This window comes from Procambarus clarkii, chromosome 3 (genome assembly GCF_040958095.1).
Source record: "Procambarus clarkii isolate CNS0578487 chromosome 3, FALCON_Pclarkii_2.0, whole genome shotgun sequence".
Lineage (NCBI taxonomy): Eukaryota > Metazoa > Arthropoda > Malacostraca > Decapoda > Cambaridae > Procambarus > Procambarus clarkii.
This window is the reverse complement of record NC_091152.1, coordinates 38,456,791-38,584,290: the sequence shown is the minus strand read 5'-3', so window position 1 is coordinate 38,584,290 and position 127,500 is coordinate 38,456,791. Positions and strand designations below refer to the sequence as shown.

The 127,500-nt window shown below is 43.9% G+C and overlaps 1 long non-coding RNA gene and 1 other non-coding gene across 2 annotated transcripts; one reads left to right on the top strand and one right to left on the bottom strand.

Annotated features, from left to right (window-relative positions):
* Positions 1–43,238: 43,238 nt before the first annotated feature.
* On the bottom strand, positions 43,239–43,355 carry LOC138369218 (U5 spliceosomal RNA). The gene has a single exon (XR_011229778.1). It is a non-coding gene; the product is annotated as a U5 spliceosomal RNA (small nuclear RNA).
* A 12,631-nt stretch (positions 43,356–55,986) lies between these two features.
* On the top strand, positions 55,987–113,097 carry LOC138368221 (uncharacterized). Its single transcript, XR_011229542.1, has 3 exons — positions 55,987–56,141; positions 75,867–75,891; positions 113,001–113,097. It is a non-coding gene; the product is annotated as an uncharacterized lncRNA (long non-coding RNA).
* Positions 113,098–127,500: the final 14,403 nt, after the last annotated feature.

The following is a 127,500-nucleotide window of genomic DNA, read 5'->3' as shown; positions in this document are numbered from 1 at the left end:
TGAGGGTTGTTGCCTATGACTGTGGTCTGAGGGCTCGTGCCTGTGACTGTGGTCGGAGGGCTGGTGCCCTGTGACTTTGGTCTGAGGGCTGGTGCCCTGTGACTGTGGTCTGAGGGCTGGTGCCCTGTGACTGTGGTCTGAGGGTTGGTGCCCTGTGACTGTGGTCTGAGGGCTGGTGCCCTGTGACTGTGGTCTGAGGGCTGGTGCCCTGTGACTATGTGTCTGAGGGTTGGTGCCCTGTGACTGTGGTCTGAGGGCTGGTACCCTGTGACTGTGGTCTGAGGGCTGGTGCCCTGTGACTGTGGTCGGAGGGCTGGTGCCTGTGACTTTGGTCTGAGGGCTGGTGCCCTGTGACTGTGGTCTGAGGGCTGGTGCCCTGAGACTGTGGTCTGAGGGTTGGTGCCCTGTGACTGTGGTCTGAGGGCTGCTGGCCTGTGACTGTGGTCTGAGGGCTGGTGCCCTGTGACTGTGGTCTGAGTGTTGTGCCTTGTGACTGTGGTCTGAGGGTTAGTGCCCGTGACTGTGGTCTGAGGTTGGTGCCCTGTGACTGTGTGTCTGAGGATTGGTGCCCTGTGACTGTGGTCTGGGGGATGGTGCCCTGTGACTGTGGTCTGAGGGTTGGTGCCCTGTGACTGTGGTCTGTGGGTTGGTGCCTGTGACTTGGTCTGAGGGTTGGTGCCTGTGACTGTGTGTCTGAGGGTTGGTGCCTGTGACTGTGTGTCTGAGGGCTGGTGCCCTGTGACTATGTGTCTGAGGCTGGTGCCCTGTGACTGTGGTCTGAGGGTTGGTGCCCTGTGACTGTGGTCTGAGGGTTGGTGCCCTGTGACTGTGTCTGAGGGTGGTGCCCTGTGACTGTGTGTCTTGGGGGTTGGTGCCCTGTGACTGTGGTCTGAGGGTTGGTGCCCTGTGACTGTGGTATGAGGGATGGTGCCCTGTGACTGTGTCTGAGGGTTGGTGCCCTGTGACTGTGGTCTGAGGGCTGGTACCCTGTGACTGTGGTCTGAGGGCTGGTGCCCTGTGACTGTGGTCTGAGGGCTGGTGCCCTGTGACTGTGGTCTGAGGGCTGGTGCCCGGTGACTGTGGTCTGAGGGTTGGTGCCCTGTGACTGTGGTCTGAGGGTTGGTACCCTGTGACTGTGGTCTGAGGGCAGGTGCCCTGTGACTGTCTGACGGCTGGTGCCCTGTGACTGTGGTCTGAGGGCTGGTGCCCTGTGACTGTGGTCTGAGGGTTGGTGCCCTTTGACTGTTATCTGGGGGCTGGTGCCCTGTGACTGTGTGTCTGAGGATTGGTACCCTGTGACTGTGGTCTGAGGGGCTGGTGCCCGGTGACTGTGGTCTGAGGACTGATGCCCTGTGACTGTGGTCTGAGGGCTGGTGCCCTGTGACTGTGTGTCTGAGGGTTGGTACCCTGTGACTGTGGTCTGAGGGGTTGGCGCCCGGTGACTGTGGTCTGAGGACTGATGCCCTGTGACTGTGGTCTGAGGGCTGGTGCCCAGTGACTGTGGTCTGAGGACTGGTGCCCGGTGACTGTGGTCTGAGGGTTGGTGCCCTGTGACTGTGGTCTGAGGACTGGTGCCGGGTGACTGTGGTCTGAGAGCTGGTGCCCTGTGACTGTGGTCTGAGGGCTGGTGCCCAGTGACTGTGGTCTGAGGACTGGTGCCCGGTGACTGTGGTCTGAGGACTGGTGCCCGGTGACTGTGGTCTGAGGACTGGTGCCGGGTGACTGTGGTCTGAGGACTGGTGCCCTGTGACTGTGGTCTGAGAGCTGGTGCCCGGTGACTGTGGTCTGAGGGCTGGTGCCCAGTGACTGTGGTCTGAGGACTGGTGCCCGGTGACTGTGGTCTGAGGACTGGTGCCCGGTGACTGTGGTCTGAGGACTGGTGCCCTGTGACTGTGGTCTGAGGGCTGGTGCCCTGTGACTGTGGTCTGAGAGCTGGTGCCCGGTGACTGTGGTCTGAGGGCTGGTGCCCTGTGACTGTGGTCTGAGGGCTGGTGCCCTGTGACTGTGGTCTGAGGGCTGGTGCCCTGTGACTGTGGTCTGAGAGCTGGTGCCCGGTGACTGTGGTCTGAGGGCTGGTACCCTGTGACTGTGGTCTGAGGGCTGGTGCCCTGTGACTGTGGTCGGGCTGGTGCCCTGTGACTGTGGTCTGAGGGCTGGTGCCCTGTGACTGTGGTCTGAGGGCTGGTGCCCTGTGACTGTGGTCTGAGGGCTGGTGCCCTGTGACTGTGGTCTGAGGGCTGGTGCCCTGTGACTGTGATCTGAGGGTTGGTGCCCTGTGACCGTGTGTCTGAGGGTTGGTGCCCTGTGACTGTGGTCTGAGGACAGGTGCCCTGTGACTGTGGTCTGAGGGCTGGTGCCCTGTGACTGTGGTCTGAGGGTTGGTGCCCTGTGACCGTGTGTCTGAGGGTTGGTGCCCGGTGACTGTGGTCTGAGGACTGGTGCCCTGTGACTGTGGTCTGAGGGTTGGTGCCCGGTGACTGTGGTCTGAGAGCTGGTGCCCTGTGACTGTGTGTCTGAGAGCTGGTGCCCTGTGACTGTGGTCTGAGGGCTGGTGCCCAGTGACTGTGGTCTGAGGGCTGGTGCCCTGTGACTGTGGTCTGAGAGCTGGTGCCCTGTGACTGTGGTCTGAGGGCTGGTGCCCAGTGACTGTGGTCTGAGAGCTGGTGCCCAGTGACTGTGGTCTGAGAGCTGGTGCCCTGTGACTGTGGTCTGAGGGCTGGTGCCCAGTGACTGTGGTCTGAGGGCTGGTGCCCAGTGACTGTGGTCTGAGGGCTGGTACCCGGTGACTGTGGTCTGGGAACTGGTACCCGGTGACTGTGGTCTGAGGACTGGTGCCCGGTGACTGTGGTCTGAGGACTGGTGCCCTGTGACTGTGGTCTGAGGACTGGTGTCGGGTGACTGTGGTCTGAGGACTGGTGCCCTGTGACTGTGGTCTGAGGACTGGTGCCCTGTGACTGTGGTCTGAGGACTGGTGCCCTGTGACTGTGGTCTGAGGACTGGTGCCCGGTGACTGTGTGATATCTTGTCTCTTTGCCTTATCAGTCAAACTGTAAAGTACTTTATTATAAATTATTAAATTCACTCTTGCGACATTCAGTTTCCTGTTCTAATTTAAGAATTTTTTTTATAAATCTTTAGCAAATCCTCAGTCATCACTAACCTGCCAAGTAAGTTAGTAATTATCAAAAGAAGGCACCAAACCGGGAAGGCTTTGTAGCACCATCAAACGTGCGGAATAATCAGAGGGCGCTAAATATCACCAAGGATGCCAATACGAGAACAAAAACGCATAAGGCGAACGATATCAAAAGTATTCGAGTCACCAAGAATTCTATCAAGGGACAGGTGACCGCGAGGGGCGGTCGGAAAGCAAGACACATTCTCGTCCTGGAAGTCAGAACATTCAAGAAGGACATGCACGACCGTAAGAGGGACAATGCAACTAGGACAATAAGGAGCAGGACGGCGCTCCATCAAGTGACCATGGGTTAAGTGAGTATGGCCAATACGCAACCTCGCCAGAGCTGTTTCCCAACGCCGGTTACGGTGGTAGGAGGACGGCCACGAGGAAACACAACACTTAAGAGTACATAGTTTGTTACCAGTAACAGACGACCAAGAAGCCTGCCAACGGGTAAGGACAGAGGAATGGATAACCGGGTAAAAGTCGGAATATGGAATATCTTTACGAGAGATGGGACAAGAGCGAACAGCTTCCTTGGTGGCAGCATCCGCACGCTCATTTAAAGACACACCAATATGGCTGGGTACCCAACAAAACTCAACCGACTTAAATTTACTGTGAACAAGAAACAGCCAATGCTGGATCTCGACAACTACTGGATGAACTGGATTTAAGGACCCGAGAGCCATGAGGGCACTACGAGAGTCAACAACAACTACAAAGGAAGACTGACAACGAGAAAGCAGGAGCCCCAGCAACGGCTGGGGGGGGGAGAGAAAGGAATAGCCACGAAAACGACCAGGACGAGCACCAAGCATCGGCTCTTGGAGACAGACACAAAGGGGCGAAAACCGGGAAATTAGAAGTTGGAGTTTGAGGAAATTGGCATAATAACCTCGAACGTTCCATTGAAGAATAGACATCGACGAGAAGAGAAAGGACAACAACAGAGAACAAGGAAGAAACAAAGGCGAAAGAGCAACATAGCACGTTAAAGAATATCAGGGTCGGGATCAGGGTCAGCAAAGTTAGGGTTAGGGGGCATGGGTAAACTGAGCAAAGACGGAGGGAAGGAAGCGGGAGAACAGACCAGAGGTGGGCGGGCGGGGTCTGGAAGAGGAGGAGACAACGGAGAGGAGCAGTCAAAGACAGCAGCAGGAAGAGGGGGAGTAGAAAGAGGGGAGCGCACCTCAGCAAGGGCAGCAACCGAAAGGGAAGCAGGCGCCAAAGAAACCTCCATAGCAGGAACAGGGGGCGCAACCACTGAAATGGGAGGGGAAGGAGCAATAGAGCCAGAAGTAGGGGCCGAGGAAGAAAGCGAAGCCTTCTTACCCGCCGGGTAGGAGGAAGGAGAGGAGCCAGGCTTACGCTTCTGACGTAGAGAGACCGGTGTCCCAGCAACTACGTACCAAGCAAACGGATTCCAGTGTCTCAACAGGAGAAGCTGAACGAGAGCACACACGACGGCCGTTAGGAGAGCGATGGACATCCGCCTGCACCGACAGGCGGCAGGGAGAGTCAACAGATGGAGGAGAAGGATGGGAAGGAGGATCGGAGGGAGACGAGGAAGAAGACACAAGAGACATGACAGACCGGGTAGAAAGAAGGGGAACCCCAGACAGAGGACCAGGAGGGGGACCCTTCGGGACAGAACTCAAAGGAACAGAGGAGTTGGCAGTGGGCGCATCAGGGTCCAAGGCCCAGAAACGGTTGTGAGTCTGAGGAAGGTGGGAAGGACGAGGAGAGGAAGAGCGCAACACGCGAGGATAAGAGACGTTAGCATAAGGCGGGAGCCGGCGAACCTGGCGCCTCGCCTCGGGAAAAGATAAACACTCCCGGTGCTTCAAGTTGAGAACGGCTGCCTCAAGCTTGTAATGGATACAGGCACGAGAGAAGGTAGGATGGGCCTCACCGCAGTTGAGGCAGCGAGCTTGGGAAGAAGTGCATTCCAACTTAGAGTGACCTTCACCCTCACACAAAGGACAGAGAGAGACAGTCCCAGAGCAGTGGAGGGCACCATGCCCAAACCTCCAGCACTTGTTACAAAGCCGAGGAGAAGGAATATACTCCTGGACAGAGCACCTGGCACCAGCAAGAATGACAGATGAAGGAAGGGTCCTACCATCAAAGGTGATCTTCACCACTCGAAGGGGTTGACGGCGACGACCACGAGGGGTCGAGTAAACGAGTCTACCTGGAGGACACAATGGCCTTGGGCATCAAGGATATGCCGAATGTTATCGTGGCAGTCCTGCAGATTCCGAACACCGGTTGCAACATAGGGCAGGAGGAGAATAGTGCCAACACTGGCATTCAACCAAGTGTTCTTTGAGACCCGAACAGGGATCTCGCCAAGGCAGGATAAGGCAGCCAAGCCAAGCGGGAAGCTGCATCCTGAGAAGGAGCAGCAATGACACGTGTACCGAGACGAGTGGGGTTGAAAGTAACAGACGCATCCACGGAATCAACGAGATGCCGATGGAGGGAGAAATCGTCAGGAGGCGCAGAATCAAGAGGAGGAGATCAAAGTATTTGGCCCACGAAGCAGGACCAATAAGGCCTGATACGCATCAGTACAGGAAGGAAACGAGCGAGTGCGGCCGTGGCGCTGATGGCGTTGAGAACCCCAGAGAGAGAGGGGTCTAAAAGGCACAGTAGTCACAACGAGAGACTTAGCCGCACCAGGGGACGAAGTGGTCACCACTGGGGGCTTGAGGCTCGACCCAACCACAAAGGAGGGAGGGGAGCTGGGGGAAGAATTCAGGACGGTCAAAGGAGGAGCAAGGTCGGGGCCCAATGCAGCAGGGGCTACAGAGCCTGGTCTTCCAATACAGGCCGACTCGGGGGCTTGGTCGCCCACCCCACGAGCCTGAGAGGGCACAAAAGAAACATTCAACGACATAGACGAAGAGAAAGAAATTCATCCACGAATGTGCCCCCATACCCACCATGGAGCCACAATTAGAGGCAGGACACCCATCAGGAAGCTATTGCCGATCATGCCGGGGCCCCCTAGGGGTGCGTCGTGAGTATACCCCCCACAAATGCCACCTTAAGAACCGTCAGTCCGTCGAGATCGGGTTCAGTGATGAAAGGGGGATTGACAATAAAAGGTTCATCTCGCTCGAAACGTCGGGTACTACAGTTCTACGGGTGCAAGAGTATGCCTCCTCAAGCACCGGGCATCAAAATAGAAGATGTTCAAAGGAATAATCAAAACAAGCAAAAGGTCGGCAGGAAAAGACAAACAGATAGGAGAAGAGGGGGGGGGGGGAGAAAAACGAAACAAAAGGAAAAGGAAAAGCGATCCGGCACAATTAGAGAAGACAGCAGCAGGAGTGCAAGGCCACAAAAGAACAGAGGACTGTCCCACGGAGCATCACACTCCAGCAGGCGTCCACTAAGCCCCCCCCTCACGGCGCCAACGGGCTGATGGGGAAGGGGGACTAACCTGCCAAGAAAATCTTTCATTATTTCTTCCACAGTGAAACCCTTGAAAAGTTCATCTGTTGTTATGTTGTCCTTCCTTATAGTGGCCATTTTTTTTATTATAAAATACAGACATACTGTAACAAACTAGGCTGTTGTAAGAATTATCCAGAGTGGTTTATCGACAAAAGAGAATGGGAAGCTGAGCCCGCATGGTGACCTGGGACCTGACCCCAGGGGAATTCGCGGTGGAAATAACCGACGCTTTGTTCATAGCTGCGTATAATGAATCATCCTATAGTATTCAGTAATTTAGAGAAATTAGCCTTTATTCATTTTGCATTAAAATTGTATTGTATAATAGTACTGGATACAATATCAAGAGTATTCTAATTATTGAGTTTAAGTCACCATCAGTGACGTCACGAATCAGATCTAACTTGTAAGGCGGAGTGACCGGCGGTCATAGGTCATCAGGGTTGACAGTCTACTATTTCTCAAAGTTCAATTAACCATTTTGGGGATCGGGAACAGCTCTGCCGTTAGATGTTTGTGTAATTTAATTTCAGTAAAATAATTCAACCAGTCTGGATCAATTAAGTACAACAGAGGTTAATTGTTATAACTTAAACCTTGCTAGTAACTGGGTAAGCGAGGCGGAAGGATACAATGTTCTAGTCTGGGCTAGACCAGACGAGGAAGATCAGTGTGGACAAGAGCACTGGGATAGAGGTCAACCATCTTACCTCTCCCCAAGACCAGCCCAACATCTAGCTGGTGCCCAAGGTATAGTTGCTATTGTTATGTATAGAAATAGTCTCATTTGCCATTCAGGTCAAGTAGGGAGTGTTAAAGTGACAGGGAGTGAACATATTTAGATTTTGTTTTAGTTTTCTTTTAATAAATTAAATTTGTTAATATTTGCATTTTATTATTTCCATGTGTTTTATGTGTAACTTGTCCTGGTCACGTGGTCCACACGAGGCAGAGTTGATTGGGCGCCGATTCTAACATCGATCAATCGAATCATTACCGTGTAATTATTCCACACTCAAGTCACGGTATAGTGGGGATCAAGCCCCAAGGTTGATTAATTAGCGTGATCGATCCAGACCTCGATCATTGCTGGTCTGGTGGTGGCAGCAGAGGCGACTCTAGGGTTTTGCTCAAGCTAGGTCACGTCATACTGGGTGTAGAATCCTAAGTCGGTCAATCGTCTTAGGACCACGTGGCGTGGAGTTGGCTTTGGTAAAAGTTTTGGAGTCCCTTGGTAGAGAATAAAAGTAAGAATACGGGTAGAGGGCAAAGAAGAAGAGAAGTAAGAGAGGAACCCAACCCGTGTTACAATGGTGCACAGCGGTGGTTTCAACAATTTTGTTTGAAATTGTTGAAAGGCTCACGCGTCTAGCCGTTCGAACACGTGCGCGGATGCTAAGGAGACAGCCGCGGGCCAGGATTAGCAGTGCGCCCCACAGTGCGTTTGAGTGGGGATTGGCGAATCTTGGGTCATGCGGGCTGATATGATTAAGGTTTAGTTAGTAAGATTAGGCTGTTAAAATAGATTTATTGAAAAGGAGACCGCTCCGAGTTGATTGGACTGGGTACCATACTCGACCCATTGCAATTAATTCAGAGGTGTTGGGAGCCGCCATACTCTCAACAGCAGTTCCTTGAGGGCTGTCGGGGGCGGATATATCTGTGGGACGCCAGTAGATAGTCCGAGGGCGTTATTAGACGACCCAAAACGCTAGGAAAAACGTAATCCGTGAAGGGCGTTGCGGCCTCCGAGGGACGGACTAGTAACCTACCTAGCAGCGATTCAACAACTAAGTGATCGCACACTTAGTGGAGGTTGAGTCGTCCCTAGTCATAATTGTTGCTGAAAGCTGCGTGTCGCTCTGTTGGAACCTAGATGGTGTGGCCCTAGGCTAGGTGTGGTACGGCGAGCCGGTAGGAACAATTATAAGATTAAGTCGAGTGCATTTTTGAATTAAGTATACTTAAATTTATAAAGTAATTTCCGTTTATTTCGTTGTTCTAGAGATTAATTTTTTTCCCCTAATTCAATCCCCGGTTAAATTTTTTCAAGTGTTTAGCATTTTCTTGCATATTAGGCTAAGTGCGTACATTAAGTTTTGCTATTCCCTGTTGTATTAGTCTAAGTCAGAGGCGTTGTTCTAGAGTGTAGTTAATCCTCTGGACTTAGGGCTATATGGTCGGTCACGATAGATAAGTGAAGGAGTTTAAGGGATAGTAAGTTGCGTGTAAATGTTATTTGTCCGTGGAATATTTCTAAGTATTTTGGGATAAGTTTTCGGCTAAGTCAATGTCGGAAAGTCGTTAACTGTAATTAATTTGTATTCGTGGGTCACGTGTATGATCTGGGTCATTAGGATTCCCAGTCGATGCGAGTGATATTTTCTAGTTTTTACCAGTAAGACGGTAGAATTGTGTTTGTAGACTTAGAATTCTGTTTTCAGTAGAAACGTAGGTGGAAAATTTTCTAAGTCCAGCTTGGGCTAGAATCTGACTTTTTGGCGGAAATTCTAATTTTCATGTTTCGTGTATATTCTGGGGTCAGTATTACTCTCTAGTGCGCGCAAGGGACGTAATTCTGTCGTAAAGCATTAAACAGTGATAATTACATTTTTGCCGAATTTAGTTATTTTTCGAGAAAATCGTGTTGTAATTTTGTCAGAGTCCATTTGAGGTGAAAATCTCGGATTTTGACGAAAATTCGAATTAGTGAGTGTTGAAACCGCCCGATGTCAGTATTGTTCTGTATACAACGTCAGTAGTAAATAATAACGTATTTATATCTGGAACGAGAAACCCAAATTTTTGTGAATTAAAGGAGTTTTGTGATATTTGGGGTGATAGAATTTTTTCCCTCGGAGTCAGAAAATTGGCAGAGTCCAGCAATTGAGTAAAAACGCAGTTTTTGATAAAAATTCAATTTTTGGTAAGCATATATAGGTCCTGGGTGTCTATATTAATCGCTAGAGCGGTTTATTAACGTAAAACTAGTTATTTTCCTTCAGAACAAAAATTTTGATTTTTCAGCGTTTAAGCGAAAAAGCGCGGGACTTAGTTTTTTTCAGCGCAGCTGGTCCCGCTCCATCAGTCATCAGGGCCACGCTGCTCACTTCAAGCGCGTTTAGTATTCAAGTACAGTAAATATTCTTTATTAATCCATCACGAGTGCTGCGCGTTAGTTGCGTTATCATTTAAATTGTTTTATATAAATTAGATTCTTTAATTTTTTTAACGTAAAGGACTTAGGTTTCAGCAATAGAACTGCGGGATATTTCACGGTCAGACACGAGTGCGGGGCAGACACTCATTCATTGGATTCACTTCAGCGATTCTCTCGATAAATCGTGTATTTCCTATTTTGGGAATTTAGTAGTTTTCTCTTAAAAGAGTTGTGATTTTTTTTATTTGTGTAAGATCACGGTTGTAGTGAGTCCGGGTCGAGGGTGTACTAAAGGGTAGTTTAGAAGAGACGTGGCACACCAGGAATCACAGAAAATGTTTAACCCAGATAATGACCAGTCAGTGGGACCAGTGGGAGTGGAAGTGGAAGTGTAGAGGACAGCACCTCTTCCGACACCACTGGGGACCACCTAGGTACACCTCATCCGTCACTACAACAACCCCAACCCCATCCTCAATTCCCTACCAACCCCATCCTCAATTCCCATACCAACCCCATCCTCAATTCCCATACCAACCCCATCCTCAGTTCCCATACCAACCCTTCCCCCAACCCCAGGCCACTCCATACCCATTCCAACCCCAGGCCACCCCATACCCATACCCATTCCAACCCCAGGCCACCCCATACCCATTCCAACCCCAGGCCACCCCATACCCATTCCAACCCCAGGCCACCCCATACCCATTCCAACCCCAGGCCACCCATACCCACCCCAACCTCAATCCACACCCCAACCTGAGGTCACCCACCCATACCTCAACCCCAACCTCAATCCACACCCCAACCCGAGGCCACCCACACCATACCTCAACCCCAACCTCCATCCACACCCCAACCCGAGGCCACCCACACCATACCTCAACCCCAACCTCCATCCACACCCCAACCCCAGGCCACCCACACCATACCTCAACCCCAACCCCAGGCCGCCACAGCCTTAGACAGGCAGATGCGCACGGAGACGCCGGGCACTCAGTTGTCGCCATACGTAGAGGCGTTAAGTAAAGGCGAGGGAGCCAAGCCGAGGAACTGTGGCGCGGGTTCATCAGGCGGGAAGCAGCCCTCAGCTGCAAGTTCGAGCCACCCTGCGCGGGGTACCAACAGAGATCCGCGGAGGTGTTACTCCTGCTGGAAGCGCGGGCATATACAGAGGGATTGCGAAGTCACTCCTACGAAAGCATGAAAGCAGGCTCCTAGTGATGGTAGGCCTACTTTTGAGGTGAAAGTGGAAGGTGTGAGATTGACAGCTTTTGTTGATACAGGAAGCCAGGCAACGGTAATTAAAAAGTCAGCCTTCAGCAATTTTAAGTATGCACGTCTTCAACGTTGCGCAAAGACATTAACAGCAGTCAATGGGGAAAAGATTGAGATCGTAGGTCAAGGTACAGTTAATTTTGAGATTGATGGGGAATTGCAGCCTCACACATGTACGATCGTAGAGAACCTTGATTTTCCTGGTCACATCTTAATGGGAACTGATTTTCTGTCGCGATTTGATTATTCCTTGTCTGCTCAAAAAGGGGCTAGGAACTGCAGGTTGCAGTTGGGACAGACTTCCTACCCAGTGGAGATGATCGACCATCCCCCAGTTGTAGCTTCAATTAAGAGGAAGCTGAAATATAATGCGCACTATCCAAAATTGATTTTTAAGTCTCTTCCAGACACAGTTAAGAGGTCATGCGCATTGCATGCATTGACCAAACAGAGTTGGCCCACCACATTCTGTTTAAATTTATTTAAAGTAGCCATGGGGACGTCAGATACAAACCAGGTTACCACCCTTCAGGTGGCTGGGAGATGTGATAGTTTATTAATTCCTCATCACTTAGTTGTAGTGCTCGATAAAGGTGCACTCATTCCAGTTGTCAATCTTTCACATAAGTACTTTTCGCTTCAGGGCAGGGATAGGGTATCTCAGGGAACCATGGTGGAGGACACAGAAATCTTTCACCATGAGTCAGCTGAGGACGCCAGCCGTCACTGCACAATGTAGTGCACTGAATATGTTGAACACTAAAACACCATCCAAAGTACAATACGAAACGAGAAATGTTGCACAGAATGTAGAGGAAGTGGAAAAATTAATTTCAGCACTTGATTTGCAACATGTTGCACAGGCGGATAGGAAGGCACTGAGAGGAGTTTTTACGAAAATTCCCGAAATTGTTTGCGACAGAGGATGACCAGATTGGTCTCCTTGATAAGATCGAGCACACCATTCCAACTGGTGACCATTTGCCTGTGTACACGAGACAGTGGAGGTTGCCGGAACAGGCAAAGAACATTACAGGGAGGGAGTGCCAGAAAATGTTGAGGACAGGGCGTGATAGAGCCTAGTACGTCACCCGTGGCTCTCTCCTGTTTGTGCTAGTTCGGAAACCGGGACGGTAGTTATCGTTTCTGTGTGTGACTACCGGAAGGTGAACGAATTTAACTAAGGGTGATGTGTATCCGTTTGCCCCGAATACAGGAGATCAATAGATCCAATTTGTGCTGCTAAGTATTTCTCAACTCTTGACGCAAAATCGGCGTAATTGGGCGATTCCGGTGGCAGAACAAGATAAGGAAAAAACAGCATTCTCGGATGGTAGGCACACTTATCAATTCCGTAGGGATGCCGTTTGGTTTGAAGACAGCGCCCTCGTCGTTTCAGAGGGCCATCAACTTTATCCTTAGTCCCGGTACTGGGTAGGCATTCTTTAGCGTACCTGGATTGATGTTGTGATATATTCCAGGACGTTTGAGGAACACCTGCAGACTTGACTGAGACTTTGAAGTTGTTAGATCAGGCAGGTTTCAGGCTGAATGTTCAGAAGTGCACCCTGGCGGCTCAGAAATTCAAATTTCTGGGGTTCCAGGTGTGCCCAGACGGTATCCGACCTGACCCAGATTCTTGCCGCGCCATTGCTGACATGCCTACTCCAAGGACAGCAAAGGACGTGCGTAGGTTTTTGGGGGCGGCCGGATATTTTCGTCGTCATATTGAAGGTTTCGCTGGCATTTCAGCACCCCTGACTGATCTGACAAAGAAAAATGCGAAGTTTGTGTGGAAATCTGAACATGACGAGGCCTATCGCAAACTGAAAGACCAACTAATCACGACACCGGTATTGGCTATTCCTGATTTTGAGAAAGAGTGGGAAGTGCACACTGACGCCAGCGGTATTGCTATTGGCGGGTGCTTAATTCAGCGAGATGCGGATAATTTACCCCATCCAGGTCAAAGGACCTGAAGTTCGCTATTCAGCTACGGATCGGGAGGCACTGGCAGTAGTAGAATCAGTTAGGTATTTCGAGCCTTACCTATTTCAGCGGCATTTTGTAATCTACACAGACCATCGAGCGTTAACACACATATTTAAAAAGCGAACGAAATGCCCACGAATGTCACGCTGGTCTCACGAACTTTCGGCCCACTCATTCCAGATCTTGTACAAGCCTGGTCCAGCACATGTTGTGCCAGATACGCTAAGTAGAAATATAGCGGCAATGCAGATTAATGAAAATATTGAAACCATTCCATCGGATAAAATGAGAGAATACCAGATGAACGAGCCGAGATGGAAAGAGATTATTGAGTATTTAGAGGGAGGAAAATACCCGAAAAAGAAAAAGAATTTACCTATACATGATTTTGAGATGAAACAGGGCGTCCTGTATTATGTTAATAGCCAGAATGATAGGGCAGTATTTCAGCTAGTTATTCCGGACGCGTTGCGGTCATCAGCATTAAAGCTTGCGCATGCTTCAAAAATTGCAGGGCATCCGGGGTCTTTAAAACGCACTTAAAAGCAAAGTCTCTATTTTATTTTCCAGGATTACTTTCTGAGGTAATCAATTTCGTGAAGTCGTCCCCTCGTTGCCAGAGGAGGAAAGGCACCCTTAAGGTACAAGCCCCACTTCAGGAATTCCCTGAAATTCGTGAACCGTTAGATCGTGTGGGGGCCGATCTGATTGATTTACACCACAGTCATTCAGGTAACAGATATGTGTTGGTGCTAGTTGACCATCTGTCTAATACACTACACTAGTTGCATTACCTCAGAAGGATTCTCGTACGGTTGCAGATGCGTTCTTGAGTAGGTTCGTTACTGTATTCGGACCTCCTAAAGTTTTAGTCTCTGACCGGGGTCAAGAATTCAATGGGAATATATTTAGAGAAGTTTGTAAGATTTTAGAGACAACTTCGGCTTTTACAACAGCCTACCACCCACAAGCAAACGGAATGACGGAACGGACTAATCGTTCAGTCAAGGATATGCTTGCAATCCTTGCTGAACATGATGCAAACACCTGGGATGAACACCTACCCTATGTTCAATTCGCCTTGAATACTGCCATCCACCAATTAATTAACACCCAACCACTTCATTTGTTTACTGGTAATTCATGCAATTTCCCGTCAGGTCTGCTTAACAGACATAATGTTGCATACGGGGAGGACTATCCTTCAGAGGTCCTTGGTAAAATGAGAAATGCATGGAATATTGCAGCTGAAGCGTCCAAGAAGGCACGGACTCGGTATGCTCATTTTTATGACAAGAAAGTGCGCCCTCTTGAGTTGACGGAAGGAAGCCTCGTATTGAGAGTGAATGAGGCTGCGCCCGCCAATCAGAGCAGGAAACTAGCTCCGAGGTGGCGAGGACCATATAGAGTAATTAAAAGGGCGGGGCCAGTTAATCTTGTTATAAAAGGAGTGTTCGAGGACCAGGTGGAAAGGACAATTCATGTGAATAAATTGAAACATTATCATGCTAGAGAGGAATTAGAACTGCCTTCAGCGGGTCTAGTTCCTGACTCAGCAGTGCTGACTCATGGCTTCACCGACGAGTCAGAAGATGAGGATGATCCTCTGTCATCGCTCATTAGTAGTCAGGTGCAGTCTCGCCACCCTATGGTGACGAGATCTCGCGCTATACAGTAAAGTAACTTCCTTGGTTAGTATAATTTAGTATTCATTAGATTTTCCTGTAAAGGCAATGAGGTGTACTATCTCTATACTTAACTCAGGTAGCAGCTTTTACCGTGCTCTGGGGTTCCACCTCCACCAAACCCAGAGTATATCTATGCTTCCGCTGTGTTGTGTCTGTCTGTTCCCAGGTCTGATTGGTACACCGACCCAGTTGTTCCAGCCACACGTGAACCCTTGTCTGTAAAGACCGAGGGGGGAGGCACGTTACACAAAGCCCTCCCCCCACCAGACCCAGTAACCCATACATCAGTTACTTTGGGGATGAGTGACTGTCCAAGAGTCACCCGGCCGACGCCTCACGTCACTAACGAGGTTGTCAGGGCCAGCGAGCTGTCCACATTATAGCAGTCACCGGAGATGCCATACAACGCCGGGGTAGCTGTCTCGAGATCACCACTACCCACCTGCTGCGTCATCAAGACTGCAGCCATTCCAGCAGTGTTGGAGGAGAGGTCAAGAAATGGAAAGCACGTAGCAGTACTCAAGAATTTCGCCGGAAGATTAATGATTACGTCATCTGAAGTAACAAGAAAGCGGAAGTAAGGCGGTCACAGGTGGAAGGCACGGTTTCCCTACAGAGTACCGGGACTCGCCAATAGAAGGTCGCAAAATTGTCTCCTTTGGCCTAAAGTCGGCGGTACGAGGGTATACACAGTTGGTGTTTACGGCCTAGTAACCTGGTGACATCAAGAAACGCCTGAGATGACGTGAGCAATGATGGAAGACGAGATTCACCTGTTCTGCAAACAAGCAACCCGCCTCTACGACCCTCTGACACCACTCCTGTTACGAGACACCGTTGGTACATCCAGTCCTGCTCTGCTGTGGTCATCTGCGACAAGTTTAACATCAAGACTACCGTGTGAACTGTGATTGATACGAAGGCGTGTGGACTGTCGAGAGCAAGATTAATGGCCGAAGTAACAGTATTCTACAGCTGTCACTTGGCACTCCGCTCTACTACACTCTGTCGTCATTCAGGAGTACCGGATGGGAGTACAAGAGGACCAGGTATTGATGTCTACACATGAGAAGAAGCAAGATCGACACCGTCATCGTCAGCGACTACATTCAGCATCCAGCAGCATCGATTTTTTTTTCGATTACTCAATATGAACAATTGATACAAACAACAAAGTGGCTCTGAACATCTGTGTAAAGAATGTCTGGACACATTTGTTTAAATGTTGAAAAACAGAGTTAGAATCACAATCCTTTTTAAATGTTGAAAAACAGATTTAAAATAATTCTGGTATAATATATGAAAATTTAACTCTATAAATTGGTCAGTAATCAAAATCGAAGCCCCTGTGTAATTGTCTCAGCCCAGAACAAACGGTTATGGAAAATTATGTTGTGCTATTTTTTGCAGAATGTTTGAACACAGGAGAGGCGGACCAATATAAACATTGACACTTCTAGTGAGTGAGAACACTTGGCTGTACAGTCAGCTGAAACCTGTGATATAGTATAGGAATTTTTTTTATATTTTTAGATACATGTAATAAACATTAGGTGTGTTCCTTAACATGTCAAGGTTGACATTGATGGGGAGTGGTTAGTACACGGATGTGTACCTGATAGTTCCGTAGTACGCTCCCGGATGACAAAGTTCAGTCTGAAGTTATAACTTTAATGTTTATGTTTGAGCACGGTGTGGTCGGCTCTAGAGGACACACGAACTTGGCTAGTGAAGAGCCAAGAGAGTTTAATAGCTAGTCTTTGATGGTAGAGTAGGGACATGTTATTTAGCTATGTCAGTAAGGATAGGATGTATGTTTCCTGATGTTAGAAGATTGCTGTCAGTTGACAGCTGAGAAATTTATGAATTTAAACATGTTTATTATGATGTTGGACTATTATTTGTCAAATTTTATTAGTTAGGTTAGCTTTTGTTTGTGGCATGAGTTGAATTGTGGGTTTGGATACTAAACCTCGTGATTTTTAACAAATTAACAAGGTTTACTAAGTGCTTGTGCGGGGGGGGGGGGTTGTAACAAACTAGGCTGTTGTAAGAATTATCCAGAGTGGTTTATCGACAAAAGAGAACGGGAACCTGAGCCCGCATGGTGACCTGGGAACCTGACCCCAGGGGAATTCGCGGTGGAAATAACCGACGCTTTGTTCATAGCTGCGTATAATGAACCATCCTATAGTATTCAGTAATTTAGAGAAAATTAGCCTTTATTCATTTTGCATTAAAATTGTATTGTATAATAGTACTGGATACAATATCAAGAGTATTCTAATTATTGAGTTTAAGTCACCATCGGTGACGTCACGAATCAGATCTAACTTGTAAGGCGGAGTGACCGGCGGTCATAGGTCATCAGGGTTGACAGGTCTACTATTTCTCAAAGTTCAATTAACCATTTTTGGGGGATCGGGAACAGCTCTGCCGTTAGATGTTTGTGTAATTTAATTTCAGTAAAATAATTCAACCAGTCTGGATCAATTCAGTACAAACAGAGGTTAATTGTTATAACTTAAACCTTGCTAAGTAACTGGGGTAAGCGAGGCGGAAGGTTACAATGCTCTAGTCTGGGCTAGACCAGACGAGGGATAGATCAGTGTGGAGACAAGAGCAACTGGGATAAGAGGTCAACCATCTTACCTCTCCCCAAGACCAGCCCAACATCTTTAGCTGGTTGCCCAAGGTATAGTTGCTATTGTTATGTATAGAAATAGTCTCATTTGCCATTCAGGTCAAGTAGGGAGTGTTAAAGTGACAGGGAGTGAACATATTTAGATTTTGTTTTAGTTTTTCTTTTAATAAATTAAATTTGTTAGTATTTTGCATTTTATTATTTCCATGTGTTATGTATACTTGTCCTGGTCACGTGGTCCACACAAGGAAGAGTTGGATTGGGCGCCGATTCTAACATCGATTCTAACATCGAATCATTCCCGTGGAATTAATTTCACACTCTCAAATTTCCACTGTCATCGGTTATAGTGGGGATCAAGCCCCAAGGTTGATTAATTATCGTGATCGATCCAGACCTCGATCATTGCTCGGTGTTACTGGTCTGGTGGTGGCAGCGTAGAGGCGACTCTAGGGTTTTGCTCAAAGCCTAGGTCACGTCATACTGGGTGTAGAATCATAAGTCGGTCAATCGTCTTAGGACCACGTGGCGTGGAGTTGGCTTTGGTAAAAGTTTTGGAGTCCCTTGGTAGAGAATAAAAAGTAAGAATACGGGTAGAGGGCAAAGAAGGAAGATAAGTAGAGAGAAACCTAACCCGTGTTACAATACAAATTAAACAAGGCATCAAAGCACCCGATCATAAAATGAACCCTTACAGAAACAACTCAACCCGGGACAGAGTAACAAAGCAGGACACATAAATGACAGAAACATGAACGAAAATCAGAGGGACACGGAGAAGACAACGGAGCATAAAACAAACAAAAAACAAGCAAAAAAAACAAACAAAAAACAAGCAAAAAACAAAACACACACATACATACAAGTTAACACAAACATAAACCCCAGTGAACTAGGTCAGTAATATTTCTCAGGCTAGACGCTTAGGATATATCTGACAGTACGCATGACACACATCCCAAGCATCCTGCAGCGGGGGCACACCTGCATCCGAGTGACGTGGGCGACGCATATACTCCGGAATCTCGACAACGACACCTCCAATCACGAGCGGCGGTACATCCCACGGCATAGGTTCATACGGCGCCGAGACTCCCCGGCCGGTGTCCTTTTTCAGCACGAGAACTAAATTACGATCCACACCAGGAGTAACAGCAGGTGCAACAACCTCCCATTTCGGATAACCGGCACACGGCGGCGCAGGGGGGGGCACATTGGAGCAACACCCGAAATGCAGGCAGGAATTGGCACTGCACCATCCTTATTCATCTCCTTCGCAGGCACGGCTAACATCACCGCATCTTCATGGTCCACAACCACACCGGCCGGAGAACCCACAGAGGCCACGTCGCTCACACGGGCCAGTTTCCACATCCTGGGAAACTGGCCCGGTACACCGGCACGCCCGCTTCTGCAAAGGGAGTACATTATCAGAACTACAATCGTCCAAACTCACAGGGTCGGCAGGCCCCGGCCCCGGGGGTGGCAGGCCCCGGCCCCGGGGGTGGCAGGCCCTGGCCCCGGGGGTGGCAGGCCCCGGCCCCGGGGGTGGCAGGCCCCGGCCCCGGGGGTGGCAGGCCCCGGCCCCGGGGGTGGCAGGCCCCGGCCCCGGGGGTGGCAGGCCCCGGCCCCGGGGGTGGAAGGCCCCGGCCCCGGGGGTGGCAGGCCCCGGCACCGGGGTGGCAGGCCCCGGCCCCGGGGGTGGCAGGCCCCGGCCCCGGGGGTGGCAGGCCCCGGCCCCGGGGGTGGCAGGCCCCGGCCCCGGGGGTGGCAGGCCCCGGCCCCGGGGGGTGGCAGTCCCTCCAAAACAGAAGAACCTGCGGCCCCAGGAGCCGGGACCACATCCGCAGGTGGGGGCGGGACATAGACTTCCACCACACGCAGTGCAGGCGACGGCCCGACACTCGCACACACTGGTGCAACAACTACCTCCTGGGCCACAGCAGTTAACAGATTGGACGTACAAGGCGTAGTATCCATCCCAACGGCGGAGCAGCAGACAGGCAATCAGGCGCCTCAGGCACAGCACTCACTCCTTCCTCAGAAGCGTCCGAAGTCAACAGGGGTGGAAAGTCCTCCTCACGAAAAACATGCACCCTGCCAGATGCTCCCACATCGCACGCTGCAGTGAGATGACCCTCATCTCACTGCACGCTGACCTGGAGAGCGTGCAGAGATCCTTTACTGCTAGAATCCACTCAGTAAAACATCTAAACTATTGGGACCGACTAAAGAGCCTAAATCTGTACTCCTTGGAGCGCAGGCGGGAGAGATACATAATAATTTACACATGGAAAATATTAGAGGGGCTGGTCCTAAACCTGCACACAGAAATAACATCACATGAGACCAGAAGACATGGCACGATGTGCAGAATACCCCCGTCGAAAAGCAGAGGTGCAACAGGTACTCTGAGAGAGAACTCTATCAACATCAGAGGCCCAAGACTGTTCAACACGCTTCCGCCACACATAAGGGGCATAACTGGCAATCCCCTCAGTGTTCAAGAGAACTGGATAAGCACCTCCAATGGATACCTGATCAACCAGGCTGTGACTCATATGTCAGGCTGCAAGCAGCCGCGTCCAACAGCCTGGTTGATCAGTCCAGCAACCAGGAGGCCTGGTCGACGACCGGGCCGCGGGGACACTAAGCCCCGAAAGCACCTCAAGGTAGGTAAGGTAACGTGTAGCGAAGGTATATTCCAACGAGCCGCCACACAAAACAGCCGCATCGCGAAACCCGCACGCACGCAAAACCTCAATTACAGCAGCCGAAACATTTCAAGGGTGAGTACTAGAGTAATCCCGCACACACGTAACACAATTAAAATCCCCCCAAAGATCAAATCCCGTGTCACGAATCTTACTAAGATTCTGCCATGACTCTCGATATTACATATTACTTTATTGTCATGTTCTCAAATTAATATTGCGTCCAGTTGTATGATTCAAGAATTTGTATATATATGTAGATAACATAGCATGCTACGTGGACTGTGTAGTGTGTGTAGGCTGTGTAGTGTGTGTGTAGGCTGTGTAGTGTGTGTGAAGTATTTTGGTGTTAGAATTCGCTGTAGTTACTCCGTGTGGGCGGGTGACCATATTTGGATATGGCCGGTGTGATTGTTGTCAATCGAGTGTCTATAGTTTTATCTTTATTTATTCTCATGTTTGGTGGCCATATATTTGTATGGAATGTTATACCAGTAATAACTACTCTTTAGTTTACAATATTTAATTATTAGTGCTGCATTTGTGGTATTAGAATTTCCACCATGTTTACGTGGACTGTTAGGTGATATCATGGTAAACGTTTAGTCGACGTTTGGCCTGCGGTCCAAAGCCTGGGCAGTAGCGTGGCGGCTGCGGTCAAGAGCAGTTGTGTTTCAAGCTAAGTCATTAGTCACTGTTATTTTAGCCCATATAAATGTTAATTATCTGGTTAGATGATTTGAGAATTACTATTGATTACTCCATGTTCTGGTGATATTGCTCATGTCTCAGTACTTAATTTCATTTTATGATATTGCATGCTGACAAATATTTCTGGTTACTATTTATACACTTAATTGTTATGTTGTTCCCCTTAGCAAAATATATTGTTCTCCTTTTTATACAGTGATGTAATTATACCCCTAGACATCTATTGGCAAGGCCGATTTCTTACCATTTCTTTACACTGTGGGGAGAAGAACCTTATTTAGTCTCAAGGATGGTGACATCCCACATATCATGCCGCAGGTATGGCAGAAGCCCCTCCCGAAAAACAGCTCCCGGTCTTGACGATGCGCCACCACAGAAGGGGCGTCTACCGTCAAGAACGGAATCACAATCCCCAAATACTCAGCCCGAACAAACAAGACCCGCCCCTCTTCATCCATTTCCGTGTGAAGCACGGAAATAGACGCCCTCCGCGAAAACAACATCAGCGTCCCTCCAAAGGACGTCCTCGGCGGGTTTAACACAACATGATACTCGGCACACAACCCCTGCAAAACAGACACATCCCGAACATTGTGCTCCTGGATCAGAGCCACATCCACACGCTGCTCCCGAAGCACATCCACAAGGCCCAATTGGACCGCCAGAGCATTCAGAGCACGAACATTCAAAGACGCACAAACAATAGCAGGCGCCATCGAACCCATCAATGACCCCCAGCCCCTCCAGGCTCACCAGTGGGGCACAGTGCCACTCACCGCAGAGGCGTCGTCAGCATCCAGAGGCTCAACCTGCCGCCACCCCACCGCCGGGGAATCCACCAGAAAGCCGGGCCTCTGATCCCTCAGGAAGCGGACAGTGCCGGCATCACCCTGCGAAGCACGCCGAGACCCCGCCGCCACTGACCAGGTATCACCGACGTCCACCACCGACGAGGAAATCTTGCTGCCATCCAGCACTGCATCACCTCTGGAATCCACATCAGACACAGAAGAATTAGGAGGAGATGGGGCACCACCCAAGGCACAACTCTGCGAAGCCTCAACCCGTTTGCCAGGAGGCTCTTCACTGCGTGAGCGCCCCTCCGCATCGCGCTTCCGGCGAGGAGCAAGGGAGGATGACGCCCCCTCATAGATCGCACCCGTAGGGGGAGCAGAAAGCGGATGCGCAATGCAGGAAACAGGAACGCTGGCACCATCGACGACGCTCCATCACCCCTCAGCGAATGCACCGCCCACAGCAGGAGGCACCGATACGACACTCCCATCACCATGCCCATCCACCATCGAAGCACCAGGAACAGGATGCACCTCCACATCCACCGGAAGTAGAAGACGGGAAGCAAGAGCAGCCACGTCCTTCACCATAGCTGGTACAGGAGACACCACAAGCACAGACGAACCACCAGACACAACACTCGCAGGTGCACCACCAGACCCACCCCCATGCCAAGGACCGGCCAGGGAGGTACCATTCTCACGCAGGGGGGGGGGGAAATCCCCCACACTGAACACAGAAGCAGTCTCCATGTGAGGAACCTCACACTGGGCAGCGTCATGGCCCTCCTCCCCGCAGCGGAAGCACGTGCGGGCCTGCCCTGGATAGAAAACACGGAGTGGAAGACCACAGCACATAACCTTAGAGGGGATGGACTCCGTGAGGCGCATATGCAGCGTGCGAGTACCCAGACAGGCCCCGCAGCCGCCCGGCACTAAACAAGTTGTATCGATGACGCATCACCGAGCCATACCTCGCAAACACAGAGAAAAGCTTCGCCTCAGGAAACGTAACAGGTACCCCGTGCACGCTCACGAAGGTCAGTGGACCCCACGGATCAGAGACAGTCACTGAAACAGCCGAATGAGGAAGGAGAGTCGTCCGCTCGTTCCAACGCCCCACAAACTGCTCGTATCTAGGTGACGTGGCAAACGTCACCGCCACTCGAGTGGGAGAAAATTTCTCGAGACCTAGGAGATCCTTAACATCCACATTCAGGGCATCCAGAAGCGCAGCCGCCACAAGTTCCCAATCCACAGCCTCAGAGAACTCCAGACGAGCAGTATTCACACGGCGGATGCGGCCACCAGCAGCCGCCGCCATATTGCTGACCTCCGCCCCAGTCAACTGGCGCCCCACACCAACGAGCAACCACCACCAGGCAGCGACAAACAGCTACTGGCAGCCAGAGCCCGACGTCCACGCCCTCCAGTGGCAGAGGATGGAATCCCTCTCGGAGAACCGGCACACAGAGGCGCAGGGGGGCACATTGGAGCAACACCCGAAACGCAGGCAGGAACAGGCACAACACCCGAAACGCAGGCAGGAACAGGCACAACACCATCCCCATTCGTCTCCTTCGAAGGCACGGCTAACATCACCGCATCCTCATGGTCCACACCCACACCGGCCAGAGAACCCACAGAGGCCACATCGCTCACACGGTCCACCACATCCTGGGAAACTGGCCCAGGACACCGGTGCGCCCGCTTCTGCAAAGGGAGTACATCATCAGAACTACAATCGTCCAAACTCACAGGGTCGGCAGGCCCCGGCCCCGGGGGTGGCAGGCCCCGGCCCCGGGGGTGGCAGTCCCTCCAAAACAGAAGAACCTGCGACCCCGGGAGCCGGGACTACATCCGCAGGTGGGGGCGGGACATGGACTTCCACCACACGCAGTGCAGGCGACGGCCCGACACTCACATACTCTGGTGCAACAACTACCTCCTGGGCCACAGCAGTTAACAGATTGGACGTACAAGGCGTAGTATCCGCCCCAACAGGCGGAGCAGCAGACAGGCAATCAGGCGCCTCAGGCACAGCACTCACTCCATCCTCAGAAGTGTCCGAAGTCAACAGGGGTGGAAAGTCCTCCTCACGAAAAACATGCACCCTGCCAGATGCTCCCACGTCGCACGCTGCAGCGAGATGACCCTCATTACCACCTTTGTTGCACGGTTGCACCCGATACAGGCAGCGGAGCGTGTAACCCAACACGGACACAGAGGACGGAACACTACTCTTCAGTGACATGGTCAGGGTGCGGGAGCCGTCAAGCATCCTAGCACAGTGCCCCGCAAGTACCTTGTTCCTGTGCTTAGCACAGTACCAAACCGTCCAAACACAGCAGTTAGGAGAGCGTCGTTAAACTCGAAGGGGACACCACGCACCGACACATACGTCAAGGCGACACTGAGGTTCACTACCTTAACAGAATCGGAGGCATTAGAGAGAGGGTAAACATGCCCCTCACACCGCCCCTGAAACGCCTGAAAGGCAGCCTGATGGCGAAACTTGACCAAGGCGTGGTTCCCCTGCAGCAGCTGGATGCCCACCAATTCCGACCACTGCACATGTAAAACATCCACTAGGGCAACACCAACCAACATGTGGTCCATAGGCACCGTAAAAGCCAGACCAGCCGACGAGGTCCTCTTCAATGGAGGCCGGTAAGCCCCATGTCTCCTCAACAGGCGTACCACGCCCACACGGGGGACAACACTTCCATAGCCGTCACGGACACCCTCCTCACACAGCCACTAGGGTGGAACTGGCGAACGAAACGACACGTCTGCACCCAACAGCTGCCGACGAGCCAATTCTGGCCATCTTTGTTGATGACTGTGCCTTTGTTTTGAAATAACGATTTTACCTATCCAACAGAAATTTACCAATTAAGGTAGTGTCTGGGATGCTCCCGGACGCAGGTTCGAATCCTCGTCACGGCCCTTGTGGATTTGTTTACCTATCCAAATTTTTCACTCACCTTTGCATATTTGTTTTAGTTTTCAAATTCCTATGCCTCCAAGTTTCCTGGGACCACTCACAGTCCTCATCCTGTTCTACAATACTTAGGCTATTGTATTTTCATAGGGCTCCTTGATGTAACAGCGAGTTTTCTTACTGTATGTATAATTACCCAAGTGTAGCTACAGGATGAGAGCTACGCTCGCGGTGTCCCGTCTTCCCAGTACTTTTTGTTAAATAATGCTTTGAAACTATTGACAGTTTTGGCCTTCTCACTTAACTTGTTCCAACCGTCTACCACTCTGTTTGCAAAAAACAAAAAACTTTCTAATATATTTTTGGGCACCTTTGTTTTCTTAGCTTGACTCTATGTCCTCTCGTTCTTGAAGTTGCTGGTTTCAGGAATTTCTCTGTCAATTTGGCTGATTCCTGTTATTATTTTGCAAGTGGTGATCATATCACCACTTTTTCTTCTATTGTCTAGCTTTGGCATATTTAACGCCTCTAGCCTCTCCTCATAACTCTTGTTTTTCAGTTTTGGAAGCCATTTTGTAGCATGCCTTTGCATCTTTTCCAGGTTATTGGTGTGCTTCTTGAGATATGGACACCATACAACTGCGGCATATTTAAATTTTTGTCTCGCAAAAGTTGTGAACAGTTTCCATTCACCTGGGCAACTGGGCTTTTATTGTGAGCAGTTTGTTTGGTATTTCACCATCCATGTATTTAAAATTGATTCTGAAGTTGGAAAGAGTAGCATAGACTTCTCGCACAATGTCCTTTGTATTCCTCTGGCGAGTTTTTTTAAGATACGTCCAGCTGACATTCTCCCAGCTGTGGGCTACACAAGGCGTGACAGAGCCACAAAGGCACATTAATCAGGGACATTTTTGTGTGTATTTTAGTATCCTCTATAGCAATACATTTAATTTCTTATGACACTGTATTGATCAAAATATTTAGTTAACCTCTGACCAACTGTGTCTACTGACTAAATGTTACGGATTAACTGGTAAACTTTACTACTGGTGACTGTCTTGACAAACTACTGATTTGTCTTGAATGACTAGTGATAACTGATTTGACAGATAACTGATGACGGGTTTGATGGGCAACTGAGTCTGGCTTGAGGGGCAACTGATGACTGGCTTGAGGGGCAACTGATGACTGGCTTGAGGGGCAACTGATGACTGGCTTGAGAGGCAACTGATGACTGGCTTGAGGGGCAACTGATGACTGGCTTGAGAGGCAACTGATGACTGGCTTGAGAGGCAACTGATGACTGGCTTGAGGGGCAACTGATGACTGGCTTGAGGGGCAACTGATGACTGGCTTGAGAGACAACTGATGACTGGCTTGAGGGGCAACTGATGACTGGCTTGAGGGGCAACTGATGACTGGCTTGAGGGGCAACTGATGACTGGAGGGGGCGCCGGTCCCTTCGCAGGTCGTCCCATTGATGGGACAATGGGAGAGAGGCTCACTCTATTTGCTCACACCTGGTCCCACAATTCGTGGGTGCTCGGATTGTGTCCTCCGGCCTGTGGTGGTGTTGGGTAGCTCTTCCTCCTTCGGAGGGTTCGGGGCTCACAGGACGGGCTTCTTCCCTTGTGCTCCATTGGGTCATCTTAGAGTGGGCGCGTTTGGGCGTTGTCGTTTTGACCCCGTCCCTCAGGTGGGGATTAACACCTGTTCCAGTGCCGAAACGGACTGTGCAGATCTGCGTGTCATTCTGGACTTGTCCCGTCTGAATCCCTGGATTCCTTGTCCCCTCCTTTCGGATGACTGCTGTCTCAGGTCCAGCTTCTGTTGGAGCCGGGTGCCCAGATGGGGTCCCTGGACCTCAGAGGAGTGTATTGGTGCGTTTCCTTTCAACTGGGGTTTAGGGACTGGATAGGTTCTTGGTAGGGCGTCCGGCTTACCGCTTTTGTTGCTCCCTTTTGGATCGCATGTGGCATTTTGCGTGTTCATGCGTCTTTCCCAGGTCGGGGTGAACCTTCAGCATCTGCTACGGGTTCGGATTCTGGCCTACCTCGACAACTGGTGGGTGTGGGCTCCCAGCTGGTCTGCTTGTCTGCTCACCAGGGGTGTGGTTCTTTCCCAGTTCCCTGGGTTCGGGTTCCTGGTGAACTGGAGGGAGTCCCATCTGTTTCCGTCCCAGGTTCGGACCTAGCTAGGTCTTGTTGAGATTCTCGGACTGCTTCCATGGCTCTCCCTCCGGAGGCATTGCTGCGGCGGCGGCCCCGCCTTCTGATGTTTCTTGTGGGGGGGGGGGGGTGTTCCTGGGTCAATCGGCAGTTGCTCGAGCAGTTGTGCGAGAGTCAGCACTTTGCCGTGCTGGTTTGCCCACTGGGTCGGGTTTGGCTTTGGCGTCTGTTCTGGTTCCTTCGGGGACGCCCCTTCCGCCTCTCTCGCTATTGCTGGGTTTGTCCTCCGTGGGACCTTCCATCAGTTGCTGCGTCGCCAGCTTCCTGCTCGGGTTTTTGGGGTTCATTGCCTTGGCACCTACCCGAGCCCTCGCTCGATCTTCGAATCCTGGTCGAGCCCTTCGAATCCTGGTCGAATCCTCTACATTTCGCGTCTGGTCTTTTTGACGCGGGTTTATCACCATTTGTATGGTGATCAGGTGGCTTAGTTGGTGTCCCACCTGCGAGTTTCATCTCGACGGCAGTATGAAATTTCCTGGCGGTCCTTTCGGCACTTTGTTTCTTCGTAGGTTGTCTTCGAATCCTGGTCGGGTTGTTTTGTCCTTCCTCTCTTGGTTGTTTCAGGGCCGTCATCTTATGCCAGATACTTGGGAACTTACCTCCCAAGTATCCCAGATACTTGGGAACTTACCTCCCAAGTATCCCAGATACTTGGGAACTTACCTCCCAAGTATCCCAGATACTTGGGAACTTACCTCCCAAGTATCCCAGATACTTGGGAACTTACCTCCCAAGTATCCCAGATACTTGGGAACTTACCTCCCAAGTATCCCAGATACTTGGGAACTTACCTCCCAAGTATCCCAGATACTTGGGAACTTTTCAACTTAGCTGGTTATAGAGCCATTCACAACTGTAGACCTAACAAAAAAGAAGGTGGCACAGCTATATACTAGCAAGATACCTTCATCTTCAACACTGTCATTAGTGATAGAGATGACTACTGTGAATACACTTTTCCTCAATTTTCAATTAAATCCCTTAAATCTTCCTTGACTATTGGAGCTATCTATAGATTTCCCAATACTAACAAGCTGCATTTTCAGATAACTTGAGGAGTCTTATCATAAACAACAACCTCAACAAAAATCACATCGTTCTGGGAGGTGATTTCAATACTGACCTTGCGAAACAAAATAGCCCTCAAGTCGACTATTTCCTAAACAGCATGAACTCCTCTATGCTCATCCCCGCAATCACCAGGCCCACCAGATTCACTCAAACATCTGCGACTACCCTGGATCATTTATGGACTAACATAACAACTCCCCAACACTGACAGAACAACTGACCACTATCCTACCTTTCTCGTAGTGAATATGGCCATAACACCACCAGCTAACAAGAAAATGACCTTTAGGTTAAACAGTGAAGCAGCAATAGGCAATCTCTCAAATGCCCTCCACAATATAAACTGGGAATCTGAATTTAATAATACACATGATATAAATTCATTAACTAACCTCTTCCTTTCCAAAATTCTAAGCCTTTACAATACTTATTGTCCTCTCCTCACCAAGCAAGTAACTGGCAAAAGGTTAAATAATCCCTGGCTCACTAATGGCATACTCAAAGCGATCGACAAAAAACATGAATATGAAAAAAAAAATTAGGTTTGGCCTAGTTGTAAATGAAGTAGTTAAGAGGTACTCGTCAGTGCTTACCAGTATAATAAGAAGAACAAAGCGTTCCTATTACGAGAATAGATTAAAAGAAGCAAAAGGCAACATGAAAAGCACATGGAGAGTCATCTCTAACATCCTAGGAGCTAAACAACATTCACATAACCAGATAAAAATCTCCAAGAATGGTTCTACACCTGCAACAGATTTTGAAACAGCAACTGAATTTAATAGCTTCTTTTCATCGATTGGTGCTAACCTTGCCAGAAAAATCCCACAGACCCAGACATATGTTACCACATATCTTTCAGACAGCTACCCGAACTCTCTTCTCCTCTCACCGATCACCCCTACAGATGTTGTGTTCATCATTCACTCACTAAAAACCAATGCTGGGAACATTAGTGAAATACCATCCATGGTATACAAGAGTGCCTCACATGCCCTTGCACTACCCATAGCTTTGCTGTTCAATAAATCTCTAGAACCTTCCCTATATATAATAACCTTCCCTGATGTCCTTAAAAAAAGCAAGAGTAATGCCAGTTCATAAAGGAGGTAACACGGCAGATATAAATAATTACAGGACCATATCAAATCTACCTATATTATCAAAAATATTTGAAATATTATTTACAAACAGCTCTACTCCTATCTCGTAAAATACAATATACTAGGTCCCTGTCAGTTTGGCTTCTGCTCCCAAAAGAGTACCAATGGTGCAATTGTTAGTCTACTTGACTTAATCTACTCAGCCCTTGACAATAGGGTGTTTCATAACTACCTCTTACTTAAACTCAACGATTATGGAATTCGAGGCGTTGCCCTGAACTATATCCGATCCTATCTTAGTGACAGACACCAATATGTAGCCATCAATGATATAACCTCTCTCACTTTATCACTAACTGTAGGGGTGCCACAGGGCAGCATCCTAGGACCCTCCTATTTCTTATATACATCAATGATCTGCCTAGTGTCTCTAACATGCATAAACCAATATTGTTTGCTGATGATACTACTCTCATCTATTCTGACCCCAACCCACTCATATTAAATAATGTTGTAAAAAATGAATTTAAAAAAAGTCCACTTATGGATGTCAACCAACAAACTCACACTAAACATAGAAAAGATCTACTACATCTTATTTGGAAGCAAATCAACAAATGCAATTCAGCTTCAGATAGACAATGTTAACATTAGCAATAAAAATTATGGAAAGTTTCTTGGCCTATACTTAGACAAGAGATTCAACTTCAGCACCCACATACAACACATAACTAAAAAGGTTTCTAAAACTGCTGTTATACTCTCAAAGATCAGATATTATGTACCCTACTCTGCTCTCCTCTCACTATATTATGCACTTATCTATCCCTATCTTACTTATGGTATCTGTGCATGGGGTTCAACCTCTGCAAACTACCTCAAGCATATCATCACCCAGCAAAAATCTGCTACAGGACAATAACAAACTCTGCTTTCAGACAACACACAGCTCCCCTGTTTAAATCCCTAAACATGCTAAACATAAATTCACTCCATGCATTCTTTTGTGTCAATTACATTTATAAAACCCTTTTCTTATGTGTAAACCCTGTTCTGAAACTCTTCCTGGACAGATGTAATAGAACACAATCACCACACCAGACATAAATATCTCTTTGATATCCCCAGAGTCAAACTTAATCTGTGTAAACACTATGCAAATAAAGGGACCCAGTCTATGGAACTCACTCCCTAATGAATTGAAAGCTGTCCAACTTTTGCCTTATTCAAAAATAAAACCAAAAAGTACCTAATTTCATCTTCATAGTTTCCTTCCGAGTGCTTTAACTCGCACTGTATCTAGTGGTTCCCAATTCCCCAATACTTGTACCTAAGCCATATAACTTTATCATTGTAATCTTAGATATCATCTGATATCATGGTTGTTATTTTGATTACATATTCTACTGCATTATTTCTTGAAATGATCCTCAAATTGTGCTTTAATGAACCAATGAATAACCCTGAATTGTTATCCTAATGTACTTAGTAATCCTTGTTCAGTATAGTGTATTGTTATTATTGTGTATTATTCCAATCTTTGTTATTGTGTCAAAATGTCTTACATTTTACCTGTAAATTTTGTTTGAAAATTTTACTGTAATTTATCTTCTTAAAATTATCTGTACCTGTAAAGTAAAGGTGTAAAGTACCCGTAAACATTTTTTATCAATTTTACTGTAAATTATCTACTTATACTTATCTGTTAGTTTAAGGATTTGCCCGACACGCTGTGCGTGCTAGTGGCTTTACAAGAATGTAAAATCAACTTCATTTCTGTTTTCTCTTAACACCCCCCCCCCCCAATGTACCTTCTTGTATATACAAATAAATACAAATACAAATACAAATTTTTATTCAGGTAAAGTACATACATACAAGGTAAGATACAAAAGTTGATGGATTTATAGATAGAGCTAGTACATACAATGCCTAAAGCCACTATTACGCAAAGCGTTTCGGGCAGGAAAAACACAAAGACTAAAACTTAATACTAATTGAGATTAAAGTATAAATTGTGTTGAGAAAAAATAAGAAAAAAATGGAAAAAAATGGGGGGGAACATGGCAGAAAAAAAGCAAAAATACAATTTGGTCAACAAACAGCATTGTTTAAAATAGAAGACATGGGTTGACATTTAGGGGTGAGGTAGGTTACATTGAGTTAATTAGGTAGTACTTAGTTTTTATCTTAAACTGGTTGGGAGAGGTACAGTCTTTAACATAATTGGGAAGGTCATTCCCCATTCTGGGTCCCTTGATTTGTAAAGCATTTCTAGTTTGACTAAGTCGTACTCTTGGAATATCAAATAGGTATTTGTTTCTGGTGTGGTGCTCATGGGATCTGTTACAACCTTCTAGGAAGCTTTTAAGGTCAGGATTGACATTACAGTTCAGCGTTTTATATATATTATTAAATATGACCGAAAAAATAAGATTAATAATTCTAACACGAATTTTCTCAATATTTCTTATGTTTCTTTTCACTGTCGATGGTAACTGAAAAATCAATTCTCCAAAATTCCTTTTTATTTCTAGTCTGACGCGACACTTGAATGCGTTTCGTAATAACTTATTACATTTTCAAAGACTTTAGTTTACACACACTCAACTATAACCTGCAAACACTAAACAGAGTCCTACTATGCTATAATTTAAATGGCTTTCATTTTATATACCTGCATTTGGGTGAGGTGATATGTTACAACAGTTTTGGATGAGGTGAAAACACAAGACAGAACATGAAACAATGGGTATAATATTGGGTAAGTTTAAAGGGAAGAATGGAGGTAACTGCAAAGGGCCTATTGGCCCATATCTCTTGATGCTTCTATATTGGTGAGGAGTCTTAAAGTGGGTAGAATATAATTGTGCATTAATTGGCTGTTGATTGCTGGTGTTGTCTTCTTGATGTGTAGTGCCTCGCAGATATCAAACCACCTGCTATCGCTGCATCTATAGATGATTTCTGTGTTTTTTGTTAAAACTTCTCTGGTGATGGTCTGGTTGTGGGAAGACATTATATGTTCTTTAATGGAGCCCTGTTGCTTATGCATCGTTAATCGCCTGGAAAGAAATGATGTTGTCTTGCCTGTATACTGAGTTCTTTGAGGCTTACAGTCCCCAAGTGGGCATTTGAAGGCATAGACGACATTGGTCTCTTTTAAAGCGTTCTGCTTTGTGTCTGGAGAGTTTCTCGTGAGTAGGTTGGCCGTTTTTTTGGTTTTATAGTATATCGTCAATTGTATCTTCTGATTTTTGTCTGTAGGGATAACGTTCCTATTAACAATATCTTTCAGGACCCTTTCCTCCGTTTTATGAGCTGTGGAAAAGAAGTTCCTCTAAAATAGTCTAATAGGGGTACAGATGTTGTTAGTTGCCTCTTCAGAGGTTGCATGGCGTTTCACCTTCCTTCTTATGATGTCTTCAACGAAACCATTGGAGAAGCCGTTGTTGACTAGGACCTGCCTTACCCTACAGAGTTCATAGGAATGTGAACTAACATAGGAATGTGCCTCAATGCCAACAGTGATTGCCCAGACAGGTACAAGAGGAGTGTTGTTAACGCTTATGTCGACCGTGCTCTCAGCCACAACTCAGGATGGAAGCAAGTCGATGAAGAACTCTGTAGGGTAAGGCAGGTCCTAGTCAACAACGACTTCTCCAATGGTTTCGTTGATGACATCACAAGAAGGAAGGTGAAACGCCATGCATTTGTTCCCTAATTCGGATTCCCAGTTGATATTAGCAGCAGCAGCAGCTATAAAATTGCCTATAGCAGTTTCATTGTGCAGCCTAAAACTTAACTCCCTTGTCTCTAGAGGTAGTTTGTTAATGTTGGTTAGGAGAAATGTGGGGTAATGGTCTGCAGTGCTATCGATGATTATCCCTGAAGTAAGTGGAGAGGTTATGTTGGTCCAGATGTGATCAAGAGCCGTGGCAGAACTGTCAGTGATTCTAGTAGGTTTAAGGGTATGAGGAAGCAGGAATTCATACAGTTGAGGAAACTGTAGCGTGGTAGTGGGAGGAGAGGAGCGTGGTAGTGGGAGATCAGTCAGCTTCCTCATACCCTTAATCACTAGACCTACTAGAATCACTGATAGTACTGCCACGACTCTAGATCACATCTGGACCAACATAACCTCTCCGCTTACTTCGGGTATAATCACCGATAGCACTACAGACCATTACCCCACATTTCTCTTAACTAACATTAACAAACCACCTCTGGAGACAAGGGAGTTAAGCTTTAGGCTGCACAATGAAACTGCCATAGGCAATTTTATAGCTGCTGCTGCTGCTAATATCAACTGGGAGTCCGAGTTAGGTAACATAGGGGACATCAACCTAGCAGTGCAATCTTTTCTTCAAAAAACTCTCAGCCTTTATAACACCTACTGTCCTATGCTTACGAAACAAGTCACAACCAAAGGCTTACCAATCCTTGGCTTACAAAGGGAATACTTAATCCATTAATAAAAAACATGACCTTGAGAAGAAGTATAGGTTAGGAACCGTATCCAAAGAATTCTCAAAGAATTACTCGTTATTGCTATCTAAAATAATTAGGAGAGCCAAAATTAAATACTACGAAGATAAATTTACCCAAATAAAGAGCAACATTAAAAAAACTTGGAGCACAATTTCACAAATATTGGGATCGAAGAAGATTTTGAATAACAAACCAACACTCCTGTCTAATAACGTTGGTCAGCCTTCAGCCTCTGATTCTGCTATTGAGTTCAATAGATTCTTCTCTTCCATTGGGTCATCCCTTGCAAATGATATTCCATCTTCCAGTACTGACATTAAGGACTATCTTACAGGTAACTATCCACAGTCTCTTTACCTAAAGCCTACTAATTCCACCGACGTTAATAAGATAATCCTTTCCCTTAAAATCAAGTCTAGTGACCTTGAGGAGATACCAACTTTAATTTACAAAAGAGCCTCCAGATCTTTAGCCCCTGCTATTGCTTTGCTCTTCAACAAGTCACTTGAACTCCAAACCTTTCCAGATATTCTAAAAAAAAAGCGAGAGTAACCCCTGTCCACAAATGTGGTGATCTCACAGATGTTAATTTAGCAGCACATTTTGCTTCCAGTAGATGAACGACATATGAGATTCAGAAACAAGTAGTGTATTGTGAGGACTAATAATAAACAGAAGCTCCCCTATGACTCTGTAATATCCCCATTGGCCAAACTATTATGTATTAACGATAAAACCTACCATTAATGTATGATGACTTACTGTAAATATGTAGCTCTTGTAATAGCACTTTCTCTGTAACTAGCTGACATTGTATCTATAAGGTGTGAAGGATTGAAGAAATTGTTTATGTAATAATCTAAGATGAGGTCTGATAAAGACCTTTTGTGCCCTCTGTAATGCTTTTGCGCTACCGCTCACAGGATGAGTATGGGGTGCACAATAAACTAGCCGCCTTCGACGGCAACAATCAAAAATCAATCACAGATGTTAACAACTACAGACCCATATCAATCCTGCCTAACTTGTCAAAAATATTTGAAAAACTAATCTACAAGCAGCTTTACTCTTATCTAGCCAAACACAATATACTTAGCTATTGTCAATATGGCTTCAGACCCAAAAAAAGCACTAACGATGCACTTATTAGTATGATTAACTTGATTCGTGCAGCTCTTGATAAAAATGAGTTCCCTGTTGGGTTATTTGTGGACCTGCATAAGGCTTTTGACACTGTCAACCACCAAAACCTTCTTCTTAAATTACATCATTATGAAGTCAGAGGACACTCCCTTCAATACCTCAAATCTTACCTTACTAACAGGCTCCAGTATGTTTCTGTGAATAATTCAATTTCTCCCACCCTACCCATCAACATCGGTGTTCCTCAGGGCAGCATACTTGGCCCTCTCCTCTTTCTCATCTGCATTAATGACCTTCCAAATGCCTCCCAACACCTCAAACCAATTCTATTTGCTGACGACACAACCTTCATTTACTCTAGTCCTGATCCCCTTGCTCTAAATGCCACAGTAAATACTGAGCTAAATAAAGTCCATCTTTGGCTAACTGCCAACAAACTCACCCTTAACATTGACAAAACTTTCTATATTCTGTTTGGCAATAAATCCTCAAATCAAATAAATCTCAGAATAAACAATACCCAAATTTGTAACAAATTAAATGGCAAATTCCTTGGCGTTCTCATTGACCATAAGCTGAATTTCCAAGGACACATTCTAAATATATCAAAAAAAGTTTCAAAAACTGTTGGCATTCTTTCTAAGATCAGATATTATGTACCCCGCCCTGCCCTGGTGACTCTATTACTCCCTCGTCTATCCATATCTCAACTATGGTATTTTTGCTTGGGGTTCTACTACCCAAAATCATTTACGTCCTCTAATTACTCAACACAAAGCTGCTATTAGGACAATATCCAACTCTGGCCCCAGACGTCACTTGGTTCCCCTACTCAAATCTCTGAATATGTTAGATATTAAGTCGCTGCACATTCTCTCATGTGTATTATACATATATAAAACGCTGAACTGTAATGCCAATCCTGACCTCAAAAGCTTCATTGAAGGTTATAACAGAACCCATGAGCACCACACCAGAAACAAATGCAGTTTTGATATTCCAAGATTAAGACTTAATCAAACTAGAAATGCTCTACAAATCAAGGGACCCAGAATGTGGAATGACCTTCCCAACCATGTTAAAGACTGTACCTCTTTCAACCAGTTTAAGATAAAAACGAAGCACTACCTAATAAATTCCCTGTAACCTACCTTACCCCTCTATTGTCAACCCATGTCTGTTTTTTTAAACAACGCTGTTTGTCGACCTAATTGTATTTGTGCTGCTTTTTCAGCCATGTCCCCCCCCCCCTTTCTTATTTTTATTTGTTCTCAAAGCATTTTAAACTTTAAACTCAATTAGTATTAAGTTTTCTAGTCTTTAATGTTTTTCCTGCCCGAAACGCTTTGCGTAATAGTGGCTTTAGGCATTGTATGTATTATCTTTATCTATAAATCCATCAACTTTGTATCTTACCTTGTATGTATGTACCTTACCTGAATAAAAGATTTAATTTAATTTAATTTAATAATTTAATGTGCTGTGTCATATCTGCAATTTTGATCATTAAAGTGCTAATTGTCATAGATACTAGATAAGAGGTTATGGTCTGGATCTATAATAATTTGCATAAGAGGGCTGTTGTACAGAGAAGCCAAAAAGACAATGATAAAAGAACTAGCTATGGAAAATATATATATATAAAACTATACACATAAATGAGGTAGATTGCTTAAGAGTACTTTCAGGTACACTGTAGGTAATTATTTGCTTATTTGCACTAATGATCAAAATTGCACAGGCTAAGCAAAGAGCACAATGGAGCAATGGTGGTTGGGCTAGGTAACCTGGGTTACAATGGTGGTTGGGCTAGGCAACCTGGGTTACAATGGTGGTTGGGCTAGGCAACCTGGGTTACAATGGTGGTTGGGCTAGGCAACCTGGGTTACAATGGTGGTTGGGCTAGGCAACCTGGGTTACAAAGAAAAAGTTGAATATAAATCCTAAAGTAATATAAACTTAATGGTAATTTAAGTAATATAAACTTAATGGGCACTTAGGAATGTAAAAAAATGAACTAGAATAATAAATAACAATAGATGACCAAAAGAGTCAAAAAGCAATTATGAAATCTATAAAATGAAAAGCTTACTTACTATACTATTATAAGTACACTATAGTTGAATACTAGAGTTACACTAAAACAAAATGAGGTAGTTTAAATAGAGATACACTCAGGAACACTGGATAATGAAGTTTATACTAGAGGACATGTTTATACTACATGTTCCATAGTACACTGGCAAAGCCAGTGTACTATGCAACATGGGAGTAAAGAGAAAAAAAGACAATAATAAAGATCACAATTTTTTTTTTAAATAAAGTTAAAACCTTTTGAGCAGGCAGAGCTAAAGCACAACAGCAGCTATCCCAGAGGCACTCAGGAAAGAATTAAGGTGAGCTTCAGTGGTTATTGAATAGGTTTTTCCAGTGTCAGTCCTCCTAGCTATAATTTTACCATCTCGCACAAAACAATGATTATACATGAATTTTTGCAGAAACCACGCAGTTTGAAAAAGAGATTTTGCCTGAACCTGGTCAGACATTCACTCACATAAACAGTGGATTTACTAGCGACTGCAGATGAGATAAGATCAGACTTGCGGGAGCAGCTATCTAGTTTAACTCGAATTCTCCTGTTATTTATACCAGATGATTTGGTACCCACTCTATAAGCTGATTTGATGACACTTTTTTGGATTGAATACCTTAACTTATCCTGCAATACCTTGATCACGATGGCAGCACAGTCTTCTCCGTCAGTTTCCTGGGGAAAATCACGCGAAGAGATAATTACAGACTCAAGTAGTTCATGTTGGTCTGTTTCGTCTTGGGTAACAGTGTGTTGCTGTTGAAGGTTGTTCAGATGGTTCTCAAACTTTTGTAACATTTCTTCCTGTTTTCTAGTGGTTTCATCTGGATTGAAGTTAGTAACTGTGTTCTTGAGAAGGTTTAATTCTTGTTTGAGGTGGACGACTTTGGTAGATAGATCTTGATTATTCTTGAGTAGTAGGCATCTTTCAGTCTCGGAAGACTGGAGTTACGCCCTGACAGGGCACAAAGCCAGGGTAGGTAGATATCGAGGAGAAACTGTTACCCATGCAGCAGGTCCCCCCTCTCCACGTTGCTGAAATTATCCAATAGAAAGGCAAATGCCAGTACACATGGTTCCAGCAACGTCGCAGGAGCTGCCAGAACGAGGTCGACGTCAACAACGAACTGCCTTAGGGGCTCCAACTCCGGATTTTTCCTCGAGGTTGACTCCTGAAGCCTTTCCCAAAAAAAAGGGGTATGGCCGCAAGGCAGCGGAGGTTTAAAATCAGGGTTTTCCTTCCCCTAGATGGGCTGCCTTCCCAGGCTATCGAGTCCCATCTACCCGGAGCAGTTGGTTTTAAGGCGCCAGAGGCACGCCCTCGCCCCTTCTCCTGTCGGTAAAAGCAATTCCGCCAGACTTAAAGACTAAGCCACCCGTGCAGACCAGGAGTTGGACTTGGTTGTCAGGGGCTATTGGAGACGCATGCCGTATAGGAGCATTTTATAGGTCATGGGAGCTCGTCCCCCATTATCACCCCCTGGCTATGACAACTCCTTGGAACCTATTCTTGAGTAAGGCTCCAGCTTCATCCTGCAAAGATAATAATGAACCTTGCAGGTTCATTATTAAGGCCGACTGCTCTTTGATTATTGACATTTGGTCTTCATGTACTTGGGTTAATAACTTGAGCCAAGGGTATATAAATAAATAAATAATCAGTTACTTGCTTGGTGAGGAGAGGACAATAAGTGTTGTAAAGACTTAGAATTTTGGAAAGGAAGAGGTTAATTAATGAATTTATATCCTGTTTATTATTAAATTAAATTCAGATTCCCAGTTTCTATTACATATTCACTGATGGTTTCCTACACCGCCCCACGGGTGCAGCTGGAAGTACAGTTGTCCTGACAATGGGAGATGGCTTATATTTTGTATATTTTGAGTGGGGAGTCCGTATAAACAACTGGGCCTCTACCCTTCAAGCAGAACTATTTGCCTTGCTTCTTGCACTGAAATGTGTACAAGTCTCCAAACTTGATACATTAATTGTAAGTGACTCCTTATCATCCTTAATTGCTCTCAACTCTTTAAGACATAACTGTAACATACTCGTGCCCGATACAAAAAAGTTATTAAAGATGGTAACAGAGTCCATCTCATGTTGGCCTCCGAATGTATGATAGAGTTGATGGGTTAGCCAAAGAATCTGTCTTTAAAGGAGAAATTGAGTGTAACCTTGGATTGTCAATGAGCAATCTGAGAGCTGCAGTACACCAAGAACTTCAATAAAATCTTGTAGATCTGAGGCTCAAAGTGAAATCGAGACCAGTAATTCCATCTATCATCATACTATCATGCAAGAGGAGCCACACATCTATGGTTCATCCAATAAAATTAGCAGACTTCTAGATGTTACTACTGCTCGGCTTAGACTCGGTTTCAAGTATCTCTGGGAATTATCATTACCTGCTGATGTAGACCTGACCAAATGTAAACTGTGTCAACAAAATTATTCGCACACCCTCCGTCACTATGTGATGGAGTGCCAAAAGATACGTGAAATCAGAGACAATTCTATAGCCAATGTTCCAGCTCAATGGTCTAGTGTCTCACAAATTTCTTCCTTACCCCCAGATATACAGCAGCATTTAAGACATACTAACATTAACAGAAACTTTAATATTGAAATAGCACGCTCCTCACCAGATTTAACAGATCAGTTTGCTATAACCCCCTTTGAATTAACATCAGCATTAGGAAAACCTAAGCAAACTGCCCCTGGTGAGGATGGTATAACTTATAACATCTTGAGCTTACTGAATGATGTCCCTAGCCACCCTCTGCTTGACCTCTATCAAATGAGTCTCTCACAAGGTATCTTGCCAAAGAAATGGACACAAAGTCTCATAATACCAATTCCTAAACCTAACTCTCCAAAAATTCAGACCCATTTCCCTTACATCTTGCATGTGTAAAGTCTTGGAGAGAATTGTTCTCAATCGTGTCATGTTTCAGGTCAAAGAAAAACTGGCCCCAAACCTATATGGGTTCATGCCCAAGTGTAGCACACAAACATGCTTTGCTGAATATTTTGTACACTCCCAGGATGGGACACAGGCAGCCTTTATTGACCTAAAGTCAGCTTTCGATGTAGCGAATGGCGAAATAATATTAGAGCAACTTGCTGAATTTGGAATCAAAGTTTTAGTTTAGTTCATTTATTATGCACCCTATACCCATCTTGTGGGCGGTAGTAGAAAGGGTTACAGAGGCACATAATGGGCTCAGGGACTGAACCCCACAATTCATTTAGCTAAGCAAGTTACAATCTTGATGAGCTAGTTACAAAATTCAATATAAGTCATCACATCAACAATGGGTTCGAGATCGACCTTAAGTACAGGTTCTAAATTAAGCAACTGACATATGTGGAGAGCTAGTGTCAAAATATATGTTTGTCCTGCACACCGCCCCCCATCCAGTAGGCAGCGGTGGATAGGTTACAATCACTTAGTTACTACCTACAGTTAGCAAACTGGGGATATTTGGCTAAAATTTCTGGTAGCAGATCATTTTGAATGAAATATTGACACATCGCTGGAACATTGGTTATAGAATTGTCTCTAAATCCACGTATCTTTTCGCACTCCGTCACATAGTGACGGAGGGTGTGCGAATAATTTTGTTGACACAGTTTACATTTGGTCAGGTCTACATCAGCAGATAATGAGAATTCCCAGAGATACTTGTAACCGAGTCTAAGCCGAGCAGTAAGGTAATCTTCTGAGTTGGATAAAGAACTACCTATCCAACAGGCGTGCTAGTGTCCTATTTAAAGGAGTTAAAAGTACAAGAACAGATGCATTCGAACTAGGCACACCTCAAGGTGGTGTCCTAAGTCCTATGCTCTTCAATATACTTGTGCACAAACTTATCCATGACATACCTGTACAACCTACGGAAACTGTTATATGTTATGCTGATGATATTTGTATTATGGCACACAGTAAACCAAGGCTACAAGTGTTACTTGATGCATTCTCCAAGAAAGTAGTAGAATGTGGCCTCATAATCTCTGTTGATAAAACAAGGGTTCTTATTCCCCATTCTCTTCATGTTAACTATACTATTAATGGAGTGCCCGTGGAGACGTGCGAGTCTTATAAATATCTTGGAGTCGAGGTTAATGATACAAACCTCCTCAGCAACCTGCGCAAAAAACTTGTTGAGCGTCTTAAACCTCTCAAAACTCTTGTTGGCAAAGGATTTGGCATTAACATAAAATATGCTCGTAGTTTTTATATTGCCTTTATACGATCTGTTGATTATTATGCCTTGCATCTTCTTAATTTTTCTCCTAAACAATTACAAGGCCTAGATGTAGTACAAAATGATGCCATGCGCATCATCCTGGGTTGTCCTAGAACTGTCAGAATTGTTAACATGAGAAGGGAACTAAACTTACCTTCCATTTACGAAAGAATAGTTCTACTTAGTACTATGTTTTGCGCCAAAACTTTGAAAAATAATGGTCCCCCCACCTCTATTCAAATTAAATTGAGTTCCATTCTAAACAATTCTGACTGTTCCCTCAATCCGCCGCAAAAAGCTCCCTACAGTGTGTGGCTCAGTTGTTGTGCCTATAATCTTCAGAAACTGAATGTGTCTCTTAATCCTGATAAAACTGTTCACTATATTCCCCCTTGGAAAGATGTGAAGGTCTCTCTGCATTATACCCCCATCAGTGTAAAACAAATGTATAACACTGACATTTTGAGATGTATAACATTAGAAGCTATTGACAGTCATCTTCAAATTCTCAAACCGACTGAATCCTATGCCTTTACTGATGGCTCTGTGCAGTTAGGCACTGGTAGAACAGGTTGTGCATGTGCAGTGTATAAAGGGAATGAAATGATCATGACTAGTACACAGAGATTGAACAACTGGGCAAGCACGACACAGACCGAGCTATTGGGCATTTATCTAGCCACTGAATACCTTAAGCTCAATGATGGTGGAGTTATTTTCTGTGACTCTAAAAGTGCTCTGCAGTCCTTAAATAACCCATCACAATGTATGTCGGAAGTAGCTTGTAATATTAAATGGAATGTAATTTTTGCCAATGATAATAACTCTTGTATGGTCAGCACAGTAACCGAACCAGGCAATGTGATGTAGTCATTGCGCGAATTCGCCTTGGCTATAGACACATCTGGCAGGTTAATGAGGCTGAGCTACTACCAGAATACTCAGATTGTAAACTCTGTGATAAACCTTTAATGCATTCACTAGAACACTATATTGATGAATGTGAAACCGTAAAGGACTTTAGACCTCCTGGCCTCTTGTATCACCAACTGTGTAACTATTTTATTGACTCAGGTGTTCTGGACGACATCCTAACAATTTACCCAAAATTTGCTTGTCTATTTTAAAGAATGAAGAACAATTTTTATTTATATTACTTCTAAGCTGCATCACTTATGAACCCATCCCTGCCCTTGTGTGGGAGTGCACAGTAGAAAGTTGTTTTCACATATCCATACATTAAAACATTGATTGTAACCATGATATGTGCTTCAGCCTACAGTTTAGACCTATTGTCTTATGTATGGCCCTCTGTCCTGCGTGATAGTGAATACTAGCATTATCCTCACTTTAATAAGACTATCAAAATCCTCAGATTAGGCAAAATTCTAAATAATTTTGTCAATAAAGATGTTAATAATAATAAAATATAAAATAATCTGGTACCAGAAATTTTAGCCAAATATCCCCAGTTTGCTAACTGTAGGTAGTAACTAAGTGATTGTAACCTGTCCACCGCTGCCCACTGGATGGGGGGCGGTGTGCAGGGCAAACATATCAGTTATGACACTAGCTCTCCACATATGTCAGTTGCTTAATTTATAAACTATACTTGTGGTCGATCTCGAACCCATTTATGATGTGACGACTTATACTGAATTTTGTAACTAGCTCATCAAGATTGTAACTTGCTTAGCTAAATGAATTGTGGGGTTCAGTCCCTGAGCCCATTATGTGCCTCTGTAACCCTTTCCACTACCGCCCACTAGATGGGTATGGGGTGCATAACAAATGAACTAAACTAACTATTGTAGAGTGCATTTGTGAGATAAGAGATAGTGCTTATAATATGTAATCTAAACCTCACTCTCCACATTATCTTTAGTATAGATTTCTGTGAAAGTTGCAAATACTGCATTTGCTTCTGTGAGGAAACCATTTATGAAAGGTACTTTTCTTTTCAAACCTTGTTGGGAAAGATAAATGAGGTTACTTAGTGTGAATTATTTGGACCAGGAGGATCTGTTGGTTGGTCCAATGGTTTCCTTTCGCTCCAAGGAAACTGATATTTCGGGTGGGTTTTTATTTATGTTATTTAATCTTCTAATTTGACTGCTTATTTGGCAGGTGGAAGAAGATTTATATAATTTACAGTTTGTGCTTTAGGATAATATTTGGGATAGTCCGCTTAGTCTCCTGCAAACAGGTTCCTATATTTTGTCCAAGCCACGAAGTAGCTCCAGTATTATTACTTTGAACTACCAATATTAAGGGTAATAAGGCCCAATTTAATGGGCCAAGAAAAAACTATTTAAGACTCATTGAGTTGCTCCCCCCCACGGAAATCTTTAGTAAAAGGCGAAAGATTTATGCGTTTTGAAGGGAAACCAGAGTTAAATACATGAGAAAATTAGCAATACCGGCGACAGAGCGCTGAGGCGAAAGAGGTAAACTTATTTCGGGACTAGAAGGGCATCGACCGGTAACTCTAAGAAACAACAATTGCTTTATTCTTTGCAATATTTTTCTATTGTTGTGCTACCATGAGCTTCATTCTGTATCTTTACTGTTTGCATATATTTATAAGCGTGCATTGTTTTCATAACATAGTTTGTGTTATCTGTTTGACACGTACTAAAATATATGGTGATGATCCTTGATATGTTACATACGCCATCTGAAAGTTAAAAACTTAACCGTACTTTTATACCATACTCGTGAAAATAAGCAGTAAAAGCGTCGATATATGTTATCGATAGTATCTAAATAATGTAGTAATCATTAACTTAATATTAACCTTAGTAAATACTTATTTACTAAATAAGACAGTAAATAAGAACACTGTTTTCCCGAAAACGGTGAGTTTTCTGAGTGGAAGAGAACGTATGTCTGGAAGCTGACTTTAACCGCCCCAAGCTGCGCGCGCAACGAGCCGAGGTTATATAAGCCTGAACGGAGACGGCGTAGCCCCTCTTCCAAGCCAGCAGCTGCTCTTACATTTAAATGCAATTCTGAAGTTAGAAAGCATAGCATAGGCTCCTTGCACAACATTCTTTATGTGGTCCTCAGGTGATGGTTTTCTATCTAGAACCACCCCTAGATCTCTTTCTTTATCAGAATTCTTTAAAGATGTCTCACATAATATATAGGTTGTGTGGGGTCTATGTTCTCCTATTCCACATTCCATAACATGACATTTATTAACATTAAATTACATTTGCCAAGTGGTGCTCCATCTACTTATTTTGTCCAAGTCTTCTTGAAGGGCATGACAATCATCTAAATTTCTTATCCTTTCTATTATCTTAGCATCATCAGCAAACATGTTCATGTAATTCTGTATACCAACTGGTAGATCATTTATGTACACAATAAACATCACTGATGCAAGAACTGAACCCTGTGGTACTCCACTTGTGACATTTCTCCATTCCGATACATTGCCTCTGATTACTGCCCTCATTTTTCTATCAGTCAGAAAAATTTTCATCCATGATAGAAGCTTACCTGTCACCCCTCCAATATGTGTGTGTGTGTGTGTGTGCATATGTGTATATATATATATATGTATGTATGTGTATGTATATATTCATTAGTTGCTATACTAATTTATAGTACTGTCATTCAATTTTTATTTCCATCTTGTCCGTAGTAATTTATTATGAGTCTGGGAGTTGGTTTACTATATTCGTCCTTATTTCTGTTATTTTACTATATTAATTACATTAATTATTTTACATTTACGGATCCCTAGCCTTCCTGGTGTCCATTTCTCTTTGCCTCAGATCCCCAGATCTTGAAGTTCTTGGGGTACTGCTGCTCGCAGAATGCTCATCGACACTCCAAGACTAAACTCATTTACGCCTCATAAGGCAGTTTCTTAGGCTAACTATTCAGCCCTTAACATGCTTTCCGGAGGCCAACTTACAATGGAGATCACTGTAACGGACTCGGTTACCATCCTTATAATTCATATCACTCTGGACGCAAGCATGTTGCAGTTACGCCTTAAGACCTGTTCTTATAATTTTTTTATGGTTTTATTTATATATTGATTTGATATTGTATACATAGTGGTCATATAAATATTGATTATGTTGGGCTGTTCTATTGTTCTATACTATTCTATTGGATTATTTTGAAATGAATTATTACTTGCTAGATCCCTCCCCCTGGATAAACTTCTGCCCTTGACCCAGATACGGTAACTGGTTTCCCCAACCTTTTTTACTTGTCTGGGGTTTTTTCCCACTAAAGCTCTGCTCGGTTTGATAGTTACCTCACTTCGCTACAGACTAGTTTCCTGGAAGACCTTTTTTTTTCTCTTCCTTTCCCCTCTAGTCACTCCTATTCCCTGCGCCAGTGTTCCTTTTCAGAGTTTCTGCAGGGTAACCCTGGCGTTGTCCATTAATGACACTTGCCCAGTTCGCTTCCGGAAATGTCCCCCTCCTCTTAGAAACTAATTCCAGCAGTACCCTTAAGGGGTAGGTTCCTTGCCCGTCACGTTCATACTGCATGCCCGTTTCTGCCCACCCTTACTGCCTTAATACTTCCAGAACCGACTACGGAAGGCGCACAAGGTACACCATTGATGAACAAGGAAAAGGGATGGAGCCCGAGGGCAGACTACTGCACCCATGAGGTCGACACACATTCGTAGCTACAGCGGCCAGCCGCCGCGTTTGCCCTTCGGAGTTGGGGGTTGAGCTAGGCTCGCCTCCAGCCGACCACGCCCTCTTACCTTTAGAATTGGTAGGGCCACTCAGCTCTCTTGACGGGCTCGCCAAGTACGGAGATAATGGCGGGTCCAGCAACCAGCTGAAACCCCCAGCTGACTACGTCCGGGACGTTGTTGCTCCGCCACTCTGAGGCCTCCTAGCTTGCGGCCACCGGGCCTCGCCCTTCGGGGGGGGGGGGTCCGGCCAGCTGGCCTGTGGTGGGGGTGCAGCGCCGGTCCCCAAGTGTCCCGCTGTCCGCAGCTAATCCTTTGCCCAGTCTACGTGCTAGTAAGAGGAAGGAAACCCTTCTCCCGCTGGCCCTCGCGGGATTGGGGGTGCTCCGCCGGAACCCCCAAAGTGATAAGCCTGCAGATAGCTAAGAAATATTCCCATGAATTGTAATTAGTCTAATTAAATTAATGCAACTTTCATTTACTACCTATGGATGTAGTTATTAATTGTAATTGATTTCTACTTTATCATTAAGGATTATTCATTATAATTATCCCTTAATACTTTATTGTTATGCACTAGTCAATAATTATTTATCATTCATCCTAATTAGCTATTTGATTCATTAAAAATAATGGCTTATCATTATACTATTTGTTATTATTATTATTTATTATATAATAATAATTTTATTATTTATTATATAATAATTTTATTATTTATTATTTATTAATTTATTATTTATTAATTTATTATATATTAATTTATTTTACCATTTATAAAATAAACAAGTCCCCCAATCTGAGCACGTTTTCTTCCAACCTCAGAAAAAATAATTTAGTCTCCGTGGTGTAATGGTAAGACACTCGCCTGGCGATCCGCGAGCGCTATGTCATGGGTTCGTATCCTGGCCGGGGAGGATTTACTGGGCACAAATCCTTAACTGTAGCCTCTGTTTAACGCAACAGTAAAATGTGTACTTGGATGAAAAAACTATTCTTCGCGGCAGGGGATCGTATTCCAGGGACCTGCCAGAAACGCTACGCCTACTAGTGGCTGTACATGAATGTAACAACTCCTGTATATATCTCAAAAAAAAAAAAAAAACTCCGTCACTATGTGATGGAGTGCGAAAAGATACGTGAATTGAGAGACAATTCTGCAACAAATGTTCCAAAGATGTTCACATATTTCATTCAAAATGATCTTCTACTAGAAATTTTAGCCAAATATCCTCAGTTTGCTAAATGTAGGTAGAAACTAAGTGATTGTAACCTATCTACCGCTGCCCATTGGATGGGGGCGGTGTGCAGGACAAACATATAAATTATAACATTAGCTCTCCATATGTCAGTTCCCTAATTTAGAAACTCTACTTTTGGTCGATTTCGAACCCATTGATGATGTGACGACGTATATTGAATTTTGTAACTATCTCATCAAGATTGTAGCTAAATGAATTGTTGGATTCAGTCCTTGAGCCCATTATATGCCTCTGTAACCCTTTCCACTACCGCCCACAATATGGGTATGGGGTGCATAATAGAAGAGCTAAACTAAAAAACTTCCTGGACTCTCTTTTAAATTTGGCAATTGTTGAACCAGATAATTTCTTCTTCAAATGTTTTCAAGCTCAACAAGGCACAGTGTAGGACTGAGAACAGGCAATGCTTTATGACCCACAGGGTTATTAACCCATGGAACTGCCTACCTGCCAAAGCTGCAAATGTTAAGACTCTGCTGAACTTTAAAATACAGCTGGACAAAATTATCAGGACGAATCGGGGGTCCTTTGACAAGCCGCCGGCTTCCTGTCGTCGTCGAGGCCACTAGAGTGTTATAGCGGCCCTCAGGTAAATTTTGGTATATATTTTGTATATGGCCACTGCCTTTTGAACGAAAGGCGGTGGAGTTTCTGATGGGGAAGGAAGAGACAATTGCGCATCGCGTTCCGCAAGGCGCGGTGCGGCCAGCCTGGGTGGCATAAAAAGCGCGGGAAGTCAGGTCCTTGGCCCCGACTTCCAAACAACCTACACACACAGTGGAACTGGGAGACCAGATCTCATCCTCACCAACAGAGCAGGCACCCACCTCCAACACTACATCACACCCGGACCCCTCACCGGCTCAGATCATATACCCATATCACTCACACTCTCCAGCAACCCCATACTCATCCCAGCCAACCCACAATATGACTATAAAAATGCAGACTGGGAAGCCTTCAAACAACACCTAACTGCCAGCACACAGCCCTACAACTTCCAAGACAAACCACACACAGACATAGATTCCCAAATCCTCACCATCCAGAATAACATCATACAAGCAGCTGATGCTACCATTCCAAAAACTACCCACAAAACCAGATACTCCTTCTTTCCTTCGATCAGAACAAAAAGGCTACTCTCCTGCTATCACAACAGATTCACCCACAACCTTCACAGATACAACCAAGTAAACACAGACCTCACTATACTCAAAAACCACACACTCAACAGCCTTGACCAAGACCATGCTAACCACTGGGAGAAACTCATACATAAAGCTGAAATACAAAGAAAAACAACTCCACAACAATTCTGGAACTTCATAAAGAGGATCAGGGGAAACTCCTCCCCTTCTGTCTTTACATACATCACTCACAACAATCAAAACTATACCGATCCCTCAGAGGTAGTAGACATATTCAAACAACACTGGCAGGACATCTTCAATCCCCAACCCCCACAGCCAACAGCAATACAAAACATAAACAGAGTAGAAACATGGATCCGGCACAACCCTCATGTCATCACACACTACCCTACCATTGACCTCACGACACTAGACGACTTAGAAAGTGACCTCACAAAATCAATACTACCTGAAGAAGTAAAACTCATGCTCAAGAACACCAGACGTAAAGCCCCAGGAGCCTCCGGCATTGGCCAAGCTCTCCTCAAGCAACTTCCAGACCCCCTAATCTTTGCACTCACAGACGTCTACAACGCCTCACTAGCATCAGGATATTTCCCAAACCCATTCAAAGAAGCCACAGCAATCCTCATTCCAAAACCCCAAAAATCCCCGACAGACCCTAAGAACTACAGACCGATCAGTTTACTAGAGACATTAGGGAAAGTATACGAAAAACTCATTAATCACAAACTCAGGAATCACCTAGAACACAAAAACATATTGACAGACAAACAATTTGGCTTCAGACAACACCGCTCAACACAAGACGCACTGAACATAATAACAAACTACCTCTCCATAAATAAGCACCAGAGGGCCAAGACGGCCCTCATTGCAAAGGACGTCGAAAAGGCTTTTGACACAGTATGGCACGACGGCCTACGTTACAAACTCTGCACTCTATTTCAACTATCTGACAGCATGCAGAGGCTACTCTGCAGCTTTCTAACAAATAGAAAGATTTTATTTTATTTTATTTTATTTTATTTATATATATATACAAGAAGGTACATTGGGTTTGTGAGAATACATTGGATAGTACAGTAATTACATTCTTGTAAAGCCACTAGTACGCACAGCGTTTCGGGCAGGTCCTTAATCTAGCAGATAATTTTAAGTAGGTAATTTCAATCAGAATTGATAAATGAAAGATACATTACAAGAGAAAAAGATCAAGTTCCTCAGCAAGCTGTCAGGTTACTTCAACCTAAATGCAAGTGTCCCCCAGGGCTCAGTTCTCTCACCAACCTTATACATACTCTATATAAACGACATTCCTGACCCAATATACTGGACATCAATGACCCTTTGCTACGCTGACGACGTAACCCAACTGATCTCGGACTATACGATTAACGCCCTCACACGGAAAGCACAACAAGAAATAGACAAAGTCACTCTCTGGGAACACGACTGGCGAATAAAAACAAACCCCAACAAGTCTAAAATCACATACTTCTTCTACAACAAACGACGTAACCCTGCCCCAGTAAAACTCTACTCTCAATCACCAGATGCAACCCAGATCCCAAGAGTCAACAACACCACAGTACTTGGACTCACATTAGACTTTAAGCTTCGCTTTCAAACACACATAACACCCAAGAAAGCTATAGCCTCAAACGCTCTATCAAAACTCTTCCCACTCAAACATGCCTCCCAAGCCACCAAGCTCTATCTATACAAAACACTTATTCTCCCACTCCTAACATATGCACCGATCCCACTCTCACTTGCAGCACAAACAAATAGGAAGAAACTCCAGCGTACCCAGAACAGGGCTCTGAGATGGGTGTTCGATACCCACTGGCAGGACTTCACCACCAGTGAGGCCCTGCATGAGTGGGCGAACATCCCACCTCTGAACATAACCTGGGATACTATGGGGAAGAAACAGATTAATAGAATTCTCTCCTATCATGACAACTACGACGCGTTCCTCAGAAACGTCCTAAGCAGACCCAGACATACGCACAACCTCTTTAACCTGATCGACGACCCACCTCCTGTTCCGTCCTTTACATGACCCCTCTCCTCTAATATACCACTACTCAAATCACCAAACTTCCAACTATAGCCTCCTAACTCTTCTCCCCCCTCTTTAGGGGGGGGACCAGCTAGCTCCCGTTTTCTGGTGTCTTGGGTGGGGCACGATGCTGATTAGCAAATCTAAGACCACATCTGGTGTGAGCCTCCAGGGCACACCCAGCTGAGGGCTGCTGTCTCCGTGGGTGCTCAGAAAGACGAAATGTTGTCACAAAGATCCGATTCCTAGCCTCCATTGCCTAGTCTGGTCATAACGATTTCAATGCTATGCAGCTGGGTCTAGCCCTGGCACTTTACCTCATACTGAAAACCCTTCCTCTCACCCCCTTTAATTCTTCCCCTATCCCCACTTCCACGCTCACCCTACAGGGTATCTTGACCTATATTTAATTGATTGATTGATTGTCTCGCTCTCACTCCCTCTCCCGACCCGGTCCACGATCCACGAAGCGCCCACCCTCCTCCCCCTTTCTGCTGGCTGCCAGTTTTCCCGGTTCTGACTACGTCAGTCGTTGTTCCTCACGTCTTTCCTCCCGTTTCACTGGGGATGGGTGGGGGGGGGGGGGGGGTGCAGCGCCCGTCCCCAAGTGTTCCGCTGTCCGCAGCTACTACCTTGACTTTACAGCCATTCTACTAGTAAGCCCAACCTTATGTCAGGTAATTCCTTCTTCCTTGGCGGCTCGGCCTCTGGCCTGGGGATATTTTCTTCTCCAAATACATATCAGGCTTTCCCAGTCACTATGTATTTTTCCGCCGCCTGATTATTCTCCAGCTAGGGTTTCCCTTATGTTATGTTGTTCACTTTGGTGTCCTGTTATACTTAGAATTAGATTTGTTCCATTCGCCTCACTGCTAATTCTAGACAATAGGACATTAGGTTTCTGCAGAGTTTGTTACTAGGCTATAAGATTACGTTATTTTACTACGGGTGTACAATTTAAGATGTTTCGTGTACTTTGAGTTAGCCACGGCTGTGTTATACATTTGTTAAGACCTACTTAGAAGCCTGTTTTACTTCTGCAGAATTATTTATCCTGTCTAATAAATTTACGCCCCCATGTGTTGGTGTCTTCCTTCCCCTGATCAGAAAAAACATTTATCCTTCAGATTTAATTGCCATTACAATTTCTGTTACATTGGCTTACGCCTATCATATTCGTTATTATTATCACTTAACATGCATCCCTGCACATGCACACCATAGGCTGAAACTTGCAGTTGTAAACTCTAGCAACTGTAGTTGCAATTTACTAGCAACTACAGTTGAAACTTACTAGCAACTACAGCTTTTCTGACTTAATTTTTAACTTACTCTTAACTAGTCATTTACTGAAATTATTTAATTGAGTGCATAAATAGTTCTTCAGGTCTTATTAATTATACAGTCATAACTGAACTATTTATAGTTAATAATCATTAGCTTAAATTTGCCTATGCTTATTATTCAACTTTTCTTTGATTCCATTTATTACCTAGGTTGCCTAGCCTCGCCATGCTACCTTACTCCATTGTACCCCTGGCTTTGCCTGCATCTCAAATTGCAAATTGTTACTTACAGTGTACCTGAGAGTACTTGTAAGCAATCTACCTCATTTTTCATTTTTCAATTTTGCTCAATTTGTTTTTGTATTGCTTAGTCTTGTTTATATTTTTGTTTTGTATTTCTATATCCTGTGTTTTGTATAGTCCATGTTTATATGTTTTTTCGTTAATCTCATTTATTACCTAGGTTGCCTAGCCTAGCCATACTCCCTTACTCCATTGTACCCCTGTAAGCCCCTTTTGAGTTTGCTTTGTTCTGTATTGTGTACATCTTTTTCCCTATTTTATAGCTTATTTCTACCTTGTTATTTGCCTTTCTTCCCTTGTTTTTCCTGCAATCAGCTTTTTTTATGCAGACATGTATAGACCCTGAACTTAACCTCTTATCCACTATCTATGACAATTATCACTTTAATGATCTAAATTGCAGATATTTTGCAGCACATGATGTAAACAATGTATTAACTCATAATCACAATATCTCTGTAATCAATTTGAACGTTAGATCCCTAGGTAAACACTTCGATGATGTAAGTGCCTTGATTGAAGCTATTGACAACAAATTCTCTTTTATTATACTTACTGAAACATGGTTGAAAGAGGATACTACTCAGCTCTTTAACATGCCTAGCTACTCAGCAATTCACAACTGTCGTCAACTTCAGAGAGGTGGTGGCACCGCTCTTTACTACCACCAAGAACTAACATGCTTAAAAGAAATTAGAACCAGAGACTGCTATGGGGAGTATATCTTCGCCAGCTTCAGAGTCAAGGGTGCCGAGTCTGTCCTGACTGTGGGTGCAGTTTATAGAATTCCTAACACTGATGTGTCCGAATTCAACTCAAACCTTAGAAATCTAATACTTGATAACAGACTGAACAAAAACCACCTAATTATCGCAGGGGACTTTAATATTGACCTCTGCGAGCCTGAACACCCCACTGCTGTTAGCTTCCTCAACTGTATGAATTCCTGCTTCCTCATACCCTTAATCACTAGACCTACTAGAATCACTGATAGCACTGCCACGACGCTCGATCACATCTGGACAAACATAACCTCTCCGCTTCAGGTATAATCACCGATAGCATTACAGATCATTACCCCACATTTCTCTTAACTAACATTAGCAAACCACCTCTTGAGTCAAGAGTGATACGTTTTAGACTACACAATGAAACTGCTATAGACAATTTTATAACTGCTGCTGATAATGTCAACTGGGAGTCCGAGTTAGGTAACATAGTGAACATCAACCTAGCAGTGCAATCTTTTCTTCAAAAAACTCTAAGCCTTTATAATACCCACTGTCCTATGCTTACAAAACAAGTCACAACCAAAAGGCTTAACAATCCCTGGCTTACAAAGGGAATACTTAAATCTATTAATAAAAAACATGACCTTGAGAAGAAGTATAGGTTAGGAATTGTCTCCAAAGAATTCTCAAAGAATTACTCATTATTGCTGTCTAAGATAATTAGACGAGCCAAAACTAAATACTACGAAGATAAATTTACCCAAATAAAGAGCAACATTAAACAAACTTGGAGAACAATTTCTCAAATATTGGGATCAAAGAAGTCTTTAAATAACAAACCGACTCTCCTGTCTAATAACGATGGTCAGCTTTCAGCCTCTGATTCTGCTATTGAGTTCAATAGGTTCTTCTCTTCCATTGGTTCATCCCTTGCAAATGATATTCCATCTTCCAGTACAGACATTAATGACTATCTTTCAGGTAACTATCCACAGTCTCTGTACCTAAAGCCTATTAATTCCACTGACGTCAATGAGATAATCCTTTCCCTTAAAACCAAGTCTGGTGCCCTTGAGGAGATACCAACTTTAATTTACAAAAAAGCCTCCAGATCTTTAGCCCCTGCTATTGCTTTGCTCTTCAACAAGTCACTTGAACTCCAAACTTTCCCAGATATTCTAAAAAAAAGCGAGAGTAACGCCTGTCCACAAATGTGGTAATCTCACAGATGTTAACAACTACAGACCTATATCTATCCTGCCAAACTTGTCAAAAAATTTTGAAAAACTAATCTATAAGCAGCTTTACTCATATCTAGCCAAACTCAATATACTTAGCCCTTGCCAATATGGCTTCAGACCAAAAAAAAGCACTAACGATGCACTTATTAGTATGCTTAACTCGATTCATACAGCTCTTGATAAAAATGAGTTCCCTGTTGGGTTGTTTGTGGACCTGCGTAAAGCTTTTGACACTGTCAACCACCAAAACCTTCTTCTTAAATTACATCATTATGGAGTCAGAGGACACTCCCTACAATACCTCAAATCCTACCTTACTGACAGGCTCCAATATGTTTCTGTGAATAATACAATTTCTCCCACCCTACCCATCAACATTGGTGTTCCCCAGGGCAGCATACTTGACCCTCTCCTCTTTCTGTTCTACATTAATGACCTTCCAAATGCCTCCCAACACCTCAAACCAATTCTATTTGCTGACGACACAACCTTCATTTACTCCAGTCCTGATCCCCTTGCTCTAAATGCTACAGTAAATACTGAGCTAAATAAAGTCCATCTGTGGCTAACTGCCAACAAACTCACCCTTAACATTGACAAAACTTTCTATATTCTGTTTGGCAATAAATCCTCTAATCAAATAAATCTCAAAATAAACAATACCCAAATCTGTAACAAATTAGATGGCAAATTCCTTGGCATTCTCATTGACCACAAGCTTAATTTCCAGGGACACATTCTAAACATATCAAAAAAAGTTTCAAAAACTGTGGGCATTCTTTCTAAGATCAGATATTATGTACCACGCCCTGCCCTGGTGACTCTCTATTACTCCCTTATCTATCCATATCTCAACTATGGTATTTGAGCTTGGGGCTCTACTACCCAAAATCACTTACGTCCTCTAATTACTCAACACAAAGCTGCTATTAGGACAATATCCAATTCTGGCCCCAGACATCACTCGGTACCCCTACTTAAATCTCTGAATATGTTAGACATTAAGTCACTGCACATTCTCTCATGTGTATTATACATATATAAAACGCTAAACTATAATGCCAATCCTGATCTCAAAAGCTTCATAGAAGGTTTTATCAGAACCCATGAGCATCCAACCCGTCCTCTTAAAAAGAACGTCACTTTTGGCTGGTATGCGCGATATGGCTAAATTTGGACGTAATTTGAAATGAAATCGACTCACAAAAGTGACGTTGTGTTCCGTTTTCTATTTGAGTCGTCCGCCTTACGCGCAGAGGTTATAAGAGGACACTTTAAATTCACGTTTTTCATAACGTTTTGAAACTTTATGAGAATTTCCTGCCCACCTAACCTATCAGAGGACCCTTAACTTACTGTTGTTGAAAAAAGAAATCCCAAATTTATTTTATTTTTTTTTCATTTTCAAATTACGTCCAAATTCGGCCATACGGGCAAACGGCCAAAAGCGACGTTCTTTTTAAGAGGACAGGTTGAGCATCACACCAGAAATAAATACAGTTTTGATATTCCTAGAGTACGACTTAATCAAACTAGAAATGCTCTACAAATCAAGGGGCCCAGAATGTGGAATGACCTTCCCAACCATGTTAAAGACTGTACCTCTCTCAACCAGTTTAAGTTAAAAGCGAAGCTATACCTAATAAATTTCCTGTAACCTACCTTACCCTTCTATTGTCAACCAATGTCTGTTTTTTTCTTTAAAGAGCGCTGTTTGTCGACATAATTGTATTTGTGCTGCTTTTTCATCTATGTTTTCATTTCTTGTTTTCATTCTACTCATTATGCTCAATTAGTATTAAGCTTGTCATTTAAGTTTATCATGCCCGAAACGCTTTGCGTAATAGTAGCTTTAGGCATTGTATGTACTAGCTCTATCTATAAGTCAAACAATCCTTGTAAATATTTATTGTATGTATGTACCTTACCTAAATAAAATTGTATTGCATTGTATTGTATTGTATTGTACAGCTGCTACTTACTAGCAACCGCGAAGCTGCAATAAACTCCAGCATCTTCAGTTGCAAATTACTAGCAACTGCAGTTGCAAATTTCCACGCAACTTGCAGTTGCAAATATTGTATATAAATTAATACAATTTATATCGCCTATGTCCATCCTCACGCCCAAAAATGGCAGGGGTTTGTAATGAAGCAACGAGTGCGCGGCAGTACACTTTTTAAAAATTTAAATTCTGCAATATTCTATAACATAATATTTGTTATATGTCCCACAGACATCAAAACATGTAGAGAAATATGGAGTATATTTGTAATATCTTTGTATATAGTATAAGAGCGTGGTAATGGGAGGAGAGGAGCGTGGTAGTGGGAGATCAGTCAGTGTGACGCGTGCAGGCGACGCGGACGGAGTGTAGCCCGGACTCCTGCTGACCGCCCCTGCAGGAACACCCGCACCATGCAGGCGTCCGCCACACACCAGGAAGATGACCTCCAACAGTATGGGTGAGGTGATGCTAGTTAATGTTTGCCTTGTCATTGTATCTGTGGGCAGGCCTGGAGTGTTGTGGGCGTGCAGCGGGTGTTGTGGGCGTGGAGCGCGGGTTGTGGGTGTGGAGCGCGGGTTGTGGGGGTGTAGCGGGGGTTGTGGGAGTGGAGCGGGGGTTGTGGGTGTGGAGCGCGGGTTGTGGGAGTGGAGCGGGGGTTGTGGGGGTGGAGCGCGGGTTGTGGGCGTGGAGCGGGTGTTGTGGGCGTGGAGCGGGTGTTGTGGGCGTGGGGCGGGTGTTGTGGGTGTGGAGAGCGGGTTGTGGGGGTGGAGAGCGGGTTGTGGGGGTGTAGCGGGGGTTGTGGGGGTGGAGCGGGTGTTGTAAGCGTGTAGCGTGGGTTGTGGGCGTGAAGCGCGGGTTGTGGGCGTGGAGGGCGGGTTGTGGGCGTGGAGGGCGGGTTGTGGGGGTGGAGCGCGGGTTGTGGGGGTGGAGGGCGGGTTGTGGGGGTGGAGGGCGGGTTGTGGGGGTGGAGGGCGGGTTGTGGGGGTGGGGCGCGGGTTGTGGGGGTGGAGGGCGGGTTGTGGGCGTGGGGCGCGGGTTGTGGGCGTGGAGGGCGGGTTGTGGGCGTGGAGGGCGGGTTGTGGGCGTGTGGCGCGGGTTGTGGGCGTGGCTATAAGTGTGTGTATTGTGTGAACCGTGGCTCTAGTGTGTATGTGTTGTGGGGGTAGAGCATGTACTCACCTAATTGTGCTTGCGGGGGTTGAGCTTTGGCTCTTATGTCCCGCCTCTCGACCGTCAATCAACTGGTGTACAGATTCCTGAGCCTACTGGGCTCTGTTTGAAACTGTAGGAAGTCAGCCTCCACCACATTACTGCATGTTAACTACTGACACTGGAAAAATTCTTTCTAATGTCTCTGTGGCTCATCTGGGTACTAAGTTTCCACCTGTGTTCCCTTGTTCGTGTTCCACCCGTGCTAAATAATTTATCTTTGTCCACCCTGTAAATTCCCCTAGGAATTTTGTAGGTGGTTATGTCTCCCCATATTCTTCTATTTTCCAGGGACATGAGATTCAGCTCCCTTAGCCTTTCCTTGTAACTCATACCACTCAGATCCAGGACTATTCTGGTGGCATACCTCTGAATCTAATTTAACTTTGACTTGTGTTTAAGTAGGTATGGACTCCAGGCTGGAGCTGCATATTCCAGAATTGGTCTGACATAAGTGGTATACAAGGTCCTGAATGATTCCTTACACAAGTTTCTAAGGCAGTTCTTATGTTGGCCAGTCTAGCATATGCCGCTGATAATATCCTTTTGATGTGGGCTTCTGGGGGACAGGTTCAGTGTGATATCAACCCCCCCCCCCAGATCTTTCTATTTGAATCTTGCAGAATTTCACCTCCCAGACGGTACCTTGTGTTCAGCCTTCTGCTCCCTTTGTTTAATTTCATTACTTTAAACTTTCCTGAGTTGAACATTAGTAGCCATTTTCTAGACCATTCCTCCAGTTTGTCCAGGTCGTCCTGTAGTTTCTGTCTATCTTCATCTGTCTAGATTCTTTTCATAATTTTTGCATCAGCAAACATTAAGAGGAATGAGTCTATACCCTCTGAAACATCATTTATATATATCAGAAACAGGATAGGTACAAGCACAGAGCCCTGTGGGACTCCGCTGATGTCGCGTCACTCTGATGTCTCTCCTTTCACAGTTACTTGCTGTTTCCTGGTGCTTAGATACTTCCTTATTCACTGGAGCACCTTACCTTTCACTCCTGCCTGTTGCTCCAACTTTTGTAACGGCCTTTTGTGAGGTACTGTGTCAAAGGCTTTCTGACAGTCCAAGAAAATGCAGTCTGCCCTCCCTTCTCTTTCTTGCCTAACTTTGTTGCCTGGTCATAGAATTCTATTAAACCTGTGAGGCAGGATTTATCATGTGTTGCGTGAACCGTGGCCGTGGAGCCCGGCCTGCGCGCGAGCCGTGGAGCCCGGGTTGCGCGCGAGCCGTGGAGCCCGGGCTGCGCGCGAGCCGTGGCTGTAGGGCACGTGTTGCATTGTTTGGATAAGCGAGCTCATAAAGTACAGTACTGCTTTTGCCCATGAGGTAAGATTGCATGTACTCAATGGAGTGACCTCTAACTCCATAGTGTTTGAGTTTGAGAAGAGTTTGTCAAGAGCTGCATGCATCATTAGTGCTTTTTTGGGGTCTGAAGTCATTTTGGCAAGAGCTAAGTGCTGTATATTGTGTTTAGCTAGATAAGAGTAAAGCTGCTGGTAGATTAGCTTTAAAATATTTTTGACAAGGTTGGCTGAATTGATATAGGTCTGACGTTATTGACAATTGTGAGATCTCACATTTATGGACTGGGGTTTCTCACAATTTTTTTTTAGAATATCCAGAACTTTTTGGAGTTAGTGATTTGTTGTAGAGCAATGCAATTGCTGGAGCTAGAAATCTGGAGGCTTTTTTGTAAATTAGTTGGTATCTCAGCTAGGGTACTTGACATTTTTTATAAGAGAAAGGCTTATCATAATATCAAAGGAATTAGCGGGAGTTAGGTACAGAGAGACTGGAAAGTTTCCTGTAAGGTAATCCTTAACATTAGTTAGGGAGGATGGGATATCATTTGCAAGGAATGTGCCAATGGATGAGAAGAAACTTGAATTTAGTAGCAGTGTCAGAGGCTGAAAGCACACCATTGTCATTGGATATGATTATTGGTTTTTTATTCAAAATCTATTTTTATCCTAATATTTGGAAAATAGTGTTCCATGTTTTCTTAATGTTGCCCTTAATTTGGTCTAATTTATTTTCATAGTATTTTATTTTGGCTCTCCTAATTATTTTAGACAGCATTGATGAGTACAGTATCTCCTTGAAACTTCTTAATTTGGACATGACCCCTAACCCATACTTCTTCTCATGGTCATGTATTTTATTAATAGATTTAAGTACAGTACACCCTTAGTAAGCCATGGATTGTTTAACCCATGTATTATTTATTTATTTTTGTTATTTCTATTTATTTATTTAGCTTACAAGAAGGTACATTGGGGGTTCAGAGAGTACTGTACATAGTAATGATGATGCTTTTACATTCTTGTAAAGCCACTAGCAGGCATAGCGTTTTGGGCAAGTCCTTAATCTAACAGAAAGTTAAGTAGATAATTTCCAGCAAAATTGACAAAAAATGTTTACAAATTGTAAGAAATTTTTACACAATAAACAAAGATTAGATTAATACATTAGAATGACAAGGATTTCTAGGTACATTTGGGTAAACTTTCAGGGTTATCAATTGGTTCATTGTAGCACAATTTGAAGATTATTTCAAGGAATAATGAAGTAGAATATGCACTCAATATAACAACCATGATATCAGATGATATCAAAGATTACAATGGTAAAGTTATATGGGTTAGGTACATATATTGGGGATTGGGTAGCACTAGAGACAGTGCGAGTTAAAGCACTCAGTAGGAAACTATGAAAATGAAATTATGTACTTTTTGTTTTTGAATAAGGCAAAAAATGGACTGCTTTTCAATTCGTTAGGGAGCGAGTTCCACAAACTAGGTCTCTTTATTTGTATAGTGTTTACAAAGATTAAGTTTGACTCTGGGGATATCAAAGAGTTATTTATGTCTGGTTTGGTGATTGTGTGTACTAATACATTTGTCCAGGAAGGGTTTCAGAACAGGGTTTGCACCTAAGAAAAGGGTTTTGTAAATGTAATTGGCACAAAAGAATGTGTGGAGTGAATTTGTTTAGCATATTTAGGGATTTAAACAGGGGAGCTGTGTGTTGTCTGAAAGCAGAGTTTGTTATTGTTCTGATAGCAGATTTTTGTTGGGTGATGATGGGCTTGAGGTGGTTTGCAGAGGTTGAACCCCATGCACAGATACCATAAGTAAGATAGGGATAGATAAGTGCATAATAGTGAGAGGAGAGCAGAGTAAGGTACATAATATCTGATTTTAGAGAGTAAACCAACTGTTTTAGACTTTCTTAGTTATGTGTTATGTGGGTGCTGAAGTTAAGTCTCTTGTCTAAGTATAGGCCAAGGAACTTTCCATCATTTTTATTGCTGATGTTAACATTGTCTGTCTGAAGCTGAATTGCATTTGTTGATTTGCTTCCAAATTGCAAGATGTAGTAGGTCTTTTCTATGTTTAGTGCAAGTTGTTGGTTGACATCCATAAGTTGATTTTTTTAATTCATTATTTACATTATTTAATACTAGCAGTACCCGGCCATGCGTTGCTGTGTCTCAGCAACGCATGTGTGTTGCTGAGTCACAGCAACCTTCCGTGTCCCCCAGTCCTCCCCACCATTCTCCACTCCTCCATCCCCTAGCTCTTCCTTCCCACCATGTCGCACTCCCCTGTCCGTTTGTCCTCCCCACCATTCTCCATTCCCCCATCCCAAACTCCCCCGTCCCCTCGTCCTTCCCCACCATTACCCCCTCCCTTGTCCCCTCGTCCTCCCCACCATCTCTCGCTTCCGTCTCCTCGTTATCCCCACCATTCCCCACTCCCTCGTCCGATGCCTTCCTAAATGGTCTGATGTTCCCATCAGAAAATTGGGAACATCAAGTGATCTGATGTTCCCATCACTGAAATATAAGAAAAAAAGTTAAAAAATGAAATGAGAATATGAAAAAAAAAAAAAAATTGTACTCATGAAATGAATGGTATGGTAAACAACACAGCTCAATTCCAATGCAATTTACACAAAATAATTAAATCAAAATGAAAATAAATCAAAATCTATAAAAATTTAATTTATTAATGCAATCAGAAACATTGAAATGGATATTTAGTATAGCATGTGTGTTGCTCGTACATGCAATAGATGGCACTGTTTTTCAAGAAAAGCATAGTTTTACCTGTCACAGGTGTGGCATCTTTACTTATACTGTACTTACGAAATGAACGATATGGTAAACAACACAGCTCAATTACAACACAGTCACAAAATAATTAAATTAAAATAAAATAAATCAAAATCTATGAAAATAAAATTTATCATTGCAATTGGAAACATTGAAATGGAATTCGTGACGTATTTAGTATAGCGTGCATGTTGCTATTATGTGCAACAGATGGCGCTGTTTTTAAAAAATGCATGTTTTTACCTGTCACAGGGGTGGCATCTATGTACTGTAGTAGATATATAAAAACACTCGCTTATTCAAATGCAACGTTGTCAAAATTTCAAAGCAATCGGTGAAGAACTTTCGAAGATTACAGCGTGTGTTGCTCTTACGTCCAACAGGTGGCGCTGTTTTTCAAAAAAGGCATGTTTTTTCCTGTCACAGGTGAGACATGTATATAGTAGATATATAAAAAGACGCACCTATTCAAATGCAACGTTGTCAAAATTTCAAAGCCATTGGTAAAGAGGTTTCGAAGATTTCCCTCGCATGAAAAAGAGTTTTTCAGAAAAAGAGTTTTTCAGAAAAAGAATGTTTTTTTTTTTTTTTTTACCGTTAGAGACGCGACATCTATATAGTATTTATATAAAACCCTGCTTGGATGCGAATGGAACGTTGTGTGAAAATTTCAAAGCAATCGGTAAAGAACTTTCGGAGATTAGCGGTTATGCACAAATGAACATTTCCATTTTTATTTATATAGATGTGCGGGTTAGGGTCTGAGTAGATGAGGGTAGTATCAGCAAACAATATAGGATTAAGCATGTTAGAGACATTAGGCAGATCATTGATGTACTGTATATAAGAAATAGGAGAGGTCCTAGGATGCTGCCTTGTGGCACCCCTGCAATTAATGGTAGAGTGGGAGAGGTTGTCATTGATGGCTACATATTGGTGTCTGTCACTAAGATAGGATCGGATATAGTTTAGGGCAAGGCCTCGGATTCCAGGTTGAGTTTAAGTAAGAGGTAGTTATGGTTAACAGTATCAAAAAAGTGAATCAATGAAAAGTCAATGAAGAGTTCAATTGGAAACTCATTTTTGTCAAGGGCTGAGTAGATTATATCAAGGAGACTTATTAATTGCATCATTGGTACTCTTTTTGGGAGCGGAAGCCAAACTGGCAGGGACTTAGCATGTTGAATTTTATAAGATAGGAGTAGAGCTGTTAGTAAATAATTTTTCAAATAGTTTTGATAATATAGGTAAATTTGATATTAGTCTGTAATTGTTTATGTCTGCTGAATTGCCTCCTTTATGAACTTTCGTTTCTCGTGCTTTTTTTTTTTTTTTTTAAGGATCTCAGGGAAGGTACGACTAGAGATTTGTTGAACAGCAAAGCTATGGGTGGTGCATGGGAGACACTTTTGTCTACCATGGATGGTATTTCACTAATGTTCCCAGCTTTGGTTTTTAGTGAGTGTGATGATGTAAAATTCATCTGTAGGGCTGATTGGTGAGAGAAGAGTGTTTGGGTAGCTGCGTGAAAGATATGTGGTAACGTGTCTGAGTGTGGGTTTTTTCTGGCAAGGTTAGATCCAATCGATGAAAAGAAGCTATTAAATTCAGTTGCTGTTTCTAGATCTGTTGCAGGTATATGACCTTCCTTAGAGATTTTTATCTGGTTATGTGAATGTTGTTTAGCTCCTAGGATGTTAGAGATGGCTCTCCATGTGCTTTTCATGTTGCCTTTTGCTTCTTTGAATCTATTCTCATAATAGGAAACTTTTACTTTTCTTATTACAGTATACTGGTTAACACTGACTACTGTACTTAGTTTGCAACTACTGTACTGTACCTCTTAACTACAGTACTGTACTTAGTTTGCAACTACGCCAAAAAGTTTTTTTTTTTTACATTCATGTTTCTTGTCGATTGCTTTGCGTATGCCCTTTGTGAGCCAGGGATTATTTAACCTTTTACCAGTTACTTGCTTGGTGAGGAGAGGACAATAAGTATTGTAAAGGCTTAAAATTTTGAAAAGGAAGAGGTTAGTTAATAAATTTATATCTTGTGTATTATTAAATTCAGATTCCCAGTTTATATTGTGGAGGGCATTTGAGAGATTGCCTATTGCTGCTTCACTGTGCAACCTAAAGGTTAGTTTCTTGTTAGCTGGTGGTTTTATGTCCATTTTTGCTATGAGGAGGGTAGGATAGTGGTCAGTTGTTCTGTCAGTGATTATACCAGATGTAAGGAGAGCTGCTATGTTAGTCTATAAATGATCCTAGGTAGTAGCAGATGTTTGAGTGAATTGGGTGGGCCTGGTGATTGTGGGGATTAACATACAGGAGTTCATGCTGTTTAAGAAATAGTTTACTTGAGGGCTATTTTGTTGACACAGGTCAATATTGAAGTTACCTCCCAGAATAATGTGATTTTTGTTAAAGTTGTTGTTTATGATAAGATTCTTCAGGTTATCTGAGAATGCAGCTATGTTTGTATTAGGAAATCAATAGATGGCTCCAATAGTGAAGGAGGATTTAATGGATTTAATCGAGAATTGAGCATAGGTATATTTACAGTAGTCATTTCTATCACTAATGACACTATTGCAGATGAAGGTATCTTGGTAATATATAGCTGTGCTACCTCCTTTTTTGTTAGGCCTACAGTTGTGAATGGCCTTATAACCAGCTAAGTTGTAAAGTTAGGTATGGTCTTTACATAGCCAGATTTCTGTTAAAATAATGGATGATAGATTAGTACCTAATCACGGTAAAATCTCTAGGAAGAGATTCGGCCTGCTCCATTATCACGTCTATATATGCAAGTACTGCAGCCACAAGAACTACTACTACTTCTAGACGTCTAGACAGTATACCAGTCTTCCCCCTTCACCACTGCCCGTCACCCCACCTCGCACCTGGGTCGCTGGGAGCTCACGCCACCTGAAACAAGTAGTTTATGAGCCGGTTAATAGTTAAAGAAGTCACCAGCGCCATCTGGCCGGCCGTCATTCTGTATAAATAGGGCTACCTAGCCCACTACAAGTTCAGATTACTGCTGCTTGCTCAACTGAGTAGACCCGGTAACACATCTCGGTCTGGTAACAGATTTAGTCAGACTAGCTCACAGTATTCCTGCACCATATTTTATTTTGCACCTTAACATAACGTAAATTTGATTATTCATCTTGTTTGTTTGCACACTTTGTATTAGAGCCAAGCCTGGATATTTTTGTAATTTGTTTAACTTAATTTTTCTATCAAAGTAAAGTATTTTTAAATGTTTTTTCCTTCTGCTTTATCCTACAGTTTACCTGAGGGTGAAGACAACTTGCAGTTTACTTTTTCTTTTCATTTTATATTTTATTTGCTTTATGTGACTAACATTACAGAGACTGCACGACCACCAACTTTTCCCGTCACAGTTGGGTACGGTCTTTACTTAGCCAGGTTTCTGTTAAAATAATGAATGATTAGTACCTAGTGCTGTGAGTAGTACATTTATATCATCAAAATGTTTTCAAAGAGATCTGACATTTTGGTTGAAAACTGATAAGCAAGTGTTATTTTAGAGTTTGGCTTTTGCCTAGTGTGCTGTGTAATACCTGCAGTACAGGTAGTGATGATCAATATGGGGGTTCTTATAGATTTGTGACAGTAGATTTTGTTCAGGATCAATATCAGCTTACATCTGGCTCCAGACTTTTACTGCACTGTGCCTTGTGTGTGAAGGCTGTTCTCCAGGGGTGCGAGAGCCAGGAGTTACTCTTTAGTTCTCGGGCTGCATGCGCCTAGGGTTCCCTTCCTTAGGTACCCTGTAAGTACTGTCCTTGGAGCTTGGGGCAGGTTCCTTGGGATCTGCCTCTGTGGGTCCGTTTAACTACTCAATTTTTCAGCCGCCCTTTGGGTACTTGGGTGTTTTGACTCCCTAGTTTACCTTAGGGTAGAAGGCAGTTTTGCACTAGTAAGGGGTGCAGGGTGCTGTGCAGCTTATCACCAATCACAGCGGCCAGCTCTGTTCATTGGGGTTATCTTGAGGTTATCTTGAGATGATTTCGGGGTTTTTCAGTGTCCCCGCAGCACCGGTCCTCGACCAGGCCTCCACCCCCAGGAAGCAGCCCGTGGCAGCTGACTAACACCCAGGTACCTATTTTACTGCTAGGTAACAGGGGCATAGGGTGAAAGAAACTCTGCCCATTGTTTCTTGCCGGAGCCTGGGATCGAACCCAGGACCACAGGATCACAAGTCCAGTGTGCTGTTCGCTCGGCCGACCGGCTCCCGAGGGGGTATGTTGTCCTCTTGTGGGATTTTGTTTCTTTTTGTTTTTGCCTTGGTAAGGGGGTTCTGCCCTACTTGCCAATGGTGTTTGACCTCATCCTGATACTTGGTGGTGCCCCCTGCCTGGGTTTACCTGAGCGCGAGTCCTCCTATAGTAAATGCTCAGGACCCTGGGAATCCCCTAGGGGACGCGTGGGTCCGATGGATGCGACTCCGGAGTCCCCCCTCTCGCTTCATGCGAGTTTGAGGGTTGTTCGATCCCCTTGTCTTAGGGCGACCCTTACGGTTTTTGCCTCCGTCACGCAGCCTGTTGGGTCGGTGACACTTTCGACCCTGAGCCCTGTGAGTTTTGCTGCTTGCTGGTGACTCAATTTACCCAATCTGCAGATGATCATCTTCGGGTACAGGCTGTGCAGGCGGTGCATTTTAGGTTTCGTTTGTTGCAACACGCTCGGTTGATTGCTCACCCGGATGCCCAGCGGCTGTCCCGTTTTGCTTATAGGGACCCAGACTTGGGGGGGTGGGGGTCGCCTCGACCCTGGTTCAGTCTGCACCTCCTTGTCCTTCCCCTCCTGTTGTTCGTTCTGGTTCCCTCCCCTGCTTTTGGCCCCGAAACGTCTGAGGGTTTTGGAGTCGGGGCAGGGGTTAGTTGGTCTTGAGACTCGGGCAGCCTCGGGGGATGCCTCTTCCGGTGTGGCGACGGAGGCATTCGAGTCTACTCAACTGGCCAAAGCCTCTGGGTCTGACCAGTGAGCCCCCTTTTGCCCGGCTTCTACGGCCTTGTCTGGTGGGGTCGGTGCTTGGGGGGAGGACTCGGGCCTGGGTCCTGCGGAGGAAGACCTTGGGGCTGGGGAGGGGCTGACTTGGGGACCTTGGGCTCCGCTGGACCCCGCCTAGGTTTTTCTGCCCTTTGAGCGGGGTTTACTGTTACAAGGTGTGGGGTTTTCTTTTCCATCCTCTGCGTATGAGTAGGACTTGGTGTCTGCCCCTCCCCTGGTTCGGTTCCATGTTCCCCTGGGTACTTCGGTTCCGTCCTTCCGGAGGTTTTCTGCTTATTGCATCCAACCTGCTGTGGTGTGGGAAGCCCTTGCAGCAAACCACCTGCGTGACCCGGATTATGCCTCGGCAATGGATCACTCGGCTTTCAGGTTTGAGACTTTGTTCCTTTTCTGGCTCTGTTACGAGGTTCTGGAGTCGTCATGGCTGGTGGACAGTCCTGTCTTTACCTTGGAGGCCTGGCACTCCTTCTGTCGTTCTCGCACACTTGAGTGGCAGTAGGCTTAGACGGTGTTGCAGGTTTTCCTGGGGGTGACCTAGAGCGCCTCAATGAGTGCTTGTTTGCTCCTGCCCTTCCCCAGGATGTTGGTGTCGTTCAGCTCCATGTGCAGGTTCCCTCCCTTTCGGCGGCGCTGGTGGCCGAGGACTTGCGTGCCCGGGGCCTTTTGGCTTCGGCCTTGCTTTTCTTTCCCCTCCTCGAGCTGTCTTCGGACTGGCTCACTGAGGATGTGGAGCGCTTGAGGCTGTCCCTGGTTATGGCGCCTTGGTCTCGTCGGCTCGCTTGTTGGCTGCCTTGCTGGAGCTATTCGCGCCGATGTTGCGGGATGTGGTTGCGCTGTTTTATGCTTACCGGCTTGTGTGTCGGCCGTCACTGCTTGCCTCTTCTGTGGAATCCGTTTGGGCCTTGGCTTTTAGGTTGTCTTCGCCCTTTTGTCCTCTCCTGTTTGAGGCTTCAGCCTTTGTGCAGTATATTCAGGCTGCTTCAGCTTCTTGCCGTCCTATGTCGGACTTGCTGGTTCTTTGGGGGTCCCGTAGTGGGCCTTCCCGGAAGGGTTGTGCCAAGGCTCGTGGTTCATCTCGTCATGGTAGGCCACTGGTGTCGGGTTCGTGTTCGGCTCCTCCTTTGGACCCGCCTTCGTCTGGTTGGCGCGGTGTTCACATGGATGGTATCCCTGGAATTCTGGGACACGTATTGGCATGTCCTGATTCATCCAGGGTTCATGGACTGACTTGGTTTTGTCACTTTCGTTGTCTTCCTTTCAACTTAAATCTGGCACCTCGTGTGTTCACACACCTTACCCAGGTTGTGATGACCCATTAGCGTTACCTATTCGAGCCCTCACTCGTGTTCACGGATGCCTAATCTCTCGGCTGGGGCTTTGTGACCAGTGCTCTCCAGGCTGGCCAGGGTCGGTAGGGTCCGTCCTTCCATCGGGCTCAGCACAGCACGGGAGTTCGTGGTGGTGTGGTATTCGTTTCAGAAGGTTCGTCTCGCTCGTGGATCAAAGATCCAGCTCCATTCAGACTGCTCCCCTGTGGTTCATTGTCTGAACCATGGGGGTTTAATGTGATCCTTGGCTCTTTGGAGCTGGTTCCTTTGGGTGACTCGTCTGTTGAGTTCTTAGGGTTTGGTTCTCCTGGCGGTTCATGTCCAGGGAGTGTCCAACGTCCTGGTGGATGGCCTGTTCTGTTTCATTCCCCTGTCCACGGAATGGAAGGTTGACGCTGACTCATTCTGTTGGCTCTGCTGGACGTGCGGGCAGTCGGACGTGGACCTCTTCACGTTGGCTTGGTCAAGGCATCTTACTGTATATTCGGCACCCTTCCCCGACTGCGTGGCCATCGGGGTTGATGCATTTCGACTGGACTGGTCGAGGTGGGGTTATCCGTACCTCTTCCCACCAGTTCAGTTGTTGCTCCAAATCCTGGAGACTTACCAGGGGGAGGGTAGTTCTATTGGCCCCTTGGTGACTAGCCTAGCCATGGTTTTAGGCACTGCTTGCTCGGTGTTCGAACCTAAGGGTTTTCCTGCAGTTCCGCCTCTTTCAGCAGATCGGTCCAATTCGGTACATAGTTCGTTCAATCTTCTCCTCTGCTCTTCGCGTCTGGTATTTTTGACACGGGTTTATCACCACTTACATGGTGAGTAGGTGGCTTCGTTGATGGTGTCCCACCTGTGAGTTTCATCTCGGCGGCAGTACAAGGTTTCCTGACAGTCCTTTCGGCATTTCTTGACTCTTCGTAGGTTTTTGTCTGATTTCTGATCAGGTTGTTTGGTCCTTTCTCTCTTGGTTGTTTTAGGACTGTCAATTTATGCCAAATACTGTCAGCTCATATCATGCGCCGCTGGCGGAGCCGCTTCAGCTTGCGTTTGAGGTGGATGTCACTTCTGCTCCGCTCCGCAAGCTTTCTTGGGCGTTGTTTCACCTCTGGCCTGGTCATGCGCCACCTGAGCCATCCTGGTCAATGGACCGGGTGCTCTCTTTTCTCCTCTGTTTATGGTGGCCCCTTTGGTTCCGGACTGTTTTTCTAAGGCTCATTTTTTTGTTGACATTTGCCTCTGGGGGTCTGGTTGGGGTGCTTCATGTTCTCCTCTGGTGCTGTGGTTTCTGATCTTTTGGTACTGGTGGTCGTTTTATTAGTTTGCAATTGTCTCCTTTTCTGGCAAAGAATGAGATTACTGCTTTCCGAAGGGGTCCTTCGGGTTGTTGTTTGGTTGGTTTGGCCGGGGGTGCATCACTTTTTAAGTCCAGTTGTGGCCGTTATTTGTGCGACATGGCCTCTGGGGCAGGAGATGCACTTTGGATGGACCCACTTTCCCTCTTCCCTGTTCCAGGGTGCGGGTCTCTCAGGTCGTCTGCAGGATTATTCGGTCCATCCAGCCTTCGTCTATCCCCGAGCCCATGACGTTCATAAGTTCGCAACTTTGGTGTTTTTGGTAATGTGTTTTGGGCTGACATTTGGGTACCAGGCTTTTGGAGGTTGAACAGGGTCCTGGCCGCACGGTACCTCGTTAATTTTCCTGGCCATTCTCAGGCATGTGTAGCCTTGGGTCGCAAGTTGCAGCCAGTTGTCACAACTTTCAGTTAAGAAGCGAGTGGGGCTGCCTCCTGGGTAAATCCCTCTTTTCCTTTATCTTTGGCTCCCCGAAACTACCTAATCAAAGGAGTTCTCTACAGAAAACCAGCGTTAAATGTAATGAAACGGCATTTTCTGTGTGAGACCCGAGGCGCCCAGGCGTCCCTTCTTTTTTGGGGGGGAGCTCGTATGGCTTCCCGGAGCTATCCAGGCTGATATGGATACCCTATCTATTTTGCATCAGTCAATGTGGGTGGAGTTCTAGGCCTACTGGGCACCATGAGCCAGAACCTGACCTCTCACAGAGGCACGAGGAGCAATGGCCCATAGAAATACACATGTGATTTGGAGCATTCTATATCTACCATTGACCAGGGCAGGCACCCAGAAAGGTAAGCGCCACAAAACAAACCCCCTATTCTGGTTAAAACAACAACAAATTGCCAAAGAGTGTATAGAACTCCCCAAAAGAAATTAGAGCAAACAAGCATGATGTCACATGAACTCTGCTGCATGTCTGCGCAGCTCCCCTCTCCCCAGGAGCGGGAAGGGGAAGCCCCAGACCCTCGCACCAGCGATCTACACCGCTAGTTCCTCAGTTGATGGGATCGTGCATAGTCGGGATCAATGCTTTTCGGCAGGACTGGTCGAGGTGGGGGTTCCTCTACCTCTTCTTCCCGGTTCAGTTGTTGCTCCAGGTCCTGGCTTACTTGGAAACTTACCAGGGGCGAGTAGTTCTCTTGAACCCGTGGTGGCCGGCCCAGCCATGATTTCAGGTGCTGCTTGCTCGGTGTCCGAACCCAGAGGTTTTCCGCGGTTCCGCCTCGTTCAGGAGATCGGCCTGGTCCGGTATGAGACTGGTTCGCTCTTATCTTTGAGTCTTCACATTTGGTGTTTTTTACTCGGGGTTTATCACCATCTCTATGGTGATCAGGTGGCCTCTTTGATGGTTCCCACCTGCAGGCTTCTTCTCGGTGTCAGTATGAAGTTTCCTGGTGGTCCTTCTGTTTCTTTTTGACTCTTCATCGTTACTCTTCACTTTCGGTTAGGGTGGTGGTGTCCTTTCTCTCTCTTGGTTGTTCCAGGACAGTCATCTTATGCCGAATACTCTCGCCTTGTATCGTGCGGCGCTGGCAGAACCGCTGCAGCTTGCTTTTGGTATCGATGTCACTTCTGCACCATTTCGCAAGCTGTCTCGTACGTTAATTCACCTCCGGCCTGCGAATGTGTCGCGTGAGCCGTCCTCGTCTTTGGACAGAGTGCTCTCCTATCTTTCTTCTCCTCGGTTTGTTGTGGCCTCTTTGGTTCAGGATTGTTTTGCTAGGACTCCTTTTCTATTGGCATTGGCCTCTGTGAGTCAGGTTGCAGAGCTACATGCTCTTCTCCGGTGCAAGGGTTTCTGCTCTTTTGGTCGTGGTCATAGGTATGTTCGTCTGCAGCTGTCTCCCTCTTTTCTGGCGAAGAACGAGACTGCTGCTTTCTGGAGGGGGTCCTTGGGTTGTTGATGCTTGGTTGATCTGGCCGGGGGTTCATTATGTGTTGTGTCCAGTTGCGGCCCTCCACAGTTATCTGCGCGCCATGGCTTCTGTGTCCGGGGACGCGCTTTGGGTTGACCTGGTTTCCTTTCTTCCCTGTTCGCGGGTACGGGTCTTTCAGGTTGTCCGCAGGATAATTAAGTCTAGCCAGCCTGCAGTCTATCCCTGTGCCCATGACATTCGTAAGTTTGCTGCTGTTGCTGCCGTCTTTGGTAACATGTCTTTGGCAGACATTTGGGTACGGGGTTTTTGGCGGTCGAACAGGGTCCTGGCTGCTTGCTACCTCGTGAACGTTCCTGGACCCAGTTGGGCCCATGTTGCTTTGGGTTGGCAGTTGCAGCCCGTTGTTTCGACTTCAAGTTGAAGAGTGGAGCACCGACCGCCTCCCGGGTAGGTCCCTTTTCTTCTTTTGTCTTTGGTGAAGTACAGGCATACCTCAGTTTAAGAGTTTAATTGGTTCCTGGAGACGCCTCGTATTCCGAAGCTAATTTCCCCATAAGAAATAATGGGAAATGAATTAATCCGTTCCTGACTACCCAAAAAACCCCACATCAAACTAAATTTTTATACCTAATTCATCTAAATAAACCTAAAAAACTATGTTCAAGTTATTACTTACCTTGCTGTTGAATGCTGTAGGCGTATGGAAGATGGTGAGGAGGGAGGAGGAGAGGAGGAGTTACTGTTTGGAAGGGGAGTCCCCTTCCACTATCACATCAGGCAGTGAGGACCTTTCTGGTGTGCTCTCCCTGGGACGTTTCATCTGAGTGCCACTAGGTCCTGGTTGAGGCTCACTGCTCGATTTCCTCACCACAAATCTGTCCATGGAAGCTTGCTTTGCCCTTCTTCGCAAGCTTTCTCTGTAGTAAGGCATCACATTGTCATTGAAAAGATTAAGGCAACGGCCTACTACAGCTTTCTCTGGGTGAGTCTTTTCAACAATTGTTTGAATCTCTTCCCACATCTGACACACCTTCTTAATTACTGCAGAAGGGACATTCGCTACTGCCTCATCCTCCTCCACTGTAGAATCATCCGCTGCGTTGTCTAGCTGTTCCTGTTGAAGGGCTTGGAGTTCTTCGGTGGTCAGTTCTTCGTTGTGTTCTTCCACCAACTCCTCCACATCATCACCATCCAATTCCAAGCCCATTTGCTGGCCTAGACTAACAAATTCCTCAACAATAGGCGCATCATTTAGAGGCTCAAACCCCTCAAAGTCTAGTTCTCTCACACATTCAGGCCACAATTTTCTCCAGCCAGAGATCAGGGTTCTTTGAGTCACTTCTTGCCAGGCTTTGTCAACGAGTTTTAAAGCACTACAAATGTTAAAATGGTGTTTCCAGAACTCTTTGAGGGTGAGGTTTGTGGCTTCAGTCACTTCAAAACATTTCCGGAAAAGTGCCCTTTCATAAAGTTTCTTAAAATTCGCTATGATTTTCTGGTCCATAGGCTGAATTAGAGGAGTGGTGTTAGGAGGAAGGAATTTAACTGTGAGGAATTTATTGTATCTGGGCAACAAATCATCTTCCAAGCCTGGAGGATGAGCAGGAACATTGTCGAGGAGAAGCACGGCTTTGAGTGGCAAATGTTTCTCCTGCAGATATTTTTCTATAGCAGGGCACAGCACTTCATTCACCCACTCCGAAAAAATAAGCCTAGTCACCCATGCTTTTTTATTAGCCTTCCACATCACACACAAATGAGTTTTCTGCACTTTATATTGTTTGAAAACCCTTGGATTTTCAGAATGATACACTAGCAAGGGTTTAATTTTCAAATCGCCACTCATATTTGAACACAGCACAAGCGTAAACCTATCTTTCATAGGCTTGTGTCCGGGCAAAGGATTTTTCCTCCTTGGTAACGTATGTCCTCTTAGGCATTCTTTTCCAAAACAGTCCTGTTTCGTCACAATTAAACACTTGTTGCGGTAGGTATCCCTCAGCCTCTGCAAACTCTTTAAATTCCTCAATAAATCGTCCAGCGGCTGGTTTGTCTGAGCTGGCTGCCTCCCTATACCTTGTAACACAATGGATACCACTTCTCCTTATAAATTTTTCAAACCAGCCCCTGCTTGCCTTAAACTCTTTTGTATCTGCATCACTCGTTGCAGGGGTATTCTTTAGAAGGTCGTCGTGCAATACCCTGGCTTTCTCACAAATAATGGCCTCCGAAACACTATCACCCCTTAACTCCTTGTCGTGTATCCAAATTAATAACAATTTTTCCACTTCTTCAAGTATTTGTGGTCTTTGTTTCGTTATTGTTCTTACTCCTTTTGCCACTTTAGCACTCATAATCTCATTTTTCTTCTTAAGTAAAGTGCATATTGTTGATGTGGCTTTGTTGTACTGCCTACAAAGTTCAACAACACGTGTACCGTTCTCATGCTTCCGAATGATCTCTTGTGTCTCCTCTATTGTCATCCTCACATGGGCTTTCTGGCCTTTATCCTTACCACTGACTTTCTTGGGACCCATGGTGAGATATATAATAACAAATTGTATAGTCAAATCACCAAAAATCCAACAAAACACTGAAAATCCGCAAGAAGAATTGATGTGGGGTAGTCACTGGGCGCGAGACAATGGTAAACTGAGGGGCGGAGGGGCGACGATCGCCGAACCACCATGTGCTAGGTCGGCCTGTACGCGTATCAACAGATTCGCGTCCCGAGGTAACCCTCGTGTTCCGAGACATATTTTCCAAGGAAATCCTGCTCGTATTCCGAAAAACTCGCATACAGGGACACTCGCATTCCGAGGTACCACTGTAGTTCCGGGAAGCCGTAGGGTCCCCCCCCCAGAAAACCAGTATTGAATGTAATGAAAAGCCATTTTCTGGGCGAGTCCCGGAGGCTCCCTGGCAACTCTCCTTCCCTCCGGTCAGCGTTTTTTTGCATTTTTGATATCCAGCCTCAGAACTGGGGTGTGGATCGCCAGCGCGAGGGTCTGCGGCTCTCCCTTCTCCCTCCCCGGGGAGGGGGGAGCTGCACAGACATGTGGTGCAGCTCGTGTGACATCATGCTTGTTTGCTCGTTTTTTTTTTTGGGGGGGGGGGAGTTCGGTCGGCAATTTTCGTTGTTTTAACCAGAAGAGGGATTTGTTTTGTGGTGCTTACCTTTCTGGGTGCCTGTCCCGGTCGATGGCAGATATAGAATGCTCCAAATCACATGTGCATTTCTATGGGCCATTGCTCCTCGTGCCTCTGTGAGGGGGCCAGGTTCTGGCTTGTGGTCCCTGGTAGGCCTAGAACTCCACCCACATCAACTGATGCAAAATAGTTAGGGTATCCATATCAGCCTGGATAGCTCTGGAAAGCCTCCGGTACTCACCCAGAAAATGGCATTTCATTACATTCGATGCTGGCTTTTTTGCATTTTTTATATTCAGCCTCTGAACTCAGGTTGGGTAGCCGTGCGAGGTGGTCTGGGGGATTCCCCTTCCCCCTCCCCAGGAGGGGGAAGTTGCACAGACAGCGGCGCAGCGGCTGTGGTGACGTCATACTTGTTTACGTGTTGTCGATTGGGGAGTTCTGCTTGCTAGATCGGCTTTCGGTTTGCAATCTTTAACTAGCTATAGCTTTTGGAATTCCTACCTTTCTGGATGCCTGACCTAGTAGACAGCAGATAGACTGCTTCCAGATTACATAGGGGTGTCTATAGGCAATTGCTCCTTGTGCCTCTGAGGGGGGCCAGGTTCTGGCACTGGTCCCCGGTAGGCCGGGAACTCCATCAATTGACTGTTGTCACAGTCTAATATATACACATCAGCCAGGTATAGCTCTGGGGAGCCTTTAGGTCTCACCCAGAAAATGGCGTTTCATTACATTTAACGCTGGATTTTTCCACAAAATATCCTTGTAAAATAGGGGTGCGTCCTATGTGCCTCTTTTATGGCGGCTAATACAGTACCTCCTATAATTTACTTATCTTTTACTTTTACTTAATAAATAAATAAAAATAAATAAATAAATGTTTATTTAGGTAAGGTACATACAAGAGATTTTACAAAGAATGATGGATTTATAGATAGGGCTAGTATATACAATGCCTAAAGCCACTATTACGCAAAGCGTTTCGGGCATGAAAAACTTAAATGACTAAAGCTTAACACTAATTGAGTATAAAGAATAAAATGTGTTGAGAACAAATAAAAATACAGATAAAAAAGGGGGGAACATGGCTGAAAAAGCAGCACAAATACAGTTAGGTCGACAAACTTACATTAAATAGATTATAATTTTACTTATGTAAGCAAATTTAGCATCTGATTAAATTAATTAATTTTGCCCAGTGCAAATATCAAACACCCTTTCCCAAAAATGGCAAAACACTGCTAACTTGTAAGATCCAGCTTACGAAAATCATAAGGACAAATGGGGGAGGGGGGTGAGGGGGTGGAATCTTTGACAAGAAACCGCCAGCTTCCTGTACTCATTGAGGCCACGAGTATGTTAGTGGCCCTCTGGTAAATAAGGTATAGTTTTCACCCAAATGCCGAAGCATTCTCTTCTTTGTTGGTGAATCAACCGATGACGGAATATGTGTTGTTTGCCCATTAGTTTTGTAAACATTTTATGAAGCAAGCGACTTCTTTGTTTAGCATTTATCGTAAATTTCATTTATTTATTATGCACCCCATACCCATCCTGTGGGCAGTGATGAAAAAGTTAAGAGGCATATAATGGATTCGGAAACTTCAGTCTCCATGGTGTAGTGGTAAGACGCTTGCCTGGCGTTTCGCGAGGGCTTTGGTCTTGGTTCGTATCCTGGCTGGGAAGGATTTACTGGGCGCCAATCCTTAACTGTTAGCCTCTGTTTACCCAACAGTAAAATAGGTACCTGATGGTTAAACGATTTGGCAAGTCATATTCTGGGGAATATTATGATTAAGGATTTGCCTGAAATGCTATGCATACTAGTGGCAGTACAAGAATGTAAGAACTCTTGTATATATAACTAAAAAAAAATATAAAGTTTAGCTAAGCAAGTGACAGTGTGGTGCTTGTTGTGGGGTTGCATCCTGGGAAGCGTCAGTAATTCAACACTGGGGGAACCTCAATATTGGCCTAACATGTATATATATTCACTGGCTGCCTGTCCCCGACACAGTAACTTCTTATTTATTAATTATAATCAAACTACATATAGTATATTTAGTTTAATGATTCGTTTTTTTTATTTCAGGGAGGAAGATGCATCTTACACTGAGGTGAGTTGTTGCTGCAATTTATTTATTTATATACAAGAAAGTACATTGGGGGTTAACAGAGAACATAGAAATTAAGTTGAATTTACATTCTTGTAAAGCCACTAGCACGCATAGCGTTTCGGGTAAGTCCTTAAGCTAACAGATAATTTTTAGATAATTAACAGTAAAATTGACAAAACATTTTATAGGTACAGGTTTACAGGTATTTATTATAATTCATTGTTTGTATTATAGTACAGTATTATAATTTATATAGTTTAATTGTTAATAATATTAACAATTTATATTATAATTTATCGTTTGTTGTTTGAGATTCCTGTGTGGACATAAAGCCTCTGGTTGGCCCACTGTCTTGGTCATGTGAACATTGAAGTAGGTGTTGTTGCTGCCGTAGAATTTTGTGTACAGCTTAAGTCAAGGTGATCTTGTTCCTATGTTTATCCCATTTTCTTTACTCACTACAAAAGAAGGATTTAGTAACTAAAATAGGAAATTCACTTCCAAGGTTTCAATAGGTATTTTGATTATTGTGCACAGTCTTTAATACATGGGATGTAGTCAAACCCTATCACTAGTAACATTTAAGAGACTTGATAATATTGAATGATCAATAGATGCATGGCTCTTTTATCAAATGGGATTTTTTTCTTGGTGGCCTTCCTTGTATAACCAAAATAGGTAATGGGAAACATCCTTAGCCTGGCTGTTTTATTTATTTTATCTTATTTTATCTTATTTTATTTATTCACAGTAGATGGTAAAATCCTTGGTATTCTCATTGATAGTAAGCTGAATTTCCAGGGGCCACATTCAATATATAGCAAAAAGAGTTTCTAAAACAGTTGGCATTCTTTCTAAAATCAGATAGTGGAACCTCAGTTTACGAATGCCCCACTTTACAAATTTTTCGGTTTTCGAGCTCAATTTCTTAAAAAAATTTGACTTGGTTTACAAGCTTTGCCTAGCTTGAAGAGTTTGTTGATACTCGTATGAATCGACCGAGCGCGTGGTTCCTGGTGGCAAAAGTTAGGCGCGCTTCAGTTTACCAGTGCCTTCGTCTAGGGATCGTGCTTGAATTCTTTGTTAATTTTTTTTTCTTCTGAACATAAAAGTAATTAATATATATCATTCTATGGGTCCCAAGAAAGTCAGTGGTAAGGTTCAACTTAAGAAAACAAATGAGGATGATGTTAGAGGAAAAATAGAGATCATTCGTAAATATAAAAATGGTATGCGGGTTGTTGAACTAGCTAGGCAGTCAACTGCCTAGCTAGTCAACTATTTGCACTGGCATGCATATAATTGACTAGTGCATATAGTACGGTGCATATAGTTGACAACAAATTGTCAACTATATGCACCGTACTTGCTAAGAAAAAAGACAGTGCTAGAGTGGCAAACGGCGTAACAACAATTACAAAACAAAGAACACACACACACACTTGATGTTGAAAAGTTATTATTAATTTGTATACACAACAAGGAGTTAGCAGGTGATAGCATTTCAGAGGGTATCATTTGTGAAAAAGCAAGGCAATTGAATGAAGATCTTAAAGAAAACCCCTGGAACGAGTGAAGCAGATACGAAAGTATTTGTCAAGCTGGGGATGGTTTGAGAAATTTAGAAAGTGACATTCATAGTGTTGTAAGGCATGGGAAGGATGCCAGCTCAAACCTGCGGCTGAAAGATTTGTTGGTAATTTTAAAGATTTTGTAGATAGGGATACCTACCATAACAAGTGTTTAATTATGACGAGACAGGGCTATTCTGGAAAAGATTGCTTAAGAGGACATATATTACCCAGAAGTCATTGGCCTGACACAAGCCTATGAAAGATAGGCTAACTCTTATACTGTGTGGTAGTGTGAGTAGGGATTTGAAAATTAAACGCTTGCTTGTGTATCATTCCAAAAATCCAAGGGTTTTCAAAAAATATAATGTGCAGAAAAGCCAAATGTGTGCAATGTGGAGGGCTAATAGTATGGTATGGGTGACAAGGCAATTTTTTACCATGTCGATGAATGAAGTGTTTTGCCCTTCCATCAAAAAATATCTGCAGGAGAAAAGTTTGCCACTCAAGGCCCTGCTTCTCCTCGACAATGCTCCTGCACATCCTCCAGGGATGGTGGATTCATTGTTCAAGGAATTTAGGTTTGTTATAATAAAGATCCTTTCTCTCAACACCACTGCTCCAATTCAGCCTATGGACCAGAAAAATAATTTCCAATTTTAAGAAACTTTATGGCAGGGCACTTTTCTGGAGATGTCAAAGTGACTGATGCCACAAACTTCACCCTCAAAGAGTTTTGGAAAAACCATTTTAACATTTGTAGTGCTTTAAAACTCGGACAAAGCCTGGCAAGAAGTGACTAAGAACTATGATTTCTGGCCGGAGAAAATTGTGGTCTGAATGTGTTTCAGAACTAGACTTTGAGGGGTTTGAGCCTGAACCTGAAGTGACTCTTGTTGAGGAAATTGTTTCTCTGGGCTGGAAATTGGGCTTGGATTGGGTGGTGCTGATGTGGAGGAGTTGGTGGATGAACACAGTGAAGAACTGACCACCTAAGAACTCCTAGCCCTTCACAAGGAGCAGCAACAAGAGGCTGTTGAGGAAACTTCTTCAGGGAAGGTGGCGGCAGTACAGAATGTCCCTTCCTCATTAATTAAGAAAATGTGTGCAGTATAGGAACTGCAAATGTTTGCTGAAGAGTGTCTCCCAACTAAAGCTGCAGTAGGCCATTGCCTTAACCTTTTTAATGACACTGTGATGCCTTATGTTATGAACCTTACCTCCTGTGGAGGTTAGTTTCTGTTAAAGGAGTTGATTAGAGAAAGTTTTTGAAATAAATAGTACCCTTAGCTGGAGATTGTTTAGGAATAACATGTATTGGAATAGCAAAACTATGTGAAGAGTAGTTGTAAGGAAAAATGGACTCAATCAAAAACTTGCATGGGGAATATGATAAATGAAGTTAATAAAAGGTTGGATTAGTAATGTTAAGAATATAGTTTTAAGGAGCGATGCCGCAAGAGGGGCGGACGCCACCTTGACCAGACGAGACGAGGAACATTGATGACCAGTCTTTGTTTTCTGAGGGTTTTCTCCAGTCGTTCAATCAGATAAGCCTTTATATAATAGCAGAGGTGTAAGGAAGGGTAGAGTACACTAACAGTCTCCTGAGCAGTAATTTTTTTTTTTTTTTTTTTTTTTTTTTTTTTTTTTTTTTTGAGAGTCCAAGTTTCCAAGGGGTTTATATATATATATATATGCATCACCAGTTGAGAGGTTTGGTGGTGATTATTTTTTCCATGTGTTACCTTCAGGATGACCGTGAGTTGCAAGGAGTGAATTATGTTATGTATTGTTGCGTGTGTTATTAATGTATACAGGGGTACCTCGGTTTAAGAGTTTAATCCGTTCCTGGAGACAGCTCGTAACCTGAAGCTAATTTCCCCATAAGAAATAATGGGAAACGAATTAATCCGTTCCAGACTACCCAAAAACCTCACTTCAAACTAAATTTTATACCTAATTCATCTAAATCTACACTAAAAAACTATGTTCAAGTTATTACTTACCATTGCTGGTGACTGCTGTAGGCGTATGGAAGATGGTGAGGAGGGGGGGGGGAGGAGAAGAGGTGTTACTGTTTGGAAGGGGAGTCCCCTTCTATTATAACATCAGGCAGTGAGGACCTCTCAGGGGTGCATTCTCTGGCATGTTTTGCCTGCATACCACTAGGTCCTGGTTGTGGCTCACTGCTTGATGTTCTCACAACAAATCTGTCCATGGAAGATTGTTTTTCCCTTCTTCACAAGATGTCTCTGTAGTGAGGCATCACATTGTCATTGGAAAGACTAATGCAACGACCTACTACAACTTTCTCGGGTGAGTCTTTTCAATAAAAGTTTGCATTTCTTCCCACATCTGACACCACTTCTTAATGTCTGCAGAAGGAACATTCGCTTCTGCCTCCTCCTCCTCCACTGGAGAAACATCCTCAGCTGGGTCTTCTTGCTGTTCCTTTTGAAGAGCTTGGATTTCTTCGGTGGTCAGTTCTTCGTTGTCTTCTTCCACCAACTCCTCCACATCACCATTCAATTCCAAGCCCATTTTCCGGCCCAGAGTAACAATTTTCTCAACAATATGCGCATCATTTACAGGCTCAAACCCCTCAAAGTCTAGTTCTCTCACACATTCAGGTCACAATTTTCTCCAACCAGAGATCAGGGCTCTTTGAATCACTTCTTGCCAGGCTTTGTCAACGAGTTTTAAATAACTACAAATGTTAAAATGGTGTTTCCAGAACTCTCTGAGGGTGAGGTTTGTGGCTTCAGTCACTTCAAAGCATTTCCGGAAAAGTGCCCTTTCATAAAATTTCTTAAAATTCGCTATGATTTTCTGGTCCATTTGCTGAATTAGAGGAGTGGTGTTAGGAGGAAGGAACTTTACTGTGAGAAATTTATTGTATCTGTGCAACAATTCATCTTCCAAGCCTGGAGGATGAGCAGGAGCATTGTCGAGAAGAAGCACGGCTTTGAGTGGCAAATGTTTCTCCTGCAGATATTTTTTTTATGGCAGGGCACACCACTTCATTCACCCACTCCGAAAAAATAAGCCTAGTCACCCATGCCTAATTATTAGCCCTCCACATCACACAGCAAAAAGGTGACACCCCTAGGGTCAACACTTGCAGCAGAGGAGCTCCAGCATATTTCAACAATCCTAAGTATTGTAGTACAGGTTGATGGTAGTGAGTGGTGTCCCAGAGAACATAAAGGTATAGTGCTCTTGAAAAATAAGTGAGATAACAGGAAAGTGCTAAGGGAAGTGAAAAATCGGATGAGAAAAAGTTGCCCTAGTGATTACAGTGCAGAGAAGAACATTCAAGATGGCCACTGGCAAGGGGAAAACAAAACAGAGCTTGATTTTGAGAGATTCAATGAAGAAAGCATTGATATTAGCAGTCTACATAACAAGTTGGTAAATTTATAAACTATAGTGAACTCTCATGTAGAAATAATTAGTAAATTGAAAGAAAGTAATGACCATTTGAATAGCAAAGTTTTATGTCTTGAGGGTTTAGTGAAAGACTTGCGCAAGGATAAGAATCGATTGGAAACAAATTGCAAAGCCATGGAAGAAGAAAATAAACTTAAAAATAGCTTTGGAAGAAGTTAAAGTAAATTTAAACATAAATGACTACAATAGGTTAGGTAAGGAAATTCAACAGGAGAAACAGCTTTTGTCAGCACAGATGGAGGAAGTTACACAGGGAATAGAACAGTGCAAGAAAGATATGCAACTCACTTATGCACAAGTGGCCAAGGAGAAGGAAAAAATAGAAGCAGCAGTAAAGGAAGTCAAACACTGCAGCAACCAAGATAAAACAAACATTAGGCTAGAAGTGAGGAAAGAATTGGCATCTAACCCGAAGTTGGTGCAAAACACAGTTGATCGGAGTAAGTCCCTGATCATTTTTGGCTGCAAAGAAAAGGCGATAACATCTAGGTCAGAAAGAGCTGTAGAAGAAGCTAAAGTAGTAGATAAAATTGTTGGCCTCGTAGAAGGTCTTACAACCATAGAGAATGTGTGCGACTACAGGAAAATAGGCAGGTACGTAAAAGGGAAAGATCGACCTTTGAGGATCACCCTAAACGGTGCCAAACAGATGGAAGAAGTACTAAGGAATGCTAGAAAATTGCAAAGTGATGAGGATGGGAAAGGGTGGTCATTAAGACGAGATCTTTCAAAAGAAGATAGAGAGAAGCTGAAACTGAACCTCGCCGAGGCAAAACATTTAAATGAGAGCAGGAATGAAGAAGAAATATAAATTTTTTTCAACAAAGTGATAGGGGTAGGCAAACCAGTAAAGTGGTACATAAAGGCAAACCAACAAAATCAATAGAGAGGGGGGGAGTGAAGAATAAGGAGAGGGGGAACAAGTTCCTGAAGATTGCATACACCAACATAAATGGAGTGAGATCGAAGATATTGGAGTTAAGTGATGTAATACAGCTGCAGACACCAGACATTGTTGCACTCACGGAGACAAAACTTGAAGATGTAATTTTAAATGAGGTCATATTCCCAAGGGGCTACTCAATTTGGAGACGGGACAGAAAAATTAGGAAAGGCGGTGGCGTTGCTGTGCTGGTAAAAGAACACCTAAAGGTGAACGAAATAATGACTGCCAATCCACAAGAAGTTGACATAATATCACTAGAGATCTGCCATGAGGATGATAAACTAATGATAATAAATGCATATAGTCCACCGCCAATCAGCACATGGTCAAAGGAGGAGCTAGATAGTAAACGTGAAGGTCTTATAACAATAATGAGAGAGATTATAGCGAGAGCGGATAATGATAGATCACGACTGTTGATAGTCGGTGACTTCAACTTGAAATCCATAGACTGGGAAGCATATGAAGCTGAAACAAGATTTTTAGACCTGTAAATTTGTAGACCTCATCCTGGAAACATTCTTGTATCAACATGTTAAACAAGCTACGAGGATGAGGGAAGGGGACGTTCCCTCCATGCTAGATTTGATATTTACCAGGAAGGAGGAAGAGATATTTGACATTCAGTACCTTCCTCCCTTGGGTAAAAGTGACCATGTCTTTTTGGGAATAAAGTATGCAATGCGTTATAAGCTGGAAGAAAATAAGGAGGTTGAAGCAGTTGAAAAACCAGACTTCAGGAGAGGACATTATGGTGACCTTAGAAATTTTTTTAGTGAGTATAATTGGACAGACTTGATGCTAGGCAAGGAAGTGAATGAGATGTATGTCAAGTTTTGTGAAATATATGGTAAAGGCACAAAAAAATTTATACCAAAACAGAGATGCAGAACTAGGAAACAGGATTGGTTCAATAGAAATTGCGAGAGGGCTAGAGACCAAAAGACACAAAAATGGAATCAATACAGGAAGAGGCCGAACCCCCAAACATACCAGCGATACAAAGATGCGAGAAACAACTACACGGCAGTGAGGAGAGAGGCAGAAAGAAATTTTGAAAAAGGGATTGCAGACAAATGTAAAACAGAACCAGGTCTATTCTATAAATTCATAAACAACAAATTGCAGGTAAAGGATAATATTCAGAGGTTGAAAATGGGAAATAGATTCACGGAAGATGAAAAGGAAATGTGTGAAACACTAAACGAAAAGTTCCAAAGTGTGTTTGTACAAAATGAAATCTTTAGGGAACCAGATACAATAAGAATTCCAGAGAACAACATAGAGCACATAGAGGTGTCTAGAGACGAAATGGAAAAAATGCTCAAGGAGCTAAGTAAGAACAAAGCAGTTGGTCCAGATGGAGTTTCACCATGGGTTCTGAGAGAATGTGCACCTGAGCTCAGCATTCCACTTCAACTGATTTTTCAGGCATCCCTGTGTACAGGAGCTGTAGCTGATGTGTGGAAAAAGGCTAACATAGTTCCAATCTACAAAAGTGGAAACAGGGAAGACCCCCTTAATTATAGACCTGTATCATTGACAAGTGTAATAGTAAAAATATTGGAAAAAATAATTAAAACTAAATGGGTTGAACACTTGGAGGAAAACGATATAATATCAGACAGACAGTATGGTTTTCGATCTGGAAGATCCTGTGTAACGAACTTGCTCAGTTTTTATGATTGAGCCACAGAGATTTTACAGGAAAGAGATGGTTGGGTTGACTGCATCTATCTGGACCTAAAAAGGCTTTTGACAGAGTTCCCCATAAGAGGTTGTTCTGGAAACTGGAACATATTGGAGGAGTGACAGGTAAGCTACTAACATGGAAGAGAAATTTCCTAACTGACAGAAAAATGAGGGCCATAATCAGAGGCAAGGTATCGGATTGGAGGAATGACACGAGTGGAGTACCTCAGGGTTCAGTTCTTGCACCGGAAATGTTCATTGTCTACATAAACGATCTACCAGTGGGAATACACAATTACATGAACATGTTTGCTGATGATGCTAAGATAATAGGGAAGATAAGAAACTTAGATGATTGTCATGCCCTTCAAGAAGACCTGGACAAAATAAGTATATGGAGCAACACTTGGCAAATGGAATTTAATGTGAATAAATGCTATGTTATGGAATGTGGAATTGGAGAACATAGACCCCACACAACCTATACATTATGTGAGAAATCTTTAAAGAATTCTGATAAAGAAAAGGATCTTGGGGTGGTTTTAGATAGAAAAATGTCACCTGAGAACCACATTAAGAACATTGTGTGAGGAGCCTATGCTACACTTTCTAACCTTAGAATTGCTTTTAAATACATGGATGGAGAAATACTAAGGAAATTGTTCACGACTTTTATTAGACCAAAGCTGGAATATGCAGCGGTTGTTTGGTGCCCATATCTTAAGAAGCACATCAACAAACTGGAAAAGGTGCAACGACATGCCACTAAGTGACTCCCAGAACTGAAGGACAAGAGCTACGAGGAGAGATTAGAGGCATTAAATATGCAAAAACTAGAAGATAGAAGAAAAAGAGGCGATATGATCACTACGTTCAAAATAGTAACAGGAATAGATAAAATTGAGAGGGAAGAATTCCTGAGACTCGGAACTTCAAGAACAAGAGGTCATAGATTTAAACTAACGAAACAAAGCTGCCGGAGAAATATACGAAAATTCACTTTTGTAAACAGAGTGGTAGACGGTTGGAACAAGTTAAGTGAGAAGGTGGTGGAGGCCAAAACCGTCAGTAATTTCAAAGCATTATATGACAGAGTGCTGGGGAGACGGGACACCACGAGCGTAGCTCTCATCCTGTAACTACACTTAGGTAATTACACTTAGGTAATTACACACATTTGACTTTTCTGCACTTTATACTGTTTGAAAACCCTTGGATTTTCAGAATGATATACTAGCAAGGGTTTAATTTTCAAATCGCCACTCGCGTTTGACCACAGCAAAAACTCTGAAAATAAACGGTAAATCCATGTGAAGAATTCGGGCGGGATAGGCACTGGCAAACTGAGCAGCGATCGCCGTGCCACCACGTGCTAGGTCGGCCCGTATGCGTATCAACAAACTCGTATCCTGAGGCAACCCTCGTGACCCAATACAAATTTTCCGAGCAAATCCTGCTCGTAACCAGGGGCGCTCGTAAGCCGAGGTACCACTGTATATGTGTCATTTATCTACTAGGTTGTTTCCCTACACCCTGAATTCCCCTTGGCTCAAGTAAAAGCCTTTATTCCCCTTGACAACATTAAAAATACTCGACCCCACCACCCCCCAATACGTGATATCTCGCTACAGACAAGTGTTAAGACGTAGGGGAAAAAATCTTTATAGAAAAGTTCTTAGTGAGACAAGCAATGAGCCACAACCAGGTCCTAGTGGTATGCCTGCAATACGTAGGAGAGTACCCCAGAGAAGTCATCACTGCCTGATGTTGTTATAGAAGGGGATTCCCCTTCCAAACACTTAACACCTCTCCTGTCCCCCCCCCCCCCATCGTCTTCCATACGCAAACAAGGCATCAATAAAGGTAAGATATAACTTGTACATAGTACAAAATATTTGTACTATTTTATATATATGAAATGGATTTTTAAGTTAATATTTTTGGGATCCGAGGCCCAGTCCGGCCTGAGGCCTGCCAGTCTGGCTGCCACCCCCTTTCCCCCTACTACTGACCCGCTGTAACCTACCCCCTCCCTTCCCCTCTCCTCCCATTCCTGCACCTGACCACCAGCGGCCAGCCACAACCCCCCCCCCCCCGGCCACTGGTGGCCCGCCAACTGCCCCTCTTTTCGTCAGTTGAAAATTCGGTGATTTCAGTTGATTGGATTTAACCCACAAGCTGCTAAGGGCTATTTGGTCTTTGTCACCCACAGGCGCATAAAAAAAATTCTTGTAAACCTGTTAATGTGTGTTCCCTGATCACGGGAAAAATAATAAAAAAATTGTAAGTGGCATATTTTGGCTGCAATAGGGCGGGGAAGTCTGGCAAAAGAGAGGCGCTGACTCGGCAAGCATCGGGTAAGTTCTGCTTCCCTCAGCTGTCAGGCGGGGAGTTGCCACAAAGATATAATTACCTAATGGGGGGTAGAAATAGCCTAAGGTACTCTATCCCTTTGAGATGTATTTTTTCTTGTCTCAATAAACATACTTGAACTTGATTACCTAATTATTTCAGTGTCTCTGATTGATTTTTTCTTAGTTTTTTTTTTTGCCGTAATATTATTCAATAGTATATAGTGTTATATATTTATATAATAAAATGTGTGAATCATTGTTGTACTCAAAATTATGGTGTGCATATTATTGATTCAATTATGTTTATAAAAAATAAACAAATACTTTTGCAGTTATTACACTATATACACATGTTATATATAAGTATCTGCATGTTTTGTTCACCATAACGAACCACGAAGTTGATAGTGAGTCAAAAAGCAACGGGGAGTGGGCAGCCAGCCACTTGCTACCCCTCCCTCCCTCCCTCCCTCAAAAACTCCTCACTCACCATCCTCCTCCTCCTCCCACCATACTGTTTTTGCTTTTATTCACTACATACAGACGTTATATATAATTATCTACATGTTTTGGTCACCATAGTTGTTCATCTTAGCTGGCATAGTGCACAAAGAGCATAGTTGCCACCCTTATACAGCTTGACAAGTCAGGAAGATGACACCACCTCCCTCACCAAAATGGCTTCTCCCAACACTTCTTTTGCTGTTATTACACTATATATGCACGTTATAGATAAGTATCTACATTTGTGTTCATCATAGCGAACCACTAAGCTTGTATGGTGATGGCAGACAGTAACAGGTGGCCACACAATTCAATTCCCCTGATAACCATCTACAAAATTCTCAGGGGAATTGACAGGGTGGACAAAGACAAACTCTTCAGCACGGGTGGAACACGAACAAGGGGACACAGGTGGAAACTTAGTACCCAGATGAGCCACAGGGAGGTTAGAAAGAACTTTTTCAGTGTCAGAGTAGTTAACAGGTGGAATGCATTAGGCAGTGATGTGGTGGAGGCTGACTCCATACACAGTTTCGAATGTAGATATGATAGAACCCAATAGGCTCAGGAATCTGTACACCAGTTGATTGACAGTTGAGAGGTGGGACCAAAGAGCCAGAGCTCAACTCCTGCAAACACAACTAGGAGAGTACAACTAGGTGAGTACACACAACTGATGTTCCTTCCCTCCCTCCCTCCCTCAACGGTTCAAGGCCAGATGCACTAACATTCCTCCTTCAAGTATACTGTGTGTGGTGTTATTACACTATATACACACATTATATACAAGTATCTACATGTTTTGTTCACCATAACTGTTCAACTAAGCTGGTATAGTGCCCAAAGAGCATAGTAACCACCCTTACAAAGCATGACAAGTCATGCAGATGTCGCCACCTTCCTCACCAAAATGGCTTCTCCCAATACTACTTTTGATGTTATTACACTATATATATACATTATATATAAGTATCTACATTTTTGTTTACCATAACTAACCATTAAGTTGGTATGGTGAGACAAACAGCAGCAAGGAGTAACCACCACACACACTAGCCAGCCCACCACTGACTGCAACTCCCTCCCTCACCTCACCTTACTCGCCCACATTCTTCTCCCACCATACTGTTTTTGCTTCTATTCACTATATACAGACTTTATATATAAAAGTATCTGCATGTTTTGTTCACCATAGTGAACCACTAAGCTGGTATAGTAAGTGCAGACAGTAAAAGGTGGCAACAGAGATTCGGCAGATAACGGTACAACCCTCTCACCCTCAACATTATTCCTCCCACAGCACAGCACAAATTATCACAAAAATCCTGCTATTATCAGAATCCTGGTCATTTATATCACAGTCAGGGATCTTCTATAATACTATCAATGCCAAATAATACCAGTTACATATTCGTGTGAAATTAGATAGCTGCTCCCGCAAGTCAGACCTTATCACTGCTGCAGTCACTATGGAATCCAATGTTTATTATGTGAAGGCATGTCTAACCAGATTCAGACAAAATCTCTTATTTAAACTACGTGGAATCTGCAAAAGATCCCCTGCTATTAAACATTGTTTTGTGCGCGATGGTAAAACAATAGCTAGGAAGACTGACTCTGTTAAAACTTGTCATAACCACTGAGGCACACCTCACTTCCTTCCTGGATGACTGTGGGATAACAGCTGTATAACCAGAACATAATTTGTAGTCTCACATACAACCAAAGTGTACATAAGCTCTGCCTTTCCTTTCCAGAGGTTTTTTAATTTTATTTTTATTTTTTGTTTGTCATCTTTTTTTGTTGAAATTGCTTGTTTCTTACTCTTAATTATTTGTTCTTAGTTAATCCCCTTGTCACTAAACTTAGGGCTTTTTATTACCCTGTTATATTTAAAGTAACTTGGTATTTGTTTCTTGTAATCATTTATTGGCATTAATTAATAGTATAATTGTTTATATAAGCATCTACCTCAGTATCATAGTAAAATCTTCCACATGAATATACTCACCCTGTTTATTTTTACACTTAGATTTATATTTGAGTAAATTTCTATATTTACTTAGATTTACATGTCATCTTTTTTTTTCTTGGAATTATATATTTGAGCTCACTTTGTTTTCTTAGGTTCATACTAATTATAGGATTTTAATTAACCATTAGTAAGCTAATTATATTTAAGATCATTTTACTTTATGATCATTATTTTTCTTATTTTTTATTTTACATTTATATTGTCAGTCTCTACTGATTTTTTGTTTTTTTATTTTATGTAACTTCTGTGTCCTTCCTGGCTATCTATTGGATCTTTATTTTACTTCTAATTTGTTACTATTTTATTGTATTTGCTTTTATTCTTGTTTTGCTATATCGTGTATCTTGTATCGTGATCCCTCTGCATCTCTATGCACACTGATATTGATCCTGATCAAAATCTTCTGTCTCATATCTACACCAACCAGCACATTGATCATCATTATTGCAAGTATTTCACAGCACACCGGGATAAAAACAAACTTCAAAATAGCACCTGTTTATCAGTTTACAACCAAAATGTTAGATCACTTGGTAAACATTTTGACGATATAAATGCATTACTCACAGCACTAGGTACTAACTTATCGTTCATTATTTTAACAGAAACTTGGCTAAATAAAGACTATACCCAACTCTACAACTTAGCTGGTTATAAAGCCATTCATAACTGTAGGCCTAATAAAAAAGGTGGTGGCACAGCTATATATTACCGAGATACATTTATCTGCAACAGTGTTATTAGTGACGAGAGATGACTACTGTGAATATACTTTTGCTCAGTTTACAATTATATCCCTTAAATCCTCTTTGACTATTGGCATCATCTATAGATTTCCCAATACTAACATAACTTCTTTCTCAGATAACCTAAGGAATCTTATTATAAACAACAATCTCAACAAAAACCACATCATTCTGGGAGGAGACTTTAATATTGACCTGGGTCAACAAAATTGCTCTCAAGTTGACTATTTCCTTAACAGCATGAACTCCTGTATGCTAATCCCCACAATTTATTTATTTATTTATTATTTATTTATGCATATACAAGAAGGTACATTGGGAATGTGAGGATACATAATATGGTAATTACAGTCTTGTAAAGCCACTAGTACGCGCAGCGTTTCGGGCAGAAACAATCACCAAACCTACCCGAGTCACTCAAACATCAGCCACTACCTTGGACCACATATGGACAAACATAACAGCTCCCCTTGTATCTGGTATAATCTATGACAGAACACCTGACCACTATCCTACCTTTCTCATATCGAACATGGACATAGCACCACCAAAAAGCAAGAAACTTTCATTTAGGCTACACAGTGAATCGGCTTTAGGCAATCTTACAGATGCACTTCACAATATTAACTGGGATTCTGAAATCAATAATACCCAGGATATAAATTCATTAGCTAACCTCTTCCTCTCCAAAACTCTAAGCCTCTACAACCTTCATTGTCCCCTTCTTACCAAGCAAGTAACTGACAAAAGATTAAACAATCCATGGCTCACAAGTGGCATTCTCAACTCAGTCAACAAGAAACATGAAAATGAAAAGAAACTTAGGATTGGCCTAGTTTCAAAGGAAGTAGCTAAAAGGTACTCATCAATGCTTACCAGTATCATAAGAAAGGCAAAACTTGCATATTATGTGAATAGATTCAATGAAGCAAAAGGCAACATGAAAAGCACTTGGAAAACAATCTCTAGTATCCTAGGAACTAAAGAACACTCACATAACCAAATAAAACTCTACAAGGATGGAGATATACCGTCAACTGATTTAGAAATGGCAAATGAATTTAATAGTTTCTTTTCATCGGTTGGTGCTAATCTTGCCAGTAAAATCCCACAGACCCAGAAACATATTAACACATATCTCTCAGGCAACTATCCAAACTCTCTTCTCCTTTCACCAATCAGCCCGGCAGATGCTGTGTCCATCATACACTCTAAAAACCAAGGCAGGGAACACCAGTGAAATTCCGTCCATTGTATGCAAGAGCGCCTCCCATGCCCTTGCCCCACCCATAGCCCTACTGTTCAACAAATCTATAGAGTGTCACACCTTCCCTGATATCCTCAAAAAAGCAATAGTGATGCCAGTTCATAAAGGAGGCAATCCGGTTGACATAAACAATTATAGACCAATATCAAATCTACCCATTCTATCAAAAATATTTGAAAAAATTATTAACAAACAGCTCTAATTCCTACTTCGTAAAATTCGACATACTCAGCCCCTGCCAGTTTGGCTTCCGGTCCCAAAAGAGCACCAACGATGCAATCATTAGTCTCCTTGACGTAATCTACTCAGCCCTTGACAAAAATGAGTTTCCGATTGAACTCTTCATTGACCTAAGAAAAGCCTTTGATGTACTGGTAATCACAACTACCTCTTACTTAAACTCCAGCATTATGGAATTCGAGGCCTTGCCCTCGACTACATCCGATCCTATCTTAGTGACAGACACCAATATGTAACCATCAATGATACAACTTCTTCCACTCTATCAATTACCATTGGAGTGCCACAGGGCAGTATCTTAGGACCTCTTCTATTTCTTATATATATAAACGATCTGCCTAATGTCTCTAATATTCTTAAACCTATATTGTTTGCTGACGATACTACCCTTATCTATTCAGACCTCAACCCACATACACTAAATAATGTTGTGAATAATGAATTAAAAAAGTCCACTTATGGATGTTAACTAACATTAAACATAGAAAAGACTTGCTACATCTTATTTGGAAGCAAATCATCAAATGCAATTCAGCTACAGATAGACAACATTAACATCAGTAATAAAAATGATGGCAAGTTTCTTGGCCTATTCCTAGACAAGAGACTCAACTTCAGCACCCACATTCAACGCATAACTAAGAAAGTCTCTAAGACAGTTGGTATACTCTCTAAAATAAGATATTATGTTGCTAACTCTGCTCTCCTCTCATTATATTATGCACTACTCTACCCTATCTTAATTATGGTATCTGTGCATGGGGTCTACCACTGCAAACCACCTTAAGCCCATCATCACCTAACAAAAATCTGCTATCAGAATAATAACTAACCCTGGACAGATGTAATAGGACCCATTATCACCACACCAGAAATAAATATCTCTGATATCCCCAGGGTCAAACTTAATCTGTGTAAACACACTATGCAAATTAAGGGACCTAGTCTATGGAACTCACTCCCTAGTGAATTGAAAAGCTGTTAAACTTTTGCCTTATTTAAAAGCAAAACCAAAAAGTACCTAATTTCATCTTAGTTTCCTACACTGAGCTTTAACCCTTAAATGGCGCATAGCTATATACCATTTGACATCCACAGGCGCATACCAAAAAAAAAAAAAAAAATTATTTTTTCTTCCTAACCTGTTAATTTGTGTTCACTGATCACGGGAAAAATAATAAAAAAATCGTAAGTGGCATATATTGCCCACTAAAGGGCGGGGAAGTGTAGCAAAAACCAGACGCTGACTGAGCGTGCGTCCCAGGCGGTCTGTTGATCGCCAGCTGTCAGGCCAGAGTTTCCACAAAGAGATAATTACCTAATTATTTCAATGTCTCGGATTGATTTTTCGTAGTTTTTTTGCTGTAATATTATTCAGTAGTGTGTAGTGTGATATATTTATATAATAAAATGAGTGAATCATCGCTGTACTCAAAAATATGGTGTGCATATTGTTGATTCAATTATGTTCATCAAACAGTGAACAAATACTTTGTCGGTTATTACACTATATACACAGGCCAGTGGCAGTGACTGGCTGCCACTCCCTCCCTCACCTCACCTCACCTGACTTGCCACCATTCTCCACCCACTCCATTCTCCATACTGTTTTTGCTTTTATATACAGACGTTATATATAAGTATTTACATGTTTTGTTCACCATAACTGTACATCTAAGCTTGTATGGTGAGTAAAGACGTAGCTACTCACACAGTCAGCTGGTGGCTGCCGCCCTCAAGGCCAGACGCACTAATATTTATCCTACAACAATACTGTGTGGTGTTATTACGCTATATACACACATTATATATAAATATCTACCTGTTTTATTCACCATACTTGTACAAGTAAACTGGTATGGTGCCCAAAGACCATCGTGGTCATCAGTAAACAACATGATAAGTCCTGCAGACGACGCTCCTCCCTCACCAAAATGGCGGCTCCCAACCTACTCGTCTCGCTGTTTATACCCCTCTAAACACACGTTATATATAAGTATCTACATTTGTGTTCACCATAGCGAACCACTAAGCTGGTATGGTGAGTGCAGTCAATAAAAGGTGGCCACACACACTCAAAAGACAACGCCACCATCCTCCCTCCCACAGCATTACTCCTCCCTCTATGCAGCAGAGCGCTAAATATCACCACAATCCTGCTATTATCAGAACCCTGGTCAGTTTTATCACAGTCAGGGGTCTTCTGTAATAATATCATCGCTACATAATAGCATGAACAAGTATATTATGGCATTTTTAGGCGATGCTGTGGTCACAAGCATCGGTGCTGTTAGCTCATGCTGCGTGCTTCAGGCTTGGTAGCTGACTCAATACTGAGGCCCCTAACACCTGGGAGTTTGGCCCACGATTTTTTAAAAAAATGGCGTCTGTTAACAAGAGCCCTGATGAAGGTGTGGTGAACCCCGTGTATCCGCGGGCCGTTTAAATCTTGCGTAGTACTCCAAAGCATCATATGATGCGATGCGCAATTTACTGCAAATCGGTCAAAGCATCATATGATGCAATGCGCAATTGAAGGGTTAAATTTGCTCTGTACCTAGTGTTATCCAATCTCCTAATTTTTATGTATTTAACCTAAACAACCTTATCATTGTATTCATTGCTGTCTACTTTTATGTGCTAGCCATATGCTGTATTGTGCCTACCAATTTTTGTCAACTACCATTCACGCTATCATTGCAATCAATCTGAGCTACCTATGTGCTTTAATATACCTACAATTTTCTCTCATCTTTTTTTTTTTTCTTGCCTTGTATTTTTTTTTTATAAATTTTGCAAGTATTTATCTACTTAAAATTTTCTTAGATTAAGGACCTGCCCGAAACGCTGGGCGTACTAATGGCTTTACAAGATTGTAATTACCATATTATGTATCCTCACAATCCCAATGTACCTTCTTGTATATGCATAAATAAATAAATAAATAAATAACATATATTTTTGGCATTTCTGGGGGGATCCCCTTCGGCACCCCGGGGCTTACAAGATTGATTTGCTAATGTCAGACTTTGGCATCAGTCATGTGTATGGAGTTCTTTAGGCCTACTGGGGACTACAAGCCAGAACCTGGCCCCCTCAGAGAGGCATGGGGAGCAATGGCCTATAGAAATCCCCGTGTGGTTGGACAACCCGTTCTCACACAAGACAGCACATATATGACTTAATGCTTAAAGTCAATATGTTGAATATGAATTAGTAAATATGTGATATATTACCAGTTACTTTTTTTCCAAGGCCCAAACTCTTCCTCACGTACCAACTTGCGTCTCACAGTACCCGTCCGTCAACCTAGATAGCAGAATAGTCGTGATTGGTTCAATTATAAGGAAAATTGTACTTTTCAGGTCCCACATGGGTTGTGAAATTTACCTACTACTGTCCATGCTCTTAGAATATTATAGATCAGCTACTTCCTATTGAAGGTTCGTAGTTTTGTTTTGAGAAATATTAGTTGTTCTTAGTAAATCATAATAAGCACTAAAAATTATTACATAGAATAACAGTCCTTCACCAATCAATATTATATACCATAGTTGGTGCTTTACAAATCTTTAAAGAATGTTTTGTAGGAACGCTAACAGAAAACGATGGTTCATTGGAATGTCTATGGGGTAAACTACTCTAAACAGGATGGTATTGTGTCTACTATACCAACTACAGGATCGGTATATTGTCCACTACCACCTGTTAGGTGAGTAAGGGGTGCAATACCACCCACAGGATGGGTATGAGGGTCACATCTACCCAGAGGATGAGTATGGGGATCACATCCACCCACAGGAAGGGTATGGGGTCCAATACCACCTACAGGATGAGTATGGCGTCCACTACAACCCACAGGATGGGTATGGGGCTCCAACCACCCATAGAATGGGTATGGGGCTCCAACCACCCATAAAATGGGTATGGGGTCCAATAACACCCACTGGATGTGTATATGGCGTCCATTGCCGCGTGTCGAGCTCGAAAACCGCAGCATTCATCTCAGAACCATGCCTATTTCACGCAGATTCCTTAATAAACGTAAAAGTTTTATATGTCACAAGAAAGATAGAAATATAAGCTTCATTCTAAATACCTTACCATGGGCATATTTAAATTTAAACCGAAGATACGTGTACTTTTATAATAGCCGAGCTCCGACCCCGGACAGATCGATCGACCGAGCAACTCTCTCTCAGAACAATGTTTATTTCACGTGAATTCGTTAGTAAACATATATGTTTTATATGTCTCAAGAAAGACAGACATATAAGCTTCACTTTAAACACTTTACTATAGACATATTTAAATTTCTAATGAAGATTATTGTATTTTAAAAATTACGGAGCTCCCACCCCGTACAGACAGAACGACAGAGCAACTCTCTCTCAGATCAATGTTTATTTCACGTAAATTCGTTAATAAACACAAATGTTTTATAAGTCTTAAGCAAGATAGAAATAAGAGCTTCATTTTAAATACATTACAATAGACATATTTATAGCTCAAGTGAAGATACATATGTTTTTATAGTAGCGCTCAGTAGCTTGTCGGGCATGGAGTGCAGACGCCTACGCACTTGCCGATATATTGTATAATTAACAAAGATACGCTAATAAAGCCTAAAATCTTATATGCCTCCAGAAAGACCGATATATGAACATTATTATAATTGCACCAAATGAAATATATCATGTTCGAGAACAAAGATATATCAATTTTAAATTAAGTTTCGACTCTCTCTCGGGTGAGAGAGATGGGGCGACTCTCGCCCCATCTATTGGAGATTCTGTGCACTAAATACCCAAAGCTACTCAAACCCTCCTAGCATTATTTAAGTAATGAAGTAATATGGTATATTTACTCACTATAATGTGGGTGCTGAATGCAGAACATGAGAAAACATATATTTACTCCAAACTAATATAATTTCATTATGAAATAAGTAGCATCAAAGGAAGTCGATGGTCCAAGCAGCAATGTTGTGGAGCGACTTATCCAAGATATATCGTTGTTTGGAAAGTGTTTGTTGGCATATCCAGTTGTCGCACTTCTCTGCTCAAATTATCACAAATTTAAATTATAATGTTAACAAGTAGAATACGTATTTTTAATAAAATCTAACATAACTAGCCAGAAAACATTTAACATTAATTAAAAAATATATGTTTGGAAGTTAAATCGACTTCATAGGATAATGGTTTTGTTATATATACTCGTTATTCGTTGACATGCGTTCGCTACTTAAACTACCATGTACTGTACTTATGTAAAATCTCCCATGTCTCTTCGCTCATCTCACCGAACCCTACAGGCTCTGTGATATATTGTTTAATTAATTGAGATTCACAAATAAAGCTAATAATTGCATATGTTATCAAAAAGGCAGAGCTTAGTTTAGTTCATTTATTATGCACTCCATACCCATCCTATGGACGATAGTGGAGTGTTACAGAGGCACATAATGGGCTCAGGGAATGAGCCCCACAATTCATATAGCCAAGCAAGTTATAATCTTGATAAGCTAGTTACAAAAGTCAATACACATTGTCACATCAACAATGGGCTCGAGACCGACCACAAGTACAGTTTATAATTTAAGCAACTGATTTATATGGAGGGCTAGTGTCACAATTGATATGTTTATCCTACACATAACCCCCTCTCCCCCATCCAATGGGCAGGGGTGGATAGGTTACAATCAAGTTTTTTTTTGCGTTTTATTCAGAGATTAGGTCTTATTAGGTGAGGAAAGATATTCATATTTTAAAGAAGGTTTCTTGGCTCTCCATTTGTAACAAACTTACACATTGATGGAAAATATACAACCTTTTGAAAATCAATATTAGTTTGATCTAGATATTGTAATTAACGAAAGTATTTATGTCATCAGAAAGATAGAAATATAGGATACATTTAAAATCCTTTGTCATAAATATAACTGAAGTGAAAACGAAGATATATGCGTTTTGATAGTTACTTGATGGCTTGCTCTGAGAGTGTGAAGCCCTGCACACCAGCCAATAAATTGTATAATTAGTTTCCATATATTTTAATTAATCTTAAAAATCTATATGTCAGAAGAAAGGAAGATGTAGTCGTTAATGTGACAACATTTAAAAATATTTATCTCTTAAGTTAAATAAATAATACCACCTTATCGCCTGTGTCCGGACACATGAAAATTACCTAGGTATCAGTATCCAGCCAGGCGGGGATCACAGGCTGCACAATACTGATAAATTATATAATGCACTACTTGTGGTCGATCTCGAACCCATTTATGATTTGACGACTTATAGTGAATTTTGTAACTAGCTCATTAAGATTGTATCTTGCTTAGCTAAATGAATTGTGGGGTTCGGTCCATTCATTTTCTTTCTTTATTATGCACCCCATAATACCCATCCTGTGGGCGGTGGTGTAAAGGATTACAGAGGCACATAATCGGTTCAGGAACTGAACCCTCTAGTTCGTTTAGCTAAGCAAATAACAATCTTTTGACGCTAGTTACAAAATTATTAATGTACACATACATGTACATATACATACGTATACATATATAAATACACATACATATTTAATCACCCACACAAATACACACATCAGTAATTTTTTGTGTCACAAGTGATTCAACAAGAGGCTCACAACAGTCACTATACAAGGCACTTTACATCTATGAGGAGTCGCACAGTTACTAGTCTTGCTCCACACCCACCCAACTGGGCGGCAGCTTTACAGTCATGTGCTCCACACCCACCCAACTGGGCGGCAGCTTTACAGTTACCTGGTGTTATTCTTCACCTATATCTTTTTCTGGTTAATCCCTATTTACATTATGCAGTTCAGGTTTCGTCGCCATACTATAGTTTTTAGTTTAGTTAATTTATCACATAATGGGTTCAGGGACTGAACACACAATTTATTTATCTAAGCAAGTTACAATCTTGAGGAGCTAGCCACAAAATTCATAACACATCGTCACATCAACAACATGTGTTCGAGATCGACCACAAGTACAGTTTCTAAATTAAGCAAATGCTATATGTGGAGAGCTAGTGTCACAATTGATATGTTTGTCCTGCACATTTCCACAGTAGTTTGCTTGGGTTTGCTTGGGTACATAGACAAGAGACTGAACTTCAGCACCCACATACAACACATAAAGGGATGCTCTGAGAGAGAGAGAGAGAGGGAGAGTAAAAATATCCACTGAGGTCTGATTAAGTCCTTTTGGGGACCTTAATCATTAGGACGTTCAATGATTAACGCAAAGTGAGGCGTATTCAGATGGTATATTGACAACATTCAGCATATCTCATAATGACCTAGTAGTACTTGGTGCACAAATACCTTTTCCAAAGGAATCGCAAAACATAATTAAACACAACTGTACCGTACAGTGTTATATATTTATTTCAGTTTGAACAATTTTTAACATTAAAGGATAAATCCTTTAATTGGTTGAAATGGTTTTAATATTCGAAATCTAATTTGTTGATGTTAAATAATATAAGGTTCAAATTTATTAAGATACATACTTTAAAAACTATTTCTATTTGAAATTTAAATAACATTAAAAGAGTACAGAATATAACAAATACCGACTATATAAAAGACCTGATAGTTGCAGCACTTAATTATGCTATTGTAACACATTGAAAGTAATAACATTATTTGATTCAGCAAAGCATTTGGTAAGGTTATAATAATAATAATAATAATAATAATAATAATAATAATAATAATAATAATAATAATGTATTAATTAAGTATTTTAAATTATAATTTACAACTTGCTAGCGCACAATAAACAAATCCACGAATCATCATTACATTCTGTAACACCTACACATGTTCCATGGTGCCAAATATTGCAACGGTCACAGCATACCATCAGCTTCAAATCATTTGGCTTTCTGCAAATGCAGTACACTTCCATCGAGCATGACCGGATGATTCGTTTTCTTCTCAGTGTCTGAGCTGCAGGGAATGAGATGAGACACTTTCCTTTAAAGTTCTCTGGAAGATGTTGTCTCATTCTGCATATCATACGAGGTTCACCGGATCTACACCACTTGCAAGTGATGCAGCAAACGCCACAGCATATACCCCACTCATACTTGAGTCCTTGTGTCTGCTGACATTCATTATATTGCATATCAGCTTATCATCCTGGCAATTAGCAAAAGCATACAAGATAACTTCAGTAGATTTGGATGGTAATTTATGCCTGGTGTCGTATATGTTAATTTGTCCAGTTACTCCAATGTTGGAAACGGTGACCCAGTGACAACCATCAACTTGGATACTTTGAATAAATTCACCAATTGTAACTGGCCAGGAGCGGTCCCGCTACAACGCTGGGTCATGAAGGCCTTCTAGGCTTGGCACAGTTTGTTTGATGAGGTCACATGCAGATTTTATATGAAGGTCAGAGAGCTGTACATTTGTTCCAATGTTCATTATCTCGTCATTTGTTAAATAATTTAACATTGTCGAATGTGAAGCACTGTTATCACTCTCCTTATTGTTGCATTGGTGTGAGGAGTGGCAGTGATTGGTTCAGTTTATTTTTTTTTTTAAATAGGGACATAAATTTGTACTGCAGATACCAGTACAGTTGCACCGTTTCTTTATATATTTTATACTTGGGTTAGCAAGGCGAGACGCTTCTCTTAACGTGATACTGTTGGTATCAAATAGAAATAGTTTTTAAAGTATGTATCTTAATAAATTTGAACCTTATATTATCAACATCAACATATTATATTATTTAACATCAACAAATTAGATTTCGAATGTTAAAACCAATTTCAACCAATTAAAGGATTTATCCTTTTTAAATGATTTAATTAAAGGATTTGACACAAAAATCAGTATGAAAATTACCTCGGCTGTGGATATTGAAAAACTTCAAGCTGATATTAATAAAGTTTTCGACTGGGCATCAGAAAATAACATGATGTTTAACAGTGATAAATTCCAGGTACTCAGGTACGGTAAAAATGAGGACCTTAAACATAATACAGAGTACAAAACACAATCAAATGTACCCATAGTAGGAAAACAGCATGTAAAGGATTTGGGAATAATAATGTCTGACGACCTAACGTTTAAGGAGCATAACCAAGCAAATATTGCGACAGCCAGAAAAATGATAGGATAGATTACGAGAACTTTCAAATCCAGGGATCCCATCACAATGGTTGTACTCTTCAAGTCACTTGTGTTGTCCCGTCTTGAGTACTGCTCAGTACTCACTTCCCCCTTCAGAGCAGGAGAGATTGCTGAAATAGAGGGAATACAGAGAACATATACGGCACGCATAGACGCAATAAAGCACCTAAATTATTGGGATCGTCTCAAAGCCCTCCAAATGTACTCACTAGAAAGAACACGAGAGAGATATCAAATAATATACACCTGGAAGATACTGGAGGGCCAAGTACCAAATCTACACAGTAAAATAACAACGTACTGGAGTGAACGATATGGAAGAAAATGTAGAATAGAACCAGTGAAGAGCAGAGGTGCCATAGGCACAATCAGAGAACACTGTATAAACATCAGAGGTCCGCGGTTGTTCAACGTCCTCCCAGCAAGCATAAGAAATATTGCCGGAACAACCGGGGACATTTTCAAGAGGAAACTAGATTTATTCCTCCAAGAAGTGCCGGACCAACCGGGCTGTGGTGGGTATGTGGGCCTGCGGGCCGCTCCAAGCAACAGCCTAGTGGACCAAACTCTCACAAGTCAAGCCTGGCCTCGGGCCGGGCTTGGGGAGTAGAAGAACTCCCAGAACCCCATCAACCAGGTATCCTTTAATGTTAAAAATTGTTCAAATTGAAATAAATATATAACACTGTACAGTACAGTTGTGTTTGCCTGCCACAGCCTGCCACAGCCTTGAGAGCACGGAGCCTCTCTCTACATTGGCGACCCAGTCTGGCTAAACATTGCGGTACAGTAGAACCTCAAGACCAAGGTATTTGTATCTGGTAACTAGTCGAGCAGAGAGCCATCATCCAACTGCATTTTGCGATCGGCCCCACCCCGTCTGGGTGGGTGTCGGTTCAGGATCTTTGTTTTCTCTACTGAGATGACTAAGCATAGTTCCTGACATGTGGACAATACAGAGTTCAGAACATTTTGGGTGTTGGTATACCCATTGGTGTGGATCAGTATATCATCCACATAGCTAATGATGTGTTCGCTGGACCTTCTAGTTACAAAGTTTAAAAGTGCACTGATTAACACATTGAACAGAGTAGGACTGAGGACACCTCCCTGTGGAGTGCCAAGTTCAAAAAATCTCGTTACACTCCTATGCCCATGGAACAGTACAGATGACTTCCTGTTGGATAGATAGCCTCTTATCCACCGTAGAAGCCATCCTCCAACATTTATTTTAGCAAGTTCTCTCAGAATGACGTGTGGGTTAGCAATGTCAAAGGCTGACTTAAGATCTAGGAAAGTGGTGTATGACCTATCAGTATGCAGGGTGAGGAATGTGGTAATACAGTGATGTACACTCTTTCCATGCATAAAGCCATATATCTGGGGAGACAACATATTAATAATTTTGTAAAGGAGACGGTTGAGCACCATCCTCTCAAGACACTTATAGAGACAACTAGTGAGGGGAGATTGGGCGAAAAGCACTCGGCTGGTGAGGTTTAGGAATGGGAATAATAACACTGTTGGTCCATGACTTAGGAAGCTCCCCAGTTACATAGCTCATATTATACAATTGAAGAAAGGTATTCCCTGGAACTAGCAGAAGCATATGCAGTATGCCGTCAGTAACTCCATCCTCCCCGGGTGATGTAGCTTTGCCTTTATGTAGAGCAGAATCTAGTTCGTATTCAGTAAAAGCATGTCACAGTCATCCTCTTGATGAAGCATGAAGTCAAGGAGCCTTGCCCTATCAGTATATCTATCATTTAATTCATTCTGTGAGGGTAGAGGAAGACTGTCAAAGCTGGAAGTCGTGGCCCAAGCATCAACAAGCTCATTTGCTCTGTGCAGAGGATTAGGGTACGAGATCTCTGCAGCATTTTTCCCTTTGATCTTGTTGATATCCTTCCATGCCCGACTTAGTGGCGTGTGAGAATTGAGACCACGGACAAAAGTTTCCCAGTCTGTCTGCCTCAGCTCCACCATACGTTCCCTGGCCTTAGCCAGAGCCGCTTGAAAGAGCCGAAGCATTTCAGCAGTGCGGGTCCTTCTACAAGCTAGTCCAATTATTCTGGCAGTGCGTTTTAGTGTCTGCAATTTAGAATCATTATAATAAACATAAGTGCTATGACCAGTGTAATTTGGGTTACGTGGCCTGGACGATGGATCAAGTGATTCTATAAACTGGTTGATAGTACCTGTGAGCTCATTGTTAAAATCTTCAACTGATGAAGGCTCAGATGAACTGTACCATTCTGACACATGAGCAACAAGATTGTCTCGTTGATCGATGGGCACAGCCAGCCTCTTCCGCTTGAACACTCCACCGGGGAGGATAGAACTGCCAATGCTTACAGTGGCTAATATGGCCAGATGATCAGACGCCATATCTGGCACTATTGACGAGGCGCACACGGTGTGGGAGACGTTGAAACCGAGACATAGATCAGGAATACCTCCGTAGATATGCGTCGGTTCAAGGTCACCCACAATCTGTGCATCATCGTGACTACCTAATAGTGACACTAGTTGCCGTTACGATTACTGAACTGCGAATTACCAATATTCCTATGTCTAGCGTTATAATCACCTATAATGATGGTAGGCTCAGTCTGAATACAGACAGGAAGGTCAGCATAATTAAAGTTACAAGGAGTTGATTATTTAGTACATAGTTGTTTTTCTTTTTAATTGGATGATAGAGGAGGAGTCTTTAACGTGATTGGGAATACATACATACATACATACATACATACATACATACATACATACATGCATGCGTACATCCATTCATACATACATACATATATACATACATACATACATACATACATACATACATACATACATACATACATACATACATACATACATACATGCATGCATACATACATACATACATGCGTATATAAATACATGCGTATATACATGCATATATAAATACATACATACATACATTACATACATACATGCATGCGTACATACATACATCCATCCATCTATCCATACATACATACATACATACATACAAACATACATACATACATGCATACATACATACATACATACATACATACATACATACATACATACATACATACATACATACATACATACATGCATGCATACATACATACATACATACATGCGTATATAAATACATGCGTATATACATGCATATATAAATACATACATACATACATGCATGCGTACATACATACATCCATCCATCTATCCATACATACATACATACATACATACATACATACATACATGCATACATACATACATACATACATACATACATACATACATACATACATACATACATGCGTACATACATACATCCATCCATCTATCCATTCATACATACATACATACATACATACATACATACATACATACATTCATGCATGCATGCATGCATGCATGCATGCATACATACATACATACATACATACATACATACATACATGCATACATACATGCATGCATGCGTACATACATACATCCATCCATCTATCCATTCATACATGCATACGTACATACATACATACATACATACATACATACATACATACATACATACATACATACATACATACATACATACATACACGTCCAGCCAGCATATAGCTATTTCGAGACAAAATCCAATACAGTTTATATTGGTGAGACGCCACTGTGATGAGGAGTTTAAATATCACAGGAACTGTAGGTTAATGTGTGACATAAGTGAGGTTAGATGAGGCCTCTACAAGCATCAGCTGGAGGCTGATGGAGTGTTGTGGAGGCTGGTGGTACTATGTCCAGATGTTGGAGGGTGGATTTGACTCTCCCACCCTCCCTCCCCCTCCCCCCCCCCCCCCCACACATTGACCGCAGTACGTCTAAGGTTACTTTCCACTCTCGCTTACCAAGGGTATAACCCCCGCCCCTCCCTACACACACACATGCATCAGATTCTTAACTTACAATATTTATGATTTACCAATTTATGTTACTACACTGACTGTCAATTTCACAATATTGTATAAACTTTGATGAATCGCTCGTCTATGGGTCATCCAATAATGTTAGCAGACTTCTAGATGTTACCACTGCTAGGTTTAGGCTCAGCTACAAGTACCTCTGGAAGTTTGTAACATCTGATGATGTAGATTTGACTAAATGTAAACTCTGTCAGCAGAACTATTCGCATACTTTGCGTCATTATATAATGGAATGTGAAAAATCGCGGAATTTAAAGATAACAACATCAATAGTGTCCATGAAATGTGTAAGTACTTCATTCATAATGATGTGCTGCTCGAAATCTTAGCGAAGTATCCAAAATTTGCTTACTGTAGGTAATGCATACACATGACTGTAAAGCTGCCGCCCAGTTGGGTGGGTGTGGAGCACATGACTGTAAAGCAGCCGCCCAGTTGGGTGGGTGTGGTGCACATGACTGTAAAGCTGCCGCCCATTTGGGTGGGTGTGGAGCACATGACTGTAAAGCTGCCGCCCAGTTGGGTGGGTGTGGAGCACATGACTGTAAAGCTGCCGCCCAGTTGGGTGGGTGTGGAGCACATGACTGTAAAGCTGCCGCCCAGTTGGGTGGGTGTGCAGCAAGACTAGTAACTGTGTGACTCACCATAAATGTAAAGTGCCTTGTATAGTGACTGTTGTGAGCCTCTTGTTGAATCACTTGTGACACAAAAGATTACTGATGTGTGTATTTGTGGTGGTGATTAAATATGTATGTGTATGTATATATGTATACGTATGAATATGTACATGTATGCATAAGTATGTGTACATTAATAATTTTGTAACTAGCGTCAACAGATTGTTATTTGCTTAGCTAAACGAACTAGAGGGTTCAGTTCCTGAACCGATTATGTGCCTCTGTAATCCTTTACACCACCGCCCACGGGATGTGTATTATGGGGTGCATAATAAAGAAAGAAAATGAATGGACCGAACCCCACAATTCATTTAGCTAAGCAAGTTACAATCTTGATGAGCTAGTTACAAAATTCACTATAAGTCGTCACATCATAAATGGGTTCGAGATGGACCACAAGTAGTGCATTATATAATTTTATCAGTATTGTGCAGCCTGTGATCCCCGCCTGGCTGGATACTGATACCTAGGTAATTTTCATGTGTCCGGACACCGGCAATAAGGTGGTATTATTTATTTAACTTAAGATATATATATTTTTAAATGTTGTCACATTAACGGCTACATCTTCCTTTCTTCTGACATATAGATTTTTAAGATTAATTAAAATATATGGAAACTAATTATACAATTTATTGGCTGGTGTGCAGGGCTTCACACTCTCAGAGCAAGCCATCAAGTAACTATCAAAACGCATATATCTTCGTTTTCACTTCAGTTATATTTATGACAAAGGATTTTAAATGTAGCCTATATTTCTACCTTTCAGATGACATAAATACTTTCGTTAATTACAATATCTAGATCAAACTAACATTGATTTTCAAAAGGTTGTATATTTTCCACCAATGGAGAGCATCAGCCAAGAAGCCTTCTTTAAAATATGAATATCTTTCCTCACCCAATAAGATCTAATCTCTGAATAAAACGCAAAAAACGACTTGATTGTAACCTATCCACCCCTGCCCATTGGATGGGGGAGAGGGGGTTATGTGTAGGATAAACATATCAATTGTGACACTAGCCCTCCATATATGTCAGTTGCTTTAATTATTAACTGTACTTGTGGTCGGACTCGAGCCCATTGTTGATGTGACAATGTGCATTGACTTTTGTAACTAGCTTATCAAGATTATAACTTGCTTGGCTATATGAATTGTGGGGCTCATTCCCTGAGCCCATTATGTGCCTCTGTAACACTCCACTATCGTCCATAGGATGGGTATGGAGTGCATAATAAATGAACTAAACTAAGCTCTGCCTTTTTGATAACATATACAATTATTAGCTTTATTTGTGAATCTCAATTAATTAAACAATATATCACAGAGCCTGTAGGGTTCGGTGAGATGAGCGAAGAGACATGGGAGATTTTACATCAGTACATGGTAGTTTAAGTAGCGAACGCATGTCAACGAATAACGAGTATATATAACAAAAACATTGTCCTATGAAGTCGATTTAACTTCCAAACATATATTTTTTAATTAATGTTAAATGTTTGCTGGCTAGTTATGTTAGATTTTATTAAAAATACGTATTCTACTTGTTAACATTATAATTTAAATTTGTGATAATTTGAGCAGAGAAGTGCGACAACTGGATATGCCAACAAACACTTTCCAAACAACGATATATCTTGGATAAGTCGCTCCACAACATTGCTGCTTGGACCATCGACTTCCTTTGATGCTACTTATTTCATAATGAAATTATATTAGTTTGGAGTAAATATATGTTTTCTCATGTTCTGCATTCAGCACCCACATTATAGTGAGTAAATATACCATATTACTTCATTACTTAAATAATGCTAGGAGGGTTTGAGTAGCTTTGGGTATTTAGTGCACAGAATCTCCAATAGATGGGGCGAGAGTCGCCCCATCTCTCTCACCCGAGAGAGAGTCGAAACTTAATTTAAAATTGATATATCTTTGTTCTCGAACATGATATATTTCATTTGGTGCAATTATAATAATGTTCATATATCGGTCTTTCTGGAGGCATATAAGATTTTAGGCTTTATTAGCGTATCTTTGTTAATTATACAATATATCGGCAAGTGCGTAGGCGTCTGCACTCCATGCCCGACAAGCTACTGAGCGCTACTATAAAAACATATGTATCTTCACTTGAGCTATAAATATGTCTATTGTAATGTATTTAAAATGAAGCTCTTATTTCTATCTTGCTTAAGACTTATAAAACATTTGTGTTTATTAACGAATTTACGTGAAATAAACATTGATCTGAGAGAGAGTTGCTCTGTCGTTCAGTCTGTACGGGGTGGGAGCTCCGTAATTTTTAAAATACAATAATCTTCATTAGAAATTTAAATATGTCTATAGTAAAGTGTTTAAAGTGAAGCTTATATGTCTGTCTTTCTTGAGACATATAAAACATATATGTTTACTAACGAATTCACGTGAAATAAACATTGTTCTGAGAGAGAGTTGCTCGGTCGATCGATCTGTCCGGGGTCGGAGCTCGGCTATTATAAAAGTACACGTATCTTCGGTTTAAATTTAAATATGCCCATGGTAAGGTATTTAGAATGAAGCTTATATTTCTATCTTTCTTGTGACATATAAAACTTTTACGTTTATTAAGGAATCTGCGTGAAATAGGCATGGTTCTGAGATGAATGCTGCGGTTTTCGAGCTCGACACGCGGCAATGGACGCCATATACACATCCAGTGGGTGTTATTGGACCCCATACCCATTTTATGGGTGGTTGGAGCCCCATACCCATTCTATGGGTGGTTGGAGCCCCATACCCATCCTGTGGGTTGTAGTGGACGCCATACTCATCCTGTGGGTGGTATTGGACCCCATACCCTTCCTGTGGGTGGATGTGATCCCCATACTCATCCTCTGGGTGGATGTGACCCTCATACCCATCCCGTGGGTGGTATTGCACCCCTTACTCACCTAACAGGTGGTAGTGGACAATATACCGATCCTGTAGTTGGTATAGTAGACACAATACCATCCTGTTTAGAGTAGTTTACCCCATAGACATTCCAATGAACCATCGTTTTCTGTTAGGGTTCCTACAAAACATCCTTTAAAGATTTGTAAAGCACCAACTATGGTATATAATATTGATTGGTGAAGGACTGTTATTCTATGTAATAATTTTTTTGTGCTTATTATAATTTACTAAGAACAACTAATATTTCTCAAAACAAAACTACGAACCTTCAATAGGAAGTAGCTGATCTATAATATTCTAAGAGCATGGACAATAGTAGGTAAATTTCACAACCCATGTGGGACCTGAAAAGTACAATTTTCCTTATAATTGAACCAATCACGACTATTCTGCTATCTAGGTTGACGGACGGGTACTGTGAGACGCAAGTTGGTACGTGAGGAAGAGTTTGGGCCTTGGAAAAAAAGTAACTGGTAATATATCACATATTTACTAATTCATATTCAACATATTGACTTTAAGCATTAAGTCATATATGTGCTGTCTTGTGTGAGAACGGGTTGGGTTGGAAGCATTCTATGTCTGCCATTGACCGGGTCAGGCACCCAGAAAGATAAGCATCCCAAAACAAACCCCTATTCTGGTGAAAATATTGGTACGAAAAGCCGAACAAGTGGATAAAACTCCCCTAAAAGAAATGAGCAAACGAGCATGATGTCACAAGTCGCGGCGATGCTGTCTGCGCAGCTTCCTCCTCCCCGGGAGGGGGGGAAGGGGCCCCAGACCTCTGCGCCGGCTATCCACCCTTCAGTTCTAAGGCTGATGCTAGAGGCGGAGGTAGTGTGCTTGGCTCCAGAGTTTCCAGCACTATGCTTTGAGTATGGTGGCTTTCTTCCAGGGGTGCGAGAGCCAGGAGTAATTCTACAGTACTCAGGCTGCATGCGCCTAGGGTTATAATCCCTAGGTACCCTGTAAGTACTGCCCTTAGAGCTTGGGGGCCACCTTCCACAAGTTCCTTGGGGCCTACTTCTGCTGGGCCGTATTTGTGCTCGGTTTTTCGGCCACCCTTTGGGTGTTTGGGGGTTTTGTCTTCCTTGTTTACCTTAGGGTAAGAGGCAGTTTGGTGCGGGGCACAGGGCACTGCACAGCTTGTTTTCACCATTCACAGTGGCCAGCTGTGTTCGTTGAGGTGCATTGTCCTCTTGCGGGGTTTTGTTTTTCTTTCTGTTTTTGCCTAGTGGTGGGGGGCCTTGTATGCCCCTTTGTGCCTGACCTGTGCATGGTTCTTTTCTGGTGGTGCCTTCTGCTAGGTCCCCGTGAGTGTACACGTCCCTGGGGTTCAGCTTTTAGAAAGTTGTTCGGTATTTGTAGGTTCCGGTTAGCATTACCCTGCCTGGGATTACCTGGGAGTGAGTTCTTAAACACTCAGGACTCTTGAAAACCCCCTAGGGGGTGCGTGGGTCCGATGGATGTGTCCCCGGAGTCCCCCCTAGCTTCGTGCGAGTTCGAGGGCTGCTCGGTCCTCTTGACTCAAGGCGACCCTCATGGTTTTTGCCTCCGTCACGCTGCCTGTTGGGTCGGTGACACTTTCCACCCAGAGTCCTGAGATTACTGTTGCTTGCTGGTGACTCGGTTTACCCAATCTCATGATGATATTCTATGGCACGGGTGGCACAGGCATTGCATGTGTGCTTTAGGTTGTTGCAACGTGCTAGGTTGGTTGCTCACCCAGATGCCCTGAGGCTGCCCCGTTTTGCCTATAGGGACCCGAACTTGGGGGTGGGGGTCGCTTCGTCCTTGGTTCAGTCCGCGCCCCCTCGTCCTTTCCCTGTTGTGATTCGTTCTGGTCCCTCCCCCCTACCCCCCTGCTTCCGGCTCCAAAGCATCTGAGAGTGTCGGAGTCAGGGCAGGGTTTAGATGGTCTTGAGTCTCGGGTAGTCTCGGGGATGCTACTTCTGGTGTGGCGACGGAGGCATTCGAGTCTGATCTCCCTGCCGAAGCCTCTGGGTCTGACCAGTGGGCCCCCTTTTGTTCGGCTTACTTGGCTGCGCCGGCCTTTTCTTTAGGGGCCAGTGCTCTGGGGAAATGACTCTGCCCCAGGTTCCAAGGAAGGAGATCCTGGGGCTGGGGAGGGGCTGACTTGGGGGGCCTTGGGCCCCACTGGACCCTGCCTGGGTTTTTCTACCCTCGGAGCGGGGCTTATTGTTACAAGGAATAGGGTTCACTTTTCTCCCCTCTGTGTATGAGTTGGATTTGGTGTCTGCCCCTCCCCAGGTTCGGTTCCGTGTTCCCTCGGGCGCGTTGGTTCCGTCTTTCCGGAGGTTTTCGGCTTCCCGCATCCAACCGTCTACGGTGCTGGTAGCCCTGGCGGCTTACCTACTGCGTGACCCGGATTATGCCTCGGTGATGGATCAGTCGTCTTTCAGGTTTGGAACTTCGTTATCTTTCTGGGTCTGTTACAAGGTTCCGGAGTCGTCCTGGCTGGCGGACTGTCCTGTATTCACTTTGGAGGCTTGGCATTCTTTTTGTCGTTCCCGCACGCTTGAGTGACGCGAGGCTTTGACAGTGGTTCAGGTTTTCCTGGGGGTCGACCTTGAGCATCTCAATGAGTGCTTGTTTGCTCCTGCCCTTCCCCGGGATGTTGGTGTTCTACAGCTCCATGTGCAGGTTCCCTCCCTTTCGGCTGCGCAGGTAGCAGAGGATTTGCGTGCTCGGGCCTCTTGGCTTCGGCCTTGCGCTTCTTTTTCCCTCCTGGAGCTGTCTTTGAACTGGTTTGGGAAGAATGTGGGGGCGCTCGGGGCTGTTCCGGGGTCCAGTGCCTTGGGCTCGGCGGCTCGCGCGTCAGCTGCCTTGTTGAAGATGTTTGCGCCGATCTTGCGGGATGCGGTTTCCCTGTTTTACGCTTCCCAGCTCGCGTGTCGGCAGGCGGTGCTTGCCTCCTCTCAGGAATCAGCCTGGGCCCTGGCTCTTGGGTTGTCTTCGCCTTTTTGTCCTCTGCTTTTTGCTCCTTCGGCCATGTCACAGTATATTCAGGCTGCTTCGGCCAGTTGCCATCCCATGTCTGACTAGTTGGTTCTGTGGGGGTTGCGGGGGGGGGCCTTCCTGGAGGGGTCATGCCAGGGCTCGGGGTTCCGCTTGTTGTGGTGGGCCACAGGGTTCATTGCCCCTCCTCTCAGATGACTACGTTGTCCCAGGTTTGGCTCCTTTTGCAGCCAGATTCTTGGATGGAGTCTGGACCTCCGGGATGCTTATTGGCACGTCTCGATTCATCCGGGGTTCAGGGACTTGCTCGGTTTTGTTGTGGGGCGTCAAGGTTCCTGTTTTCGGTGTCTCTCGTTCGGGTTGAATCTGGCACCTCGTGTGTTCACACGCCTTACATGGGTCATTTTGGCCCATCTGTGTTTGTTAGGTGTTCGGGTGTTGGCCTACCTTGACGACTGGCTGGTCTGGACTCCCAGCCGGTCCTTTTGTCTGCTAGCTAGCCAGGATTTGGTTCTTTCCCAGCTCGCCGGGTTCAGGTTCTTGGTGAACTGAAGGAAGTCCCATCTGGTTCTCTCCCAGGTTCGGACATGGCTGGGTCTTGTGTGGGATTCGCGGATTGCTTTCTTGTCTCTAACTCCGGAATCTCTCCTGCGGCTGCGGTCTCGCTTGAGCCTGTTTCTGGGGTCACCCGGGTCACCCTGCGGTTGCTCGAGGGTTTGTATAGGAGCTTGAGCTTCAAGATGTTGGTGTACCCACCGGGTCGGGTTTGGCTTCGACAGCTATTCTGGTTCCTTCGGAGGTGTCTCTTCCGCCTCTCTCTCGCGATCACTGGGTTTGTCCCCCAGGGACCTTGTGTCGGCCGCTGCGTCGCCGGCCTCCTCTTCGGGTTTTTCGGGGTTCAGTGCCTTGGCGCCTGCCCGAGCCCTGTCTCGATGTGTTTACGGACACGTCGTCTCTCGCTGGGGATTTGGGGCCGGTGCTCACCAGGCCGGCCAGGGACAGTGGGGTCCGTCCTTTCGTCGACCCCACAGCACGGTGCGGGAGTTCGCGGCAGTGTGGTTTGCTCTTCGGAGGGTTCGGGTCGCCCACGGGTCGACAATCTGGCTCTATTCAGACTGCTCCCTGGTGGTTCATTGCTTGAACTGAGTAAGGTTCGATGCGGTCCTTGGCTCTTTGGGGCTGGTCGCTTCGGGTGACTTGTCTGCTGAGTTCTCGGGGGTTTGGCTCTCCTGGCAGTTCACGTGTGGGGAGTGTCCAACGTCTTGGCCGATGGCCTGTCTCGTTTCGTTCCCCTGTCCACGGAATGGACAACAGACGCTGCTTCCTTCCGTTGGCTTTGGCGGACGTTCAGACGCCTCGAGGTGGACCTCACCCACTTCGGTGGGTACAGGAACCCCCCACCTCGAAGAGGTGGGGGTTCCTGTACTTTTCAAAGCAAAATTTTCTTAGCAAAATTTTTATCAGAATAGGGGTTTGTTTTGGGATGCTTACCTTTCTGGGTGCCTGACCCGGTCGATGGCAAACATAGAATGCTTCCAACCACACAGTGGTTTCTATAGGCCATTGCTCCCCATGCCTCTCTGAGGGGAGCCACGTTCTGGCTCGTGATCCCTGGTAGGCCCACTGAACTCCATACACATGACTGATGCCAAAGTATGACATTAGCATATCAGCCCAGTAAGCTCCAGGGAGCCTCCGGGTCTCACCTAGAAAATGGTGTTTCATTACATTCAACGCTGTTTTTTTAGGCGATACTGTGGTCACAAGCTGAACAGCAATGCTGTGAGCTCATGCTGTGTGTGCCAGCCTTAGTGGCTTACTCAGTACTGAGGCTCTCACACCCAGGAATGTTGCCCACGATTTTTATTTTTAAATGGTGTCTGTTTACATGAGCCCTGAGGAAGGTGATGTGAACCCAATGTATCCGCAGACCGTTTAAACCTTGTGTAGTACTCCAAAACTATATATACAGTGATGCACACTTTTGCGTCAGTTACACGAAACGTCATATGTAGTTTTGCACAGTTTAAGGATTAATAATGTTCATAAATGTAACATTTGTTTACCAAATTGTTTGTGAATGCTCTGTCAAATGCCACAATGAAAGTGAAGAATTCATAATAAATGGATTTTTTATGAATATTTATACCAAGACTGATACAGTTAGCGTATGTAAATCCAGGCGATTACATTATATTTGTGGCCTCCATTAATAGCCACATAGTTATGATTTTGTTAAGGAATTGTTCACTAATGATGGTTCTATCATGTGCCATGTTCAAAATGATAAATACATAACAAATAGATTTTGTGATTTTTGTTTAGTTTATAATGGATGTAAGATTTTGTTTTTTTGACATGGAGGTGCGAGACAGTCTGGGGCCGACATACAGAACAAATCGGCCTCGCCCTATATAGTTCCTTCAAGTGAGGACACAATGTAATAAGATACATAAGTGTACTCCATTCCTTATTACTGTAGCATCATTTACAGATTTCTCCTAAATTAATGTTAATGTTTCTTCGTTCAGGAGGAGATTGAAAGAGCATTTAGGGAAGACTTCCCTACAAATGATTTCTGGACTGATGAAAACAATGTGGATATACTTCAGTGTATATTAGGTACGATTGTTAATATTTCCTGTTTATTTTCCTGTAGTGTAATAGTGTGTCAAACTTTATACTGTAGTGTGAAATTCATTTATGAATTTAATGAATAAATTTAATGTAATTTAAATGTAATGACTGCAGAAGACACTTCGAAGTGTTGATACTCGTGTTATTTTACATAAAACACACCCATACGTGTGTGTGTGTGTGTGTGTGTGTGTAATTACCTATGTGTAATTACCTAAGTGTAGTTACAGGATGAGAGCTACGCTCGTGGTGTCCCGTCTTCCCAGCACTCTTTGTCATATAACGCTTTGAAACTACTGACGGTCTTGGCCTCCACCACCTTCTCACTTAACTTGTTCTAACCGTCTACCACTCTATTTGCGAAGGTGAATTTTCTTATATTTCTTCGGCATCTGTGTTTAGCTAGTTTAAATCTATGACCTCTTGTTCTTGAAGTGCCAGGTCTCGGGAAATCTTCCCTGTCGATTTTATCAATTCCTGTTACTATTTTGTACGTAGTGATCATATCACCTCTTTTTCTTCTGTCTTCTAGTTTTGGCATGTTTAATGCTTCTAACCTCTCCTCGTAGCTCTTGCCCTTCAGTTCTGGGAGCAACTTAGTAGCATGTCTTTGCACCTTTTCCAGTTTGTTGATGTGCTTTTTAAGATATGGGCACCACACAACCGCTGCATATTCTAGCTTTGGCCTAACAAAAGTCATGAACAATTTCTTTAGTATATCGCCATCTATGTATTTAAATGCAATTCTGAAGTTAGAAAGCATAGCATAGGCTCCTTGCACAATATTCTTTATGTGGTCCTCAGGTGATAGTTTTCTATCTAGAACCACCCCTAGATCTCTTTCTTTGTCAGAATTCTTTAACCCCTTAACTGCGTTGCCTCCAAATATGACACCCCCGCAATGCACAGGAAATAAATTCTCTGGAAAAAAATATTTTTTCCTTTTAAAGTGTCAGAAACCCTTCCCTCAGTATGGGTATGTAGAAAAAGAATCGAACTTGTACTTACTTTGGCTGCTATGGGGTCCGTAAGTTGGGGCGTGATGTCATCATTCCCTGTTTGCCCGTGATGTACGCTCCCGGGGCCAGTAGGGCGCTGGGGGCGGGGCGCACGAGTTGCCGTGAATATATTTTTGTTCATTTTTTTCGCACAGTTCCAAATAAATTTTATTTGTTTTTACATGCTAATCCTATGTATAGTGAACACGTATACTATGGCAGTAAAACACCCGAAATGTCCGAAGACACTGTGTTACGTGCATGACACTTGTGTACACATATGCAGCACATATTTACTATGTATCATGCTAATTTATGTATATATGCAATCTATTTACACACTATACACTGTCACACACTATATACATTCACCATCAACACACTCAGAACACTGTCGTGACGCTGAACCCCGGTTCATTCCGAACACAGCGATTACACAACACATAACACCTTGCCTCAGCAACCGTTACTACCACCGTGTACTCCTACACACACCAGACCCTTGAGGCGTACCACTAGGTTTGTACTGGAACACAATGAATGAACATACGGAAGGTATTTAAAGGCCGTCGGATTTTGTCATTTAATTACAAAGAATAGACTCTGACAAATAATACTATATTAATTAACATACTCTATTAGGTCAATACACTTCCAATACCCATAGACCACTTGACCTCCGCGATCACCACCCACACTCGTAACTTCCGCCTAAGTCCCTAATACGGAATGATTACTACAACGCTCCACACCCGGTTAGTCTTACATTCAATACTCACATACTGCAGACTTAACTTGGTCACTAAGATCACAACAGGCTCTCGCATAGCTGTCTGCTACACTTCGCTGCTGCCACAAACGGGGATCTCCGAGGACTTGCTAGTTCCACTTCCACAACCAGACTGACTCCAGTCAGCCATCTACCTCAACCATTTCACCCCACCTCTCAAGGAAGGTATAATCCGATTAACCTTATCCCTAGAGAGGTAATCTTGTTCCTAGAAGCCTGACGAAGAATAATTCCTCTTTCCAGGAATTAATCATTTGGCTAAACAGCTTCGGTCTTAATCCATTGACCTTTCTTAGATATGTGATCCATAGTCTGTCTACTTACATGTACTTCCAGTCATCATTCGTTAAGTGTTGTAGTAATGATCCTCTAGCTAATAATTCCTACTAACTTGTGGATTACAACACCACTCCCCTCCTTAAACACGCATATGTCCCCATATGCATCATTGCAATGGTTCCATTAGTGCAAGGACCTGGAGGATGCACCCACCATATGTGTACAACTACAAAATCATCCAAAAAGTTCATCATACACACGATGAAATAAATAAACATTTTCCCCGACATGACTCACAACACTTCTCCAACATATACATTATATTCACATCATAGCACAGGTAAAATAGTCTGTAATAATTTTTCCCATCTCCAACAATGCACATATACCTAAACTGCTGACATATAATTACATACAAACATAACCATAAAATTACATGGACCAGAATGCTGGCACTTAAACAGAAATGACACTAGTCATTAATATATACACAACACATATATATCTAAGGTTCTTCATCCTTAGTAATTATAATTTAACATCTTGCCCTGTACTGTTGACATAAGGGCTTACAATGATCACACAATGTTTCACTGGCCTCCTCCACAATTGGCAGCATCACTTCTCTTGTCTTCGTGTCCCATGGTTGCTAGGTCATAGATCCTCCATGACCCAGACAAAACCCAGGCTGTCCAGCCTGGTGAATGTTGTCAATGTCCCATCGTTGCTCTGAGCTAACGTGATCCTGGCCTCCAGAGCAACGGAGATTCCTACCCCAGGGTCATGTTCCCTTGGGTCTGTGCTGACGTCTCGTTCCAGGGCACCAATCCCAGAACGCTGTAGATCCCTCACAGCTCTCTGGTCTAGGCCCATCCGCCCAGAGTGTGTCCACCTGTATTCACACCTTCCCCACCGCTGTACCTGCAAAATATTCCCTCGGAGCCCCCTGGCTCGATCCCATTATTACATAACCCCCTCGGCTCCTTACTCTCTCCCCGTATATAGCTTGAGCGCAGCTGCAAAACCATTGCAGCTGGCCCTTATCCCTGCTTTGATGTCAGGGGGCGAATTTCGCCTATAACGTCACGTTGGCTTCACTTCCTCCCCCTTTTTTTTCTAGAATTACTGACTGTAGCCTCATGGCTTCCCTTCTACTCTACCTGAAGCTCTGTGACATGATCCCGGGAGACCTACTGAAGCCTAACACTCAGTAATGGTGCCGATGAGGTAATATACAGTATATACATACACATATATTATCACAATAAATACCTCATTAAAATAATTTCACACTTATGTCACTAAAACATCATACTGCCACTGGCTCGCCTCTAGGGAGATTCCTGTAACAACTTAATAAGAAATTAGTATATCTACTTCGCTCGTCCACTGCAACCACCAACACCTGAAATTTTGAAATTCTACATTATAATCTTATCCATAAGACTTACCCACTCCGACACACCATCACCTCTGGTCAACCCAACCACTGATGACCTCATTATAACACCACACTCCATACCAGGCGTCCAAACGCCACAACACTACACCACCCACTACACATGCTACTCTACACCACACTCTACACACTACCCCACACTCTACAAAACTACCATGCCCATGCACCACTACACACCACACTCTACACACTACCCCACACTCTAAAAAAACTACCATGCCCATGCACCACTCAACACCACACTCTACACACTACCCCACACTCTACACACTACCCCACACTCTACACACTACCCCACACTCTACAAAAACTACCATGGCCATGCACTACTCTACAGTACATACTATGCTCCTTCTGTGTTCATGACCCCACGAGAGCGGGTCGGATAGCGATGTGTCACCGTCGCCTGTGGATCTTGTCCTCGGTCCTGCGAAGGCTGCTCTGTGTTATCTACCCTTGATTGCCAACTCCTCGTACCCCTACCTATGTTCTCAGCCGCTGGTGTGCTCTCCCCTGGCACACTCCCCGTAGGGTATGGCTCCTCACTTGCCTGACCGGTCAGTGTATAGACGCGGTCTGGGTGACAGGAGAACACGTGCCCTGTGTTTAGCACCTTAACCTTCACTTCTGCATTCTTTTTGCTAATTACCCGACATGGCCCCACAAACTTGGGTGCCAACTTACCTTCTGCCTGAGCGTGCATCTGCTTCACGAATACCCTATCACCTTCATTGATCACCTTTGCTTGGACCTTGTTCCGCGCATTATAATATGCCTCTGCTACCTCTGTCGACTTTCTTAAATGTAGTTTCACCAAGTCAAATGCCTTGGTTGCTCGCCTACAGACAACACTTTTGAAGTCTAACGCATAGCATGGCGGTTGCTTGCTTGTGAACGTCGTGAACGGAAGTCGGGGATCGAACCCATGCAACAAAAAATGCGGGGTTTCTCCCACCGACCTATTGAACGCCGTGTTGAGCGCCGACTCCACCATCGACAAACTCTGATCCCATGCAAGCACATCATCAGCAGCCAAATGCCGCAGAATACTGATTACTTCAGCATTGTGTCTTTCAACCAAACCATTCGCCGATGGTCGATATGCCAGCACTGGAGTATGTTTGAATTGATACACACTCGCGATGCTTTGAAATACTTGATTGATAAACTCTGACCCTTGGTCTGACACAACTTGTTGAGGAGCCCCAAACCTGGTTAACACACTTTCCACCATGGCCTGGGTCACATCCTCTGCCGACTTAGAACGGAGTGCACTCACCACAGTGAACCGTGTGAGTGCATCCACTGCTACAAATATGTACCTCGCCCCTGAATGAGCTTGTGGTAGCGGCCCAATGAGATCTATGTGTACTCTCTCGAAGGGAGTACTCACCTCCGGCCACCTACGCAAAGGTTCCGCCCCCAACCTATGTGCCTTGTACCTCAGACAACTGTCACAAGAGGCTACATAGACCTTGATATCTTTACCCATGGATGGCCAATAGAACCTTTGACGTGCCCTCTGCAACGTCTTGGACTCCCCTCCATGGCCTGCTGCTGGGATGTTATGACACAGATACATTGCAGTCCTCTGGAACTCCGGTGTCAAGACTGCCTGGTATACTGGTTCAGACCGTATACCCGAAACCCTACCAAGATGATACAACACCTCATCTTCAACCACAAACTCATCCACTGGGGCTGGAAGTGACTTCCTCAACTCCGCACGCTGACCCCTCAAAAACTTCCTTACCTCCCCCCACAGGGGGTGACCTTCCTGACTCCGTATCAACTCCCTCACATTCCACGACACATCTTCCTCCCCCCTTTCACTCACCACTGCTACATTGTGACACCTTGACAACGCGTCAGCGACCACATTGCTTTTCCCTGGTACATGTTCAAAGTTTGTAATGTTAAACTCTGAGAGCGAGGTAACCCACCGTGCCAGCCGCTGACAAGGCTCCTTGGACTCGAACACATACTTAAGGGGTTTGTGATCGCTTCTGAGCCAAATTTCATGTCCAAGCAAGATGTACCGGTTTCGTTGTAATATGAATGTGATCGCTAGCGCTTCCCTCTCAATCGTACTATAGTTCCTCTCTGCAGGACATAGTACTCGTGAACAAAATGCAATGGGACGCTCCCGTCCTTGCTCATCCACCTGAGCTACCACACCACCTATCGCTGCGCCAGAAGCATCCGCATACACCAGAAACGGTTTGCTAAAATCTGGGTGCGCCAAGATAGTGCGAGAGCTGACAGCAGCCCTCAGTACCTGGAACGCCTGCTGTTGTTCCTTCCCCCACACGAACTCTGCAAGTCCACTGATCTGATGTAATGGTCTTGCAATTTTTGAAAAATCTTTAATAAATCGCCGATAATAGCTAACCAACCCCAGGAAAGATTTGCACTCTTTCTTGTTCTGTGGAACTGGGAACTCTTGAATATCCCTGGTTTTATCTGGCAATGGACTGATACCCATCCGGCCCACTGTATGACCCAGGAATGTTACCGATTCTCCAAAAAAAACTGCATTTTTCGAAATTCACTTTGAGGTTGTGTGACCTCAACCTTAGCAAGAGTTTCCTCAAATTATGCATGTGCTCCTCTAATGACTTTCCCAGCACGATTACGTCATCGAGGTACAGCAACGCTGTGGGACCTATCAACCCCGATAACACACTCATCATTAGCCTACTGAACACAGCAGGTGCTGACTTCAACCCGAAAGGAAGTCGTTTATATTGCCAGAGCTCGTTGTTGCACGCACTAAACGCTGTGATTTCCCTCGACTCTTCCTCCAGCGGTATCTGGTGATACCCACTGAGCAGGTCTAATGTGGTAAAATATTGTGTACCCTTCAAGTGTGTCAATGTGTCCTGTATGTTAGGTAATGGGTATGCTTCGTCCTTCGTCTGCTTGTTTATTCTGCGGAAATCTACGCATAACCTCACTCTCCCATTCTTTTTCCTGACTACTACGAGAGGGCTGTGCCACGGTGAACTGGATGGTTCAATGATATCATGCTCCCTTAGCTGGCTTATCTCTTCCTTCACCTCCCTCTGGTATGCTATATGCTCTCGTATATACTGGATGTGCGCCCTCTACCTCAATCCTATGTGCTCCTTTAGTAATGCACCCTGGGGGTTCCCCTCTCAACGCAAAAACATCCGGGAACTCCCTGACTAAGCCCCTTAAGGCTTCCTTAACCTCCCTTTCCATGGACATCCTATCCACTATTCCCATTAATTTATCCATTCTGTCCTCATCGCCCTCACTCTGACTTACTGACATGGCTGCAATAATCTCCTCCACAGGGTGCCCCCACGCTACCTGTGCATGCTTACTCAAGGTGACTGGCCACCGAGAGGGATTAAAAACCCTCAACCGAATTACCCCTTCATTTATGTCTTCAATAGTCTCCATTATCACCAACCCTGCTGGATTATCCAATGGCTCAATTTGCACAACGTCTACTCCCTTGGCTTTACATGCCATTTTAATCACTAAGGACGCTTCTCCCGGAATGGTGACATCCTTGGGTACCGTGACTGCCCACTGTATATTCTGGTCCCCAGCCGAGTTACCACAGTTACCCCTCACTACTGCTACTCCTTCTCTACTCCTCACCTTGTTAACGTCTACCGCTTTACCCCCACATACCAATTTATTCCCCCTTGCGCTGAACGCTATGGTACATGAGTATTTTTCGAGAAAATCAGTTCCCAGGATAATGTTGGTATGTTTCAGCCCTATATCCTGTATTACTACAAAACTATGTTTAAACCATCTATCTTCTAGCTGGAAATCCACAGTTGTCTCTCCCAACACCCGCAACGCATTATCCCCCACCGCCGTTAATCTCCTGTTGTTCAGTATCAGCCTGACGTCTGATCCTAACACGCTACGACTCATGATGGACACAGAAGCACCGGTGTCCACCAAGGCTGTATAAATAGTGCCCTTTAACCGTAAATGCACCTTTATGGGATGACCCGACCCGACGGTACACAACCACTGTCCGCCACCCCCTACTGTACACACTGGGTAATTAGGCGGAACAAAAAGCTTACACTGCCAGGCCAAGTGACCACCGTCACCACACAGCTTACACACTTTTGTCTGCTTAGGTCGTTCTGGCTCGTGTTTACCTGCAGTGTACCCCGTTCCCCGGGGATACCCTCTACCGGTACCCTGGTTCTGGTGGTACATTCCTGTTGCTCCCTGAGCAGGCGTGTATCGTGGTGGAGCCGGAGTAAACCTGCCTCCACGTGCCCCTTGATTATAGCCTCCTCGCTGCCCACGAGTACCCTGATGGGGTCCCCACGACACCCCACTCGTATTGTGTCCCTGGAACACCCTTGGCTCCCAGCCCTTATTATTGTTACGTCGAGGAGCACCTCGCCCCTTGCCCTTGGAATGTGTGACCCCCGCCGCGGGTCCATCCTCCACTGGCTGATCTACTGGGGCCCAGAGCTGAGCCTGTCTCTCTTGCGTGTCTGCAAGATTTGACTGTTCCTTAGGGGACACTTCCTTGAAAATGTCATCCTCTGTCAGTTTATGTGTCGGGCTATTCTCCGCCCAAAACACTGCATGTTTCACCGCTTCCTTAAAAGACTTAGCTTCCCTGCAGTGTAACGCACTTTCCCGCGGTAATGCACCGAAAAAAGCACTCCGTTGCATAGAATCTCTTACGACCCCCGTGAACTGCGTTTCCGTCCGCTCAATCACATCACCCAAGAGTCTTATTCTATGGCCAAACGCCCTTAATTGTTCCCCTGGTTCTCGTTTAAGGACAGCTAACTGAGCCTTTAGTTCTACTGCATCGTGCTGCACATCGTAATGATCTATCAGTTCCTGCTTAAACTCGCTATAATTATTTATTTCTCTAATTTCCGCCGAGTTGAGCAGGGTCTTTGCTTCCCCTTTCACCTTGGAATATGCCAATGCAATCTTTGCCTGATCCGACCATGACCCCACACTAGTCGCCTTCTCTAGAGCAAAGAAAAATGTTCTAATATCCGTCAGTAACTGACCTTTCGAATCCCGTTTGGCGCCCCAAAACGTGGGTATGTCTCCATATACCTTAGGTCCTGCATTAGTCGTCTCATGCGTGCTCAACACATTTTTCAACCACTGTGCAAACTGCCCAATTGTCTCTGACGCTGCCGCCTGCGCCGTAAGCAACGCCGCCGTGTTATCACCACTCTCACCCTGACCGACATTACTCGTGGCCTGGCCACTGGCGCCCCTATTACTACCCGTACCCGTCATGGCTACTCGCCCCTTATGTGCTCGTGTATGAACCAGCTTGACGCTTTACCGTACAGTAACCTTACTTGGCCTTATTCCCTTAATCTCACTAGAATCACTTATAATTTTAAGCCACCATTAACAACGTCACTTATCAGTTCCCCACACTACTGTTTCCACCCCTTAGGAGACCTTTCCCTGCCGCACAACGTGGCCACTCCACTTGGCCACACACCTTGGCCCCACACCCCACTATGGCCACTCACTGGCCCACACACCTTCCCTTCCTCACTCCAATATCCACCGTCCTGAACACAACCCGACGTCTACCAATTCTCGAACATTCCCTCACCAACTAAACCAGTAACACACTTCCTTCATCTCCCAAAGTGTTCCAAAACCTGTTTGCGCTGCCACCAAATATGTCGTGACGCTGAACCCCGGTTCATTCCGAACACAGCGATTACACAACACATAACACCTTGCCTCAGCAACCGTTACTACCACCGTGTACTCCTACACACACCAGACCCTTGAGACGTACCACTAGGTTTGTACTGGAACACAATGAATGAACATATGGAAGGTATTTAAAGGCCGTCGGGTTTTGTCATTAAATTACAAAGAATAGACTCTGACAAATAATAACATATTAACATACTCTATTAGGTCAATACACTTCCAATACCCATAGACCACTTGACCTCTGCGATCACCACCCACACTCGTAACTTCCGCCTAAGTCCCTAATACGGAATGATTACTACAACGCTCCACACCCGGTTAGTCTTTCATTCAATACTCACATACTGCAGACTTAACTTGGTCACTAAGATCACATCAGGTTTTCGCATAGCTGTCTGCTACACTTCGTTGCTGTCGCAAACGGAGATCCACAGGACTTCTCAGTTCAACTCCCACAATCAGACTGCTCCAGTCAGCCATCTACCTCAACCATTTCACCCCGCCTCTCAAGGAAGGTATAATCCGATTAACTTTATCCCTAGAGCGGTAATCTTGTTCCTAGAAGCCTGACGAAGAATAATTCCTCTTTCCAGGAATTATTAATTTGGCTAAACAGCTTCGGTCTTAATCCATTGACCTTTCTTAGATATGTGATCCATAGTCTGTCTACTTAACATGTACTTCCAATCATCATTCGTTAAGTGTTGTAGTAATGATCCTCTAGCTAATAATTCCTACTAACTTGTGGATTAAAACAAAGAACACACAAGGGTACACACACACACACACACACACACACACACACACACACACACACACACACAATCACACACACACACAATCACACACACACACACACAATCACACACACACACAATCACACACGCACAAGAAGAACTCAAGGTGTGTGAAGAACTCAACAAGAGATCCAGCAGGTCTTCACAGTAGAACAAGGAGAAGCCCCGGCACTAAATGAGGGGGAGGCAAACCAAGCAAACCTGGAGGAATTTGACCTCACCAGTGATGAGGTTAAAAGGTGTCTGCTGGAGCTGGATGTGACAAAGGCTGTTGGGCCTGACAGAATCTCACCATGGATACTAAAGGAAAGTGCAGAAGCACTAAGTGTGCCACTCTCTCTGGTGTATAACAGATCACTGGAAACAGGAGACTTTCCAGAAAGTTGGAAGACAGCTAATGTAGTCCCAATATACAAGCAGGGTGACAGGCAAGAGGCACTGAACTACAGGCCAGTTTCCTTAACTTGTATACCATGCAAGGTGATGGAGAAGATCGTGAGGAAAAGGTTCGAAGAGCATCTGGAGGGAAACAGCTTTGTAACACACCACCAACATGGGTTCAGGGATGGTATATCGTGCCTCACAGGTTTAAGAGAATTCTATGACCAGGCAACAAAAATTAGGCAGGAAAGAGAAGGGTGGGCTGACTGCATTTTCCTGGACTGCCAAAAAGCCTTTGACACAGTAGCCCATAAAAGGCAGTAAAAAAAGTTGAGGCATCAGGCATGAGTAAAAGGTAAGGTGCTCCAGTGGATAAGGGATTACTTAAGCAACAGGAAACAGCGAGTAACGGTGAGGGGGAAGACATCAAAGTGGCGAGATGTCACCAGCGGAGTCCGACAGGGCATAGTACTTGGACCCATCCTGTTTCTAATATATGCAAACGATCTTCCGGAGGGAATAGACTCGTTCCTCTTAATGTTTGCTGATGATGCAAAAATTATGAGAAGAATTAAGACAGATGAAGATAGACAGAGACTACAGGATGACCTGGACTAACTGGAGGAGTGGTCTAGAAAATGACTGCTAAAGTTTAACTCAGGAAAGTGTAAGGTAATGAAATTAGGCGAAGGGAGCAGGAGGCTGAACACAAGGTATCATCTGGGAGGTGAAATCCTGCAAGAGTCAAATAGAGAGAAAGACCTGGGGGTTGATATCACACCGAACCTGTCCCCAGAGGCCCACATCAAAAGGATATCATCAGCGGCATATGCTAGACTGGCCAACATAAGAACTGCCTTTAGAAACGTGTGTAAGGAATCGTTCAGTTCCCTGTATACCACTTATGTAAGACCAACCCTGGAGTATGCAGCTCCAGCCTGGAGTCCATACCTAGTTAAACACAAGACAAAGTTAGAGAAGATCCAGCGGTATGCCACCAGGCTCGTCCCGGAAACTGAGAGGAATGAGCTACGAGGAAAGGCTAAAGGAGCTGATCCTCACATCCCGGGAAAACAGAGGAGTAAAGGGAGACATGATAACCATCTACAAAATTCTCAGGGGAATTGACAGGGTGGACAAAGACAAACTCTTCGGTACGGGAGGGATACGAACAAGGGGACACAGGTGGAAACTTAGTACCCAAAAGAGCCACAGAAACGTTAGAAAGAATTTTTTCAGTGTCAGAGCAGTTAATAAATGGAATGCACTAGGAAGTGATGTGGTGGAGGCTGACTCCATACACAGTTTCAAATGTAGATATGATAGAGCCCAGTAGACTCAGGAATCTGTACACCAGTTGATTGACAGGTGAGAGGCGGGACCAAAGAGCCAAGGCTCAACCCCCGCAAGCACAATTAGGTGAGTACACACACACACACAGTAGATTGCGTGCGATTTGCCTTGTAGATTTGGAAAACGGCTAATGTATTCCCGATATTCAAGAAGGGTGATAGAAATGAAGTACTGAACTACAAGACAGTGTCCCTAACCTGCATACCATGCAAGCAGATGGAGATGATTGTGCGAAAAAAGCTAATGGAACATCTGGAGCAGAAGAACTTTGTATCACAAAATCAACATGGGTTCAGGGATGGCAGATCATGAATCAAAGGTTTGATTGAATTCTACGACCAGGCAACAAAAATCAGGCTAGAAAGAGAAGAGTAGGCAGACTTCATATTTATGGATTGCCAGAAAACCTTTGACACAGCACCACATAAGAGACAAGTGCACAAACTGGAGATGCAGGCAGGAGTGCAAGGGAAGGTGCTCCACTGGATAAGGGAGTACCTGAGCAACAGAAGACAGCGACTCACTGTGAGGGGTGAGGTCTCAGAGTGGCGAGGCGTCACCAGTGTAGTCCTACAGGGATCAGTTCTTGGACCTAAACTGTTCACGAGAGAAAAATCTAGAAGTTGATATCACCCCAAACCTGTCTCCTGAAGCCCACATCAAAAGAATAACATCAGCTGCCTATGCGAGGCTGGCTAACATCAGAACTGCTTTTAGAAACCTGTTCAAGGAATTCTTCAGAACCTTGTATACCACATATGTAAGGCCAATTCTTTAGTATGCAGCCCCAGCATGGCGCCCGTATCTAGTCAAGCACAAGTCGGAGCTGGAAAAAGTTCAGAAGTATGCCACTAGGCTAGTCCCAGAACTAAGAGGCTTGAGTTATGAGGACAGACTACGTGAACTGTACCTCACGTCGCTGGAAAACAGAAAAGCTAGGGAAGACATGGTCACCACATACAAAATTCTCAGGGGAATTGACAAGGTGGACAAGGATGGATTATTTAACATGGGTAGCACACGCACAAGGGGACACGTGTGGAAGCTGATAAATGGAATGCATTAGGAAGTGATGTGGTGGAGGCTGACTCCATACACAGTTTCAAAAGTAGATATGACAGAGCCCAGTAGGCTCAGGAATCTGTACATCAGTTGATTGACGGTTGAGAGGCGGGACCAAAGAGCCAGAGCACAACCCCCGCAAGCACAATTAGGTGAGAACACACACACACACACACCTGCGGGGGAGTGGGGAACTCCCAACCAGCACCCCAGCAACCCCAGAGCAGAGAACAACATCCCCATCTTTCTCCCTATAGAATCCCACCCCCCCCCCCCCGCCTTGCCCTGACCTCTCCCTGTCCTCATTAAAATGCTCATTCAACCCTCCCTCTCCCCTCCCTGCCCCCCCCCCACACCCCATATCCTCCCTGTCCCCACTTTGACCTTGCACCCCCTCGCCCCAGAATCCGTTGAGACCTCGCCCTCCCCCTCCACCACATTCCCCTCCTACTTCCCCACCTCATGCCCTAATTGACCCCCAACATCAGACCCTGTCAGCCACACACCCCACACCATCCCAGCCACCCCCCCCCCCCTGTACCAGATCCTCTCACACCCCAGGTCCTCCTTCCTAGGTCCTCCCCCAGACACCCCTTGTCCCCCAACTCCAGTGGGATCAACAGAAACTGAGGGTGGACAGAAAAGAGTCAGCTTCATGGTAATGTACTCAAACATAGTTATGATCACAAGCAAGGCAAGTGGACTTAGGGAAGGAGCTCAAGAAATTGCTGCATCAGGAGAAAAACAATAGTGAACGAACAGGTAATGAACCTGAGGATTTTGACAGACAGATTCAGATTTAACGAAATGGAAGTGTGTGAAGAACTCAATTAGAAATTCCAGGAGGTCTTCACAGAAGAGCAAGGAGAAGTCCCAGAGATAAGAGAGGGAATATCTAACCAGACACCACTAGAGCAGTTTGTGATTACCAGTGGGGAGGTGAGGAAGCAACCGCTAGATTTGGATGTGACAAAGGCTCTAGGCCCAGATGGAATCCCACCATGGATACTAAAGGAAAGAGCAGAAGCTCTGTGCCTGCCACTCTCCATGGTGTACAACAAATCACTGGTAACAGGTGAACTGCCAAGAATTAGGAAGACGGCCAGTGTAGTCCCAATTTACAAAAAGGGTGATAGGCAGGAGGCACTGAACTACAGGCCAGTGTCCATTACTTGCATACAATGAAAGGTGATGGAGAAGATTGTGCGAAAAAAACTAGTATTCACGTAGTTGTATTCACCTAGTTGTGCTTGCCGCGGTTGAGCTCTGGGTGTTTCGGTGCGTGTCTGAACTGTCAATAAATCAACTGGGATTTTTTCACATACACACACGTTCCCAGGAAGCAGCCTGTAACAGCTGTCTAACCCCCAGGTACCTATTTAATTCTTGGCGAACAGTGCATCAGTGTGAAAGAAACTCTGCCCATTATGTTACCGTCATCGCCAGGGACTGATTAGCGGTCCCTAGGAATACAAATACCGGGCTCTGTCCACTCAACTATCAGGCTTCTATCTGGAGCGAAAGAACTTTGTACACAACAGCAGCATGGGTTCA